The sequence below is a fragment of the Pyrus communis genome, chromosome 5 (assembly GCF_963583255.1).
Source record: "Pyrus communis chromosome 5, drPyrComm1.1, whole genome shotgun sequence".
Lineage (NCBI taxonomy): Eukaryota > Viridiplantae > Streptophyta > Magnoliopsida > Rosales > Rosaceae > Pyrus > Pyrus communis.
In genome coordinates, this window is record NC_084807.1 from 27,760,735 (window position 1) to 27,884,033 (window position 123,299).

A 123,299-nucleotide genomic window follows, 5' to 3' on the forward strand; every position below is an offset into this window, starting at 1 on the left:
AGATCAAGTTCATTCCACATAGATTTCATGCTTCCAAGATGCTGAATGAAAGTTTGATTACCTTGCTTAAGTCCAGCGAGGCTTTTCTTCAGTTCAAACACACGGGCAGCATTGTGTTGACTGCCGTACATTTCTTTGATCGATTCCCATAAGATGTGTGAAGAATCTGAGTAGCTGAAGATCTCGGACAACTTGGGCTCCATCGAGTTAAGTACCCAGGACATAACAAGCTGGTCATTTGAGTGCCATGCATCAAAGTTAGCTGAGGAAGAATCTGGAGGCTTGATGGTTCCATTTACGTACCCTAGTTTCGATCTTCCTCCTAGAGCAAGAGATATAGCTCGTGACCATGGCAAGTAGTTGAACTCATTCAACAACACGGTGCACAGTCGTGGGTTGCTCTCCCCGTGTATCATGTTGGCTGGTGTTAGGGTTGAGGAACTTGTAGCCTCAGAACTAGATGGGATATCTTCTGCCATCACAACAAATGATGAACAGAGGATGAAGAACAGGCTAGAAGAATAAACAACAGAGGCAGGACCCTATGGTTCCTGCTCTGATACCATCTTACGATTTTGGTTTCAACTTGTTGTTCTTTTCTGATTAAACTGCTGCAACGGCAGCAGTGTTTTATACATATTTTACATACACGCATGCACACATACGCATGCAATAAACAAATGCAATGCAGTGTGTTGTGCTTGCTGTCCATGATGCAGCAACTAGAAAAAAATAAGCAGCAAACCATACTGACTAGCTGTCAAGGAATAATACAACATTCCTTTTTCACGTGCCCTTCCATACTGACTGCAATATTCCCTGCCATACTGACAGTATTCCATACTGTCCATTATTCCATATTGTCCATACTGTCGACTGCAATATTCCCTGCCATACTGACAGTATTCCATACTGTCCATTATTCCATATTGTCCATACTGTCAATAGTTGTAACTTGATTTGAGTATTTCATGTATCAGAGAATATGAGGATTGTGAACCCAATAGAGAGGAGATATGTCAGTTGGCCAAGAAAAAGGTGAACTGTATATTTGTCAGGAAGGAAAACGGTTGATGCTTCATGCATGGATATCCACTGCATTTCACACGCATGAATGTGACTGCAAAACCCGAGGGCTGTTTTAATATTATCAAACGTCTATAACAATATTTGAAGTTATATCAAACGTTTTTTCTTAGACGATATTATTGCATCTTTCTTCTTCATGATAATTTTCCATCACTTTCTTTCCACACCATCCTACTTAATCATCTTTCTCTGTATAACGAGTTTTAATGCTGAGAGTAAATTTGAAAAAAAGAAAAGAAAAAACAACCATGTCTTTGCATTTTTAGATTTCTAACGATTCCTTATTTAGTTTTTTTGTGTCATGGTTTTTTGCAGATCAGTACACAACGATTTGACTTTGATAAAACTCTTCATAACATCATTCGTTAGCAGAAAGTTTAGGACTCAAGTATTCTTTGATCTACATTCTGATTTGGATATAATTGCAAACATGAATGTACCACAATACATTGTAATTGTAATGGTGAACAAACACTTTTTTTGGTTCTTCCAATTTCTTTTTTCATTGCTCGACAAAATGTATTTAATTATGTTGTATACATTTTTAAAGTAAAGGAAGAGATAGATACATTGAAGCATGAGTCGCAAATGATAAACTTAAGGTAGTATTACTTTTCTATTTTTTTTGTTTGCTTGGTTGGGTGGTGATTTTGCTGCACTTGAAATGGGACGCGGTTGGCATCACAACCCTCATGTCCCCCTATACATAATAAAACTAAAACACACACAGTTCTCTTATTTCTGATATTTGAAACCTCTCTCTAACCATCAGCCACTTCTCTCTCTATCCTCTGAGTCTGAGCCCAGAGCCAAACGGCTCTCTCTCTCTCTCTGCATTTCCCTCGGCGCTGTCTCTCTCTTAAATATGAGAGATGTCTCTCATTTCTCTAAACTTAGAACCCTAGCTGCTCCTCTCTCACAAACCAAAACCCTAGCTCCCATCTCTCAAAAATATGACAACCCTGGCCGCGTCTCCTCTACCATTTCTACTTCAATGCTTTACCCTCCTCTCTCACATCAACACAACCCTTCACCCTTAGCGGCTCAACAACACTCACTCTTCTCTGCAAAAACCCAAAACCAACGAGTCTCTGCAATGGAAATGTTGTCACATTGATGCTCCAATCTTCCCACAGAGGTAAACATCACCCATGACATTCTTGAATATGTGTCCGTTTGGTGATATTTAGACAGAAAAAGTAGGAAACTAACACATGTTTGTTCTGATATGTGTATGAGGTTCTGGATCCGCTGACGAAATAATGAGGAACTACACTCGAACAGCACAGATCCAAAACAAAAAAAATGTAAAATCACTAGCCTCCATAACTGATCTCTCACTTCATGTCTCGTATAAATTTCACCTTGGAGCTGCTTACTTGTGGTAGCAAACTCTTGATCTCTGTATATTCATGTTGATGGTTTGTGTGCAGGATGCTCGGATCCATGTGAGACAGTTGTAGATCCGGTAGTAATAGCTGTACTCAGTTCTGTGGTGTATGGATCTGTGATTTAACCGTACTCCTCATCCATGCATCGCAAAACTGAGCTGCAGAAAATTAGATCATGTTAATTGCAACAATCACCCCCAAACTTGCATCTTTAAATTAGATCATGTTAATTGCTTTAAATTTCAGCATAGTGTAGGTGTGGTTGATGTGAATATAGACTTGCTGCTGAGTGCATGATCCAGTATAAGATAATCTGTCTTTATTTTCTCTGTTTGCAACCTGCAATTAACCAATTTTTGTGAAAATTAAAAACAGATGTAAAATCAACTAGATAAATAAAGAAAGCATGCAACATATTTTTGGATTTTTCAAAGTTTTTATTTTATTTTTTTTGGAGAAAACATTGCAACATAATCCACCTAAAACCCTAAATTTGCAGGGGTTTGCCGTTGACATTGCAATCCAATCCCACACATGCTCCAAACACCAAATACAGTAGAAACTAAGGTTTGACGTTGACATTGCAATACAATTTGGGATCGGTTTGGGTTGGGGATTGGGATTAACGGGCAAATGATCAACTCAACTCAACTGAATCAATAAACGGATTGAAATTGGGTTGGGGATGGGGATGAATGGGCAAATGATTAACTCAACTCAACCCAATCAAAGAACGGGTTGAAATTGGGTTGGGTTTGGATGAGTTATAACTAAAAAAAACTCGCTATGTTTAAAGTTGGGTTGCACATGGGCGGGTTAGGATTGGCCCAATCCAAAGTGTACCCTAACTAACATATGGCTAAATAGTAAAATTTTCATTGATCTCCTGCTAAATTATCTTTTAAAAATAATCCAAAGTGATGTCATTTATATATGATCTCATTTCACAGAATAGCCTTTGCAAGTCTTGCATGGGCTTACATAAACATCCCATCTACTAACATATGAGGCCTAATATATCACTTGCATGCATTAGGTCAATTCCTATATAACTGCAAAATGATAATTTTTGCTAGACAAATATACAAATATATATATACACACATATACATATCTTGCTAATTAATCCTATTAAATTTAATCATCAGTAAGTTTCATAACAATGAAATATAAGAGAAATGTTACTCGCACTTCAAGAAAATTAGAGTGTTAAATTATTTAATAATAAAACAATATGTAGGGTGCATTTTACAAAATGTGAGGTGCTAATATAAAACTTACCATAATAGTGTTATGGAGTTTTTTTTTTTATGAAGTTTTTCTTTTCAATCATGATTTTTTTCTGTTCTTCTAGTTGTGTCAGTGCCATTCAAAAGAAAATAAACATTAGATGTAAAATTTAAATTTATAATTAACAGATATAATCAATATTTTAAAATCCCTACTAAATTAATATTACCTTTAATTTTTCATTTGAAGCATCTAAGTTGTGTTTCAAGGTGTTCATCTTCAGTTTTTTAAGGATTCTCTCTTGGAAAAACATGCTCACAACAATAAATAAATATATAAGACGTTTTGAAATAGATGCCTTAGTATTGAATATTTTAAATTAAACACATATTGCTTTTAAAGATTTGGTTAAACATTTTTCCTACAAAATTGTAGAAGCTATCATTTACTTTACCTTGAGTTGGTCATTCATGTCAAAAAAATTACACATTTTCATTTGGATTGAAATAAATTTCTTAGAATCTAGCTCTTTTGATTTCCTTTCTAAAAGTAATTATTAAAATAACTTGATTTTGTACAATTTATTAGCAATACACCGTTTAATTTTTATTTTCTTTTGATAAAGAAACAATAATACAAATTAAAAGGTATTCAATATAAATTTACCAATAAAAAAATACATATGAAAACCTACTAACCAACGATATCTATAAAATTAAATGTATCAATTGATAACATACACATAATTTATTGTATCTAATAATAGTGTCTCAAAACAGAACTAGTGACTATACTTGAAATAAGAAAATAGAGAAAAAGAAAAGAAAGATTACTACTTTAAATACAAGAAACACCTATCTTTTCTAATCTCTTAATTAATATGTTTGGATACTTCAATTTAGTATTAATTTGTTAAGTAAAATATGAGTAACTACTAGTAGTGAAATGCTTTTAATCAAAATCTGAAATGCACAAATGTTTAATAAAAAAAATTGTCATGTGGGTGGGGGATTCTAATTTTCTCTAAAATAATAAAAGTGAACAAAAGTAAAACAAATTCAATACCAACTTTAATCGACTTCACCGTTTGGGTTACTAATGTAAAATTTTATGTCAAACGTTCCATCTCCTCAAAGTGTCTAACTCTTTGGTCATGACATCTAGAGTTTACCTCTCGCAATTCTAATCACGTGGCACCGAAGCCAACACGCAAACCATAGACATTATTTAACATATCCATAGCCAATGGAGCTGTTTCATTTCCAAGCACGCAAACAATACCTTGAGCCTCAACACATATGTCTCTTGCTTCAATCTATCAATTTCTAGTTGTTGTGCTGATTCATTTTCCTGAAAAAATATGCACATCATAATATTAATAAAAGTAAAACAAAAAACAATATTGTGGCGCATAATTTTTCAGGAAAAAGAATCAACGCAACAACTAGAAATTGATAGATTGAAGTAGGAGAGAAATGTGATGAGGCTCATGTTTGTGTGCTTGGAAATGAATCAGCTCCATTGGGTTATGGATATATAAAATAACGTCTATGGTTTGTGTGTAGGCTTAAATGCTACATGATGGCAAGATAGAAACTCTAGATGTCATGTACCAAATATTGAGGCACCTTGAGTAGCTCGAACGTGTGACAGAATGTTTTACATTAGGAGCCCAAAGGGTGAAGTCGATTAAGGTTAGTATTGGATTTGTTTTACTATTGTTTCGCTTTTATTATTTTTAGAAAAAATTAGAATCCCTCACTAATCTTACCATTTATATTTATTAAACATTTATGCGCTTTCGGATTTTGATTAAGAAGTATTTCGTTACTAGTAGTTACTCATATATTTTACTTAACAAATTAATACTATTTTGAAGTATCCGCATATATTAGAAAAAATAGGTATTTCTTTTGTTCAAATTAGTAATCTTTGTTTTCTTATTTCGGGTATAGGTATTTCTTATTTCGGTTTTGAGACATTATTATTAGATACAACAAATTATGTGTATGTTATCAATTGGTACGTTTATTATTGTTTCTTCATCAATAAACGGCATATTGCTAATAAATTGTATATAATCAAGTTATTTTTGTAATAATCTTTAGAAGGGAAATTGAAAGAGGTAGATTCTAGGAAATTTGTTTCAATTCAAATGATGTGTAATTTTTTTGACATCAAGAACTAACGTAAATGAAAACTCCAACAATTTTGTATGAATCTTGTTTAACCAATCTTTAAAAGGAATATATGTAGTTTAAAATATTCAATGCTAAGGCATCTATTTCAAAATATCTTTTTTATTTTTTGTTGTGGGTATACATTTTCCACAAGAGAAAATTCCTTAAAAAATTAGATTTAGATGCTTTAAATGAAAATTTGAAGGAAATATTAATTTAAAATATTGATTATACCTGGCAATTCATAAATTTACATCCAAAGGTTACTTTATTTTAGATGGCACTGACACAACTAGAAGAACAGAAAAGACGTGCTTGAAGGAGAAAACTTTAGAAAAAAAAAACTCCATAATATTGTATTATTATGGTAAGTTTATTAGCGTCTCACACTTTGTTAAATGTATCCCACATACTTTTTTATTATTAAATAATTTAACACTCTAATATAAAATAACCGTGGAGCTTGGAAGATATTACTTTTGATCAAACCCACTGTAAGTAATGAAAATCGCAACATTAAGAACTTAACATTCAACATAAGCATGAGTGTTTATTGACCAATAAAGGGTTTATAGATGAGCGTCTCACACTTTGCTGAACTGCCCAGATAGTCAAAATTATGATATTCCCGGTTCTTATGTGGATGGAGTTTGTCTACATGTGATGCAAGTGGAGATCATTATGCTTAGGAAGTCTTTTGGTTGTTGGTTTGCACTAGAAACTGCTTTATTTTGGTTTCCTACTGATGCCAACTTATTTAATGATCTGTGGATTTGTTATTTTTATCAGTGTGCTCTGGATTGTGTTTCTGGAGCTGTTAATCATGAAGAGTTCTAGTAGTGTAGGAGAAAGTTATGATGCTGCTGGTGATGTTGTGGCATCTAGTTGGGCAGCTGAGGTAGGGGTTTTAAGTCTAAGGAAGTGCAGAAGGTTGTAACAAAAGCTAAAGGAAATTGTAAGTATTGTCTTGAGCTGAATTAATGAAGTATTTTACGTGGAATTGTAGGGGCCTGTGTAGGCCAAACTTTAGTGGCAATTTCAGTTTTTTGTGTTCGTTAGTAAGTGGAGATCAAGGTTGTAACTCATAAATTTTTTCTCTTTTAATCCCCTTACTTAGGAATGCAGTGGGAGTAGACTGAGCGGTGGAGAGTGGGGTGTGTATTTAACTATGGTAATGCTAGGAAGACGATTATAAATGTTGATAAATGTGTTTATTTTCAGTTGATGATATACCATATAATTTGCAAATTTAGTATAAAAAACTAATTTTCTTAGGTGATCACGCAAACACGTTTACGTGATCACGCAAACATCATTTCAAAATACAGAGGAAAATTTAGGGTTTGTGTTAAGTCTTGTTGAATGGAACTTGAGAGACTTGAAGGGGTTTTGTCTACAACCACTCAACGAGGAATCTTGATCATATCTAAAGAAAATTATGAGATCGGTGTTGTCAATGTCCCTTCTCTTTCATTTTTCTCTTCTGCGGAAGGCTTCGACTCCTTTGATACACCTGTGTGGTGGCCCCTCCACCTTTGTGCCCGCTGTTTCTGACGGCCACCCAGTGCCTCGTGCTGATGTGACAACACCAGACAGCTTTCCAGCTGTTCCTCTGATACGGGCTCGGTGGTACCTCCACATTTATATGTAAAGATATACACTATACAGATAGTTTTGTTTCTATGAAAATTATGCTTACTTTCAAGATATAAATTTTTGTAATCGAATTTTCAGTAGTTTCAATAATACGAATGACATATCAATTTAATATGCATGTCGAACATACTAAGCGATTAAGCTGTCTAATCCTTAAAGGAGAATTTTAACGAAAGTTCTTAGTATTGTTTATTTTAACGAAAAATTATATTTTTACATTAAAAATTGATCTTGATATTATTTATTTTACTTTTTTTTTCTTTTTTTTTTTAACTCAAAATTTTCAAATTTTTTTTCATTCACACCACAAAAAATATCTGCCATGCTCACAAGGTAGAGATTTAAGTCAAAAAATGGACTTTATTTTTCTTCAACCCAATACAATTTATTTTCTTATCTCCAGACTCCATCTAAACAGAAAGTTTGTCCATACATACAATGGCCGCTGCTCTCTCTCCCTTCATTTCATCCGAAGAAACCCTACCCTCCTTCTTCCCATTTTTCAACCAACCCTAGCGCTCTCTACCTTGTGAGGTAGATTGCTTTTACTTTTGTACAAAGGTACGGTGTGGTAAATGACACTATGTTATTGGAGTAGAATTCTCTACTCTCCTATTACTATCTCATTCCATCTCTTCCTCTCACTCTTTTTTTGTCTTATTCTTTATATAAAAAATACAAAACAAGATGTAGACAAGACGTAATCGCAACCGTTTAAATAGGAGTGGATGGAAGGAGAGAGAGATTAGGAGGAGAAAGAATCTTATTCCCATGTTATTTCCTGCAAAAGCTGGCAAGCCACAAATTCTATCATAGCAATTGGATTGTATCAAGTCACATGATTTTTCGGTCTAAAAATGTAATGTGAAGTGTCCGTTTTTCGTTTTTCATGTGATAATATATTATTAAAGAGAAGTGTTATTGACACTCTAAAAATCTCATTTTACACTCCTAACAAGTGTATTTTTCTTTTCAAATATAGAAAGTTAGGATTATAGAGTGAGAAATTTGGAATGCTAATAACAATTCATGTATTAAATCGTGACACCACTATAACAATTTATCAAGTTCCATATAAGTTGATCAAACTCTTTAGAGCAAATTATATTTGATGCTACCCCGGCAATGATACAAAAGTTGTATAGGCTTATTATAAAAGTCATCCTTAGCAAATAAAAAATGAAGTTGTTATATAGGATGGGTGGATGTTTATTGTCAGCTTATTTTTTCGCACAATTTCATAGCAACATTATAAATATTGAGAAAATGCTTTCTTTTGGCAGGGTCGAGGGGTCTCACAACCCTCGATTAAGGTTTGTATTGGATTCGTTTTCCTATTGTTTCGCTTTTATTATTTTTGTTGTGGGCATACATTTTCCATAAGAGAAAATTCCTTAAAAAGATGGCACAATTTAGGTGTTTCAAATGAAAAATTAAAGGTAATATTAATTTAAAATATTGATTATACCTGGTAATTCATAAATTTACATCTAATGTTTACTTTATTTTAGATGGCACTGACACAACTAGAATAACAAAAAAGACGTGCTTGAAGAAGTTATATGGTATGGGTGAATATATCGTCATCTTATTTTTTTCACACAATTTCATAACAATATTTTAAATTAATATAAAAAATGACAGACTGTTCATGAGAAGTCCCACTTTCAAGAGATTTCCCTTAACATTTCTCTTGCTCTTGCTGCTCAAGAATACAGCTCTCTCTCCTTTCTCCCTCAGACACTCTTCTCAACTCTCTAGCCCTAAATTCCGCCAAAATCCCCATAGGATTTCACCAATCCAAACCCCAGTCTCTGCAAATCCAACGTCACACCCTTGTTGAATATTTCAGGAATATATGTACATATAATATATATATATATATATATATATATATGCGTCTGCTTGCATTGGCAGAGTGGGGAGTTGGGTCATTGCCCTACAATCATCTTTCTTCAAATTAAACACTGCTTCTTTTCATGTTTGGTGAAAAGACATGCATGATTGATGGAAACAAGTGTATTTCTATGACTAACAAATATAACCTTTGGGTAACTGGTGCTCTGCAGCAGGCAATAACCATTCGAATGCCTCTTGGATAATGCATCGTATTTTGTAACTTTGATTAATTTGAACTTGTGCAATTCTCTTTACATATTGATAACATTGGCAAAAAAGAGCATTTATTATCGTATCGATTCCGTTAAATAGAATTGTCACATCTTGGTCCGGGACGGATCACTTCCTGGACCCGTTCCACCATCGTAGTACGATATTGTCCGTTTTGGGCCTTGACCACGGCCTCACGGTTTTGTTTCTGAGAATTCAGACGAGAACTTCCCGATGGATCACCCATCTGGGAATGCTCTCGCGCACTACTCTCTTAACTTCAGAGTTTCCATGGAACCCGAAGCCAATGAGCTCCCAAAAGGCCTCGTGCTAAGTAGGGATGAGAATATACAGATAAGGATCACTCCCCTGTGCGATATGGAATGTTACAATCCACCCCCTTAGGGGCCCGACGTTCTCGTCGGCACACACGCGACCAGGGTTAGGCTCTAATACCAAATTGTCACATCCCGTTCTCGTCGGCACACACGCGACCAGGGTTAGGCTCTAATACCAAATTGTCACATCCCGGCCCGGGACGGATTACTTCCTGGGCCCGCTTCACCACCGTAGCATGATATTGTCCGCTTTGAGCCCCGACCACGCCCTCACGGTTTTGTTTCTGGGAACTCATACGAGAACTTCCCGATGGGTCACCCATCCTGGGAATGCTCTCGCGCACTACTCACTTAACTTCGGAGTTCCTATGGAACCCGAAGCCAATGAGCTCCCAAAAGGTCTCGTGTTAGGTAGGGATGAGAATATACATATAAGCATCACTCCCCTTGACGATGTGGGATGTTACAAGAATTGTGTACAGAAAGGTTTCGAATGATGGATTTTAATTGTGCGTTTTTGTTTTGTGTAGAAAGAGAGGAGTCTTGATCAAGTTCCTCTGGACAAGTGGTGAAGAATCAAAACAAGAAAACCGGAGGTACCGAGTAGCATGGGACGCCAACGACCGCCACTTGCCGTTAAGCAAGATGCAGCAGGTGCCAGAGATATCGGCAGCGTGGAGGGATCAGAGTGTGGCAGTGTTGAGTTGACGAAGGAAGAAGTCAAGGCATTGTTGGTTGAGAAGTTAAAAGTGAAGGTGTATTTCGCACCCAATTGTTTTTATATTTAAGCGTCACTTCCTTGATTCTATTAGCTTTGTATATGTTGAAAAATGTGAAAGTCCGACATTGATCATCTTAATTACAAAATAACAGCAACTCGTATTAAATGGTTCTACTCATTGTATGAGGGCCGCTATGATTGGTAGTGAGCCGCACCCGCATATTTTTGATATCTTCCGTAACATTCTGTTTGGAAGAGAAAATTTAAAATGATTAAGGAATTTTAAAATGTCCAAAAATGAAACAATGAAATTTTATTTTTTTAAATTGGTGAATTTTCTTATCTGATTAATCTAGAAAAAATTTGAATTTGAATACGATCTTTTTTATATTTAATTTCTCATTCATGAAAATTTGAAAATAATATCTATTTACATAGAATTTAAATTTAAGAATTGAAAATCTGAAATTCCAATTAAACAAAAAATACAATAAAAAAGAAAATTAAATTAAAGTCCAACAAAAAACTCACACTCCCACACAAATCTAAATAAAAATTGGTCCGTATGTGACTCCAGTAATTATTAAATGCCTGCCTCAACTAAACCCACATACGAACCAATTAATTAATTATAATCCCATAGTTACCACTACTAATTAAACTGCCTTCAAATTAACCCAAATCCATGCTTAATTAATTAAGCTTATTTAACTAATTTTCTACGACCAGAAAACCCTTGTCCTGCTCCAGCTTCTCCATCGTTGGAGCCTCCAAGCTAATCTCCACATCGATGCTCCTCCCGCCGCTCTTCCCCTGGTACAAATACACCATCCCGTCGAACCGATTGTTCGACCCGCTTCTCACCCCCTCGGGTTTTCCCCACCCGAAATCCACCTCATACACCTGGAACCTTGGCGAGCTCCCCATCGCCACGCAGTTTACTCCCGCATCTTTGAACTCGAAAATCTTCGGCGAGCTCTCCCACTCCGTGTTCCTCTGATCGATCGCTTTCGCGTTGTGCCCCTCGATCGCCTTCTGGATGATCGATGCGCCGAACTCCGGCGGGTTCGCCGACAGCAATCCGGCGGCCGTGACGGTGAACACGGCCTGGATTAGGTTCCCGAAGTAGGCGTCGGGCATGGGCGGGTCGACCCGTTTGCGGCAGTCAGCGAAAACGGTGAACACCGTGTAGTCCTCGGGTTTTAGTTGGCGGGCTTGGGTGACGTGGCGCCAGATGTGGACGGAGAGGGACTGGAATGTGGAGAACGGTTTTGAACCGTCGGATGGACGGTTTGCGTTGACCATTGACTTGATCTTGTCGATTGCTGCTTCAGAGAATTTGAAGACTCTCTCTCTGAGGTTCGGGTCTTTTTTATCGTTGGCCGAAACGTCGCCGTTTGATGGTGGCGGGGAGAGATCGAGCTTCACGCGCGTGTTTCGGGCCTGGGTCCGATCCAGAAATGGTTGGGTCGAGATGGATTTGGATCCCTTGCAGATCTCGGCCCATGAGCCCATGAAGTACCACGTGGAGGTCCCGTCTAGGATTGCATGGTTGAAGGCGCACCCTATCGCCAGTCCATCTTTCAGCTTGGTCAACTGCCAAACCAATGAGAAAAAAGAAAAATTAATCATCGTAAATAGTAATTAAAAATCAGCCAACAAGTGCAATTCTTTTTTGGAGGAAAAAATATATGTAATGTTATGTAAATCGAGCTCAAGTCAAGGTAACGAATAACGAACACATTGTTCTAACTAATGGATTAATTCTAAACAGTTCTAACAATTGGATGCTTATTCATCTACAAGCAAGAGATTATAACTCGAAATTCAAAAAAATGGACGGACACATTGACATAATCAACTGCCTAACCTATTGACAATGGCAACACTTGCTCACATTATGTTTTTGATAAATTATTGGATATAGATAATACTTTTTTTGCCTCAATAATTGCAAGTATGGAATCTAAAGCTAAGTCAATATATTGCCCTTAAAAAAATAAAAGTCATTTCATTCATATGTGGGACTGTCCTTGCTTGGATCCTTTAAGGGGCAATAAAAAGCTTACCAAGACAAAACAATATGATGGGATTGCTACATTATGCTTGGAAAATTTTCTTTTCAAGTTATCTCTAATTATATTATAACATGTAATATTCTGTTACTTATTCGGAACATACTAAAATCCTCTTATAATTTTAGATGAGCGAGCATTTATTTATCTCTCAAAGAAATCACAAATTAAATTGAGACCAACTTTGAAATGAATAAGAGGGAGGTAGTCAATTTGGATTTCAAATGATTTTAATGTATTTTTTTAAGTGGTAGATTTTAAAGAATTTTAATAAACTCTATAATTGTATATGAATTTTGATAGATTTATATGGATTATATTATAGATTTCTATTGATTTGTATGGACTTCTTTCATGGATTTCGTAGTATTTTGAAAAAAAAAAGGGAAATCACACACAGAGTTGTTAGATCATTTTTAATAAAATCTTATGGCTGAGATTAAACTGCCTTCATGACCTACCGCACACCAACGATGCACGCAGCAGAAGTACTCGCCTAGGAGAGCATGAGACCGGTGGGGAGACCTCTATGGAAAGATTAGAACTTGCCAGTATAAGGGATTAGCGTTTAGGGTGCGTCACTTCACCTCGGAAAAAATGGTCATAAAAATGGTGGCTGCTGTTGTAGTGTCCCTAATTCCTTTTTTCCACCAACATGCCAAGATTAGAACTGGCAAAGGGGATTAGAACTTGCCAGAACCCAATAGTTAATTAGGGATTAGAATGGATTTTTTTATTAACTTAGAATTATATTTGTGAGTTCTTGAATCCTGGAGAACAAGATTTTATTTAGAATTAGGGATTAGAACTTGCCAAACCCAATAGTTGTTTACGAGTAGAATTTGAAAAAAAAAAAAAAAAAAAATCCATGATAGATGAGAATGAAGATGATGAAGTCGAAGAGGACGATGGGGTGTCTTCTGAAGAGGAAGGTATAGATGAAGATGAAGGGGTTGGGAGGTTCTTTTCTGTTTGAGGGCGTGAAAAGAAATCAGATAGGGGATGGTAGGATTCTTGATGGCATTTGGTATATATACCATCCACCTTCAAATCCATCAAAATCTCTTTCCCATTCAGATCCTACCAAATCTTTTGCATTCTCACTAACTCTGGACTTAGATGTATTATTTGAAATCTTAATGAACTATCCTTGGATTTGAATGTATTCTTTAAAATCCTCTTAAATCCTACTTTGACTACACCATGATTTCTAAATCTTTTAAAATTGTAATTGACTACACCTTGATTTTAAAATCTATTAAAATTCTATCAAATCCTATTTTGACTACACCCTAAATTTCATGAAGCCACATAAAATGGCATGTAATTTTTATTTTTTTGTCAAATGATAAATTTTATTAGATTAGCAATTTCACATGTAATTTGATTTAAGTATTTTTTCACGCAGCTTCATTAGTATTAGTTAAGTAATTACCTGCACTGCTAGGAGTGGCCTGTGAACGCCCTCCAAGTTCAAGACCCCATTGTAGGGTATGAAGTCCTTCAAAGCACTGGTGCCTTCCTCAACTGCCAGATCAGCTATACTGATCTCCTCCGCCGCCGCCTCGGCCACCTCCACGCCCTCCATCTCATCCCCATACTCAACCCTAAACACTCCCTCCTCGTCCTTCCCAAGCTTCCCCGCCAGCTGGTAAAACTCCCCCAGAACCACCTCCAAACCCTCCTTCAGTTTCTTCACCATTTCCTCGAACTCACCCCCCTTGTAAAAAAGGAGCTTTTGGTTGTAGTAAAAAGCCAGGTAGGGTAGGTCAAATGTGACTAGTTGACATTGTTGGCTGCCTATCTTCTTGTTAGGCTTCACATGGGTTTTTCCGGTGACTTTCACCTTCGATATGTCCGCCATTGTTGGTGGTGATGGGGAGGAGCAGAATCTAACAATGGAGGAGGAGAAGGTGGAGATGGTTTGAAGATAGAAGAGTGTGTGAGTCGATCAATGAGATTTAGGAGATACTTATAATCTAGTTGCTTCGTGTAGTTGGGGTGCAATTATGGGTGTCACCGTTCAATGTTGTGATCCATAAATGTTTCTCTCTTTTAATCCCCCCAGTCGGTGAATTATGCAGTGGGAGTAGACTGAGCAGTCGAGAGTGGGGTGTGTATTTAACTATGGTAATGGTAGGGAGATGAATTATTTAGGTCAAATTGAGTAAATCATATGACGCGGTTATTGACAATTATAAGTATTGATTAACGTATTTAAATCTGTTGATGATACATTACTTGGTTTACAAATTTGGTCTAAAAAATTGATTTTCCTAGCATTACTTTTTAATTGTATATTAATCAATATAATCACACAACACGTAAAACTTGTTTAGAGGAAAACGTTAATATCAAGATGAATTACCTCAAAGTTAATTTTGACAAAATCATACGTGGCACGATAATATTATTCAAAATACACATAGGAAAATTTAGGGTTTGTGTTAAATCTTGTTGGGTGTCTCCAACCGAATGGTCCAGATGGTCAAAAATCATCTCCAACCAAGGACCAAGCCAAAGGGCCAACCGGCTAGCCTAACCCAGCCAGCACCGGGCTGAGCCACATGCTAATGTCATATTCGATTTTTTATTTTTACAAATTTAAAAAAAAAAAAATTTAATTCTATTTTTTTTTCCTATAACTTCCTAAGTTATTAAACAACCTTAAATAACATTAAGTAACATAAAACAACACTAAACAATATTAAACAACATTAAATAACCTTAGTAATTCAATATTAAATAATAGTCATATTTTTTTCCTATAACTTCCTAATTTAATTTAAGTAACCTTAGTAATTCAATTAAAATAATAAAATATGTTTGACCCTATGGCCCTCGGTTGGAGATGGTAAGAAATATTGTCATGCACTGTTCATTAAAATATTAATTTCTTAGATGACCAAAAAGTTAAAACGAGCCCTCTGACCCTTATTCGGTTGAAAATGGCCTCATGTACCCTTTTAGGATCTTTGTTACTACCTTAGACCAACCCATATGCAAAAAAGGTATATGAAACCATTAAGAAGTCTTTCATAAATTTGTTGGGGATTGTTGAGATAGATCTAACACTAAAATATGACTATTAATTTGCAACACCTCTATTAGACCATTTCCAATGGTGACTTGTAACCTAAAATTTCTCCTCCCCCCCCCCCCCCCCCAAAAAAAAATCCACTCCAACATATGACCCAAAATTAACCTAAAACCTAAAACCCATTTGAGGGTTAAATACCGGCCTAGTTTTAGGCCATAAAGCAAAATGGGTCCCACCAACTGAGACTGAAACCAGGGCTGTGAAGCCTAGTTCCCTTTCCCTACTCGCCTATGCGCTGCTCGCGCTAGGCATTTTCAGAAAACCAACAGCCCCAGTGGGGGTGTTCCCCCGCCTGTCAGTGTAATAAGTAGCCTAACGGCTACTTTTTATAATCCAACGGCTACGTTTAAATGGGCCGTTGGTTAATCCAACGGTCCAAGTTCAAATTTTTTTTTTAAGTTTTATATTTATGTATTTATTGAATCCAACGGCTTAGATCGAATATAATTAAATATAATGGTAAAAAAAAAAAGATCTAACGGTCCAAATTTAAATCCAACGGCTAGAATAATTTTAAAAAATTATTTAACTTACAATTCAACCAAAAACTCTATAAATACCTATGTATTTGTTCAAACATCCACACAAAACTCACTTTTCTCCTACAATTCTTCCAATTTTTCTTTATACCATTTCTTCTCATTTCCAGAATTTTCAAGATGGCAAAAGAGCATGTTAGAGGTCGTAATTGGACCTTTGACGAAGATATTGCTTTATGTTTGGCATGGATTTCGGTTAGCGAAGATGGTGCCGTCGGCACCAATCAAAATAGAAAGGTTTTGTGGGGTAAAATCGTTGATAAGTTCCATGAAAATTCCAACGCCGGTCGAAGGGAAGTTGGTGGTGTTTATGATCGGTGGAAGATTATCAACAAAGCGTGCACTTTGTGGAAGAGAAGCTTGGAGAGAGTCATGGTTGACATGCCTAGTGGAAGGGGCGCCTCATAAATTGTGAGTTTTTGTTGATATTTTAGTTGTCATATACATAATAGTATTTTGCAACTAATTGTTTTTATGTATTTGTTGCACAGGGTGACAAAGCAATGACAATTTACAAGACAAGAACTACACCAAAAAATCAAGTTTTTAAGTTGCATCATGCTTGGAACATCCTCAAGGATTGTCCGAGATGGGGAACCGATGCGAATTAACAATGTGGAAGATTATTTCATAATGAAGCCCCACCCCCAAATGATGTCAATGAAGGTGTGAATTTTGCCGACAATGAAGGTGTCAACCAAATGAGCCCAACTTCTTCTTTTCCAAGGCCTCCGGGTAGAGATAAGCAAAAGGAAGCAAAGAGAAAAGGGAATTCCCAAGATCCGATACGTGCATAATTTGCTGGCAAAATGGCAAGAATGAACGAAAACCAGTGCCATCGGCAAGAAGAATCGGCCCAAATATTTTTGGCCATGAAGGAAGAAGGGGATAGGGAGCAAGAGAGGTATGAAACTAATTTGATCATGGAGGACCTCGATAAATACACTCCAGAGAGGAAGAAATACTTACGTGGTAAGCAAAAGGAAATTTTACGAAGGAATGCCACAAGGAGTATATTTCAAGATGATGATTCATCTCAAGACTATCACCCAAGTCCATCACCAAGTTAAGATGCTGGATATCATTATTAAGTTTATGTAAGTTTATGTGGTTTATTAATTGTCTTTTTTTTTTTCTTTTTTTTTTTTTTTTTAAGTTTATGTGGTTTATCATGATTTTCATGTATTGATTTAGTGATTTTTCAAAATTTATCGGAATTTAAATATTTTTAGGTTAAAATGTTCATAAAATTAATTTAGGATAGTCTACATAATTTTTTTAAAGTTAATTTAAAAAAAAAATAGCCTTAATTCATTCTTTGATAATCTGGGGTTAAAATTTTAGGCTAGAAGGGTCGGAGTAGAAAAGTTTTTTTCTGGGCTAAAACCTAAATTTTTTGGGCTAAATAATTTTAGATTTTAGATCACCATTGGAGATGGTCTTAGAGCCGTAACTAGTGCAACGTACTTTTGGGGAGTTTTTTAGTGTGTCGGGACACTCACTTTGTTGGAAACAAAACAAAAAAAATATAATTGATTGTATTATTTTTCAAGAAACGTACGATATTTATTGATTAACGAAAGAAGAACACGTATAAAAAATGACAAGGTATATAAAGTGAGTATCAATAAAAATCTTACCAAAAATTTCTAATTAATCGTATTATTAAACTTAGTGTATCGGGTCAAATTCCCATAGGTTGAAAATTTTCTGCTAGTTATTATAGTTGTGTGACTAATTATTAATGAATTGTGACAAATTAACCAAGTTATTAACTAAGTTGGGTGGATAGTGGATTTTTTTTGCTAGGGTAGGAGGAGAATGTACCTCGCACCGGGTTTTACTTCTTGTATGATTAAAGTGAGGAGTAAGATAGGCACGCTGTAAATATACATCAAGTGATGTAATGACATGTAAGTTTATTAACACATATTAATAAATAACAAAAATCACAAAGAAATCGTACACAAAATGAGTGCAGCGGATTTACACTCAGTGAAATGGAACCAGTAGCTAGGTCAAAGTCTTCATTTACCACACTGTGCATTATAATTAAATCAGAGTCCGAAGCGATCCCAAATCCCAATGAAATTTCAATAAGATGATTAATATTTTTATTTATATTTCTGGAAAATTACTGCATTAAGATCAAGTAGTTCACTTCACACGCAGAAATCACGTTGATGAAGACATGTGCCGGGAATTTATGTTAGGGAGGAGGGTGGTGTTAGTTGGCATTCAATGACCGCCAGCCAGTCCAGCCCACTCTATTTCAAGAGGAACATAAACGTACCATAATGAAAAAAAAGGGGTCATTTTATGTCCACTCGAAATCGGTATATCTCTTTTGTTACATGATTATCAATTATACGACGGAAGCAATCAAGAGAACGAGTTATATTCCCGAATGTGCAACGGAATCTCTCTACTTAACACTGAATGTATTTTGATGCCAACATTTATTGGTTTCTAATGGTCTTCAAACTTGAAAATGACAACACATGACACCGAGTCAAGGACAATAATTTGGCGATGCACTGAGGTTGCGAGCAAATTAAGGTGTCGATATTTCCAACTATATCAAAACCATCATTGTCAATGTAAAATATTTTGACAAATTTTTGTCTTTAAATTACAAGTTTATTTTCCTCATTTTATGTCACATGTATGACAAATTCTTCCACAAAAAACATCATTCATATGATTTACGAACACCGATGTACCCTATAATCCACATTGATGGGGCATTTTAGCCAAAATGGTCTCTGATAACTCTTTACTTTGATTTTTGATATTTGAAATCGATAGAAACGGTCCATGAGTTTGTCTAATGTCAATCATTTTAATTATTCCGTGAAAATCTTTGTTAAATTTAAATAGACCTAAATGACAAAGACCCTCAATTTAATAAACAATTGGGCAAAATAATTTGACAAAAATTAAGGGTATTTTTGTCATTTTGGTCCTTAGTTAACAAATATTTTTCACCGAAGGAACAAAATAATTGACGGTAGCAAATTCAAGGACCACTTCTATTGATTTCAAATCTTAGGGACCAAAATGAAGAGTTATGCCAATCGAAACCATTTTTGATAAAAAACTTAAAACAAAATAGACTAGAGAAACAAAACAATTATTGAGTTTTTATTTTCATAATGTATCATGGGTTAGAGTGATTTGACCGGGATCCAGAATCTCCTTCACCACAAGATTTCTAGCCCTGTTAATGGTCATGAAACACAAATACAAATGCTCCTCTAGCTCATCAAGCTGCTGCCTAAAGCTACAATCATTTTTCTTCAGCTGGCGCGCCAGTTCTCCTCCGGCTTGGCTCCAATCCTCCTCCCCACGCTCCACCCAAAACTTGACCATGCGACGCATGTGCTCAAGCTCATCGTTTAGCCGAGCCACGAGTCGGCTCACAGTCTCCAAATCCCTGTTTAGTATGTAAGTTCCTTTTGTGGCAGCGTCGAGTTGAGATGTCATCTTAATCAACCTCTTCGGCGAAGCCAAGTCAAGTGAAGCCGCTAGAAAAGCCGGCATTGCCACAACTAGCGCAATAGCATGCGTGACAACTATTACGCTCAACGAAGCCGTTAATGCAACTAAGAAAATGGTTGAGCCGGCTCGAAGCTTTTTTACAAGTTGGAGCTTGGCCCGAGCCTTGTCACGAGTTGACTCAAGTCGTTTCAGCAAGTTAGAGCATCCGGCTTGAGTGGCTTGGATGCGAATTAGAGATAAAATCGGGGTGAATTTGGTCAAACGGGTTAGTGTTTTAGGGGTAGAATGGTCATTTAAGGATTGTAAGGTGGATTTGATGGACTGATATTTGACACGTGTACGATTGATGTCATTTAGTAGGAGGCCACATAGGATGGAAGCATCGGCGGTTTGGGTGAAATAGTCAGATAAAAGTACGTGATTGATCGGGTGGTTGCAAATCAACGATAAGATCCGAGTAACCATGGGTTGATCCGGATCCAATAGATGCTCCGCGAAGAGCCGATAGGATGGGAGCCGAGCTGCGGTAGTCGACTCCATCGACTTGCACGTCGGTTTGGTGGATTCACTGTTGGATAATGCAACGACACGTGTCCAAAAGTCGAGGTACGATTCGGTGCGGAAAGCATTAGCATATTCTTCTGTAACATCCACTCCCATTGAAGCAGTTGATGTAGTGGGCCTAGATCCTGCATCAATATAGTGGTTATATCAGAAATTCAGCCCAACCCAATAATCATTGTGACTAGATTACAAATCCAACGTTGTTATAAGAACTTCAAAATGGCAATTGTGTTTAAGGTGCTAATAACAATTCTTAAGATGATTACGGGTAAATGGAATAAATTTTCGGATGCATGTACTCATTCTTTTACCCATTCCGCCTTGTCAGATCGTGAAATTGAATGATGTAAAGTACGTAACGAGCTTGCAACTCAACTGATCAATATAATTTATCTTTGCACTCAAAGTCCTGTCTTCGGACAAAGCTCCCCAGTAATGCTTGTCTGAAAGATTCAAAGGATGAACCTGTGAATGCAGGGATTGTAATTTGTAAGCAGCAGTGGAAAATGATATGAAGGAAAGGGAAGAGAGAAAGGAGGGGGATTTTATATGTGGGGTTTAGTCTTGCTTGTAAGAAACAAAGGGTGATCAGGGCGTGTAGAATTTCAATCCGGGCCTTGCAGTGCACGTGAAGGCTCATAAGAATTGTTTAGAAGCTTAGCAAGGACAACAACGTGTAGAATTTTCTTCCAATCCTTACTTAAAATTATGTTACAACAATCAGCAACGCAACTATAAATTTTCTTTGGTTGGGACGACTTTAACCTTCAATTATACTTGAGAAAACAAAATTCCTAATGGTAGAATTTCTTCTATAATTTCATTACTTTTCTTGTTATTCTCAATTTTTATCAAGCCAAATTGTCGACATTTTTTCACAATGATAGCTTATTATACATATTATTTAAACTTTCAACTAATCACTTAAACTACTTAAATACGATAAATTCAAGTTCTGTAACCATCATGATTTTTTTTCCTATGCACAAAGTTTCAATTGGAGCAGCTGCCCCACTGGACCTTAGCTGCCTTCATCCTTGACTATGTAGAATTTTCTTCCAATCTTTCTTCAAATTATTTGGCATTACGTGAGTTTTTAGTTTTCTATCAACTGGGTAAATACGTACTTGAGATGTATTCCGTCATTGACAATATAACAATAGATTAAGAGCTAAATCTGATACCATGGTGGACCAATCATATTCATAGGTGATGGAGAAGGGAGGCCAAATATTGGTATATTGTTTTTATATATTTTAAAAAGGAATTTCATATTGTATAAAAAATAGAAAAAAGAAAGAAAAATGGAAATTCCACATCCTACATCGACTGCCCTGAATAGATGCCAATCTGATGCCCTAATGTCAGCATGTTGAGTGTACGTCAAACAGAATGGGCTTATAAGACATGCCTAGATAAAACACAAAATCAATTTTATGTTTTCTAATAAAAGTGAACCTTATGCATAATCAGTAAACATCTATTAGAGATTGTATCGGAGCAGTGTGGTTCGCATAAATAGTAACTTCTACACTTTCGCAAAGTAACGTGTCCCGCTATATTAAGAACACAATCAGACTTTACAAACTGACCCCTTACTTATGAGAATAGTCTAATAATCTAAAATAGGTTGACATGTGTAAAATAAATAAATTTAAAAATAAAATATATATGATTGGTTCGGTTTAATTTTGATCAATTTTAAAATTATCAAAAACGAACCAAACCAAATATAAGACAATTCAGTTCAATTTTTAAATTATATGACTTTTTCCTCGATCGAAATCAAACCAAATTGATCAATAGAATTCGAAAAGGTTGGTTGAGTCGGTTTGATGCCCATCCTAGACTTGATACCATTCTTTTTCTTTATGCCGCATGCGCATCGCACCATATTCGCAACTCATCCTATAACACGCTTGAGAAAAAACGGACAATTGTCCTAACGTTTTTGGCTCCAAGAAGATCTTCTCTGGATTCACGAATTTTAAGAATTTCCACATTTTAACCGTTCATTGTACATCGTGAGACCAGTTTTCGTTAGATACTATTTGTATTTAATTTTAAATAAAATCAAATAATTTATGTCCGCATTATGTACGATAAATAAATAAAATGTAAAAATCCTAAAGATTCCATAATTTGGATCCGGATGAGACCCAAATCCCTTTTTGTTGGCTTAACCTGTCGCACGCACTTTGTTAGTAACGTACGCATGTTCGACTTGGACTACCATCATGTCCCATTCGATATCATAAATTTCAATTCAATCGCCGAATAATATGATTCCTTTCATTTTTCTCTCAATGCAAAAACAAAAATAAAAAGCAAAATAAAATACAAATTAATTAAAAAGCATGGCCTGCAAGCCACGCCACGACTAACAACTGGATATCGGAGACTTCACAGTCTCTCGAAACATCGGAAAACAACGGAACAGCCTAGTAGTCATCGTCGTCGTACTGATCATCCTCCACTTTCTCAGCAACGTCATCTGCAATTTTGTCCTCCATGTATTCAAAACCCTCCGCCAATGCCAGCCCACCCAGCACCCCAGCCACCGCTCCCACCGCCACTCCTGTCCCCATCCCCCCAAACTTGCTCTTCTTCTTCTCTTCCTGTCCGTACGATCCCTGCCCATAACTCTGCCCGTAACTGCCCTGTCCGGTCTGACCGTAAGGAGCCGGCTGACCGTACGGCGGCGGAGCAGCATTGTACCCGTTATACGGGTAATCAGACGGCGGAGCAGCTGCGTAGTAAGGATTGTACGGCGCCGGAGGAGCAGGTGCGCCGTATGGTGCCCCGTAAGTCGGAGGAGGAGCCGGCAAATCCCGCGAGCCAGCTGGCGGCGGGACACCGTAAGGCGGCGCGTAGTAGGGATCCGCTACACGAGGGCGTGGCTTCCTAATAGTAACCTTAACGTCAACCTTCCCGTGGGGCCTACCGGATGGTCGCTTGAGATGCAGAGTGCGGCTGGCGCGCTCGTCGAAGCCCACGTCATCGAGGACCTCGCGGAGTTTGAGCCGGGCCGACCCGATCAGGGGCTTGGTGTCCCGGTCGGATCCGGCGTGGACGATGTCGATGTAGAGAGTGGTGTCGCCGTCGACGGGGCCGGGTAAGGGGATGGTGAGGGTCTCGTCCCAGTAGGGTGACGTGTCGCCCTCCTCGTCGACGCGGCTGGAGCATTTTCTGTTGGGGTCCACCCAAACGACGGCGTAGGGCTTGACGCCCCCGTTTCGCCAGTTCACGTTCTTAAGGTCGTGGGCGGAGGTCAGCTTCACTTGAACTTCGTTACCGGACGCCATTGGTCGGTGATGATCGAGTGGTTTTCTGAGTGTTTTGTGGGTTGCGTATGGGGAAATATGGGCGGGTGTTATATATATAGGTAGAAGGGGGGAGAGTATTTGAGAAGCGAGAGTACCGTTCTGCCCTTGATAATGGCAATCAGAGTGTTTGGTGGGAGGGTATTTTAGTAAAAGAAAAAATAAGGATAGATTAAGTAATTATCCGGGGAAGAATATAATTAAGCATAGTAGATCTAGCTTAGGGACTAAGCATGTGTGAGGGAGGAAAATGCCAACTTTTGGCCGGCGTATCTGAGGCAGTGCTGTTTGGATGCTCTAATTAAATGCCTTTGCTTGAAAGGACCGAGGTTGGATACGGGACAAGTGTGAACACCAAATTGCAGGCGGGGGAGTTTTGGCACGGCAGATCTCAACTCCTCGGATAGATTTTTTAATGCGATCGGTACAAGAAGTGGTACATCATGTGTTATTATATAAATAGTGAAATATATGTGTTAAAAAGTTAATAATTTAAAAAATAAAATTTCTTACCACTTACATAAAAACATATGGTGTACCACCTGTATTCCCGTCACTATAAAAAATTTCTCCCTAGATTAGATTGGATGTCTTAAGTTGTCTCCATTTGGAGGGCGGGAAAAAAAAAACTCAAAATTTTTGGGTCCAATCATCATCTCCAAGGAATGTATTTCTTTTAACAAATGATATTATCTATTTTAAGAGGGTGGACGATTGGGCTAAATCTTATAATAGGCCAACAATAATAAGGTTAAAAGAGGGCTCCCAGCAACAGTGCTCCATCCTGTGAAACCAGGCCACGCAGGCCCCACGCAACAGCATCAAGTTGGCAAAGGAATCCTCTACGGGTGAGCACATAGCAAGCACTTTACCTACGACCTAGAAGCGCCCACCGTTCAAATCCAATGGCTCAAATTCAAATTTTCCCACAACTCAAGTTTAAATCCAGCGCCCAGATAAATCCATTTTAAATTCAAAGACTCAAATTTAATTTAATTAATTTTAATGATACAAAAAAAAATCTCATGAATCAAGTTTAAATCTAATGAAAAAAAAATTATTAAACTTCTCCAAAAATCTATAAATACATATCCATTAAAATTTTCAATTTTCTCAACAATTTTTTTTCTTCAGAACATAATTTTTTTTTTACATCAAAATATTTGTAAAAAATAAAACAAGTATTGGCCCAAAAATAAAAATCAACGAAATATAAATGTTTAACAAATTATAAAGTGTGGGACCGGGGTTGGGGGGGGGGGGGGGGGGGTTGGGATGGTTTGGAAATTATAGGTCCTTACCGTTGGATAAAAAAACTACCCAACCTCATATGTGTGTATATATATATATATATATATATATATATATATATATATATAGTTAAAAATACGGCTAAAAATGAAATTATTGTTATAAAAGGGTTAAAGTTTGAGAGAATAACCTTTTTAATGGTAGGTGCAAGGTAGATGTAAAATGCCACACTAAAACTATAGCACAGGCAGATAACAAATAAAAGCAGAGAAAATAGATGATGTTACTGATATTTTTCTCTCGTTCACTTCTTCTTTTCTTTCCTTGTAACTTAAAAACATGCGGAGTGCTCTATTTATAGAGCAACTCCAAACTGATGCAGTTAATGCATCTTGAAATTTATGAAACTTCGTCTGACTATACAATCTCTTTCACTTTGCATGGGCATTGAAAACTTTGCCCATGCAGAAGACTTTCACAAATGAAACTGTGGGCATTCATTGCCCATGAGACTTTTCAACACTCCCCCTTGGATGCCCACATATCAACATGAGTTGCCTCGTTAAAACCTTGCTTGGAAAAACCCAGTGGAAAAAAACCATAGCGAAGGAAAAAGAGTACAACTTTTCCTGGATCGTTGATATAGTGTCAAGTATGCTTATGTTGCCTCGTTAAAACCTTGCTTGGAAAAACCCAGTGGAAAAAATCCTAATCGAAGGAAAAAGAGTACAACAAGCATGCATCAGGGATGCTCCCCCTGATATGTATCTCCCCCTGATTCCGCATTCTCCAAATTTAGCTGTTTGGAAAGTCGACGTAATCCGATGCCTTGCACTAACTTCTGAAATGTGCACTTTGGTAGAGATTTGGTGAACAAGTCTGCCAGATTTTCATTTGAACGGATTTGTCTGACTTCAATGACTTTAGCCTTCTGAAACTCATGAGCACTGAAAAACTTTGGAGATATGTGTTTAGTCTTATCGCCCTTGATGAATCCTTCTTTCATTTGGGCAACACAGGCTGCATTATCTTCATGGATGACAGTTGGATTGTCTGTCTTCGAAGTTAGACCACATGAATTCCGGATATGATGGATCATTGATCTTAACCAAGAACATTCACGACTTGCTTCATGTAAAGCAAGTATTTCTGAATGATTTGAAGATGTAGCAACTAATGCTTGCTTGGTTGAACGCCATGAGATTGTTGTATCTCAATTTTTAAACACATATCCAGTTTGTGAGCGGACTTTATGCGGATCAGAGAGGAAGCCAGCATCTGCATATCCAACAAGGACCTGGTCATCTGTGGAGTTCTTTGAGTAGAAGAGACCCATGTCTGTTGTCCCACGAAGGTATCGCAATACATCTTTGATACCCTTCCAATGACGAATTGTTGGAGCAGAGCTATACCTTGCTAACAAATTAACTGAAAAGGCTATATCTGGTCTAGTACATTGTGCTAAATACAACAAAGCACATACTGCACTCAGATATGGTACTTCTGGACCAAGTACCAGCTCATCATCTTCTTTTGGATGAAATGAATCTTTCTTAATGTCCAAAGAACGAACGACCATTGGTGTACTTAGTGGATAAGCCTTGTCCATACCAAATCGCTTCAAAATTTTTTCAATGTAAGCTGATTGGTGGACCAAAATTCCACTAGCACAATGCTCGATCTGCAGGCCGAGACATTATTTTGTTTTCCCAAGATCTTTCATTTCAAATTCGCTTTTCAGATATTCAGCAGTTTTATTAAGCTCTTCAGGAGTCTCAACTAGATTCATATCATCAACATATACTGCTACTATAGCGAATCCAGAATTGGATTTCTTAATGAACATTGTTGATATACCATTCTTTGATCAAATATTCACTGAGACGATTATACCACATTCGTCCAGATTGCTTCAGACCATACAATGATCGCCTTAATTTGATCGAGAGCATACCTCGTGGTTTATTACTTGTTTCAGGCAACTTAAGTCCTTCTGGGACTTTCATATAGATGTCAGTATCTAATTCTCCATATAGATACGCAGTGATGACATCCATAAGTCGCATGTCAAGTCTTTCTGAAACTACTAAACTTATTAAGTAACGGAACGTGATTGCGTCTATTACAGGAGAGTATGTCTCCTCATGTGAGCTTCAAGATTGTGGTGGTGGCATCGAAAAACTCCACCGGAGGTGGCCGGAATCGGCCTTGGAAAATAGGCACCCGCGGTGGGTGCGGGTGGACGAAAACCCATTTCCTTTTTTTTTTTTCTTTTTTTTTTGTTCTTTTCTCCCTCCATTTCTGATTGGGCTTCCCCCACAAAATTGTGACATCCCACATCGCCTAGGGGAGTGATCCTTAAATGTATATTCACATCCCTACCTAACACGAGGCCTTTTAGGAGTTCACTGGTTTCGAGTTCCATCGGAACTCCGAAGTTAAGCGAGAAGGGGGCTAGAGCAATCCCATGATGAGTGACCCACTGGGAAGTTGCTCGTGAGTTCCCAAAAACAAAACCGTTAGGGAATGGTAAGCCCAAAGCGGACAATATCGTGCTATGGTGGTGGAGCGGGCCCGGGAAGTGATCCGCCCCGGGCCGGGATGTGACAAATTGGCATCAGAGCCTAACCTTGGCCGTGGTGTGCCGACGAGGACGTCGGGCCCCTAAGGGGGGTGGATTGTAACATCCCACATTACCCAGGGGAGTGATCCTTAAATGTATATTCACATCTCTACCTAGCACGAGGCCTTTTGGGAGCTCACTGGCTTCGGGTTTCGTAGGAACTCCGAAGTTAAGCGAGAAGGGGGCTAGAGCAATCCCATGATGGGTGACCCACTGGGAAGTTGCTCGTGAGTTCCCAAAAACAAAACCGTGAGGGAATGGTAAGCTCAAAGCGGATAATATCGTGCTACGGTGGTGGGGCGGGCCCGGGAAGTGATCCGCCCCGGGCCGGGATGTGACAAATTGGCATCAGAGCCTAACCCTGACCGTGGTGTGCCGACGAGGACGTCGGGCCCCTAAGGGGGATGGATTGTAACATCCCACATCGCCCAGGGGAGTGATCCTTAAATGTATATTCACATCTCTACCTAGCACGAGGCCTTTTGGGAGCTCACTGCCTTCGGGTTTCGTAGGAACTCCGAAGTTAAGCGAGAAGGGGGCTAGAGCAATCCTATGATGGGTGACCCACTGGGAAGTTGCTCGTGAGTTCCCAAAAACAAAACCGTGAGGGAATGGTAAGCCCAAAGCAGATAATATCGTGCTACGGTGGTAGAGCGGGCCCGGGAAGTGATCCGTCCCAGGCCAGGATGTGACACCTCATAATCAATTCCAGGTCTTTGAGAAAAACCTTGTGCAACGAGTCGTGCTTTATATCTTGCGATCTCGTTTTTCTCATTACGTTTCCTTGTGAATACCCATTTGTAACCCACGGGGTTTACACTAGGCGGGGTTTGGACTACTGGTCCAAAAACATTCCGCTTTTCCAAGGAATTTAATTATGCCTGGATTGCATCTTTCCACTTAGGCCAATCATGTCTCTGTTTGCATTCATCAACAGAACTGGGCTCAATATCATCACTTAAGATGATTTCAGTGGCTACTGCAAATGCAAACATATCATCGATGATTATTTCATTCCGATCCCACAATTCATTTGTACATGCATAATTTATGAAGATTTCTTTGCTTTCATGTACTTCTGTCTCTTCAGGGACAGATGTCTCATCATGGACATTTTCTTTTTCTGGAAGTCCAGAATTATGAATTGTGGATGTATCATTCATTTTCTCTTCCTGAATGATTTCATTTGGATTCAGTTGTGCCCTCGACTTTCTCTTTTGAAGAGCTGAATCTTTTGAATCTTGGGGTTTACCACGCTTCAGGCGTGCACCAGATGAATCATTTGCTGCCACTTTATTTTGTCCAACAGGGACATCAATTCTTGCAGGTGCATTTGCAGCTGGTATATGTGATTTTGTCACTTTCATAGCATCATTAAATGCATCTGGCATTTGATTGACAATACTTTGAAGATGAACGATCCTTCTCACTTCATTTTCACATTTAATGCTGCGAGGATCAAAATGAGATAAGGTGGGAACAACCCATGTCAGCTCTTTCCGTTCTTCTGGAACGGTCTTTTCTCCCCCTAACGACGGGAAAATTGTCTCATCAAAGTAACAATCAGCAAAACGAGTTGTAAACATATCACCTGTCAAGGGTTCCAAATATCTATTGATAGATGGTGAATCAAAACCCACGTAAATTCCCAGTCTACGCTGAGGTCCCATTTTAGTGCGTTGCGGCGGTGCAATAGGCACATAAACAGCACAACCAAAAACTCGTAAATGGGAAATGTTTGGCTGATGTCCAAACACAAGTTGTACTGAAGAGTATTGATGGTTGGCTATAGGTCTCAATCGAACCAATGATGCAGCCTGTAAGATGGCATGTCCCCATGCAGAGACTGGCAATTTGGTTTTCATAAGCAGAGTGCGAGCTATTAACTGAAGTCGCTTGATCAATACTTCTGCTAAACCATTTTGAGTATGGACATGAGGAACAGGGTGTTCAACATCAATGCCCATTGTCATGCAATAATCATCAAAGGTTTGAGACGTAAATTCACCAGCATTATCAAGTCGGATTGACTTAATGGGATAATTTGGGAACTGTACTCGTAACTTAATTATTTGAGCAAGAAGTCTCGCAAAGGCTACATTCCGAGTAGACAAAGGACAAACATGTGACCATCGGGTAGATGCATCAACCAAAACCATAAAACATCGAAATGGTCCACATGATGGTTGAATAGGCCCACAAATATCCCCTTAAATTCTTTGCAGAAATGATGGGGATTCAGCATCAACCTTTAGTTGTGATAGTCTAATTACCAACTTCCCTTGAGAACAAGCTTTGCAAGGGTTATCATTTGAGGCAGCAATGTGTCTGCTCACTAATGGATGTCCATTAGAGTTGGTAATGATCCTACGCATCATAGTAGATCCTGGATGACCCAGACGGTCATGCCAAAGCATGTAAACTTTTAAATCAATGAACTTCTGGTTCATAACAGTATGTGATTCAATTGTCCTTATGTATGTATAATATAATCCACTCGACATACCACGCAACTTCTCCAATATACGCTTCTGGGTATCATTGGAGGTAATGCATAAATACTCCACATTTTCTGTACTTTTTGTTTCAATGTGGTATCCGTTTAGATGTATGTCTTTGAAACTCAACAAATTTCGAGTAGATCGAGTAGCATACAATGCATTCTGTATGGACAATATTGTTCCATTTGGTAACATAATCTGGGCTTGCCCTGAACCTTGAATTACATCTGAAGGTTCTGATATTGTTGTTACCCCTACTCTTGTAAGTCTTAAGCTTGAGAAATACTTTCGATTACGAAGTATTGTATGTGTGGTTGCACTGTCTGCAAGACAAATATCTCCGCCATTTCTCATGTTCTGAGAATAACCACAATTTTTATCCATGCTCTCTGAGTAAGAGAATCAGAGTTAAAAGCAAGTTATAACAAGAAATTTATATGTCACTTTTATTGAATCTGAAAATACTACAAGTTCAGCATAATAAAAGTACATTAATAATTCAATCGGACCGGTGTACTTCATTTCCCCTTTCCATAATAAAGTCTGGAACATCTAGATGAGTTGTGTTCAACTGCCCTGATAAGTCAAACACTGGATTAGGTATATCCATTGGTCTAGTCTGGTCGAGAAAGTTAGTCTCGACACCCTTCTCCTTGAGGGAGGCTTGATACAGATCCACTAGATGTTTTGGGGTACGACAAGTACGTGCCCAATGCCCATTGCCACCACACCTATGGCAGACTACTTTAGAGTTTCTAGGAGCATTGTTCATATGAGCTTTGCCTTTGTGGCGATTCGCATTTTTGAAGCTCGGGCCTGAATTATGCCTCGGAACCTGGTTGTGAAGCTGAACTCCATGGTTCTTGCCTTTCCTATTCCATCGACCTCGTTTGTGACCACGTCCTCGTTTATGATTATCACCACCAGAGTATGTGGCGTTCACTTCGAGGGAAGCAGCATTCACTTCTGGGAATGGTGCAGATCCAATTGGTCGGGAATGATGGTTTTTCATCAGGAGCTCATCATTCTGTTCAGCTACTAAGAGCACAGATATCAGCTGGTTGTACTCAGTGTAGCTTCGCGCTCTATACTGCTGTTGCAGGAGCACGTTGGAGGCATGAAATGTGTTGAGAGTCTTTTCCAGCATATACTCCTCAGTAATAATATCCCTATAGAGCTTCATCTGAGAGGTAATTCTGAACAATGCAGAATTGTATTCTGCCACTGACTTGAAGTCTTGAATCCTCAGATGAGTCCACTCATATCGGGCCCTTGGAAGAATCACCGTTGTCTCGTGATTGTATCTGTTTCTCAAGGCATTCCAGAGAGCTAACAGATCTTCAACCGTTAAGTACTCGCTTTTTAGCGCCCCATCAAGATAGCGGCGAATGAAAATTATGACCTTTGCTCGATCTTGAGAGGATGAGTTGCTCTCTTCCCTGATGGTATCTCCAAGATTCCCTGCTTCCAGATGGATCTTGGTATCCAGTACCCAGGTCAGGTAATTCTTCCCGGTAATATCCAGGGCAGCAAATTCAAGTTTCGCCAAGTTCGTCATTTTCTTTTCTGAAAGAAAATGAGATGTGTAAGAACTTGCAATAATATGTATTTCTGGAGGAATATGATGTTAGAACTTCTGATTCTTACAAATTTTTCATTTTGATATTCAGGCCAAAATGATAAGCACTCGAAACTTCTGGCTCTAGATTTTCAGGGTGAATGAGAAGGGCGATCGTACCGCACCATTCTCATTGAAATAATGTAATATAGAATGGGCGATTATTCCGCACCACTCAAGTAACAGGAAAATTAAATATGCAGAGCAGCGTGGACGATTATACCGCACCACATAAAATTGCAATGAAATTAAACAACAGGTAAATTCGAATATGCAGGGTAGGGTGTGCGATTATACCGTTCCACCTAAAAATTGCAGTAAAATTAAATCTGCAGTCCAAGATAGGCGATGATACCGCACCGTCTTGGATCGCAGTAAGAATAAATTTGCAGTTTAAGATGGGTGATTGTACCGCACCATCTTGGATTGCAGTAGAATTAACATAAATAAATACTGGGTTAATAATCAATCTCTACACCAAACAAGTAATCAAAGATGTATGTAACCGTTAGTTGGAGAACTAAGAGCAGGCATGGAGCAAACAACTCGTCGTGAGGGTACACGGCGCAGTTGAGGCAGAGGAAGAAGATGAACAGTAAAAACCTTAAAGGAAACATTTTTTTTCTTTCTTTCGTTCGTTCGGCGAAGAGAGATAAGAGAATAATTATATTTAGAGACTCGTGCTGATAACGTGTTATAAAAGGATTAAAGTTTGAGAGAATAACCTTTTTAATGGTAGGTGCAAGGTAGATGTAAAATGCCACATTAAAACTATAGCACAGGCAGATAACAAATAAAAACAGAGAAAATAGATGATGTTACTGATATTTTTCTCTCGTTCACTTCTTCTTTTCTTTCCTTATAACTTAAAAACATGCGGAGTGCTCTATTTATAGAGCAACTCCAAACTGATGCACTTAATGCATCTTGAAATTTATGAAACTTCGTCTGACTATACAATCTCTTTCACTTTGCATGGGCATTGAAAACTTTGCCCATGCAGAAGACTTTCACAAATGAAACTGTGAACATTCATTGCCCATGAGACTTTTCAACAATTTTAGCCTTTTATATTGAATATGGCCTTACCTCGAGAATCTCGAGATGGTTCAAAACTTCACATTAGACTCAGATGGCCTTCCAGATGTTGGGTTTAATTAGGCACCATCTTTGCTCAGTTCAAAGATAGTATTCGGCCCACCCGACGGAGAGAGTTTAAGTCAAATCAAATCTTGGGCCGAATAAAAAAGAATATGGAAAACTTGTTTGGCTCATGTTATAATTACCGCACAGTAATTACCAACATCAAAACCCTAAATCCTAAAACGCAAACATTATAAAGTGCCTGCAGCCTCCCTCGTAAACCCACTTCGGCTCTCTCACTCCCGCAGATAAACCCTAGCAACGCGGGGTACCCCTGAGCTCTCTCTACTCTCGCAGCGATGGCTCCTCCTCGAGGTAATTGAGAAAAATAAGCTTACCCTTATTTGTAATCATCGTCTGTTTCTTTGTAAATTGTATGAAAATATGCATTTTTGTTTTGATTTCTTTTTCTTCTGTTCCTGCTGAATATATTGTCGATTTTTGTTCTTGGGTTAATTTGTTTTCGACAAAATCACATGAAATTTCAGTTTTTTACTATTTCCCTTCGTTTTTATCCGCAGTTTCTGTGTTGGATTTACTTTGTGTTTAAGGTTGTTATTGTTTAGATGTTTTAGCAGAAGTCAATGTAATTTGGTTTGTTTTTTTTCTATGTATGCTGCGAAGTGTGTTGATTTTTGTGTTTGGGTACTTTGGTTTCGACCAAATCGATAAAAATTTCAGCTGTTTACCATTCTGTGTCGATTTTATAGGTACTTTTTGTTGTTTTTACTTTTAGTGTTTAAGATTGTTACAAGATTTGGCAGAAGTCCTTATAAGTTGTTTGGTTTTGTTCAGGCCGTGGTGGTAGTGGTGGATTCAGGGGCGGTAGGGGTGACAGAGGTGGAAGAAGTGGAGGTAGGTCTGGTGGTGGTAGAGGTTTTGACAGAGGTGGTAGTGGCTTTAAATCCCGTGGGCGTAGTGATCGCGGACGTGGTGATCGCGGAAGAGGCCGTGGGAGAGGAGGAATGAAGGGTGGTAACAAAGTGGTGGTTGAGCCTCACAGACATGAAGGTGTTTTCATTGGTAAGGGTAAAGAAGATGCTCTTGTTACCAAGAATCTTGTTCCTGGTGAAGCTGTCTACAATGAGAAGAGGATTTCTGTTCAGGTGGGTTTCAATCATTTGCTAATTTTATTAAAATATCTGCTTTGAATCCGAATAAACCAAGATTTAAGCGTTTTGTTCTTGCAAAATTATCTGTTTAATTGAAGTATCTAGACTAATTGCTTGTTCTTTATTTTTGTGGTATGTGAATGTAATCGATAGTTACCTTAAAAGTGCATGTTCTTTCTTTCAGAATGAGGATGGAACAAAAGTTGAGTATAGGATTTGGAACCCTTTCCGTTCCAAGTTGGCTGCAGCCATTCTTGGTGGTGTTGATAATATATGGATTGTAAGTCTTGATTTCATGTATTCTTGCATTTTGTTTGATGTTCATCGTCAGTCCATAATCGTTTTTAAATATTTTATAACCGTCTGTTTAATGTAGAGACCTGGTGCTAAAGTTCTCTACCTCGGGGCTGCTTCTGGAACTACAGTCTCTCATGTGTCTGACATTGTTGGCCCTGTAAGTGTTCTTTCTGATTCAGTTTCTTCAAGCTCTTTGTATTTCTTCTCCGAGAATAGCTTCTTAGAATTACCTATTGTTTTTTGTAGACTGGAATTGTCTATGCAGTTGAGTTCTCTCATAGAAGTGGCAGAGACTTGGTAAATATGGCTAAGAAGCGCACAAATGTCATACCCATTATTGAAGATGCCAGACATCCAGCTAAATATCGGATGCTTGTTGGCATGGTTGATGTGATATTCTCTGATGTTGCACAACCTGATCAGGTTTGTTTTTAGCAATTCATGTTTTTGCTAGTAAAAGAACCTCATTTTTCGAGTCTTTTTCTTATGGGTTATGAAAGATCTAGGATTTTCAAAGGGATTTGTTTTTACATTTAAAGATTAACTAGTTAACCTGACCTGTTTTGCAATAGAATTTTGCAATTAGCAGAGCTTGAAATTTTGTGTTAATTGAAAATCGCAAACTATTGGTGTTTATTTTTGTTAACTTCTCATTTTTTTTTTCGCATATGATGAGATATACTCGGATTCCCCTTCACGACATCATGGATGATGTGAACTCGAGTTTCTGATGCGTACTTTGTTCTGTATCACACTATGCATTTCTTTTGCTCCATAAATTTTGTTGGTATGTTTATGCTTTGTCATTCTTGCAAGTTCAAACATCTTTTGTTGTACTCGTTATGATTTTTTGTTTTCATAAAACTTACATAATTTGGTTTGTTTCCTTCTTTTGTGTGTTGTGTGTTTTTTCGTAATTGTATTTTTAAAAGTTTTATCCTTTGCAATATATTGAGCATGTGACGAACAACTCGGATTCCCCTTCAAGACAATTATGGGTGATGCAAAGACCGAGTTTCTGATGCTCCTATACTTCAATATTTGATTTTGTAGTTTTAGTATATTTTTTTCCTAATGATTTCACCTCACGTCACCTCGCCAGCCCTTTTCTCCCCTACTTTTTCATTCTCTGGTGTTGCTTGGACCCTTATCACCAATGTTTCTGACGGTGTTGGTGTATTTGGCGGAAGTCCTTGAAGGCATGGCAGTACTTAGCCTTCAAATGTTAGTTGCTTCTGAATTATGTTCACTCGGTCTAAATATATAATGCAGGCTAGGATTGTTGCATTGAATGCATCATATTTTCTGAAAGCAGGAGGCCACTTTGTTATCTCAATCAAGGTTTGTTTCTAGAATTTTGCTGGACCGTATAAAACATGAAACCTTTGGCTGGGGAAATACCTCACTTCGGTTGGAAATTTTCCTTTTGCCCGCATGCTTCTTTGTTTTATAAATAAAATCTTGTCTTCAGGCCAATTGCATTGATTCAACATCACCCGCGGAAGCAGTGTTCCAATCAGAGGTCAAGAAGCTTCAGGAAGAGCAATTCAAGCCTGCAGAACAAGTCACTCTTGAACCTTTTGAGCGCGACCATGCTTGCGTGGTTGGTGGCTATCGTATGCCGAAGAAGTCGAAAGCTGGCAACGCCTAGAAATTGTCCATGATCTGCCTGTATTGGGGAGGAGAAAAAGAACATTTAGTTTACAAAGTTTAAGAATGTAAACGTGGCTCTGTCCTTCCTTCGTATTTTATGTGGTTGCTTGTTAGATTTGTCTTTCGATGTAGTAGTTCTGAACAGTTCAAACGTTGTAGACATATATGTTTTTTTATATAATGGTTTTATTTCGTACCTGCGTAGCTTTGAGTGTATCTCAAAGCAAAGCTTGCAGATTGCAACTGCAACTGCGGGGTTTTGCGCCATCGACCCACTGCGGCTGTTGCTCCGGCTGCATACTTGTAATGATACGGGCTATGCTTTCTCATCCTCGTTCTTGAAGAACAAACTCTTTACAAAAAGATTTTGGATGAAGAACACACTCTTCAAAACCAAATTGATATTAACAGATAAAAGACGAGCCAAGTTATATATTTGGAATTAAACAAACTATCTTCACTTTGTACGAATTCTATCTCATGACTTGGTACTTACTGTTGTTTTACCTTTTTCAGTTACACTAGAGAAAATCAAACCATAAATTATTATAATCATAACTCCTTACTTTAGAATTCACTACATGAGCTTAAGACTGTAACACTGTAATACTCGTAGAAAGTTCAGAAACCTACAATCACAAACCCGGAAAACAAAGTACACTCACAAAGCCGAAAAACAAAAATAATAGAGAAAAAAAATTCACATAAGAGTAAATTGAAACTGAACCTATCTTAATCCTAACTCATTATTCCACTCTCCTGCACACTTTGCTTAAGACGGTTACATTTTGATATTCGTAAGTCGACAGCCCTTTTATTTTTGTTTGATAAAAGTGAAGAGTGGTAGAATTTGAAACCTACACTCACAATCACAAAGGAAAAAAAAAAAAAAAAAAAAGATAAGATAAGGAAATAAAATAACAAGAAAAAGAAATGTCAGAAGTGGGATTTGAACCCACGCCCTCGTTAGAGGACCAGAACTTGAGTCTGGCGCCTTAGACCACTCGGCCATCCTGACTATCCTGCTAATTGGGCTTAACAAAATTTATTTATTTAAGTTCTGTTTTTTCCATTAAATCGAAAGTATTTTTAGACTAGCACAACTAAAATAAACCACGACATAACAAGTAAATAACCGTAGAAAACAAACAACCTCCATATTTTTAAATGAGAGAAGAGTCTCAAAAAAAATAGCGTGATTAAAATCAATGAGAACATAACAAGTGATAATCTGAAGATTATTTTTCTTACAAATCCTTTTGGTCGAATTCGTCCAATTAAGTTTTCGAAGTGCTTTTTATGTAAGTATTTTTTTCTTTCTAATTTACTCATTTTATTTACCATATGTTCATATAAGTCTTTTTCATTTATGGTTTTCATGTAAGTTTTCCATTTATGGTCAGATTGGTTTTTGAAGCTTGGGTTTATAGACTGAGAACCAATAAAACATTTCTCTAATTGTGTTTTGGATTTTTCAGTAGGGTAATGTGTCCGTCGCTTTGTCAAAACCTGCTCTCAATCTCGAAATACTTTCTAGTGACAGTAACTTTTAGACCAACTTTTGTTTACCTCGATTTCGATACATTATTGACAATGGAAAGACAGAAAAACGTAACTTTTAAAATTTTATGGAAATTCAGAGTAACTACTTGAATTTGCAATTGATAGGTTAAAAAAATGAAAAATCTGTACCGCTGACAGGTAATTTCCTGGGTAGATAGTTTGAAAATTCTAACACAAAAAATTACAACTAAGCAAAGCTTAATTAGGAGATTTTTTGCACTCAATAGAAAACATGATTTCATACGCTAACAGCAGCTATCTCCTCGTCGCCGTAGTCTTGCCCGGTCCACTTCTTCATCCGGTCCGTTGTTTGTTCAACCTGCTCCGAAAAGTAACGATTCAGTATAAGCGTTTGTGCAAGAAGTGTTATTAGAAACACGTCAAACTTTTTATTAAGAATTCAGGTGCTTTTCTAAAAAAACACTTCTACAATCGAGAAGTGTTGTTAGAAAGCGCTTTTAAACCCTTCCTAAAGCAGTCTCAAAACAAGCACTTGATATAGATGCCTATAAGAGAATTTAACTTACCTCCTTGTTCCAGTTGGTTCTGTAAAGTACAATCATCAGCAGCAAGGTTTGAAGAGCAGTCCCGCATATCATGCCTCCCCAAATTCCCTACAATGGTGAAGAAATTTTGGGACTATGATTGTCGAAGCCATTCGAGGAAAAAAAAAACCCGAGCTAGCCAGGCATCGAATCATTTAGCAGTGGAACTGAAACCAAAATGTTTTACCTTCACTCCCCATTTTGCTACATAGCCAAGAAGGATACCGAGCGGGAGCCCGATAATGTAGTAACAACCCAAGTTTACATAAGCCACCAGTCCCTGCCATCCGCCTCCGATGGCAACACCTGAAGCATGAACCCAAAACAAAAAGTTACAAGGGGACGGGGTCAGAGATGGAGTAGAACGTACATGGTTATCAAACGGATCCTAAGTAACTCGATTATTACCCGAAATAACTGGTTGGACGCTATTGAGAAGCATAGTCACTCCGAGAAGAATTGCTAGATTGGAAACAGAATGTTGCAATTCCTCATCGTTTGTGTACAGGACAGAAAAGTAGTCTTTGGTTATCAAGATCACAACCATGAAAACGATTCCGATGAGCAGAGACTGACCAACCGTCACGTAGACTGAATATTTAGCTGCTCTTGGACGTGCCAATCCAAGTTCGTTGGAGACCCGAACACTGAAATTGCGCGAGACACAAATTAAAATCAGGTCCAGAACATCTTTAACTAATGCCTCAAATTGTTTCTTGCGTTACAAGATTGCACATATGAATCTTGGGCACTTACCTTATAGCAGCATTGATTCCAATGAACAACATTGCTTCCAAACCGTTGAAATTTAAGCTGAAACATCAATTGGTCGAGTAAAAAAAACTGAGTAAAGTATCAGAATTCAAGTACAGAAATGAACGAAAATCACTGGTAAGAACAATGAGGGGGAGTTATGGCCTTACCAAATAGCGAGCGAGTCAATAGAAAGTACGGCATTACTAAGGTGGCCTGTAGCAAGGATAAGAGTCATCATATACCAAATCTCCAGGCAAAGCATCAAGGCGGACTCAAGTGAAAGCCGGACAAACGCCCATATGTCTTTGAACGCCAACCACGAAAACCCTGTCCACCCTTCCTTGCACCATTTCATTATGTAAATATTTTGAGCAATCACAATTACCCAACCTGTGATGCCAAATGCAATGCCTGCACCATATATACCCCAATCGAACACGTAAATGAAGAGAGAAAGCAATCCAATTTGTACAAGAAGCGAGATAAATCCAATCCACGCAAGCACGAGAACTTTGCTTTGAGCCTGAAGGAACTTCTGGGCAGGGAAGTTGAAGGCAAGGGAGAACAACTGCGGTATGCAATATATAGTGAATGTTCCAGCAAGATTAGCCACGTCATCATCCTGCCCGAGAAGCTTCAAAATCGGGGCGGAGAAGATATAGATTGGCGTGAGGATAACACAGCTGGTGAACAGAATGATCCATGATCTTTGCATGTAAACGCCGAGCATGTTAACATGTCCGGCCCCGAAAGCTTGGCCACAAAGCGTCTCTAACGCACTCCCCATGCCAAGCTACAAATTTTTGTACATAATAGGCATTAGCTCCTTTAGTTGAATTTAATCATGCGGTATCAACATATTTACATTTTGCAATTACGTTTGATGCATAACGAAGCTTTTTATCAGAGTACTGATTTTTACACTCTCGTTTTTTCGTTTTGCATTTCTCTTCTTGTTGATGTCCCTCAAGAAAAAGATAAGTGCAAAAGAGCAGTAACAATAATAGTAAAAAACAAAAGTGGGCTTTTACCATTTTATGCAAATTCATTTTAGGCTAACTACATTTACACCCTTAAAGTTTGAAATGATTTTCAAAATGGACTATGAGGTTTCAATTTTTTGAAATGGTATCCAAAAGTTTTGTAATTGTATTAATTCACATCTTTTGTTTATTTAAATCAAGAAAGGACGTAATTTTGACTTTTTACCTCTTTCTTTTCTTGTTTGAGGGAAATGAACAGATGAACCCTTTAATTAAATTAAAATAGTAAATAATAATTTCATTAGATTTTATAATTATTTAGATATAAACCATTGAATTAGATTTTTTTAAAGAAATTGATTTATCCAGTTCTGTGTCATGTATCTTCCTCTCAATCTCAATATCACGCACACAATTTTCATCTTTTCCTAGATTTTCTCAACTGTGAAACAAAGTATGAAATATCCAAATTTAAACAAGAAACACCGATAAAATATATAGATATTTGGTAAAAAAAAAAAAAATATATATATATATATATATAATAACTTTGAGCAGTGGTACCTAACACTTAAGAAAAGAAGAAAAGCAATGCAGAAGAATGTAAAAGAAAAATACAAAGTAAAATTAAACAGAAAAAAAAACGCAAAGTTAGAAATCTCAACCAGAAACATATATACAAATATAAATGTAAATATATATATATATATTTTTTTTTAAATTTTGAAGATCTGTACTTTAAGCAAGTGTTTAAAATATCCCCGAAATTGTGAAAAATTAAAGATCTAATTTCATCTATATTAGAAGGATATAGGAAAAACAATGAGTATCTACCGATATTTACCGATTCATTACATAAATTTTGCCAACTTTTGAATGTCCCTCCCCGTAAATTAAATCATTTAAAATCGAATAACGCATTTTAAAACTAATGAAATGTAAATGAAAGCTGAAAATTATGAGGAAATTACCATGAAGCCGAATGAGAAGGTGCAGATGACGGAGAGAGAGATGGAAACGGCGGAGAGCTGGAGGTTTCCGAGATGGCCGACAAACATGGTGGTAGCTGTGTTGTTGCCAAAGTTGCAGATGATAGTGAAGGCGATGGGCCCCGCAATCTTCCACAGCTTCTTTGTTTCATTCCACGCCACCGACCGAGCATCCCTGAAGTTCCTCACCGGCTCGTAGTCATGGAACTCGCCGCCGTTCACTGCGGGAAGCAGTGGTGTCTCCATTTGCGTCTGTAGTTGTTGCAGGGACACGTGTACAGACCTGACGAAACTGGAGGTCGCTGCCTACCGGAGAAGATGGTGGTTTTGGGTGTTTGGTTTGGTTTAGGTTTGGTAGTGGAAAATGGAAATGCAAAGTGTTGAGGTTTCTGCGTTACTTATATACTTATTAAAAGCTGCATGCTCTTCATATTGCTTTGCTTTTGACTTTTCAAAACAAACTTCCTTTGTGACAAAGAGTTCAAGGAGACTTGAAGAGTCTCATTCTCAGAGAATCTCGTTGGAATTTCACTTCTTGTTATCGTTACAAAATTACAAGTATGATATTTGGATTATTGTCAACAAATTAATAAAGAACTACCAGATAAGGATACATACAATTATCCAATAACTAAAAAATAAATTTAGAATTGAAGTTATATTAACTAAAAATGATGTGACTTAAATAAATTGAAAAATAACGTGTCAAGTGTGGAGCTAAAAATAATCAAGAAAATTATGGAGGTGACTCATGGACTTTTGGGTGAAAATGAAAAAATTACTCTCGATGCACATCAGGATTTCCACGTGCATGCAACGGACAATAATGACTCAATCAAGGAAGAGTCAAAGGTGATCAAAATGCTATTTATTCAAATCCCTCTCATCATTACTCATCAAATCCTTATTCAAAAGGTAACTCTCAAATTTCCTATTTAAATTATGATTAATTGTCATGTTAATTGCAATATATTATTTCACATAATATCTTGCAATTATTCATCCAATTACACCATATATGGCCGACCACTATTCTCCTGGTCGGCCACTCTTCTATAAATAGCCTTATTATTCCTCTAAAAAGCTAAGTCAATTACTATCCACAAACTCATAAACACATTCTTTTCATAATTCTAAATTTGGGCATCAGAGATTCTTCTGCTAAAGCCTTCTATTTATCGTGGACGCGTGAGACTTTTGGCCTTAATTTTAAGTGTTATTATTTTGCAGGTACATTTTCATCAAAGGAGAAAGACGACGAAAATTTGCATCTACATCAAGCACATCAAAAATTAATAAGAATGTGTGTAAAGTAAAAATGAGTCTTTTTTCGACATAAAATTCAAGTTGAGAAATCCTTTCACGCAACATTTCCTCTTGCGACCCCAATTAGGGCAAGGCTCGAACCTATCCAACTCCTTATTGATACTATTATTATATTGTACACCTTCTCATAAAATAAAAAGGAAATTTAATCAAATTAATTAGCTACCTAATGCTTGGTCAAGTCTCCTTATCATGTCATAAGTCATCGGTGCTTCGTTGTCCACGAATGTCTCCTCTAGAAAAATTATATACATGACACGATCAATGCACGTCCATGACTCCATATATTCATAAAATACTACTCGCCTATAAAGGGGAAAAAAAAATTTTTTTTAGTCAAAATGATTCTTGATTGACATAACCACTCATTTTGATTTTTGAAATTTAAAATTATAGAAATAATGCATGAAATTGTCCATATCAATTATTTTGGTCATTTTATGAAAAATCTCCATTATATTAAAGAAACTACCAGTTTAAGTAGAAAAGTTGATTTAAAAAAAATACTCTTAATTTAACGTAGACTTTTCACGAAAAAATCAAAATGGTTGGCAATGGATATCTCAAGATTACTTCTTCGATTTTAAATCTCAATGAGGAGTTATGTCAATTTCAAAGACCATTTTAACTAAAAAGCCAAAGAAAAAAAAATTGGATATCTGTTGCTAGATACTAGTCTTAATTCTTAATCACTCCTTATTATTAAGAGTGAATCCTACATCACAAAAAAGAATAGACATTGTATGTGCCTATAAGTAATTAGGCTACTCTTCGTATTATCTATTAATTTTATGGTAGAACATCAACTTTCTTCACTTATTAATTAATTTGTATCAATTACACCAACCGATTGTTTAGCAAAGTTTTTTTTTGGGTCGAAATTGTTTAGCGAAGTTGGTGGTGCGATGGTGTGGGATGAAATTCTGCTTGATCTTATCCAGGACGTTATCTTTTATAATTATATTTGTGTTTGAATTTCAGTTTCTAATATGGTCTTTATATCAAAATATAGAATATTTTAACTGATAGATAAGCTTAACCGTTCCTTATGAATTTGAACAGCGGCGGAGCCATATGAAGGCCACAATAGGCCATATGACTCATCTTGGAATTTCACCCGCTTATGTATATTGTGTGCCAGTTTGTACAATAAAGAGTATATAGTCTTGTCGTTGAAATAGTTTACGTATTTTAGCGAGTCACATGTTTGAGACTTGCTTATCCCAGCAATCTTCTGATTTTCTCCTATGGCAGCGACTCATTCTTTCGGAAAAATGAATGAAAATGCCTATGGACAGAAGATATTATTTGTTCTTCCACTTTTTTGTATTTACTTTTATTGCAAACAATATTATGACGTATTTTACTCTATGTTAAGAGAGAAGAGAAATGTTTGAATTTGAAGCACAGTGAATTAAAGAGAAAATTTACATGCACCAAAGCAATCTACAAGTGGCTTACGTCTTTGATCAACAGAAACGTTGTTTTAAAATTTTGAGCTGAACAACTTGAGAATTCTTGTCCGTGAAAACTAATATTAATGGACAATTTTATTCCACAAAACAAATAAATGGATGGTTTTTTTTTAGTAAAAATTAGGAATATTGTTGTTACAACGTCCTACGTGCGAAGAACAAAAAGCATCAGTAGTTTTTGTTGAGGAGGAAATCGAACATCATCACTTCAAATTTATGGGTAGATAAAATGAACTACTAAAACTATAAACTGCTTACTGCTAAGAATAAAATGATAAAATAGAACCCTGAAAATCACCCTACATATGCTATTTTCTCATCCTCGAGTCAGAAACCCTACACAAATTCAATTCAGCATACATGGGTTGTAATATTGTTGTGATTATGGGGCAGCAGGTGTTAAAAGATATAAGGATTAGTTCAACTGCTAATTATATCGAAGCTTTTTGCTTAAGATCTCACACCCATTGTTATGTAGATGCAACTTAGTTATAAATTTGATTGGTAGTGGCTCGTTAAACCGCCTCTAGAATGTTACCAAAAACTCAAAAAGCTTAAAACCACAGTAAAACCTACACAATATCCTTGCTAGAAGAGGCGGAAACATGATGCAACAAGATTTTGTTACTGTGGGAAGGTTGATAGTTCTCGTTGTATTGGTAACCGCATAAGGTCTTCGAGGTAAAGGAGTTGTGGTCAATGTAAGCGGAGAAGTCGGATAAACGATAAACTTGTAACCTAGAGAAAAAGGATTGATTTTGAGAAATGGAGACGAAAATCTCATCAGATCGGAACCTGTTGGTCGTGTCATTGTGACCTTTTCGTTCTTTTTGGTCGGACTAGATGATTGAGTAGTGGAGGCGGAACGCCTCAACTTTGACGACAATAAGAATTCAATGTTGAAGAAGTACATAAAACATTGGCACATAAAGCCTCACATTACCCAAATAGACAGATACAAGTGCATGAGTTTTCTCTACTTTCATGATATATTTATCAGATACATATCTCGTCAGTTATTGTTTCTTGGCTTCTCCACTTCTTTATGCGCTTTGTTGTTTGCTCCACCTGCATTATAAACAAGAATTTCAATCACGAATCCAAATTATTTTAGTTGGTTAGGATAGTGTGTTAGTCTCGTTGCACTCGGGTTTGTATCCGTTGTAGGTAAATTAGAGTAGCGTAGAAGAGAATATCGCTATATACTAATGATTACCTCTCTGTCCCAGTTGGTTCTACAAGTCAGAATCAGCAAGAAGAAGATCTGAAGAGCGTTTCCACTCATCATCCCACCCCAAAGTCCCTATGCATCACATAAAATCTCTATTAACCAAAAACGAAAGATTAAATTAATTAAACTGAAATGAAAATTAATAGATAGGGGTAGGATTGTTTATTACCACAGCTCCCAGATCTACTTTGAAGCCAAGAAAGATTGCTAATGGGAACCCAACCAAATAATAACTACCAAAATTTATATAAGCCACCATCACTTGCCATCCACCTCCAATAGCAACTCCTACAAAAAAATTGATCACCAATTAGGGCTACAAACTAAGTTAATAAGGAGACTAATTAGCTCGTTAGGAATACTAATTGGAAGGTTAAAACTTGTTGAAGCGATTAATACCTGTTAATACTTGTGTAGCACTGGTAAGAAGCATCGTTACACCAAGAAGGTAAGCTAAACGAGAAACGGCGAGTTGCATATCTCCACTGCTGGTGAAAATCATGGCAAAGTAGTCTCTGCTTACGAAGATAGCAACCATGGCTAAAGACCCAATGACGAGAGCTATCAAGACTGCAACGCAGACGGAGTATTTGGTTGCTCTTGGACGCCCGTTCGTTCGAGACTCGTGTGCTATGTGCAGATGGTAGACCATTAACAATGTGATACTAATTAGCAACACCAGAAAAATGGAATAGCATATTACTTGACACATAAAATAACAGCTAGTATTTACCTTACGGCAGCACTTATTCCAAGCAACAACATAATTTCCCAATTCTGAAAATTCATGCTGAAAGAAAAAGAAAAATGAAGCACTAAGCACCACCTCGTTACTTATTTAAGTCGTTTTCAAGGGATTATAATAAAGGGAATTTTAACGAAAAGCTTCCGGTACTGGTCAATCTTGGTACTATTCACTTTACCCTTTATTTTGTCATTATAGTTAAAACTCAAAGTTTTCAAATCATTTTCATTAGTTTTCCTTATAATAAATTGTCTGCAAAGGATTCTATCCGCAGCTTAGTAGAAATTGTAATAATCTTACCATATAGAAAAGGAACCAACAGAAATGACTGCATTTGGAAGCAGACCGGCGAGAATGCTTATACTCATCGGATACCATAAATCTAGGCAAACCATCATACAAGAAGCAAGTGACAGCTTAGCAAAATCCCAAATCTCTCGAAACGCCAACCGCGAAAATCCAGTCCACTCCTCTTTGCAGCAGACCATAACATAACCAACTTGACCAATTGCAACTCCCCAGTTTGTGATGTCATAAGCTACAGCCGCACCAGTTGTTCCCAAGCCAAACACATTAATGAAGAGATGAAGCAACCCGGTTTGTACGATTAAAGCCGCGAATGCAATCAACGTGATCACGAGCACCTTGCTCTGGGCCTGGAGGAACCTCTGAGTGGGCAAATTGATGGCATAGGAGAACATTTGAGGGATTATCTTTAGACTGTATACTCCAGCAGGATCAGCTATGCCATGTTCCTGGCCTAAAAACTTTAGGATCGGAGCGGCGAAATTAAAAACTGGCGAAAGGATGATACATGCGATGAATAACACAATCCATGAGCACTGCATATAGATTCCTAGCTGCCCTACTTGGCCTGCTCCATATGCTTGCCCACAAAGGGTTCCCAATGCAGTTGCCATACCTATGTACAACAGTTATTAGAATGTGGGCTTGCCTTCTGACAATGTAATGCTTCTGATTATATTTGACATAAGTATTTATGAGTCATACAAGCACTATTTGAAGGTGTTTTTATAGGAAGCACTTGAAAATGCTTTTCCAAGAAGCACAGTATGAATTTTTAAAAAACAAAGCACAGTTGAAATTTTTAATAAACATTTCGTGGTGTTACTACTTATAGTACTTACAATAAAATGTTTTATGAGTAGAAGTACTTCTTCTAAAAATATTACACCATTACCAAATTCCAGAGATATAGACTATACAGAAGCAAGGTAAATACGCAGCAATAGAACCGAATACAAACTTTTAATCGAAAACATAACAGACCGACACCAAACTGACAGTAAAGGTTTATATGCGGCTTAATCTGTGTGGTTACCAGGAAACCAAAAGGGATGTTGCAAATGACACTGAGGGAAAGGGAGACGGCAGAGAGATCGACGTCTCCGAGATGACCGACGAAAACGGTGGTTATGGACTGAACCATGTACTGAAACAGAGAAGTGCAGGCCACCAGAGTTGCAACCCTCCACAGCTTCACCGCCTCTTTCCAGAAGACCTTCATGGCCTCCCCAAAGCTCCTCACTGGAGCATAATCAGCAGCTGCTGCCGCCTCTGCTTTGATTGTCAGCAATGGCGTTTCCATTTGAGAGATTCAGTAGGGTTACTGCTACTGACTGATTCTTTGGCTCCAGCAAGTTATAATCGGAGTTGTGGCATTATTCTCTCGCGTGATTTTTGTTTCAATATTTGTGACCACCGGTTTTCTATTTTAAACTAATATAAACTGTTTAACTCGGGTGATACGGCTTTAGCCATGGCCAACGGGACTACGATCACGTCCGCAACAATCACTAAGAAAAACAAGATTGGGAGGAAACAGCCAATCGAGTCCTTCCTCCTCCAGCTATAAGCAGTACAATCCTCACTGCTTAAAGCACTTTTTCTATTTTTTGGGTCCGTGTGTTTAAAGCAAAGTAATCAGTTGGATACCATGGCATTAGCATTGAGCTGCATTAGTACCAAATCTACAGTGTGTGGTCTGAATTTGAAAGAGTACTCAAACTGGTACCTATTTGTCTAGCAGGTCCCACAATCATACGTCTGTTCATTGATTGTCCCTGTCTGCCTTCCGTCTAGATCCTTACAACAACCAAGCATTATACAACTCATTTGGTCGGCTTCATATATGAATCCTAGATCGTAGTGCTTGGTTTTTCTTTAGACCCCGAAATATCTAATTTACTTTTATATAAATAATCCATTTGGGTATCTGTCTTTTATTATTATTATTATAACAACGAAGATACTTTCCCTCTTTTTATTATATTTATTTTATTATTTAGTCTACCTAACATTATTCTCGAAATAATTAGTGTGCACAGTTTACATTTCTATTTTTTATAATTGTTTATCTTGAAACATTTCTAAGTGTTTTTTTTTTTTTTTAATTCAAAGACTTAACTAGCAGAAGGTGATTTTCTTATAAGCACAACTTACCAAACTAAGGCTAAATATGTAATGCAACAATATTTGGCATGCTAATGAACATTGGATTCTTGACATTACCATTTTACAAGTTAAGAGCTTGCATGAAATCTCAAATTAGTAAGGATAATTTGTATTCAAAACATTGAACGGAATTATGGGAATATGTTGGTCTCTTCCCCTTCGGAGTTGAGGCTTATGAGCACTAATTTACCTAATCCTTTAAACTAACACTGATGAACTTATTTACCTAATCCTCTATACTTTCAGTTCCATTCTCAGTTTTGATGCCTTGCCCGCCCCACTTCCGGACGCGCGTTGATGCTTGCTCCACCTGCGATTTGGTTTTGATATGAACAAACAATGAAATGCAAAAACCGAAGTAGAAGTTTTGAAACAAACTATTCATTACCTCTTTGTTCCAGTTGGTTTTGTAAAGTATAATTAGCAGAAGTAGGGTTTGAAGAACAGTTCCACATATCATGCCCACCCAGAATCCCTGCAACATGCGTCGCATAACTCATCACAAACACTTGATATATATAGGCTTGTTGAAAGAAAAAAAACCATTTAATTACCATGACTCCCCAGTTTGCAACATGGCAAAGAAGGTATCCAAAAGGAAGTCCAAAAATGTAGTAACAACTAAAGTTTATGTAGGCACCCATTGTTTGCCATCCACCTCCAATTGCAACACCTTCAAGAACAAGCAAGTCGACATGGGATTAAAATATGCTCGCGTGCGCACGTACAAATACACATCTATTATCGATTTGATGTGCATGTTCGATTTTTGTTATTATGTATATATATATGACATGCATAACGCCATTGACGTAAAATTGATACCTGATATTACTAGTTGGACACTGTTGAGCACCATAGTTATACCGAGAAGGTATGCCAACTTAGAAACCGCTTGTTGCAACTCCTTGTCACTTGTGAAAATCATGGCGATGTCATCTTTAGTTATCAAAATAATAGTCATGAAAAGAATTCCAATTAGGAGAGACTGAAATACTGTCACATAAATAGAGTATTTTGTTGCCCTAGGACGTCCTGACCCAAGCTCATTGGAGACACGAACACTGCATAAAAAAATAAAGATATTATAAACACTACAATAATCAATGAGAAGTGCAAAATAAATATCAGAGAACTACTAGTCTAATGCATTACCTTATTGCAATATAGATTCCAACAAACAACATAGCCTCCCACCCGTTGATGTTCATGCTGTGGAGACACAAAAGAGAAAGAATGCTATTAGACATCAAAATCTATCATGTAACATAAAAAGGATAACTTACCTGCCATATATGAGCATTGCCACGTATATTAACTTTTACACACAACAGTGCATTATTACCAGGTAAGTAACATCTATTTATAAAAGGGATATTACTTACCAAATAGAAAGGGAACCAAGAGCTATAACTGCGTTAGGAAGACGGCCTGTGAGAATGAGTATACTCATCATGTACCAAATCTCAAGGCAGAGCATGGCCGCAGAGGCAAGAGAAAGTCTCACAAACGCCCATATCTCATTCAATGCCATCCATGAAAATCCAGTCCAACCCTCTTTGCACCAACCCATAATATACACAACCTGTGCAATTGCAATCCCCCATCTTGTGATGTTAAATGACACAGCTGCCCCCAATGTGCCCCAATTAAACACATACATGAAGAGCGCTAGCATTCCAATGTGTATGACTAGGGCCAACATTGCAATCCATGCCAGCATCTTCACCTTCCTCTGAGCCTGGAGGAACTTCTGAGCTGGGAAATTTATGGCAAGTGAGAACAATTGGGGGACTATTTGGAGTGTGAATTTTCCTGCTAGATTCGCTATGTCGTCTTCTTGGCCTAGCAACTTTAAAATTGGCTCGGCGAAGATGTAAATCGGCAAAATGAGGAGGGTGGTTACAAATAGGATTATCCAGGATCGTTGCAGATAAATCCCAAGCATATGAACTTGTCCAGCGCCAAATGCCTGTCCACACAAGGTCTCTAGAGCACTCGCCATCCCAAGCTAAAAGTTCATTTCGTACAAAAAAGATTTTGTATTTAACCATTGATAATTTGGCAACATATGACATATACTGTGTAGGGTTATTAGGACAATTTCAATAATATCACATATATACAGTATAGTACTAATTTCGTTGTTAGATTTTCGGCATTGGGACATTTCAATGCGTCAATATTTTCTTGCCAAATATACAGTATAGTACTATCTTGACGTATATAAATTTGTACCATATGTTTCAACATAAATCTACCTAATTATTAGGGCAATAGTTCTACGAAAACTTAACAACATAACATTTGCGTGCATGAGAGAAGAGGAATTACGGGGAACAAGATTAAATACCATCAGTCCATCAGTGAATGTGGAAATCACGGCTAAAGAAATAGAGATAGCGGAGAGCTGGATAGTTCCTAGATGACCGGCAAATAGCAGGATGACTGCGTTAGTCCCGTACATACATATGATGGTGATCACTGCCGAACCGGCTATTTGCCACAACTTCACCGTCTCTATCCAAAACATACTTCGGAGCGCATCAAAGCTCTTCACCGGCGCATAGTCTTCGTTCCCGCCTTCATAAAGAGGAGGTTTATTGCTCAACTCAGCGGCGCCGGCAGCAGCTGTGTGAAGCGGCGGCTCCTGCTCCTCCATTAGGTTAAGTGTAAGATTTAAGTTTGAGAATTTTCGCTTTGTTCAGAAGTCACGCACACATGGTCTTAAATATATAGAGATTTGGAAATTCTGAAATTTACTTCAACTGTATTAATCTGATTGTATTATTAATACAAGAATCTCTATAATATATCTTATTGGTACAAAATAAGCAAGTAATCCGTGATTCTCGCCCTTATTAAGGTTGATTAAAGGCTAACGAGGGAAAGTATCGTAGAACAATCGTTGGTTTTCTCAACGCATGGACCATGGATTCATGAACGAACTATTAATTAACCTAATTTATATATACATATATGTACATATTGTGGAAATTATACAACTTAGATTTCATTGATGGCAAAAGTGAAAATATATACACGTTTGACTTGGTGTACAAGTGTTTTAACGAAACACTTCTGGTACTGTTCACTTTTAACGAAAATGATATTTTTACTCTAAAAAGTCATTCATTGTACTATTCACTCACAACACTTTTTTGTCATTTTGATTAAAACTCAAAGTTTTCAAGTATTTTTCATTAGTTTTTCTATATTTTAAAACACTAAAAAGTCGACCGTGTAGTAACAGAGGTAAGTTAGGAAGGAAAGATCTTGAGGTAACAATACCGTTTTTATGATTTGTGCTTGTTTGTAATTATGGAGAAGTTTGTTGGTGTTGACTGTCACTCCGTATGTGGTATCAGTATTCACTCATCTTACACTTTTTTTTTTTTTTTTTTTGGAAACCGCGGCGGTACAGAAGAGATTTTATTGATAACTCTTCTTACACGTATGATTTGTTAATATGACGTCTTATGTCTATAATATATGGCACTCCAAAATTTCTCGTAATTTTTCTTATGAGTAGGAATAAGAAGCATAAAGACTAGATGCAACACCTAGCCATGATAACCTTTTAACCAATTAAGGGCGTACATAAAACTTAAAGCAGAAAGGATAACATAAACAAAACATATACACACAAAAAAAAAAAAAAAAAAAAAAAAAAAAAAAAAACCCCCTTTGCAAGACGAAGTAATTTTGTCAAGCAAAAGTAGTCACTCAAAGGTTTATTGTTGAAAATTAAAAACCGTCGGACAATGATATTTTGCTCAATAAAATTTTCAATGACCATTTTGTTGTGCAAAATTGCTTTGACCAACTATGCTCGACGAACAACACATGCAACCCCGACAAATACCCACCTCCTTCACCCCACACCCCGTCGCCGGCGGAACCACCTCTAATTCTTGCCGCCGACTAAACCTTCCTCTTTCACATGTTTTCTCCTCATCAAAATAGTTGCATCATTAAATGGAGCAAAGAATTTAATATACCCCATAAAAAGAAAAGGGAATTTCAAGTACTTTCAGCTCCATTCACAGTTCTGATATCTTTCCCTCCCCACTTCCGGACACGATTTGTTGCTTGTTCCACCTGCAATTTGAACAGAGGAAACAAAATTACAAGTAAAACCTGCTTCTTTTTACATGTAATTAAGTTTTTTTCAAATCTCATGTGAACTAGCAATAAAATGAAGTAACCAAAGTTGAAGAGAGTAATTAATTCCACATATCATGCACCCACCCACACCCCCCTCCCCCCACCCCCCCCCCAAAAAAAAAAAACAAAAAAAAAAAAGTCCCTACAATGTTAATCACATAACTCATCAATTAAAATTGGAATTAACTTGGCATCATTCAAAGCAAAGAAATAATATATTTACCATGACTCCCAAATTTGCAACATGGCAAAGAACGCATCCAACCTAAGTTTATATAAGCTACCATTCCCTGCCATCCACCTCCAATTGCAACACCTTGAAGAACAAAAAACATGGCATCATATTATGCTTGCGCAATCACACACAACATAGATTTTGGGCACACAACGTTTGCTCTTTGTTTTATATATATATATATATATATATATATATATATATATATATATATATATATATATATATATATATATTAATTATAGCATGCAAACACATAGTGACTTGTTAAATAGATACCTGATATTATTGGTTGGACACTATTGAGCACCGTAGTTATACCAAGAAGATATGCAAGCTTAGCGACCGCTTCTTGCAGCTCCTTGTCACTTGTGAAAGTAAGGTAATATCATCTTTGGTTATTAAAATAATAATCATGAAAAGAATCTCAATTCAGAGATATTAAAATACTGTCACGTAAACAATGTATTTGGTTGTTCTAGGGTGTCTTGATCCAAACTCATTATAAACACGAACACTACATAAGAAAATAAAGATGTTATAAACAATCCAAAATAGTAGGAGAGAATTGCATACCAGATAACTGCTAATCCAATGTTTCACTTTATTGCAACATTTAATCCAACGAACAACATTCCTTCCCACCTGTTGATGTTCATGCTAAGGAAACCCAAAAGGGGGGAAAATGCTATTAGAAATCAAAAGCTCATGGACCATGAAAAGGGAACTTACTTACATTGGATAAATCATTGTAGCAGTATTAATTCTAAACTAATAACTCATTGTCATATGTTTAAATTTTTCTACACCATATTATATTATTGACTTAGAATACTATCAGAGTAACGTTTCCGGTGTGTCATAGGAAGGGTAATGGGGGCAAAAACTAAATGGTTAATTAAATGCCCAAATCTCATTGAATGCAAGCCATGAAAATCCAGTCCAACCCTCTTTGCACCAACCCATAATATACACAACCTGTGCAATTGCAATCCCCCATCTTGTGATGTTAAAAGGTACGGCTGCCCCTAATGCGCCCCAATCAAACACATACATGAAGAGCGCTAGCATTCCATTGTGCATGGCCAGGGCCAAGACTGCAATCCATGCCAGCACCTTCACCTTCATCTGAGCCTGGAGGAACTTCTGAGCTGGGAAAGTTAAGGAAAGTGAGAATAATTGGGGGATTATTTGGAGGGTATACTTTCCGGCTTCAATCACTATGTCGTCTTCTTGGCCTAGCCACCTCAGAATCGGTGTAGCGAAGATGTAAATCGGCAAGAGTAAGAAGCAGGTTACGAATAAGATTATCCATGAGCGTTGCATGTAGATCCCAAGCATGGGAATTTGTCCAGCACCAAATGCTTGTCCACACAGGGTCTCCAAAGCACTCCCCATCAAGCTAGAAAATCATTACACATTGAACAAAAAAGATTTTGTATTCAGTATATTAACAATATAACAATATAACATATCTATGATATACTATTGAGACTTTAGATTTAGTATTACTTTCATTCTTAGTTATGTCGTATTGGGGACATTTCAAGTACATCAATGTTCTCTTGCCAGATATATGTAGTGCACTACTATTTTGACGTATAACATATGTTTCAATAAAAATGTACCCCAATTACAATAATAGTTATGATGAACGGTCTAATAGCATACTGTGCTTATTTAAGATAAGAAGAATTAAGGGAAAGAAGATTAAGTACCATGAATCCATAAGTGAAGGTGGAAATGACGGCTAGACAAATGGAGATGGCAGAGAGCTCAACAGTTTCGAGATGTCCGGCAAAGAGCAGGATGACTGCGTTAGTCCCATACATACACATGATAGTGATAACTGTCGAACCTCCTATTTACCACATCTTCACCGTCTCTATCCAAAAAATACGCCGGAGCGCATCAAAGCTCCTCACGGGCGCGTAGTCTTCAGTCTCACCTTCGTACATAGGATGCTTACTGCTCAACTCGGCAGCGCTGCCGGCAGCTGTGTCGAGCAGCGACTCCTCCATTTAGTTAGGCGTCAGATCTTAAGTTTGAGAGTTTGGTACCTATTTGTATATGTGGTTTACAGTAGCTTTTCTTTATTGCTCCTCTCCCCAGGGTGTTCACAGTCGCACAAACATGCGTTATCGATCATGATCGAATTGCTGACTTATATAATGTATAAAATACAGTGTTGTAAACTTGGGGCTCACGTGATGACTTTAGATTGCCACATACTATCAGAAGAATTTAAGAAAGACATCACATCATGCGTTGGTAGGTTTTGGCGGACAGGGATCACCCCCGGATCCCAGGTGGAGCAAACTGAGCAAAACATCTCATCCTTTCATTTTTCATCCTGTTGCCAGAAATAAATTTAAATATTGAAAAATTCTCACGCAAAAGGCAGATGAAAAATGGAAGTATGGGATGTTTTGCTCAGTTTGCTCCGCAGGATGATCTCAGTCCGGTTTTGGCCTTCTAACTTCTATATTTTATATTACTGGCAACTAGGAAAGGGGTTGAATGAAGAAATGCTAGTTGGTCATTAGCCTATAAAAACGTGAGCAGCAAGCGTTCCAGTGATAGAGGAAAAATATCAGTGAGCTATGCCAAGATTAAAGAGGCGAGAGAAAAATAATTGAAAGTCATTTTTATACTCCTATTATTTCAAATAATAAAAGAAACTATTGTTGTTGATTCGAGAATGTAAGCACACTTACTAAACTCATAAATATAATGTCTTATTTATTTTATATATCACTACACGTATATTGTATATTTCACAACACGTAGAAGAATTTTAACTAATCTTAAAATTAATTATAATTGAATCTAGCTAGTATTTCAATTTTCCGGTCTCACGTCGAGTGAATTAATGCGATGCCAACTACCTATTTGGTCACTCTATAATTTAACCTCTTGATGTGAATCGTTCATATTATAAAGTCTTCAATCAAATGTCATCCATTCAATATCTTTTGTTAAACTAAGCCATAGCCTACCGTGGCGTACTTTCATGGAATATGATATTAACGGACAGGAAAAATCTGAAGATGGAAAGACATGCTAGCAAATGAAAGCAAAGTCGATAATATCATAGTAGTGCGGAACAAAGAGAGTGAAGTCAAAAGCAAGGATCATGAGGCCGGAGGCAGAAGGAAGAGGAATCCTTCACGCCTGTTTGGTGAGCTGGTTGGTATAAAGTTGTGACCAAGTAAAATATACTTGATTCAAGTTCGTTGTTTGTTATGTTAAAATGTAAGATACACAAAACTAAACATGATGAGTTATGAATCCGTAATAGAGTGAGTCATTTAACCTGTCCATGTACACGGGCTACAAGTCTCAGTCGTATCCAACCCACCAAACAATCCCTCTAGGCCTAAACAAGCGGTCCCAACCCATGCATGAGATCGTCTGCTAGGTTGGAATTTACTGTTTGATTTTAATTATGTTTTATGGATCTCATGATCCATTATCTTATACAAAAATCAAGTTTTATCCTCTTAAGTGAGATCGGTTTGATCCATTATATTATACATGAAATAAATTCTGCTTGAGCCATTTTCATGAAACCATTCATACCCACGTCCATGCAATGTTGCGGGTGAGAGTAATCAAACTCAAAATCTCAGGTGTAGAGGAACATAGTCTTAACCATGTAAGTTTTGAGCTGGAAACTTTGAAACTAATCTTAGTGTATATGCCATGTAATTATGTCAATTACTTATCTCACATTGACACGTATAATGCGAAACGTGTAAGAAGATTAATTGTTTCGTATTAAGTAAAGAAGCAACAAATTACACAATCTCAGCCTAATTACACAATATAGGCCTCGTAACACAACCATCACCCTCTTACTCAATCAAGTCCTGATTACATAGCCTACTCATAATCACATAACCAAAGCTTAATTACAGACTAGAGAACTTGAGTCAGGTCATTGTGGTAACTAATTGGCCCAGACAACTGAAATGATGCTCTTTTTCTTGCCTCATTATACGGCCCATAAAATGTTGGGCCATAACTCGTCCGGCAGAAATACGATGGTTGTTTTCTGGGCTCTTTAAGTCAGCCAGGGTCCATGGACCATAAAATTTGGTGCCCTGACTCATTGGCCCATTTCATATTAGCAGCAGTCGATCTTCACTTTGTTGAACAAGACCTCATCCACAGATTCAGAGACGATATATATTTGTAATGAAATCGAAGCTAAATTGTGGCATATTGTAGTTTTTTTGCGGTATTTTAACGACCCCGTGTAAAAATGGTTTGTTAAATAAAACAATTCCAAATTTAAAAAGAAAATTAGGAAGAAAAAAAAAAAAACTAATGAAAATGATTTAAAAACTTTGAGTTTTAACGATAAAGACAAAATAAAGGGTAAAGTAAATAGTACCATGTTTAACTTTTTAATGTAAAAATATAATTTTTTATTAAAATAAACAGTACCGTTCTTTTTTCGTTAAAACTTCAAAAAAAAAAAAAAAAACACTAAACAGAAATGGCTTGCGAATTACATTTAACAGGGGATCTTTACTAGCGAGTGACCCATCATTTCCAATGAGTGTAGCTGACGTGGTACGTGCACTGACAAGGTAGCTTAAAGTGCAAATAAGTGGAGGACACGTGGTTAGAAGCGAATCTAACCCATGAATCGAACGGTTCTGATTCGTTCTCACCTGGGAAAAGACGAGATCAATTCTAGTTGCCGCAAGCAGATGTGATTGTTGCTGCAGTTTGCGTGTCGTGATCCACTCTTTCTGTTCGCTCTGTTCCTCACCTGCTATAGCCGGAAAGAGATCTTCTCTCTTCTACTAAAATGATCGAATCAAGAAATTCGGATATTTAAAATTTAATTTAACGGTTAAAGTTATTATAACTTTTAAAGAGATTCTTGTTTTTAGCCGTTTAATCAAATTTCAAAGACTAAAATCACTTGATCCGATGATCTTAATAAAAGAGATCTAAAGATGATCTTTTTCTGTCATTGCATGGCCTTGATTAATACAATAATTACCACAACATTAACATAGAATGACATTTTAGATTGTTATAAATTTACGTCCATGAGATTGGAACACGGTGTAAGGGGGGCTAATACATTGCTATGTCTAACATGGCGTACTCTAAATGCAAAATATTGTTATTTTGAAAAGCATCAAAATGTTGATAACCTTCAATTAATAGCTATTTTACAGAACGAAAAAATAAAATTAATACCATACAATTTTGATTAAGTACATGTGTGAGTCATAGGGGGCGAGCCTTGGTGTAACGCACTTGTTGTTCCTTTGTGACCCAAAAGGTTACGAGTTTGAGTCATGAAAATAGTCTATTTGCAAAGCCAATGTATGACTACGTACGAAAGACATACTCCTCCCTCATTCCTCACAAAGCGAAGACCCTTATGAGCTTAGGATCGCCCTTTTTACACTTGAGTTATAGAATTTGTTTATGTAGCAGCTCCTAATTTTGTAAAAAAATTAAAAATTAAAAATTAAAACGTAGCTCTCCATTGCACATGACTCATTTCAAAATAAGAAAAAGATTGCTAGTGATTGAACGGAAATACTTAATTACAATGAACAATGTAATTAATCACAACACATATGTAATGATGCGGTTTATGAGACGCACGGGTTAAGCAAGCTGCTGCAAACAGCTTTGTGTTTCATGAGTTATTTAGGCAAACAAAGTTTAACCCGCTCTTGCACGGTAGACGGCATGCCTTGAAAACTCGATTTTGACGAGAAATTACATGCGTTCAAATGACAATACCTCGAAAACAATATCACGATGTCAATGAGCAAGTTATATGACACGAAGGTGCTTGATAAATGTAGAATATCAACAGCTAGACGTACTGATTGCATTAAAGTTTATTTCCCTCCTATCGTTTTGGTGTCTCCGAGACAGTCACCTCCTATTCGGTCATCGCTTTCCGGCCACCGCAACGCTTTAAAGACGTGCCAATGAAACTCATAACGGCAAAATCTGAAATGGGTGACCTAGCGACAGCTATATATAATACCAAAGAAAATAAATATATTAAAGGAACCAAATAGTTTTCGCATTTGGCCATAATCATCAACTAATTTTATGGAAACTACTATGATGTGACTCAATAATTGGGGATGAATTTCAGGCTCGTATTTCATACGATACGTTTCGGGTCCGATGGTAGATAAGGGGAGACTGAAATGCCTCTATAAGACTTTCTGAACCCCGAAAAGATGGATTGCTTAGCAAAGCCACCAAGTAGTCCCCTTTGAAGTAGTGCATCAACTAATTTTATGGATATTGTCTTTTTTTTTTTTTTAACAAACTATATTAACTACACTAGAGAGAAAGGGGTGGGCTTAGACACACAATGGATTAGCAATGGTATGGTTCAAATTCGTCTTTGGCGATAATCGAACCTATGATCTCTCACTACCATTAGATCATAGTACTATGTAGTAAACGATATTATCCACGCTTTATATAATTGTTTAAGTGCACAATTTATAATTGTTAAGTGCACAATTAAAGCGTTGATCAAATTGATTCAACATAATAAAAATCAAAATTGTAATTTGCAACGACCAAGCATTCACAACCAAAATCCTCGTGAGCACACAATAACGCGTGGTCCGTCGAAATGGACTGACTGGTTCACAGGTTTTGGGGTTTTTTCTTTTTGGTGTTGAAAATGGGATGCGCAATAGCTATTTTATATTTGATGTGGTCCTGAATCTTGATGATATGACATTGGACGAATATATAATATACATTTAATTTCTCTAATTAAATAATAGACCGTTATTTAGTTTTGCGTTATTCCTCTTAGGATGTGCTATTTACATACACCTTTTTACTTTTCACACATCCCTTATTAATTTTTGTTTGTCGATCTTCTTCAATTCATTCGATCTGACAGCCAAAAATCAAAAAAATGTGAGAGAAGTAAAAAAGGGTATGTGGATATCACACACCTTTCTCTTAACTTCTACGTAAGAGGTCTTATGTTTAATTATTGTCAAAGACGAATTTGAATCATATTATTGTAAACTCATTATGAAGTTTAACAGACTATTCTACTCTTTAATATTTATAATATCGTTTGTTAATAAAAATAATGGATCAAATTTAATTCGTTTTTATTACATAATATTTAGTGCGAAAGTTGCCCAAGTGCTTGGGCTCCAAAATCGTCCCTGGTGGAGGGGTTGAAGAAGGAAAGAAATGTTCAACCAACCTAGAAGGCTAGATGCTACGTTAAAATTGAGCATGAGATTTGAACGAGCAACCTACATAGTGCTGATAAATCGTGATCATGAAATCTCATACTAATAATACAAATACATATATAAGTTTCTCTTTGTATATTCTTTTAATATTGGCACTGAACACCACAATAGTGTTATACTCATTATCAACATCCACCGTATTTATAGTGAACTAGTACTTATATTGAAAAGTAACTTATAAGTTATATCTCCTCATTTTTATTATAAAACTCAATCTTAAGCTATCAAAGTTGATGCCGAAACGGAATGATAACACTAGCTAGCAACTAGCAAGAGAATGGAATCCAAACTTTATTGCATAACTGAGAATGATTTAGTCTAGCAAACGCAACAGCAACAAAATTAACTATTCGTTATTAAATGGAACATGGTTAATAATCGTTTCTACCGATACTCCCTTATGTTTTTCTTGTATTAAACAGGTTTTCATTTATTTTTCATCAGGATAATTTGATTATTATTTTTATTATGTTTGAGTGTCGTGGCCTTGAATCGAAATATTTAACGAGGAAAACGAATAAGAGTATCAAACTTGATATTATATAAATTGATTACTTTAACTATATATTAAACGAGGAAAACGAATAATATGAAACCTTTACATTCTGCGTGTGATGTGTACATCAATTTAATCCAAACTCAATGCTTTTAGTAATGTGAACTTAACGAAAAACTTTCGATATTCTTTACTTTAACGAAAAATCACATTTTTACACTAAAAAGTCAATCATGGTACTATTCACTTTATCTTTAATTTTATCATTTTTGTTAAAACTCAAAGTTTTCAAACCATTTTCATTAGTTTTCCTTTTAATATATTATTACTAAAATGGTGTTAACAAAATTTTAGATGGGTTTTGATATTTGAATTTTGTGAAACTAATTAATATTACTTATATGTTTGATAAAATTGTATGCAATATTTGATCTGAAACTAATGTTTTGACGAGTCGCTCATGCATAATACGACGGCTCTTAACCGTTGATGCATATAAAACTTAGGAATGCATTAATGACTTCGACATATCAGATGTATGAAGAATCACAATTAATATAATAAATATGAGTAGTTTTTATTGTTTGTGGGGCATTTTGGGATGAGAAATGTGAATGAGACTTCCTTAAATGTGAGACTTTTTGTTACCTCATATTTTTATCACAGTGTTTCATAATTCGACGTTAAACTTTGAGATGGTAGAGAGTCCATAGAAAGTCACACTTTGAGAGAATTCCCTTAAGAAAATAAATGCTAAGGGGGCTCTCTCAAAGTAAGGCTCTTCATGAACTTTCTGCTACATCACATTTTCACGTTAATTTTCATACTAATATTATAAAATATTATGCAAAAATCTTGAAGTGACATAAAAGTTATAAAGAATTCCACTTTTGAGAGAGTACGTTTACTCTATATATATATATATATATTGTCAATGGGAAGTGAAAAAAGACATGAAATCATCTTATTAAGTAATCAAACAAGACAGGTCATATCACCTCGCGCAAAAAACAGTTTTGATTTAATCACTCACGTGTAAACGACTGTCTCTAAAGAACAATATAGATATAGTTGTGATTTACAATTTGAAGGGGTCAACCGTGGCTGAAATCCTGTAGACATTGACACCGCCGGAGAAATGAATTTGAAGAAACAATCGCCGCACCAAATTGTGGACAGGTAGCTTACTTCTTGCATGAGCCGTGACCTCTTGGACCAATGAAAATCTTACATTCCATTTTTGTGAGAGAGTGTGGCTTCCGTGTGGCGGTGGATGTCGTGTGCGCGTCACTCCTCAAATAGCGCGTAGACCTCATCCTGAAGCAGTCGGCGCTCAAATGGATTCCAACTGGGAACCGGTTTTATTCCCGGTTAAATCTTCCTCTCTAGCCAAACGGGGCCCCACATTTTTAAATGACTAAAATACCTTGTGACATGGATGAGGACTTACAGGAGTGAGGATTCCGGTCGAATTTTTGAGAATTTTGGAAATCATCCAATCATATTTGTTCATTATATTGTGTGATTAATTTTCATCAGGTACCGTTTATATTTAATTTTAAATAAAAAAATGTACAATGATTTCTGATCGCATAACATACGATAAACTAGGATCCTCACTCAACTTATAGGCATCTTGTAATTTTATTCTTTACCAAAAGCGATGGTGATTTCGTTAACAAATAAGAAGAAATACAAGGATTTCCACATGGGTATATTCTTAAGTAACCAATTTAATGTCATAAGATAATTCAAACAAGCATATAGATAAGTTCCTAATTGGCAACAACAAATACTACCGGTACTAGGCTACTAGCACAAGCGCCAAAGGTTTAGATATGCAACAAATACGGCAGAAACAACGAACCTAACTAGGCACACATAATATCACTGCTAACAAATGAGACCACATCAAATTATTTATGATAAGGAGGCCATATCACTCGTAAAGCGAGATATTAGCCGCTAGACGCGGTACAAACAAAACTATACTAATCCAAGAATGGATTCCACCCATCGGCTCATCTCCATTAGCGACTTTGCAGCTTATGTAAGATCTACCGCTACCGCAAGCCAAGCAAGGGTAGAAAAATGCATGTGGCGTCTTGTATCATTGTTACAATGACATGTGTTCGAATTTAAGTAGACGTGGACAAAAACTTACACATTCTTTATTTTATCGATATAGGACGCTACTATGACAGTGTACTTGTGTTATGCAAGTATTTCTCCCTAATTATACAAACTATCATTAACACAAGACGCTCCAATAAGTGTGTAATATGTACTCCTACTGTGTAAATACGTCCTCACATAGAGACTTATTTTGATCGTGTTCCCTACCATTGTGTCATCGTAGGTCACTAACACCAAATATATGTAAAACTCTCTTTACATGATCTCATATTAGTGGCCCAAAAACAAAAACGCTAAGATGGCAGGGAACCCGTTCTCCTTAAAAGTTTAGTACATTGCCACGAATTAAGAGTGATTTATCCATCCACTGTTAGCTCTACCAACTCCTAAACAGACGGCTTTCCGTAAATTAGTTAATTGTTTTAGGTGGAAGCGGTGGGTGCACGGGGAAGAAAAGAAGTTGCAAAGGAATTTGGTAAATTTGGATATTTATAAAGTGCTTTTTTTCTTTAAGTGCTTTTCTGGTCACAAAATTATATTCGATAAATATATGGCACAAGGAGGTTGAGTTAGGCAAGGAACAAGTCGGCAGATATATTATGTGCTTTAGACGTGTCGAGTTCTAGAGGCACTTTGGTTTATGTAACTTGGATTGTTTAGTTGCTAACCAAATTGTCATGCAATTTGCTCCACACGCAACCCTCCTTAGAAACATCAAGTAGTAGTTGGCAGTGCAACTGGTGCAAATTTTCACATTGCAATATTGCACAATGTCCAAATGAATTGAAGGCACAAGGAGGAATTTTCACACTAGTACGGTAAATTTTTCAGAAGTTCGTTCAGCGTTACAGCCATTTTTACATAACCTTGTTAATTTGCTTTTTTATAACATGCGAATATATCATGACATCTCAATTTTTTTTTTCTCATATTATAACATGTGGGTTAGTAAGATTATATGACAATTTGATCGTCGCAATAATAAAAATCTTCCATATTACAAAGCTTTTTGTGAAAATAATTCAGGTAAAGTAGTTTTTGTTTCATGTTTTAATTAATGAGAAGAGAAATTCGAACTTCAAACATCATTATAAATAATAAATAAAAAAATAAAAAACTATACGATAAAAATATGAGCTAGTTGCTAGTTCATGAGTTTGTGTGACATAGCTGAAACTAAAACGACTTAAACGTGGTTAGGTTCTAAAAGTTTTATTTTTTGGTTAATGACGTATCACGTATATTATTATCATCATCATCATCATCATCATCATCATCATCATCATCATCCTATATATAGTATTTGCGAAAATAACAATTAACTTTATTAAAAAAAGTTTCAACATAAATTTAAATGACAATATAAAGAGTAGCCAAATTATTATTGTTTTTTTTTACCAAATGATATTGTCTATATTAAGGGAGAGATGGTAGCTTAGCCTCACAATAAGCTAACAATAATATGATTCAAATTCGCTTTTTGGCGAGAAATCGAACTTAAGACATCTCATGTACAAGTGAAGAGTAATATCACTAAATCGTAGTAATAAGGGCCAATTTGGGATCATCGTACTTTTTAATAAATTGTTTATGCTTTGCTTTAAGAATAATTAACTGCAAAATAAAACAGTTGAGTATGATAAGATGTATTTTTAAAAGTGTGTATAAAAAGCAATGTCTAAGAGGATAAATAATATCATTCTTTAAAATTAATGAGCTTATTACATGAATTAAAAATATTTTAAAGACTCAACTCCGCTTTTTATTAAAGCAGCTTTTGAAAGTAACCTACAAGCTAATTGCTTTTAAAAACTGCTGTCTGGAGGCCATTGATTTTAAAATAAGATGTATGTTTAATTTTTACCTAATACACTTTTACTGCTTAACTTTAAAGTAAAACGATTTTTAGTAAAAATATAATACCAAAATGGGACTAAAGTGGCTGTGTAGCCAAATTACTTATCTGCCCATAAAAATGCAATCCCAGTGGGCCAGTGGCAATTGCAATTTGGCCTCTGAGAAAGCATAGTTGACCTACATCTTGCCTCTTCCAAGAATGAGGGGTCAGTTTTGTAATTTTAATTGACTTTAAAATAGTTGGTGACTGGGATTAGTGGTCAAATACTTTCCGTTCTAATTAAGAAATTAAATTAAACACGAACAACCGAAAACAAGAATCAAACAAAATATTAATTAAATTCGGATCAAATTGTGTGATTATTATTTTTAATGGAAAGATGCTCAAAATTTAAATCTTATTAGCTTCCTATTTAAGCTAAATGAACAAGTTTAGTTAGGGATTATTTTCTGACCAGCATGTTGTTGTGGTTCGTCTTTTTTTATTATTATTTTTAATTCTCCTTTTGGGTGGGAGAATAATTGAAGACTTTGGCATTATTGTCAAACAAATTTAAGAAACGAAAAAAAATGTGGGGCTTATTTATAATCTTTCAGCATCCTATGTGAGGCAATTGGAGAAGTATTTTAAACCATGTTGGTACAAAATTAGGTGGAAATTAAAGATATGTGTCAATTGATTAATCTTTAAAATAAATGAGTTCAGAGAGTATACGCTTAACTAAGTTTGTTGGAGCAAATTTGTTCCTTGATTCTGTATTCAAGTTCGGATTGTCACTCTCAATAATTTAGACATCAGTCAAGAATATATGATCATTTAGAAGTGTTTTTAAAATGACTGAAAATATTTTTGGTGAAAATTTTATTAGAACAATCCTATAAAAGTACTTGAAGTGCTTCATTAAAGAAACACATAAAGTACTTTTAGAATCCAAAAATATTTTATCTAAAAACTTGTTCAATCATTTTAAAATACCTCTAAACGATCCCTAAATATGATTTTTTTTTTCTTTTCATTTATGTAAATAAATAAGTTGGTATAGGCGAAAAGAAGAACGTAAATAGTTATGGGTAGGATTTTACTCTATGTTGTGAGCCCTTGCGTATGTTGCAGCCACTGACACTCTGACGGATGCATCATAAAATTGGGTACCAACAAATTTATGGTGAGCATCTCCGTCCTTTTTTATCCACTAAAATCCACTTTTGTCGGTTTCACTATAAATATTCGGCTGTACGTATTATTTAATAAACTAATAATTATGAAAAATTAATTAATTAAATGATTATTGTGATATACGAGAAATATTTTTTATTCTTTTACTTGGGTTTTGTAAATTTTTTAAATGATATGGCTTTCCACATCAAATGTCACCTAAGGTGGTATGAAAATGTGGTACAAAAACATAATATGAATAACATTACTCAATATATTATGTTAATTTTTTTATTATTGATCCTTTTTAATTTATTTAATCTGATGGCTGAAATTAAAAGGAGTATGTGAAAAATAAAAAGGGATGTGTATATAACATCACTTTAAATATTTGTAGACAATATGATGGACAAAATATTACTATTTTTATTTGTTTTCATTTCTTTATTCATGAATATTTTTGCTCACCACCCTCAAGTAGCAGTAATGCTCAACACCCTATTTATCATTGTTTGATGAGTTTATGTTTTGAGATTTGTGTCTATACACTATATAGATCTCAACATTTAAACCTATGTAATGGTGATAAATAAGGTGGTGAGCATTACCGTTACATGAAAGTGGTGGCTTTGACAATATAACACTTCATTTGTTTTTATTTTTAATGTGTTAGTATATATTTTTGGACAATGAGGTGGGTCTGCAAAGCATGAAGTGAAGGTAGCCATCTTCGTGTTAAAGAAGTTTTTCTTTTCAAAAGTGACTTCATTACTGCTATCTATCCTTTTGGAGGGCATAATTTATGATAAAAAGTTAAATTTGCAGTTTGGTAGCTTATATACTCTCTTCTTAATAAGGTAGATTTCAAGTTAAAGCTCTGCAAACAGGATGTAGGAGAAATGGAAGGGACAACATTTATAGTTACCAATCTACCATGTCTCACTTTATAATTTTCTTCCCACCCAAATTATCCATCTTGGGGTCCCATAAAAATAATTGAACAATGCTTGTGTTACCCAAAACAAAAGGGATTATGCAAGAAAAATTTGGACCATGTAATGATAAAGTATGAGTTAATTCTTATATCAATTAGGTAAAATGATATCTCATTCAACAAGCGACGTATATTACCTCATAAGAAAATGGAAAAAACATCTAAAACGACTCATTACGGAAACGAATAAGAAACTATTTTGACATTAGTTTTTATGTTCTACGTATTCGCTTGCATTTGAGAGTAAAATTAAATACTATGGCTCGTAAAGAAGTGGTTAACGTATATGTTTACATAGAAAATGGTCGATCCTTATGATTCGAGAATGGGCTAGAGAGTTGGAGCATCTCCAATGAAATATGCAAAATGTCTATGAATGTGTATTTTGCATTTTTTGGTCTGAAAATGCACAAAAAAAAAAAAAAAAATTAAATATACATATATATATATTTTTATATCTTTAGGTGGTTAGTCCCGCTACTCAAAAAGAGAAAATAAAATAGGATATCAATTTACGTATATCCCATTCGAGGAAAACTCTCTTCTACATCTCTTGAAAGTGAAAAATGAATGTAAATATGAGTTTTACATCTCAAATTTACATCTCTTAGTTGAACATGCTCTTAAAATAGTTTAACGATAATCCATAAATTTACCGCTTATCAGACAAATGATTTATTTGTCCTTTATTTGTTAGTGAGTCCCAAAAATGTATTAATTACACGTACAACATTACCATGCGCTTAATTTGAACATAATTTGAATAATATCAGTGGCCAACATGCAATGGATATTCATTTACCTAATCTATAAACTACAATATTTTAGGTTCAGTTCAACATCATTAAGTTTTAAATATAAAAACTTGGCCAAACCATCCATGATGGTGGGTTAGGAAACCTCATTTCTTTAACAAACTAGAATGCACCAACCAAATTACTAAACTTTTGATTTTAAAGCGATTTGGAACAAAAAAATTCTTAAAATGTACTATTCTATTTCGTTTAGAAATGTTTTTAAAATGACTGAAAGCGATTTTAGTGAAAGTGTTTTTGGACTCAAAAACATTTTCTCTAAAACACTTTTAATCATTTTAAAAGTACTTCCAAACGAATCCTAAGATGTTAAAATAAATTATGGATATTAATGACGTACCTTAACTGATTATTACTATTTGAAATTATCATTCATCTCATTGTAGTATGTTAGTCGTACAACTAACACATCGAGGCACTTTAATACGAGAGATGAGAGAAGAAAAATGGAACTCAAAACTTCAAATGCTGAGATCATCCCGGCCCTTCGTCAACTAGTTTCGTCAGTTACATAACCTTTTGTGGCTTTATGTTGAAGCTTAAAAGTGAGCTGGAGTAGCTGTAATTGTTTAGCAGTATATCATTCCGTGTTCATTAATTTAAAAGTTTTAATAATGTCGAGCTAAAATATTCCAATGGTTGGGGGTTGGCGACGTAGACAAAACTCAGGTTAAACGCAACCGCAACCGCCTCGTGTCAGTAAACCTAACGAGAGTCAACCGGGAAACCGCCCGTCAGGACAAACCGGCAACTAGAATTTCGAATCCGCGAACTGGCAAAGCGTGAATTCTCCCGTCACGGAGGCGGTCACTTAAGGGAGCCTCACAGCTCAATCGCATTCGCCCCACGTGGTTGGGGGTTCGTTTTCGTGGTGTTCTGGATTGCATTTCCGGGCTCCGGTCGAGGGCCTTTTGGAATATTTCGTAACTGTCATGTCAGACGATCACAGCCGAATAAAGATAACCTCATTCACTGGAACGAAACACACAACCCCCACCTCACCAGGCAGCATGTGAGCGCACGCTAGAACTCCCTTTCATGCTTGAATATTTTGTCTGCTTCTTATTGGTACGTGCATCCACGCTCCCTTCAGTGTCGTGTGGCTCCTATGATTGTAAATTCAAACGGAAAGCATGAGATGTGCGTGAAAGAGTATCCTACGCGTAATAAGCACCGTTCATCGTCACCGATCGAGGCCGAAAAGAAAAAATCCAACGGTCGATGGCGTACATACTCGCGTAGAAGCGTTTCGGAATTTCGGATTTAAAAACGAAAAACAGACACCCAGAAAACCGAAAACCAGAAGGAAAAAGCCACTCTCTCTCTCTCCTCACTTTCTCTCTCTAGAGTTTGGAATCTGGCCGAGTTATCAAATTGATTGCAATTACAAATGAATTCAAGGCGACAATAAGAGAGAGAAACAGAAACAGAAACTGTCTCTTCTTCTCCTTCCATGCGTTTCTTCAGAACCCACCACTTTTAGCCTTTTTCCCTTCCTCGCTCTCAGACACCCAGAGAGGAAAAAATGCAATCGGGAGGCTTCAACGGCGGAGGAGGCGGCGGCGTCCCTGATTTCTACACTAACGGGCGATCCATCTCCATCTCCGCCGCCATGAACGGCCACAACCCGTCTCAGAACAATCCCTACCACCGATCCCAGCTCCCCAGCTTGTTTATGGACCCTACCGCGTCCCAGATCGCTCGCCAAACACAATTTCAACCCCAAACCCAAAACCCAGCAGCCGGTCTCATCGGAAAGCGGACGCTCGCTGAGTTCCAGGCCCATCAGCAGAACCACTACAACCCCCACCAGAACTACCACCAGAATCCTGGCCAAAATCTCTATCTCCGCTCCCTAAAGCCCAGAACTTTCCAGCACTCTTCTCCGATTTCGCCTTTGTCTCCGATAGACTTCTCATCTGGGTCAGCAATTACAGGCTCCGACTCTTCGTCTTCTTCCTCCTCGATTTTATCCCATCAGCGGTTCGGGTTGCCTCTGCTTCAGCAGCTCCGCCATCAGCCCATTAACCAGACAGCACCACCGGCGATGTCGTATGTTAACAATCTGGTGCCTAACAATCCGGTTCAGAACAACCCAGGTCAGACCCGGGGTTTGGATTCCGAGAAGAAGATGATCAGTAACACGCTGCAAGAGCTGGAGAAGCAGCTACTCGACGATAACGACGAGGACGACGAAGGCGACGCCGTTTCTGTCATTACTAAAACCAACAGCGAGTGGTCCGAGACGATACAGAATCTGATGGGTTCGGCAGCTCCGAGTCAGTGCCAAAAGCCCATTTCTCCGTCGCCCACTTCGTCGTCATCTTCGTCGTCATCCGTGGCGTCTCCGGCGTCCTCCACGTGTTCCAAGCAGTCGCTCATGGAGGCCGCGACGGCCATTTCTGAAGGGAAATCCGAGGCCGCGGCGGAGATCCTCGCCCGGATGATGGCGACACAGGTCCCGAATCCGAGACCCAATTCAGAACAAAGGCTTCTGGAGTTCCTGGGTTTAGCTTTGAAGTCCCGGGTCAACCCGATTGATAATTCGCCGCCGGCGAACGAGCTTTTTGGGCAGGAGCATAGCGGGTCGATTCAGTTGCTTTACGAGTTATCTCCGTGTTTCAAACTGGGGTTTATGGCCGCTAACCGCGCAATCCTTGAAGCGACCTTGACGGACCAATCAGCGACCAACAAGGTTCATGTGATTGACTTCGACATCGGGCATGGCGGTCAGTACATGCTCCTTTTCCAAGCGCTCTCAACGCGTCAGAATGTTAGGCCCGCCGTCGTGAAGATCACCACCGTCGCGGATAATGGCGGGGAGGGGAGGCTGAGAATGGTCCGTCAGAAGCTGAGTCAAGCCGCCGAGCGACTCGGGGTCCGTCTGGAATTCAACGTAGTGAGCCAGAAAATCGGCGAGCTGAACCGGGACTCGCTGGGTTGCGAACCGGACGAGCCGATCGCCGTGAATTTCGCCTTCAAACTGTACAGCATGCCGGACGAGAGCGTGTCCACGGACAACCCCCGCGACGAGCTTCTGCGGCGCGTGAAGGGGCTGGCGCCGCGTGTGGTGACGCTGGTGGAGCAGGAGATGAACACCAACACCGCGCCCTTCATGGCGCGCGTAAATGAGTGCTGCGCCTACTACGGGGCGCTGCTGGAGTCGATCGAGGCGACGGTTCTGAGGGAGAACCCGGAGCGAGTCAAGGCGGAGGAGGCTCTGAGTCGGAAGCTTGTGAACTCGGTTGCTTGCGAGGGGAGGGATCGCGTGGAAAGATGTGAAGTGTTTGGGAAGTGGCGGGCCCGCATGGGGATGGCGGGGTTCGAGTTGAGGCCCATGGGCCCAAACATGACCGAGTCGTTGAAAAATCGACTCGAATCGGGAAACCGAGCCAACTCGGGGTTCACGGTTAAGGAAGAGAAGGGAGGGATTTGCTTTGGTTGGATAAGCCGCACTCTCACCGTCGCATCCGCTTGGCGTTAACTTCACTTTTTTTTATATTTGTTTTATTTAATTTTTAATTTTCTGGCTAATTGTTATAAAAAATACTTTCTGATTATTATGTAGGGTTTCCTGAGAAAATGGAAATGGGAGAAATGCTACCAAAAATTTGAGGAGTGTTTGGATTCCATGAAAATTCTTTTGTCCACTGCATTTATGTTTTTTGTTTGGTTTCGGGTTTTTGGTTTTGAACGTGTTTCAAACTAATTATACGATGTTATAAAAAAAAAAACTTTAAACATGGGGGTTGCGTAATTGAGGAATGAGTTTGGCCTTCCTACCAAACCAACCATGGAGGGCTCCACTTATGTATTTCTCCTTTTGGTTTTTATTTTACACTGTTTGTGTATTTTTTTTTTAATTATGGAAAGTTTGTATTGCAAAATGATATTTTTTTTAATACTAATAACAATTTTCTTATTCGATTTTATGTATGTTAGGAAAACCTAGTTTTTCCTATGCAATTGCTTACGATGTAAACAATGTTACGTGTGTTTTCATAGTACAAAAAAAATATCTTGGAACCATTTGGATGGTTATCTACCAAACTTTTCATCCTTAATTTGTTTAAATAATATTGAGCAAAATATATGGCTCGTAAAATTAGTTGGTTGGAGAGGATTTGTGGAGGGCTCCACTTATGTATTTCTCCATTTGGTTTTATTGGGTTTTTCTTTTTCTTTTTTGAGGAGATTTTGGTGGGTGTTTAATATATATGTTCGGAGAGAAAGAGAGATATTTTTTTCCTTTTTTTTTAGTAGAATTTGTAGATTTCTGTATTTTAGGAAAGCTTAGTTTTTGTTATGGACGTGTCGTTTTTCGGTTGGATAGGAGGAGAGGACAAATGTGGTAATGGGAAGAAGTGCTTTACGTGTGTTATTCACCTTGTAACCTAAGATTTTTGCTATGTAATTGCTTACGTTGTAAACAATGTTACGTGTGTTTACGTTCATACTATAAAAATCTCTTGGAACCATATGGATGGTTATTCACCAAACATTTGATCCTTAATGTGGGTGCAAATATGTGGCTCCGTGAATTAGTTGGTTCAGAAGGAATTATTCATGATATTTGGTCCCTTGCCAATTCTATCGATTTTGGTTTTATCTGCAGGATGAACAATCGTGCAGCGCATGAAGTAACAGCTTACGTTTCAAAGGTTGGTGATGACCATATATGGGATTGTATAGGATTTGAATTTCTTTTCAACATTCTTGTGAGGATGTAAACTTATTTAATATAATCTAATCAAATATATCCTTTGGCCAAAAAAAAAAAGGGTTGGTTGGGAAGGATTTGAGGATCTTTTGGCTTTTGAATTAGAGGATGGCATGAAACGGAGATCATGCAAGATTTATGATTATATATAGTTTAATGAGAAATGGTTGATTAATTTTGAACATATTATAATCACATGGTTTCTGCTTTTAATAAAGAAACGGAAAATAGCACTTCGTGATATATTGTTTAATAAATCCGTTCAATAAAGAATGGTTTCTAACGATCGTATCAAATTAAAAATGACCTTTTTTGTCGCAAATGATCATTTAAATTGACCTAATCAATTAATTTGGGCTATGAATTAGTTTCATTATCACACATCAATTTGATTATTCCGTTAGAAATTTTGTTAATAATTATACTATTGAGCTGATGTTGTACACATATAAGACTCACAAGTCCAATAACAAAGAGCCACATATTATAAAAGAATTTAATTATTAAAAATCTCGAAATACTTTCTCAGATGACCAATAGCTTCCAATCTCTTCTCATGCCCGTCTTCACATTTATGAGATGTTGATAATGTTGAGCCATATATTTTCATAGACAAAGTATATTAGCAAGCTTTATAAAAGATGGGGACACTTTATAAAAAAAAATTGTAGTCCAAAACATGGACCAACTAGAAATATGATTCACATTATATATATCTTATATATATATTATATATAAGGAGAGAAAAAAAATCTCAACAGCCCACAAACTAAAAAAATAGAGTTCTTGTCTATCCAGAATTCTCCTAAGCTCCCACGTTTTGAACGCGGTAAAGTGATGGCCTTCCTCAACTTCCCCACACCCTGGAAAAGTAGAACACATTACAGAAAATGGAAGAAGTTAATGAAACTGCTTCTTGCGTCTATAAAAAGGGGAGGGCACAGGGAGAGCGGAGGAGAGGATAGTGACAAGAAAACACTGCAAAAATTGAGAAGCACACGGAGAAGAAATGGACAAAAAAAAAAAAAAAAACAAGCAGCAAAAGAAAGCGAAAAGGAACAGCAACAAGAAGCCAAAGAAAGAGAGAAGAAAGTTTAAAAGGTATTACATTTTCATAATGGATTCTTGATTTTTATTAGGAAGTTCCTGTCGTATTTTCCCCAAAAAAAAAAAAAAAAGGGAGGTTTCCTTTTCTTCTTGTTTGACAGAAGCAAATAAGATAGTGGTGGAAACATGCACCACCAATTCACACCGACCACCAAAACCTGTCATTGGGCTTGCTCCTTCCTCTTCTCCACCAATGGAGACATTTGCTGTCTTCTCCATCCTTGTCGCTGTCAACTCTTCTAGCCACCGAGTGCTCATTCTTCTTCTCCACCATTGGAGAACATTTGCCGTCTTCTTCGCCGATAGCAGCAAGGAAACCGTAGTCTCTGCCACCAACAATGGCCATGATGTGACTTTCATGCCTAGCAAGTTCGAATGTGCCGCTCCCGTCAATCCCATGAATTTCTCCGGGGTGGTTTAAACCACCCTGTGAAGTTCCAATCAAATCTAAGTGCTCCGTGTCGCTGCCGTCAATCCCATGAATTTCTTCGAGGTGGTCTAAACCACCCTGTGAAGTTCCAATCAAATCTAAGTGATGCGTGCCAACTGCCGCCGTAGCATTGATGTTAGAAGGTTCTGTCTGCCGTAACGAGGCCATTGAAGACCTGGTCTCTATAGAAAGGCTATTAGGAAGAAGATCGTCGAGTCGTCGTCCGAGTAGCCTAATAGTGCAGGCCTTGACTCGTAAAAAGCAACCAGGAATAACCTCAAAATTCTGTGCACCAAGTCGTAAAAGATAGTTCTCTACAGGCAACAAGGCAATGGTGCAAAAATGGTGTTTCCATCATTTCGTTACTCCCACAAACATGCACGAACCTGCAGCGGATGAAGACAAAAAAAGAAACTCGTCCCCGCTGTCTGTACTCTCACATGCTACCCATTCAACTGATGCTCTCCAAAGGTCCTATTAGAAATCACACCGATAAATAACTCGGTTCTTCCGGCAATCTCTCGGAGTGGTTCCAAGCATGAAACAACAACTCCCGCCTGACAAGGAAGGAAGCTGCAATGAGCAATGATCCCAAACAAGGTCACAGCGAGCGATGAATTTGCAAAAGAACAATCCCGTCGCAGCCGTCGTCTTGGAGTTAAGAAGAAGAGAAGTTGCTGACGATAAAAGGAAGGGGAAACAAAGTCCTATTTGAACTTGGAAAGCTTAATTCACAAAAAAAAGAGAAAATAAAGTTTGCTGACAAGTTCCCTTGCGAAAGGCACTCACGTGAAAATCGAAAGGGAAAGTCATGGGATCAAAACCCATTTTAAATGAGATCCTAACCCTTCTCAAACTTTATTGGGCAAGGCACGGCGGGCACGGCAAAGATGCAGTTTTAACTAGGCCTCGCAAATTGGAAATTGGGCCAAAATAATAAATGGGCAGGATTCCTTCCAATAGCGTGATGGAGGCATATCATGTGTGAAGAGATGCCGACATCGAATCTATGGAGGAAGTAAATCACTTCTAAAAACTACAGATGTGAACCATCTCAAAGCACAAAACTCAATGGACTTACACTATGTCAAATTTAATAGATCAAATTTCCGAAGTGGCCAATGGCACGAAGCCGTATCAAATATCAAATGACACGAAACCGTATCAAATACCAAATGGTACAAAGTCGTTACAAATAGAACAAAGCCGATACAAATGACAAGAAGCCGCGACAAGACTCAAATGGCACAAAGCCGCTTCAAATGGCACGAAGCCGTATTGAATATCAAATGGCACGAAGCCGCGTTCTACTCCAATGGCTCAAGGTCTTCGCTCGCATGAGCTAAAACTGCACAAGGCATCCAATGGCTCAAAGTCCTCGCCCGCACGAGTTAAAACTGCACAAGGCATCAAATGCTCCAATGGCTAAAAGTCTTCGCCTGCATGAGCTAAAATTGCACAAGGCATCAAATGCTCTAATGGCTCAAAGTCCTCGCCCGCACGAGCTAAAATTGCACAAGGCATCAAACGCTCCAAGTGGCACAAATCCCTTGCCTGCACGAGTTGAAACTGCATGAGGCATCGACTGCTCAGATGGCTCAAAGTCCTCGCCCGCACGAGCTAAAACTGCACAAGGCATCAAATCCAAACAAATACAAAATACCAAGGAACTACGAGTGACCTGATCCCTCAATGAGGGTACGTAGGCAATCTAGGGCTTGACCTAGGTGCAGTCGCAAAATCAAATAAACCCCCAAATCCCCAAGTTACGATTTATTCATATTGGAATCAAAGGGTTTTTCCTTTTAACGAAGAATTTTAATTAATAGACGAATAGTCTAGAATGGGTCGAACTTAAATTAATAAAATCCTCTTCAGAAAAATGAACGAGGATGAAATTATGTCGAGTGAATTATTTGTTTACATATTATATACAATTTTTGCTCAACAGATAATAAATACACATTTATAAATTAGAAAAGGGGACAAGTTGATAAGTTGAGCTTTTTATTTTTTATTTATTTTTTAATGAAAGGACTAGTGAGTTAAATTGTTAAAATGTTAAGAAGAGAGAAAATCGCATTAGGATGCATATACATTATTGTTTTTTCGCCACTATAATAAAACACCATCCGTGAATAAGTTGCGCTATTTTCAGATATGTACTTGGTAAAGGACGGAGAGCGCATGCTTTGCTTGCTACTTTGCTAGATGCTGCTGCTGCCCCACAGCAATCGGAGTGCTTATCATCATGAATGGGGCACAGTTATTGTAGTTGGCTAGGGAGTGAAATTATCATTTTAAATTAAAAGTAATACGAGGGGTGTCAACAATCTTCTTATTTCGAGTTTTCTGTTTTTATTGTCTTGGTTCTTATTTTCATCTTTTAATGTTGTTTGATATTATAATTGTCCAATTTATGGGTCGTCTTTTAAAGCTAACACTATAGAAAATCAATTCAATGAAAAATCGTTTAATCATTTGCCTATGTTATTAAAATGTATCCGTCTAGACTTCAGGTATTGGATAAATGATCTTTGAAAGGTGGAATTGGATCCTCTCCTCCTGAGCTTGGGCTCAGGAGCCTTCTGACCAACACACAAGAACCGTTGAATTTTAATTCAACGTCTATAATTATTATAACTTTTAAAAAATTCCCTGTTTGTAGCTATTAGATCAAAATCTAACGACCTATGTGTGTTGGTCAACAGACTCTTAAGCCCAAGCTCAAGAGAGGATCCAATTCCTTGAAGGGTGACCTTGCAAAACGAGAAAGTAAGCTGCAAAGAAAGAGAGAACGAGAAGGTTGATAATTTTTTTCAAATGATTTTCAATGTAGGGGTAGAAATAAAAAGAAAATAAATAGCATTCGTAGAGGAATAATGACATAGGCATGGGAGGGAAGCATTGAATTATTATGATATTAAATGAGGTAATGAAGAAAATAAAAAGAAGAATTTAAGACATATGCCTGCCCAGAAAAAATGAGTAATAATTATGGAAGGAGTGTTGGATTTGATGGGTTGAATTATCACTTCACTTGTGTCACCCAAAAGTGAGGTTGAATAAAACCGTATCTGCCATCCCACTGCAAAAAGGAACCCAGCACAAAGCTCCCTAAAGTCAAAAACCTTTTGTGTTAGCAAAACAAAATAATTAAAAAAAAATAATTAAAACTTTCAGGCAATTATTGGAGTTCAACTTTGTCAAAAATACAAATTCCAATGTTGTGTTATATAGCATTCCGACATGTAAGTAAGTTTCTCTCGTATATAATGTGTTGAGTATTTAAAGACTAATTAACGGTCCATAAATTGAACAACCATGACAAAAAATGTATTGCCACCAATGGAGTCATGAACGGTAGGCTAGGTATGTAAGATCGGGTTGGCCCGATGTTATAGATGAGCTTAATTCAATTCATTGTTTTTAACATTCGAATAAAGCCTAAAGAAAGTCGGAGGCTTATCTACTGCACAACAAAAGTGCATATTTAAGTTAACCATCTGAATAAGAGTTATTAGATTGTTTAACTCAACAACATCTAACGGTTGTTGGTTAGATGTGTAACTTAGACGTGCACAAAAAAAGCTTCACAGAAGGTCAAGGTATAAATTTCTAAATTCGTGAATAATAAGGGAATGACAAATAACCCATCTCCGTATAAGCTTTTGCGAAATTTCTTAAATTTCCTACATCCCAAGTTGAAGTCCTCTATAAAAACACAATTCCTTTCACTATATAGACATACGAGGAGCCCAAAATGCTCGATTAAAAGTGACCCACCCTTAGGCCCAAGAACACCAGCCCAAAGGCAGGGCCTGGGAACCTATTTGTAATAGGGCTGCCCTGACCGGCCCAGTCCACGTCTACCTATTTTTACTGAGCTCGCTCTTCTCACCCTCCATCTCCCGCCGTTACCAGGTGGTGCACCGCCACCATCTCTGGTTTCCGGAATTCACCACCGGCATATCAGCTCAGAGAACAACGTCGGTTACCGACGAGAAGGACCGAGTCGATGATCAGAAGAGCAACCGAGTCCAGGACCGAGGTGTCACTCCTCGATCACAAGACTTCAATGCTTGGTACCTGGATGTCATTGAACAGGCGGAGCTCGACGATTACGTTCCCGTTCGTGGAACCATGGTCATCCGTCCCTACGGTTACGCCGTTTGGGAAGCCATTCAGGTACTCCAGCTGCCGCTACCTCTATCCATTTGATTGCATTCATTTCACATTCAGTGGTTTGAAATTTTGAATTTATTTAATTTTTGTAGGATTATCTGAATGTGAAATTCAAAGAGACTGATCACAGTAACATGTTCATATGATTTTCGAGCTTTTGATGCGTAATGTAATGCTTAAAATTTGAAATTCTTAGTTTGATAAATTTGGAATGCTGCAGTTTATACCCTACTCTTTTTATAGAGAAAGAAGCCAGCCATGTTGAGGGTTTTAGTTCCGAATTAGCACTTGTGACAATAGGAAGAGGGAAGGAGCTCGAAGAGAAACTTGTCGTATGCATTTCCGTTAGTAAGTTGTGTTGTATTTGATTGTATAAGTTATTGAGTGAATATTACCGAAGGTGTTATCTTTGATTGTTGCACTTCTTGAGGCTCTGGCAGGTTGGAGCCATGAGCGATACCATAGTCAATCACATGTTCACCCAGTGGATTCATAGTTACCGTGATCTTCCCTGTAGGGTTAACCAGGTACCACGTTTGCTTGGTCTCGTAATTGAAGTACTTTAATTTTCAGTGGAGGAGTTTTTCATTTTACGTAAGCCTTGATCTTTATGAATTGATGTCTATTTTACTTCAGTGCGCTAATGTCACAAGATGGGAGATGTGAACGAAACCTTTTGTGAGGACTCTTGAGTTTCTATGGCCGGAGGGACATACTGCTCGTGGCGCTGCAGGCTATACAGATGATTGATGTTTATTTGAAATTTGCTTATGAGCAAGCTAACTGTTATTGCAGGTAGAAAGTCGAAAGTAGAAACATTTGCTGGTGCTGTTAGGACCTATACGATAGAGGGAGAATTTTTCTCGTGCCTTGGAAACACAGGTACTTTGATTATGATACGATAATGTGGTTATTTGTTAGTTATGATATGATAATCAAAGCTTCATTTATAGGCACTAGAATTTGACCAAAATCTATGCATGCAGTTTACTGATGAAAGTGGACAGAGGCAACATGTGTGGCAAACTTCATGGGCTGTCAGTACCCCTTTTGTTGGCGGGATTATAATGACTCATGGAGATGATACAGGTTTAATGCTTCCCCCAAAGATTGCACCGATACAGGTAAAGTTCTAAAGTTGGAGATCTTTATGCATTTTGCAAAAATATGTCGACGTCAGTGTCTTAGTATGTGCTGTATTTAGTTCAAGGTCATCTGGGAACTTGTCTGTTAGTTTAGTTTTTAATATTATTTGTTCTCATGCGAAAGCATTCAGCTTAATATGCTTAGAATTTAGTTTGGTTCTGCTTGTTTAGTATGTTTCCTCTGCCCAGGCATGTATGCATGCATGGCTTATTTCGTTTTTATTTCAACAAAATTTCTCGCTTGTGTATAGGTGGTGGTAATTATACCAATTTGGAAGAAGGATGGTGATAGTAGAGAAGTCCCCAATGCTGCATAACTGGTCAAAGAAGCTCTGCAGGCTGCAGGGAATAAAGTTAAACTTGACGGCTCTGAGCAGAGAACCTCAAGATGGAAATTCAATTTCTGGGAGATGAAGGTTTGTCCTGAATCTTAAAGATAAAGCAATTTGTACCCTTTGGTGTGTTGCTTTTGGCATACTATGACTTGAAAGCAACTTAATTATTTATACGCTCTTGTAATTACAGAAACTGAACAGCCATCACATGTTAACCGTTTCATTGTCTAATTGTTTGACTTGCATCAGATTTGACGGGGATGTTTACCTAATACTTATGTGAGTTCCAAAGATTGAGGAAAGATAAGACCAAAAGTTGACCTTTTCTCATGCTCACAGTGCTTATTGTTTGTTTTGAGTGCTTATACCATATCGTGCACGGCTAACATATTGGTTCTTTTGCGAGAAGCTGTTTATTAAATTAATTCTTTGAAGATTAAAACGGCTGCATGTTATTGTTCTCTTATTGTCAGTCACCTCAATAACAAGCCTTCGTTTTATAGGGAGTCCCTTTAAGGATTGGAATTGGTCCTCATGATGTGTCACGCCAGAGTGTGGTTGTATCTAGAACAGATGTTCCTGGAAAGCAAAGGAAGGTTTTCGGGATATCCATGGAGCCTTTTGAATTTGCTGGCTTATGCGACGGACAAGTTGGGTGAGATACAGTCATCTCTGTTGAGGCAAGCAGAATCTTTTCCGGATAGATGCATTTTCTTGCTCTAGGGAAAATGGGCGAGAGGTCCTTGGTCGGCTAGGTATGTGTACTTTTGAATTATTTTAGTAATGTAGTTGTTAATTCTATAAAACACACTGTTGAGGAAAATTGCATTCTGATTCTAATATAATGACAGCTGCAAATTATTGCACAGTAACGAAGAAGAGTTAAAAGTAAAACAAGAAACCGGCGCTACCATCAGATGCTCTTCTTTTGAGCGGCCGCAAGGGATTAAAAGATGCTTGATGACTCGTAACCCTGCCGAGGAAGTTTCCATTTTTGCAAAGTCATAAGGTTTCAGGTTTCGCTTGGAACACAAGCATGTAAGATGTGAGTGTCAAGAAGAATGAGTTCTTGTTCTCGACAAACTGATAGCTCAGTGTATGAGTTATCATGTTGAGGAAATTCTGATCATACTTGGCTAAGATTAAGAGTCCTAATAACATGCAATTATATTCAAGTAACCTTATCAAGACTTGACAAGAGTTCAATACCTATGAGGACTATACCGAAACCCTAATCAGTTTGGAATATCTAAGGTATCAGTTAATAGGCCTGATATCAAGGGAGTATGGATATATATAGGGAGGTCTCTGCACTCACAGTAATTATCCTTCTTTCATGCTAAAACCCTATTTGATAGCAAGGACTCTCGGCTGCTTGAGTGTAGAAGACTCCTTATGAAACCTTAGCAGTCATGTCTTCTTCTTCTTCCTCCACTTCGGAAGATAAGTTTATTTCCCTTTAATTGTTTGCTTGGTTTATTGTAATTGTTTTGGTTTTATCTGTGATCCTAGTAGCTTGTTGATTTTCGAATTACTTCTTACATGTGGTATCAGAACCTCTCAACTCGCCTAGAATTCAGAATTTCGATCATGGTTGGTTTTGAATATATTGGTAACGTTCCAATATCATGCCATTACTTTTATCCTTACAATATGTAAAGCTTCCGCGAATAACATGACTCATTGATTTATATTGCTGATAATTCAATATGCGGATTGATTATCGTATTGGCTTTGCAAATAATTATTTAGTTATTATTATTATTTTTTAATCTGACCCATCTGCAGAAATACCTTTGCGTGTAGTTGTATTATCCTTGTCTGCAGATACAAATCTGCTAGGGAATTTGCAAAGCTTTGGGGTTCGGATTATTGGTAATCTGTTTGAAAAAATTCTTAACAAATTAAAGGCATAATTATTTGTTGTTTTGGTTAAATGTCTTTTACTTGTGGATCCTGAGGCTTCCGCTTAATCTTAGAAAGGGTGCACGAGAAAACATTGATTAAATGCACGATCCTGACATAAGACTTCCGCGCAATGAAGCTAATCGGTTTATCAACTATTTTATGACAGACATCACATTTAGAATTATATATATATATATATATATATATATATGTACATGTTTTGCAAAATTCTTCTCCAGGAGTACAAGGATGTGTTTCAGTTTTCGGAGAATCAAATTACTGTCACTACATGTTCTGACAGTCGAATTTTGGATCATGATCAATTTCAACTCAAAAGTGTTTGTATCATGGTTCAAATTATCAGTTCAAATTGAACAGAACGATTAAACTGATGATGAATATGTTTTGAGATAATTCTAAAGAATTCTTATATTCAGTCATGTTTAATTGGTGTATAAGTGAGATACAAAATTAGTATAGATGCAATTTTATCTGCTCAAAAGTGTTAAAATTGTATCGCTAATGAGAATTTTGTATGTTGGTTATGTAAAACCTAATATAATCAGTTTTCGATCCAAAGATGTGACTGGTATTATATGATTTGATGCCATTAATTGTTCATATTTATGAACTCTTAATGAAGAACTTCTGAGCACAAATACTAAAACGTATGTTGTTGATACAGCTATGACTTCTCTCAATTTCTCCAATATTGAAACACTAACTGGATCCAACTACAAAAGATGGAAGGATGACATGGAGATAGCTCTTGGCACACATGTTCATTCATAGCTTAGATGAATGTGTGAACTCATTCTGCAGAAATTAGAAAGGTTTGAGATCCCTTTCAATTCTCAAATCTTGTGATCGTAAGGAGCTTGATCTATATACACATATTAATGCCGTGGCCATTTTGGTGTCATTTTTAAATTGTTTTCTTATCTTAAAAGGAGATTTTGATATATCACAATGGACATGCTAAATGTTGTTTTAAAAGAAAATTAAGATTTTAGTAAAGTTATGACAACAAGACTAGCTATGTTCATGCAGTTTAGCGTACCTAGCAATTTGTTCTGTTTTAGTTTCTGATTTTGATAGATTTTTCATAACTGCAAATTTTATGAAATTTGGTCATGTCATAATATCAAATGGATTGTTGACGTTGGTATTTTTTTTTCACGTTTCTAGACAAGAAATGGATTTATGTTAAATATTTAAGTGTGATACCATGTTGCTGGAATAGTCTGTTTGTGATATTATTTTGATATATCTATGTAACTCCTAAATTCATGAAATTTTAGTATGATATACATTGAGATGTTTATTTCAAATCTGGAAATTTTCACGAGCATTGGTTTGCAAATGAATTATTGGTGGGTTTTTAATGTCGGGACTGTTCTGCAGAATTTACGCAGCTCCTGCAGCACATTCCATTTCAATTTTATTTTTTATCCCACTTTTAAGATTTAAAAAATTATGGAACTTTTGGTGACAGTAAATGTATATGTCTACTTTATTTCTGGAAATTCTCATGCATATTGGAGACAAATTGAATTTTTGGTGAATTATTTAGTCTCCGGTATGTACTGCAGCATATTTGCCGTTTCTGCAGCATATCCCATTTCTAATTTTCTTTTAGTACACTTGTAATGTCTGAAAAATTATGAAATTTTGGGAATTAACATCTTTGTATGTTTAATTTATGTTTGAAAATTTTCATGCATATCGGATGAACAGTGAATATTGGTGATTTTGTAATCTCAGGTCTGTACTGAACCTTTTTCTGCAGTTTCTGCAGCACCTCCCTTCTCGAATTCATGTTTGGCTCGCTTAAAAATTTTAAAAATCATGAAATTTTTCGAAATAGTAGCCATATATGTCTAGTGCACACCTAAAAATTTTCATGACAATCTAAAGAGAATTTAGTTTTTAGTGAATTTGCAAACTTAAGTAGTATTGCTGAATTTTGGTACTTCAAAACTAGTTTTGTTATGTGATATTGTTTCACTGATTTGTGCACACCTATTGGTACCGATTATTGTACAAGTTTATGGTTCCAATATGTCCTTATTTTATGCAAATTCTCAATACTAATGACTTTATAGACAACACTGATTAAATTTTGGTTTAAAGATGTATTGGTTTATTTTGCTCAAACCAATATTTTGTTTGGTCATCAATTATGATTATATGATCATTGTCTTTCGAGAAAAAAAAAAAAAAAAAAAAAGAAAAAAAAAGAGGAAAGTGATATCAGTTTACTAATTGATCATTTTGGTCTCTATCGAATAACTAAATAATCATGTTTCCTCTTTCGAGAACTTTATTGTTCAATGTTAATAATGACATACTCTTGTGTCTGATTTAATCTTTTGAGAACCGGTTATTTAATACTGTTCTAAGGGATTATTTTGAAAAATCAGAATTCTAATTTATATGGTGAATACTTTTATCCCAATAGGAATTTCAGGAAATCGCTCACCAATTATAAATTAGTATTACAGCAAATCATAAAGTACTTCTAACATATTTTCATCTGGCCAAAGCTGTTGAAGCTATATGTATTTTGTGTATTTTATGTTTTGGCTAGCTATGCAGGTATTTTCTTTGCATGATTAGTTTCTGCCCAAAGGTGTAACAATCATGCAATTTGGAGTTGGTTCAATCCTCCACAACTCGACTACTTCCATGATGAATCTTGTAGAATCGAGAATGAGTAGGTAAATTTGCCAATCTTTTGCCTTAATTTTCTCTGAGTTCTAAATTGGATTAAAATTATTGTTGGAAAATTGATGTTATTGAGATATCTAAGTGTTTATCGACTTTGTTTTAGAATTAAAACATAAATTTTGAGTTTGGATTCTCTTATTAGGTTTCATTTTAATTTATGAACTAATCTTTAACACATATGTGGGTCATCTCTCATACACTAAAATTAAATTAAATTTGTAGTCATTGCATAAGTTTTTATGGAACTTTTAATTCTAACCTACTTTAACAAAAAAGAAAAAAAAAATTATGTATTTGATCTTTATTGATTCAACTAGCCTATATTTTGTTATATGAAAGCCACTTTCTCTAGTGTTTAAACTTGCAATTTTGAGCATTTGCCCAAGTGGGAGAAATAATGTATTATGGGCTTCACACTCATCAATTCTGCATGCTTTTAATGATCATGGTTTTGGTAGATAAAACGTAAATTATCATACTTGTTTATATTTTATTTGTTATACATGTAACTAATCTTGATGGAAATTCAAGAAGGGTTAATGAGTATATTCTGCTCAAAAGTGTTTTTCTTATTAATTCTTGTTTGTTGTTCAAGAAATTGGACTTGTGATTTATATGTTATTTATGGATAATTAATCTGCTCAAAAGTGTTTTCTTATTCAGTCCAACTATAAATCAATGAACGGTTAAACATGGAATTGACAAGATTGTATATACTTCATCTGCTCAAAAGTGTTGAAACTATATACGTTTGCCCTTGTATTTTATGTTTTAGCTGTGAAAACCTAATATAATCAGATTCTGTCCAAAGATGATTCTAGAATTATATGGTTTTGTTGCAATCAGAAAACATTTCGTTAAAGTTTTCTGTTTCTGTCAAATTTTAGATGAATAAAAATGATCATATGATTTTGTATATCTTTTTAGCCACTCACTTCCTTGCAATATCTGACATAGAGATATAGTCAGAAAAATTAGTAGTTGATGTTGAATTCTCAATACTTTTAAATCCTTGATTAATGCTTGATCAGTGGGAGTTTTTAAGAGGTATGTGCATTTATGAGATTTTTTACTATTTTAATCGGTGGGAGTTTAAAATTGCTTTTGTATTATTGAATTGAAGTGTTAGTGGAAAATGGTTTAATCGTAAAATTTTATTCATAAATCTTGATAAGAGAGTAATTTTGTAACAATATATTGTATTTGCATCTTCTCTTATCAATATGTTTTAATTGACAGAAAATGTGAGCCATGCTTGCATAAGGCTCAGTTCAGGAGTTGAATTTTGTTAATCAACCTGAAACTTTTGAATTCTGTCAAACAACACAGTGCTTATGGTGTAGGTACTTGTAATCATAAAGTGCACATGTAGAAGAGATTACATAATGCATTTATGATTCAATATTCGAAGCTATAAGTGATAGGTTGTTAAAGGTTTAATTGCAGCTTTCGGGGACTTGTGATCACCTTAGTCTTAGCCTAAGTAATATCATTCTTCTTAGACACTCAAGTGGGAGAATGTAAGATGTGAGTGTCAAGAAGAATGAGTTCTTGTTCTCGACAAACTGATAGCTCAGTGTATGAGTTATCATGTTGAGGAAATTCTGATCATACTTGGCTAAGATTAAGAGTCCTAATAACATGCAATTATATTCAAGTAACCTTATCAAGACTTGACAAGAGTTCAATACCTATGAGGACTATACCGAAACCCTAATCAGTTTGGAATATCTAAGGTATCAGTTAATAGGCCTGATATCAAGGGAGTATGGATATATATAGGGAGGTCTCTGCACTCACAGTAATTATCCTTCTTTCGTGCTAAAACCCTATTTGATAGCAAGGACTCTCGGCTGCTTGAGTGTAGAAGACTCCTTATGAAACCTTAGCAGTCATGTCTTCTTCTTCTTCCTCCACTTCGGAAGATAAGTTTATTTCCCTTTAATTGTTTGCTTGGTTTATTGTAATTGTTTTGGTTTTATCTGTGATCCTAGTAGCTTGTTGATTTTCGAATTACTTCTTACAAAGCATCCAACCGATATTGTTCAAGACAGATGTTATCTGTGGTCTGTTTCGTCGTACTTTCTTCTTATACCCTACAGTATATTACACCAGTTGTTGTAGCATACCGTTCTCCGTAAAACGCCTGTTCGGTTTGTTCGCCGAATGTATTGTAGTTTGCACCAAGAAAAGAAAGTATAATACTTGCAGATGTTCCTTTCAAACCTGGTTGACAGAATCCGTTTTATTTTTGGTCACAATGTAGAAGACAAATACAAATATGGTCACGAACTTTAGAAGCCCAAAACTTTAGGGGCTCAGAAGCAAAAGTCAAAACTTTAGGACCAGTTGCGTACGCCGAAAGCGATTCCGAGGATTCACATATGATTGGATTGACCGTGGAGTCCATCTTGGTGGAAGGATTTTTAGCTAGATAGCGACACCGTCATATGCTGTTGCTAATATATTTGTTGTAATATGATTGGACGATACGGTGAATTTGTAATATGATTGGACGACAGAGACCATCTTGCATTCCGACCATACCACCGCCTTTTAGTGCTGCCGGATGAGTCTTGGCCGAGCAACCACGTTGTGAGTGTTCGACCCATAAAACTCTTCGGGACGACAAGGTTGATAGCCTCAAAATTACAATGTGTAATACTATGCGTATTGTAATATCACGTCACGGTGCGATTTAATTTCTCTTGTATAGTGGGGGCCGCAGTTGGAAGATGAGATGGACGACCAAGATGCTGTTTGGCTGTTCCCTTGGACAATAGGGGAAAGAGAATCGTTTGTAGACTTTTAGGGAGAGTGGGGGCCCACTGGGCTTTCGCTTGTTGTGTGTGGGGTTCTTTCCGGGGAATAAAAGTTGAAAACGCGTAGGAAATTTTGGAGGATAGTGGAGATTTCCTTCCTCTTTTTAATTTTTATTTTCTTTTTCTTTTTACAAAAGAGATATTCGCTAAATTCTCACCACATTAGTTGTCAATTACCCAATAAACTTTAATTTTAATTGATTATTCTCTGAATTATTATAATCGGACAATTTCTTTATCAACTTTAACTTTAGGCGATTACTTCTTGAATGCTTAGAATTGACCAGTTTTTAATAATGAATTTGTTGAGATGAGAAATTAATTTTTTTATTTAATTTAGGTCTTGAATTGAAATATGTGAACCCAGATGGTCATGTGAATTAAGTCACAAGAAAGACTAATGAAATGGCATCATAATCGTAACATGATGTTGAAAAAAGTAATACTATGTGGAGAAGATTCATAGTCGAGGAGTTAATTGACTAAAAATAATTGGCCAAATATAAAAGTTCAGAGTAAACTTTGCCGCTCCTTACAAGTTTTGGAGAAAAATATACAAATACCTCTATGAGTAATGTTAGGGAGACTAAATTTATAGACAATTTTTTTGTAAACTAAGTGACATGGAAGTTGATGATTGGATTATTACTCAAGTATTGATAAACATACTCATTTTCTATTAGTAATACATCATTTAGTTTAATTTTGTCTAGCATTACTCCTACCATAATATTTTTATTATTATAAGATTATAAAAAAAAAAAGTTTCAACCCAATTTTTTCTATATATGTAAAGGGAAAAAGTAAAAGGGGTGAAGTTTTCACACTGCCCTTCTCCCACTAGAATCAATATCTTCTACGTATACAAAGGGAGAAGGCAAAGTGTGTGAAGCTTTCATAATATTTAAATTGCCTTTCTTTCATTAAAATTTCAAAAAAATATATTCACAAAAAAAAAAAAAAAAAAAAAAAAAAACCAATGTAGGGTGGATAGTAAGTTCATTATTTTGTAAAATATAATTTAATAAAAAATTATAAAAAGAGAGAACACAGAGATGGTGAAACTTTTTATAATGCCCAAATTGCCTTCTCCCATTAAAACTTAAAAAAAAAATGTAGGAAGTTAGTAAGTTCATTGTTTTTCGAAAATACATATTTTAATAAAAGATAAAAATTAAAAAAATTAAAAAAATTAAATAAAAACATAATCTTATACAATTAAAAAAAGAACAAATCTACGCATGTAGCAAGAGATGGTATACAATTAAGCGCATCTGATTCCTAACCTTTTTTTTTATAAAGGAGATTTCATGATACAAAAACTTAAATGATGTAACAAACTTTTTTTTATTTCTTAAATAATGTAGGGATTCCACATATGGATGGGGGAATCGATGATATTATTAGTTTAATTGTAATTGAAACATCTCAATTAAATTAAATATTTTTTTATACGTGATTTCCTAATTTTTAACAAATATGCTATCAATTAATTCTTAAACACACGAAAGGTTAGGTTTTGTCACAAAAATTGTGGTAAAAAATCCAGACTTTCTTCTCTTCTCGATATTAGGATTCATGACTTATTCGAGTAATCAATAAAAAGTTGAGTATGAAAAAAAATGTCGAAAATGGCACTCTTTGACTAGTTACACAAGAAAATTTGTAAATATATAATAAAAGAATAATAACTCGTTTATACGTACAAAATGCCATTAGGTATAAAGTATTAATAATTTTTCTTTAAAAAAATGACCAGTTGGTGGTTTCGCTATGACAATTCATCTTTTCAAAGGTGAAAGACTTATAATTTTAGCACTAGCATCATGAATTGAACTAAGAACGTGTCATGTAAAATACAGGTTTGCAATTCGTTCTCGACCACTAAACCTCCCATAATGATTAAATTGCATAATATTATGAGGGAAAGAATCTAAACTTGCACCAAATTCATTAACATTATTATTTTTCGCCACTCCGGTACGCCAATCGAGAATCCAATATCCGAAAATTGATAAGGTCCAAAAACAAACATTAATTTTTCCAAGATGGTAAATTAGTATAAATTATGGGCAGTACTCTCCTTCATAAATCAAAATTCACAGATATCCAAAAGTCAAAATTGCCCTTCAATTCCTAAAGAAATTGGCTCACTATTTGACTATTGACTTCGAGATTCGTGTTTAAATTTTTCACTTTTCTTTATTCCTGTTTTCTTTCGGAATTTTCGGGAAATTAAAGGGTATTTTGGGAAAAAAAAAGTAAGACGGAGGGCAGTGTCGGTACAAGAACCACAATAAATACGTGGTCTGAGTGATCTTATCTGTGCTCTCATCCAAACAAGAAAGAAGAAGTAGGGCGAAAGATCGAACAAAAGGGTGGATTTAATCGGCGGCGGCAAGGTGCAGCGATTGTTCTCCAAGGGACCGGTAATCGACGGCCCATATTTAACGATCAAGATCGGGACCGAAACTCATCATCTCTGACTGAAATCTAGAGGAAGAAGAAGAAATCTGATTCGAAAACCGTTTTTTCAATCGCTTTCCTTCGGTGATATTATGAAGGATTTTGATCTTGTGAGGGGCGGGAATCTCTTCGTTGTTGATCGATTCGATTCGTTTTGAGATCACCGCGGCGGAGGCGGCGGCGGATTTGTTGAGAGTTTGGAAGAAACAGGTATTAAAAACCCTAAAAGCTTTTGATAATTTGCGTTTCGCCATTTTTTTGTGGTTAAATTTTATCTTTATCGTCATCAACCATCGTCTTCAAGAAACTTCTGCGAAAGCGAAACGATGAGGAGGCTTCTAATCGGCGCTGGATTTGTGAAAATCGCCGAGTTATTGGGCTCTGTAGTCACTGTCTTTGATAAGGAGCTAGTCCGATTGCAGATCTTGAAGGACTACAGATTTTTCTTCAAGTTGTCCCGCGAGACCGGACTGGATTTCATGGAGCTTAATCCTGATGGGCTCTAGGATTGTATAACCATAGGTAGAGGCATAGGGCCGAGATCTACGAGTCTTTCTGATGTCGATTTCGATCGACTGCTGCTGCCAAATCATGGTATTGAAGGGTTTCGCTGTCGGCGGTTGAGGAATAAACTAGTTGGGTTTTTCCCCAGGAGCCATGCCTTTGCTGTGGTGATAAAATTGATGGTGGGGAATCTGAACAAAAGTAGAATTTTTAGTTTGCTATGGCTGGATCTGTGATGGGTCGTGGGTGATCTGCTTTGCAGCAGAATCTCCATGTCCTTGAACTCCATCATTCCATTACTGATTCATCTTGTATGTGCCCATCGGTATGGATCGAAGAACCTTTCACAAAATATGGAAGAATTTTGAATCTACTAGGCAAAAGTTTTGTGCGTCTGTCCTAAGTCTTAGTTCTTACGAGGCACGGAGACTGCCTGCTCTTGTTGCTGGTGATAATGAGCAAGACAATTAGAATTTCTTGTTGGTAATAAAAACCTTAATGATTAATCTCTTTTTTGGGCACATAAACCCAGTCTACTAGATTGAATGAATTATGTTAGAAGAAGTATATTTGTTGTCCTAATACTATATGGTTGCAAAAAGAAGCCCGATTTCGAGTATTAGGGACTTGCTAATGTTCAATTCGACATTCTGAACCAAGAGATTTTTTGCAGTCCTACCAAACTGGTTAACACGATCTGCCTCAAGGTAATGGCCTGTGGAGGCTGTGCTGGCAGTCTAGTTATCAGCTTTTCGGCTCAATAATAGATTTTGAGTCTTCATTTGTTTATCAGCTTTTGTTTCAATGTTTACTGTTGTTTCTTTTTTATGGTCTAATTTCTGTGCTGATCTTCATCTTTGCTGATTTCAGGTGCGTTGGGTGGAAAACTCCAGAGACATATTTCCTTTGGAGGGTTCTTAGAAAAGTTATCAGAGAGTTCTCATCAGAAACCAAATCACTGTAAGCATCTAGGATTTGTGATGGTTTTTACTTGATAGTTTCTACAGTTTAGTTTGTATTTATATTCTCATAATCTAATTTAATTCTTGATTTTGATTGGCACGGCAATTTATTGACCTGTCTCAATTATTTCATCCTGCAATTTCTTACCATGTATTCTGAAGCTTTTTTGCAATTTTAGACCGAGTAGTTATATTTATTTCTTTCTGGTTTGCAGACTCCTTCGTGTGCTTGCACTGGGGGTGTACCCACCTCTCTGGTGCAAAGTGGAAAGAAAGTAAGGACTGCATCTTGCAGAACTTGTGGTGGCAGACAAACAGTTGATGGGAGTACATCTCTCTGCCAAGGCATGATGAATACAGTACGTGTAGAACTTACAAAATCTATTAGTCCTTACTTGAACTGGAAGGTTTCAAAGGGTTATCGGAGTGCATCAAGGCGGTCAAGGAAACCTGTTGATAAAAGCAAAAAAATGGGTGCAGAGCTAGCAGAAAAAAGTGCTAGAAGTGCATCAGAAACATCAGTTTCTGATTCAGAGAAGGTTAATGCTTCACAAGTTTTCCTTTGTTGTTCTTTTGTACCAAAATTTCTAATGAGAGTGCTTTTCCGATAAGTTTTTTTTCATGTTGCTGATATAATTTTCTGTTTTTCAGCTTGGTGTGGCTGTACTTGGGAGACGATTTGGTGACAAAATTGAGCATGTACCGATTAAGAAAAGGAGACTTATGGTCCGGTCTCCGTCACCCCCTCCACACCTTGAAGGCAACAAACCACTATTGGATGGTCGTCATTCTTCAGGTCACAAGTCTTGTCCAAAATCAGTTGGCAAAAAGCATCCCACAAGGAGTGATACTTCTACCCTGACTAGGGTCTGTCATAGTGCCAGTAGCGGTGCTAATGAGAATTTGAATGATGTGACAAATCAAAAGCATGGTGACGTGGATGACTTTTCTGGTATTGAGATATTGGCAGATGCTGCCTGCAACAACATCATAAATGATGACATCAATCATGTTGTGAAGAATCCACTAGGTGAAGATTCACCTTTGGATGAAAAAGATGCATCAACTTCTGCACGGCCTTCGGAGCAAACAACCATTGTGTCAACTTCTTTAACAGTCATGAGAACTGCTTCAGAATTTTCAGAAGCAAGAGATGTATCAGTCTCTGCAATCTTGGAAGAAAGTATTGCATCATTGGAAACAGTACATTCATCCCCTAAAGATTTACAACGAGAAGATAAAATAGGAAGCGCCTCTTTTGAAGCTGATGGGTTCAAAATTAATACTAACAAAGCACATGACGAAGCAGAAGCAAGATTGAGTTCCTCTAAAGATGTTAGGTTCCACTGGGACCTAAATGTTAGTATGGATGCTTGGGAGGAACCTTGTGATTTGGCGATTGCTGATCCTAAAACAACTGCTGCAGATGATATCTCCATGGATAATAAGCAGGGTGCAAACCTCCAAGTTTCAGAAGCTAATGAGATACCTAAGGAGGAAGATGCAAAGAATGACATTGCAAGCACCGTGAAACCTCTGTCTGACAATGAGGAACAGGGATTGAAAGCGTGCCCTGAAGTTGAGTTGAGTTGTGGTAAATGTGTTTCTCCTGATAACGCTTTGGGATCTTCAAAAGATTCTGGTAGCGGTGCTAAAGCTTCCTCTCAGGATGTGAGTGTAGATGTATGCATTGATGGTTCCCCTTGTGCTGGATTTGATAACATCGCAGTCACAGGCCCTGTGTCTGAGGAGACCGATAAAACCCCAATTTCCAGCTTTTCTGTTGAGCATGTGGCTGGTGAACTACCAAGTGAAACTGTCTGTTCAGGAAGTGTTAAGGTTGAAAACCCTGCTTTAGCTTGTGTGCCAGAAGGGGCATCTTGTGAGATTGAAAGCACTGTTCTAGATGAAGATGGCAAGGGCTCTGGTGCAACATCTAGCGTCCATGATGATCCAGAATCTCTGGAAGAGACGATGGGAGTAGAAAGCTGTCACTCACTCGCACCCGTTCGCCTTGATTCTGATGATAAATCTGCATCAGGTGCATCTGTTGGAGAAGGCCGGTCGCTGGTGACTATAATTGCAAAGGAGCCTGTTGAAGCTGCCTCTGACACTCATACTGTCGATTCTCTGCCAAATGATGGTTCTGAGGAAGTAATGCATAAACCTTCAGGGAATCCCATGACGAATCAAGTAGCTGCTGCTGGGTCCTCCACTCTTGAGCAATGCCACTATGGTGAAGATAGCTCACGTAGCTTGGATAGAGTAACTAAAGATCCTTCCAGTGATGGTTATGACTTGAATACTCGTCAAGATGATAAGGATTACATGGTTGGCAAGGGAAACACTCTGGAACCTGAAGCTGGTTACGACTCCCAGTATGAAGATGGGGAGCTGAGGGAGTCGGATGTACCATATTGGGAGGAGAATGAAATTGATGATGTAGAAGCTGAATGTGTTGACTATGGTTCTGATACATGTGACAGTGAAGCTGCTGATGACTCTATATCAGGGAAAGTTGGAATGGGACCTGAATGCAGAGAAACAGAATTATTTGGGGAGTCAAGGAAAATTGACAGGAACATTAAGCTTGTGAGAGGATTGAGTCCAGGATCAGATAACATGTGTGACAAAAATGAACATGCTTTGAGACAATGTTCCGTTGGTTCGAAGACAAAAACTTCAGGATCTGATCAACTACCTTGTGATTCTGAAGCTTCTTCAAACAGAACTGCGGAAGCAATTGAGGGCTGCACAGCAAGGAGACATGCTGTCAGTGGCTTCGATGGCTATGATGCCAAACATTCTCCTGCCAACGTGGTTGGGTCAATGGCATCTGACTCCTCAAATAAGATGGGTACTGAATGTGCAAGGCGGAGGAGGTAAACTCTATTGGTTCTTGTAATCTTTAATGCAACTTTGGTTTTTCTATCTTGGTTACTAATTATTCGTTTGCTTCAGGTTGGGCAACTTTGATTCTATTCGCTCTGAGGAAGCTGGTTCTGATCAGTCCATGGGAAGGGAAAAGTATGACTCACGTATGCAGGGTAAAAGCTTCAGAGGTGTGGTTTATTCTTCAGGGAGTTATTGGGATTCCAAGCGACGCGAATCACCCACTTATCATGGTTCCTTTGGCTCTGGACGCTGTAGGCCAAAAAGTGTTGTTGAGAACCATGGATATGAGATGGAATCAGACGAAACATTTTCAGAAGCACCAGGAGTTCACAACCGTGTTCGCAGGCAAGCTATAACTTTTTCATCAAATCGTCCGTATCAGGGATCGTTTAGAAGAAGATCGCCATCTGAAAGAAATGATGCACACAACATACATAGGGGAATGATACCTATGAGAGATACAAGTCCTGATAGGCGGAGGTTTAGACGATATCCACAAGGGGTTAACAGAGGCATCAGGGAGGAGTACCACAGGCCCATACCCGATGATCCCAACGAATGCTCTTATAATGTGCCACGACGAACAGCCAGGAGAGAACAAAGCACTTCACCTCCTGGCAGAGGACCCGTATATTATAGTAGACCCTACAAAAAGCCCCAGTCTAGATGCAGAAGTCGCTCTCCTCTTGGATGGAGAGAACTGAATGATATTTCAAGACATCGTGGGAGCAGGTCTCCTGATTATAGGTTTGATTCCAATATCGAGAAGCTGAGGGTGCCTTTCCAGAAGCAAAATTTCGGAGGCAAGTATGAAGTAGGGTTCGTGTCCTCACCAAAGCGTCGTTTTTCCCCACAACAGAATTCCAGATGGTTTGATGAGTCAAGTACAGGTGTAGATCACAATTTCAGGGGCAGTAGATTTGTGGGAAGGCGGTTCCAGCCAGGACAGAGGTTTGACTCAGAGCGTTCTTCTCAGAGATTGAATTCAGATGGTTACTCTGAATCCATGATTCGTCCAGCAAAATTCTCCGAGTTGCCCAGTGGTGGTAGGGAGTATAGATACGAAGGTAGCGACGATGATAGAAGGAGACCTGGTGGAAGATTTGAGATCGTTCGCCGCGTCAGGCGTTTTGATTCAGATGGTGTTGTGCGTCAGTTCCGTTTTGATGAAGACCGTTTTGCATCTCGCAACACACAGAACTACGATGAATCTGACAGCAGGGCAACCGAGAGAAGGCCTCGAGAAGCTTACATAGGAGAGGTAGCGAAGAGGAGAGTAAATTAAGGTTCCAACGCTGACTCGGTATTAAAACTCCAGCTTCTGGTGCAGCTCAACTCATTTAACCTGCAACATACGTAATTCTGGGAGAAATCCTCCATCACCTTTGCCGGCATTTCTTCAAATCGATGCGTTACTCAGGCGGATAGGAGTTCTCCCGAATTTTTTTTTATCTGGTGATGGTTGAGCCGAAATATTCGTGCTCTTCCCGGCGGCAGCCGGCGCTGTGGAAGCTACTCTTACCATTCCAATTGCGCTTAGGCAAATTTTTTTTTAGGTTAGGGCCTGATGTTGCTTTGGTTCATCTTGATTTTGTTTCTTAATTTTATTTTAGGCATTTTTTAACGATTAGTGAAGAATCTCAAGCTTTTTAGTTTGAAGGCTTCCCTCGATGCCGATCCCTTCTCGTTGCTGCTTGCTGTGCACGTTTTCTTCGCACTCTCTTGAGTTATAATTTTCCTTTACCTCCTTGTCACATTTGTAAATGCAAGTTTCTAGTGTGAATAAATTAATAAATAATTAATGGACCGAAATTAAAGGGGTGTGCAGAGCGTGTGAAATTCGTTTCCCTTGACTTTTATCTATTACTATTAGACGATGAAAAAATTAATGAAGCTTCAGTTGTTTACGGCCCTAATTAATGAAGAAATTAATGAAACTTTGATTCTTTTTCTTCGACTATTGCCTGTATAAGTAAAAATAAAAAATAAAGGAAGCTTGAAAAAAGCTTATGCAATTTAATACGCAGTGAGAACTAACTAATTTTTCATATAAATTGAACAATTCTAAACTAGGATGAATTGAATTCGTTCTCTTAATATATGCACAATCGCAATTTCTCCACAATGATGGCTAAACTCTTGTGATAAATCCCGAATCAGTGAATCATATTACTGTGACGGTATCTTAAATCAGCGTTAAGACGCAGTGGCTTGCTTGTTGTAGGTTAAGTCCTCAATCACCTATGACACCATTTTCCTTTTCTTGTAGTTTGAGGTTTACCAACTGAAGCTCAGGGAACGGTAATGAAGGTTGTTGGCCAAGCCAGATGAGCAAATTGCAGCCACTTCTTGCCTTATCTTTCTTGGGCCACTAACAAGAACCCCAATGCTCGAACCTTCACGCTCAGATAGTATCCCTACAAAAATCAAATGTTAAAACCCTAATCTTTCTCCAAACTCCAATCATCATGTGAAATTAAGAAAAAAAATATGTAACTCACTCTTAAGATCTGGTCTTCTATCATAGTGCACCGTTGTTGACTCGACGAAAGACCGGTGGGGAAGGCTTTCGAGTTCTTGCTCAGCAACGGCAAAGCGCCCGCTCGGCGAAGCAGTTGTCGGTGTTGGTGTGTCCAGGACTTGAATCTGCCCCATCTCCTTGAGGGTCTGTTTCTTGTTCCATAAGAAAACTGCTGTTGCAGTTGTGGCTATTGATACGCATAAAAATAACATGTTTAAGGCAGATCTAGCTGAGTCAGAATATATCATGCTGGAGTTGTGGTCAATTGGGTAGATGTAATATCTTGTGAGGATGCCCATCAGCACAAGAAAGATGACGAAAGACGACGATATGATCATTCCAAGCCAGAGCCAGCTATTTTGGCCTAGAATTGCAGAAACCGGCGCGTCTGAAGGGTTCGGCTTGAACCAAATTGTTTGGAGGGGTTTGTAGGATTCTGACATGGGTTCTTTCTCTCTTGTCACATAAGCTTCGATTTGCAATTGCAAGCGAGAAATGTCGAGGTTTGTGCCCGAAACGGGAAGGATTAGGTCCAACATGGTGAGGTCTAGTGTTTTCCTGAAAACAGATACGAGTAGAATTTTTGGAGCCTTGCCGCCTAAGTTATTGGCTTCGAAGAGGAGCTCACGGATGACGGAGATTAACGGAGTAATACCGCTTCCTCCGCTCACCATCACTATCGTGTCGTGCCTGCACCGGCATTTTCACCATGTTAGAGTTAGCACACACATTTGGCATATGAAAATTTGGGAAAAGGGTTTACAATGTGAACACCTTAGCATGTTGCTTGAGGCAGGTCCATACGGTCCTTCCACCGAGACTTGTCGGCGGTCTGCGGGCTGAGAGGATGACAGTTCCTGATACAACTTCTGAGACCAATTTCCTTCGCTTTTGATGACAACACTCAGCTTGTCAAGATCGAATTTGCTGCTAGAAGTAACACTAAAAGGATGCCATTGCAGCTTTGAAATACCAGGCACATTTACAAACACCATGCTTGTTGGAGAATAATTCAGTCCTATGATCAAGTTCAATAAAAACAATTAATGGGAAAGCTCGATGTAGTATTCATTTAGCTCTCGTTTGGTGCCTGGGATTGTATCGTCTTTGTATGCTCACCTGGACTCTTGGAGAAGTTCAACTCAACCACCTCACAGGGAAGAACACGGGCTGAAACCAGGCGAATTCTACGCTGAGATTGCAAGAAACGTAAGAACCTGTCAATCAGGAAGAGGTAAAAGCCCGGGAGCATGATGCACGCATAGGAGAACCCCACGTGAAACACAAAGAAGACAAGGAAGACAATGTAGAGATGGTGAGTGTATAAGAAGAGCTCGAAGGTCTTGCGCCTGATGCGAGGGATGCTCATAGCCCACATGGCTAGTCCTGCAAGCAGAGCAACTTCTCCTGCCACATTCGAAACACCTACCTTGTTCCATTTCAACATCTACACCGGCACGAAAAAATTTGCTTCATTGTGAGAATGGCTCATTTCTAAATTGCGTTTTGAAGTTTCGGAAGTTAAAAATTACCTCTGAAATTTGATTAGTGCTCCCCCAATAGACTACGTAACATAAACCGTGAGCCGTGAAGAGAGTCATGACAAGATGCCCTAGCCAGATATGGTACTTGATGCTTGCCTCTGATGTGAGGCCAATGATCTGCAGAATGGAAGAGCATCTGCTCACAGGGAAGAAAAGAAAGGCTAGGCCAATGTTCCCAACTATCCCTAGTGTTAGTGCTACACTTCCCAACTTATTTTCCCACCTGCCAAAAAATTAGGACTCGAATTTAGATGAAATGTGGATAAACATAATGGTTAGGGGAAAATTGGCTAATTCCGGAGATAAATTGAAAGTGAGGTACAAGTTCAGGGGAATTTCGGCAAAATACTAAAACTATAAATGTAATTTTGAACAAATAGAGATTTCTTACACATGCTCTTTCTTGGCTGCAGCCTCCAGGGTGGCATATGCAAACATGTCATGTAAGTAAGAAGAGATAGACCAGACAAATAAGGCAATGAACATCACCAGGAAAGAAAGCTCTATCCAAGAAACAATTCCTAAAGGACCTTTCACCAGCGCAGGCCGATTCCATGATGCCCGGTATGATTTTTTCGCCCTGCTAATCAAAGTGAAAATATAAGAAAAACGTTACATATAGCTGCGGCATCCCAAGTGTAAGTAAGTTTCGCTCGAGAAAGAGGGTATACCTTTGGTTGTTAATGTCAACATTTTTGTTTCCCATGTGGAGCAATAAGCAGCCCATGGTTGCTGTAAATAGGATGGGGAATGTGTAAATAAGTATGTCTGCACCTGCAAAAACATCAAACAGAAAAATGCAGTAAGACTAAATGTTTTTTTTTTTTTTACCGGACGATATTCTGAACTACTCTAATTTACGAGATTTCGAATTTGAGAAAAGTTGTGGGTTTTTTATGAAACCAAACTAACCTTCTTGACCAAAATACGTGGAATCAGTTTTTTTATGAATATGAGGGAACCATTTCAGATAGTAAGTGTTGGTGGGCATGATGATCCAGATCATCATGTACCCAACAAACACCACCATCAGAAGCAGCCTCATGATTGATCGAACGGTCCTCATTCCTTCACCAGAAGGACTGGTTTCTTGTTCTTTCACCTCTGCTGGACTTGAAGTGGAAACCATCTTTCTACTATAGAAAAGAGGTTTGCTTGATATCTTTATATAGCTTGCAATTTTTTAACACGAACTTTTATCTGATTTTTTAACTTTTTGGGAAATGAAAATATTTACAAATTTTGTCCAATGAAAAACAAACTTAGTCAAATCTTCAGTGAATTCACGTGTAAATTGAATAGAAAAAAAAAACAATATTTTCTATTTATATATAAAGATTCATGGATTTGAGTCTTGGCGTAACGGAATGGTTGCTCTTTTGTGAGGTTTGAGTCATGGAAACAACAATTTTGCAAAGTAAGGGTAAAGCAACGTCACCACCCCGCCCACCCTCCCCCCCCCCCCCCCCCCAAAAAAAAAAACACCTTCCCCCTCCTCCGACTCGCGCAAAGTGGGGAGCCTTGTTGACTTGAGGTTACCCTTTTATATATAAAGATACATTTATCTTAATTTTAATGAAAACACAACGTTGTTTCATTTTACAAATATTATAAATATGAAGCATTTATTCTACAAATCATAAAGATAATGAATAATTTCGATTATAGCATTTGTACAAATTGTGAATGCAAAAGTTGACTGGTAATGTGAAGGCCGGGTGAGCTGGAGTGAAAACCAAATAGAGGTCATTGGAGATGCCGAATACTGATCTCAGTGTTCCTTCCAATGCAGTTGTCAACTTGTCTTTGGCATAAATACATGTCTGCCCATTCCCCAATTCATTTGCATATATATATATGTTTGTCTTTTAGCTTTTGATCCAAGTATTTAATCTCTTCCCTTCTGAATTAGTTGATCCTATTAACATTCTAGATCTTAAATTACTCTTAATCAAGAGAATTCATGAACGGATCATCATGAGGTAGTTACTCGTTATCAGAATTATTGATTTATTCGACACATATGAATGACTAATAGTCTCCAAATCAAATGAATATGCACTTTTAAAAATGATTTTTAGATGATGATAAAAAAAAAATGAACGATTTCTGATTATGGAGTTTATACGGTTAAATAATGTCACATTGTTGTGGAATGAGGACATTCCTCTTTACTGAAAATTAGGGAGGTTGTGAATCCGTAACAAAATGTAAAACTAGGAACTACATTGATTAGGAGGCATAGTTGATTCCACGCCCGTTTCATATCTCACATCCTTGATTTTATTTTATTTTTTAAAATTTATAATACTAAGGGGAGGAGAGGGTTTAAAACTATTAGAATAATTTAAAGGAGAGAGGAGTTTCGAACCAAAAACGGGTGGATAGAAATTCAATACCCTATATTTACTGAGTTATTGGACCACATTCAATATATTATTGAATTCTCCAATGCATAACTTCACTCAGTAAGCAATAGTAAACATTCCAGTTAATTACCATAGCTTTTAATCATTTTCATTTATTTATAATAACTTAACTAAGAGCTCAAGTAATTAACAACCGATCTTCCCGTTCCCATGGAATAACAGGAAATTGACAAAACTTCAAAACCTAAAGACAAATTGATACAATGAAGGCTCGTCCGGCCACTTCGGCCAAAAGATAGTACATAAATAACAATTACAAGGTTTAGAGGGATTATGTGATGCGTGAGTGGAGAAATTTTTTAGTGTGCCAAGAACAGTCCGCTATACAAAGTGTCATAATACAAGGTTGAATTTTTTATTTTTAAAGTATTCAACCACTTGTATTATAACACTATCGGCAGTATTTTTGATAGGTAAAAAGGTGCATGAATATATGAATATTCCATTATTATATACCTCATTGTTTTCTGCAAATGATCAAGTGCCATGGCTGATGATGGCTACATAGTAATTAACATTCATTGTACAATAGATTACAAATTATGATACATCAATTATTTATTTCCACCCAACCAAAAAAAGAAAGAAATTACAAATCTATAAACATTTTACGTTCACACATCTTTAAAGACGACACGAGAGGTGCTGAAAGCAAATCTCATGAATGACAATTACTGAGCGTTATAATAAAGGCAAAATTATATTACACAGCAGTAGTTCAGACTGAAACTAGCATGCATGCATGCATCACCAGTCGAAGCTAATGGACTCGAAGTGCAAATTATCTGCCAAACCAGATGAACAGATTTTGGCAACGTCATGTCTCATCTTCCTTGGCCCACACACCAACACTCCAACATCAGATCCCTCGGCCTCCAACAGAATTTCTGGATTGCAAACAAAAACAATAATTTATCACTTATCCAAAAATGTGTCGTTACAAGAACATAAACAAGAAAATGGTCGTTAAATTAGGGATACAGAATAAGTTGGATAAAAAGCTTATTAGTGGCAAATAACTCATTAGTTACTAATTAAGACTAGAGGCGCAATTAATTAATTAACTTACTCTTGAGATCAGGCCTTGTTCCATACTGCACCTGGGCTTTTTGAGCAATTAAGGTTTCAGGATGGTGTGGAAGGCCTTCAAGTTCTATGTCATGAGTTGGTACTTCCACATTTTGGATTGGCTTCCCTTCCAAGGCATTTTGTTGTCTCTTGCACCAAAGAAGAATTACACTAGATACCAGGAAAATACAAGAACAGACCAGAAACATGTACCAGAGACAGGTAAAAGAGTAGTGGTAAATTTCACCAGTGTTGTGGTCAATCGGGTAAATGTAAAAACGAGTGATAAGTCCCAAAGTAACAAGAAACAAGAAGAATGAGGACGACACTATTGCAGCAAGCCATAGCCAATTGTTTGGACCTAAAACACTAGAAATGGGTGAGGCCAACGAGTCGGTCTTAAACGACACCGTTTGGATGGGCTTCCAAGCCAATGCCGGCAGCTGCTCTGTCTCTCTCGTGACATAGGCTTCAATTTGCAAATCTACGAGGGAAAAATCAAAAGGGGTTGAATAAATAGGAAGCAAGAGTTGTAAAATGGAGAGATCATCTGTGTTCTTGAAGGCACATATAAGCCGCACACGTGGCAAATGGGAATCGGGTTTGGTGGTTTGGAAAATAATTTCACGGATTATGGAAATGAGAGAAGTGATTCCACTCCCTCCACTGAACATCACCAGAGCCTCGTGCCTTAGAAAATGAGATGAAACGGGACCATAAGGTCCTTCGACAGAAGCTTGGATTTGATCCACATTTGAAGAGAGTTGCTTGTAGAGTTTTTGAGACCAACCGCCTTCACTCTTGATGACAACACTGAGATTGTGTGGCTCCATATTAGGGTTTGAAGTCACTGTAAATGGGTGCCATTGCAACTTGGATATGCTTGGCACGTTTATAAACAAGATGCTAGTGGGATTATAATCCAATCCTAAAAGAAAACAAAAAAGTAATGGTATAAATTCACGTGTTATAATATAGGTGAATGACACGGTTCATATTTTTAAAATTTAGGATATAGTATTAATAAACCAATACCTAACACACATGACAATGACACGTAGACTAATGCATTATAATATGAGTGAGCGATAGAATTAATATTTTCCAAACCTAGCTAGGGTATAATAGCTGATATTTTCTAAACCTACCATATAATATGAAATTATGAATAAATAGATGCGCATGAAACACGTAACAAGTATAAATGTGACATATTTAATGATGCCTAAAGCTAAAAACGTTACTAATACACGCGTTATAATATGAATAAGCTACAAAGTTGATATTAAAATATTTAATGACAGATAATTACCTTGGGTCTTGGAGAAGTTGAGCTCAATGGTACCACATGGTAAAACACGAGCTAAGACTAACCTGGCTCGTTGGTACGACTGTAAAAATCTCAAGTATCGATCGACGATGAAGAGGAAGATGCCGGGGAGGAGCATGCAGAAGTAGGAAGCACCAACATGCAGTACGTAGAAGAAGATGTAGAGTGCATAGAGATGGTGAGTGTAGAAAAACAGTTCAAACATTTTACGCCTAACACGGGGAATGCTTGTGATCCACATGACCATTGCCAACACAATTGCAATCTCCCCAGCTACATTTGATACGTAGGTTTTGCTCCACTGAAGCAGCTGCAATTAATTAACGTCCAGCACATGTTAAAGGGTTGACCATAACCTCTTAATTAAGTAAATTTGTAGTAAGTTAGTTGGACAGGGAGTGCTAGTACCGGTAGTTCTTGTACTACACAAACGTATGTGAGTGGCGGCAATGTGTACTTGCCCGTATTTTTTATAGTACTCAAAGCATATTAAGATTAGGGATAATTTAGTTGCGGTCCTTAATCCCTAACTGTTATAAACTCAAACCTTATATATTTTAGTTTTTATTGAAATCCCTCTCTTGCTACATAAATGACATAATAATAAAAGAGATGCAATAATACCAATAAAGACTCAACTGTTTTTTTTTTTTGGCTTTCATTTACACTACCAATTTAATTATTCAAAATTGTTTATGGGTTTTGATAAAATAATAATAATAATAATTGCTTATGGGTGCATTCTAGATTATAGAAAAATGGGATTTTATTTTATTTTTAGAAAATGAGTACATTTATATAATAAAATTTGGCCACATTTTATATATAAAAAATTGGTACACTTACATAAAAACGTGGGTACATTTTATATAGAAAACAATGGGTACATTTTATAGTAAAAAAAACAATGGTACATTTTAGATTAAAAAATAAATAGATTTTACATTAAAAAATGGGTACATTTTACATTAAAAAATGGTACTTATAAAAAAAATAGGGATACATTTACATATAACAAAGTGGTACATTTGTTAAAAAAAAAAAAAAAAAAAAAAAAAAAAAGGGTGCATCATAAATAAATTATGGGTGCAAATAAAAGGTTAAAAAATTTATGAGTACAAATAAAAGTTTAAAAAATAAGGGACAAAAAGAAATTAATATATGGGTGCAAATTAAAATTTAAAAGAAAATTGGTACAATTTAAAAAATGGTTGCAAATTAAAAATGGGTACAAACTAGAAATAGAAATATATGATAAAAAGTTTAGCCATAAATATAATATATCAAGGGTAACGTTTCTAACACTAAATGAATATATTTAAAGAGAATTCTTATTGACACTCCAAAAATCTCATTTTGCACTCCAAACTTTCTATAATTAGAAAGAAAAATACACTTGTGGGAGTGTAGAATCAGATTTTAGGAGTGTTAATAACACTTACCTATTTAAAAATGAAACTTAATTATCTTGACATGTAAATATTTTGTTTTTGAATAATTAATGCGTTTATTAAAACCGAAGGATCTTGATCAAAATTTGAAAAGGAAGACTTTGGATGCGGTCCCTAGCTATGAAGATTCTTTGACTGAAACCTTATTGGTTTTCAATTTTTGATCAAAGTCTGAAATTAATGTGATAATTTATTTTTATCTATGTTACTATATTTTTTAAATTAAAAATAAAAATTTATGGTTGTTTATATTAATGAGATTTTAAATAAAAACCCACAATTTGTGGGATTAAAAAATTTCGAATATAAATTATACTATTGTGTGTGTGTGTGTGTGTGTGTAACATGGGTACATTCATCAAAATTAACCAAAAATTTGTTGTACCCAAACATGGGTACATTCTTCAAAATCACAAAAAAAAAAAAAAAAAAAAAAGAAGATGTTAGGCTTAATAACATCGGTAAATTTCTTCGATTAAACTTGACATGGATACATTCTCAAATCAAAGAAAAAAGAATGTACCCATATAAGTTTAAAAATGGATTAGAAAAAAATTGAATAGATTATATATATACAGGGGTACATTTTACATATAACAAATTGGTATATTTAAGAATGAGTACATTATAAGATTAAAATTTTGAAAAAATTACATGAATGGGTACATATAAGATTAAAAAATTGAAAACATTTCTTAAAAAAGCTAATGGATATATACAAACTTATTTTTATTTATTATTTATTTTTGGAAATGTTTTGAGTTGAAAATTAGTTAGGAGTTTAATAAAGGTGTGAGTATTAAAATTCTAAATCAATTATTAATTTTTATTTTAAAAAATTATATAACTGACATGTAAATTCATTATTACATTAGTGCTTGGGACTTGGATCAAAATCTGAAAACTAATAAGATTTCAATCAATTAACATTACTAACTAGGGACCGGATACTAATTTTTTCATTTGAAAATGAATAAGGTTTTAATCAATAAACCTAATTATTTTCTAATTATTTTGAAACCATGCAGATTGATCAAGCCGCATTTGGTCATAGCTAGACTACCAATGAATTATAATATCAACTAGCTATTAATTTAATGATATTTCTCTTCCACGATAAGATGAGATAAATTTTTTTTCAACTTCAAATCTCATATCATCCAAAGATTAAAGAAACAAAAAGTCAGTATAGTTTATTGTCATGTTTATTGATGATGAAAACTATAATTTGTTAAGTATACCAGCCATTTGTATGTATGGATCGAGTTAATCATGCTGATGAATCAATCTAGTTGAAGCTGTATTTACTTGCCTATCCGATCCACTAGTTGAATATATAGCCGTGATCGTGAAATTCATTGGTAATGGATATACGTTATTCGAAAGAAGTGGAATATGAGCATTTCTCCATGGAAACACAAGTCATGTGCACTACTACTTATAAGAATTTATATACATAACTAAAAAATAATCATCATGCATGAAGTCATTTGGTTAGGATACATATCATCATCATGAACTAAATAAGGGTGTAGAAATCACGTGTGAGAAAATTCCAAAAAGATATCTTCCCTAATTCTTGTCCTTGTTGTCTAGATATGTTTTCATATAATGATTCGCTGCTGCCCTAGCTATTGACATGGTATTGAATTTAAGTTGAACCACACAATTCTTTTAAATTCTTCCCTTTTTAAATTCTAAATGAGGTTAGAGATTCTCTTCTCACAACTAGAAAACAAGACGAATAATTTTCATGAATCGCGTGCACAATACAACCAAATTAAGCTAAGAGCTATTAGCTATATACAAGAGTAATTAAGACTGAACGAATTGATTAAAGATAAAAAAAAATGATTGAATTTAGTTAATTACCAGAACCATCTGATTAGTCATGGCCCAGTAGATGACGAACCCTACGGTATGTGCAGCAAAGAGGATCATCGAGAGATGGCCGAGCCAAATATGATACTTAATACTTGACTCGGATGTGAGCCCGAAGAGAGGTAAAATCGAAGATCCTCGAGTTACAGGGAAGAAGAGAAGTGCCCAGCAAATGTTCCCAATGTAACCTAATCTCAATGACACACTTCGAAACTTCGCTTCCCACCTGTCATATAATCACTCTCAATTAACATGAATTTAATTGACTAAAATCAAAAGAAAAAAATCAAGTGATCATATCATTCATTTAAAAAGCATTTAAGAAAGGATACATACATATATGTATAAGTATATGTATTTGTACATGCTTACACTTTCTCGCCAGGCATATGTATATGGAGGTGGCCGAAGCTGACGTATAAGTAATTGGCAAGAGACCAGACCAAGAGTGAAACAAACATGAGTCCAAAAGCGAGCTCTATTGCAGTGACAATTCCCAGAGGAGCCTTCACAACCACTGGACGTCTCCAAAATGCTAATCGATTTGTCTTGATACCGGTGGTAGTAGTACTGCACCAGTCAACGATGATCATATATATTAACAGAATTATCATGTGTTAATTTGTATAGAAGTTGTATTATAGTGTAAAAACCTTGTGGACGATGGTGACCTAATTGATTTCTTTTGGAGATGGAGATAAACACAGCTTAAAGCTGCTATTAACATCACTGGGAATGAGAAGAGCAGAAGATTAACCCCTGCAATTAATTAGTATGACACAACACAAGGTTATATTTTAAGCATAATATCAACCTTAATTAAATTGATTAAGCAAGCAACTGTAATTAAGGAAGAAACAAAACCTTGCTCTCCAAAATATGTAGAATTGAGCTTGCTTTGTAAGTTGGGCATCCAGCCATTTTTGTAGGTTTTTGTAGGCATCATGATCCAAATCACAAGCCATCCAAGAAACACCACAAGGAAAATCAATCTTAAAATTGACACTGTCTGGTTGCTCATCCTTCTGTTTGAGAGGAGTGTCAATGAGAAGCTAGCTATTCAGAAATATACAGTCTTCTGCTGTGCAAGTGCAACAGTGCCACTATTGGATTTGCAATTTATAGGCGAGGGTTGACCGTACATTAGGGTTGAGGAGAGAGGCATTTGTCAAGCCCATTTACAACTCCTTGATAAACGTGTTACACGACAATATCAGGTGATGTTATTCACACTCCAAAAGCGTCATCATACGCTATTTTTAATTTTGTCAATCCAATTATTGCTAGAGTGGACTTTGAGCTACTAATAAATCAATTCAAGTGAAATGTAAGTATTTTAGGAATGCACATTGGGATTAATATGAGAAGAATTATCAGATAAATTCAAGTGATGAAGAGTGCATAATGATGTAATTAAAATTTTAACACGAGAGTACTTATTAGTTAAATTCGAGTGTATTATGAAGAACTTGTAATAATTTTTTTTAAATGTGAATAACAGTTCTCACTCATAATTCAATAATTTAATAAATTTTCCATATAAAATGCTTTCGGACTCTAATTTCCAACCTTTCCAACCTCGAAAAGGTATGATGTGAACATAATTACTTAATATTTTGTTTGAGAATGAATCATGATGGAAGGACGGACACTGCATAAGTTTATAAATAAATTGAGCTACTCTTTGTATTGTCAATTGGTTTTATAGTCGGATCTCAACTTCTTTCATGGTATAAGAGTACATTATCCCCTGATGAAACCCAACAGCTACACGTGCTCTATATCACCTCATTTGTGTTCCTTTTTACTTATAAGTTAAAAGTTTAGGTTCGAATATCAGGAATGTTGAGTTCGCAACTAATTTATTTATTCACTTCCTTAGTGTATAAATATATTGTAGTACAATAAAAATGTTTGACAAATAAAAACATAATTATTTAAACCAAGGGAGATTCAAAACCTTGATACATATTATTTTGTTTTTCTCTTTTTGGTTTTGGTTTTCATTTAAAAAAAAAATCTGAAATTAGTTATCAAATAAGATTTTAGTTTTCAGTTTTATAAAAAGTGAAACTGAAAAATGAAATATTATCCGACCACCATAAATTAATTTGAATATTAAAATTTCAATTACAACTTGGTTTCTGTATGACCATATGGAATATGCCACATGCAACACTACTAGATTAGAGAGAAGAGTAGACTTTTTTTGTGGGGTAATGAAATTACAGTTGACAATGGCTGAATTCGAGCCGTGTAGTACAGGTCGTACACCATAATAGTTGACATAAACACAAGATCAGTACGTTAATCATGTTTTTTCGATATGATAGACAGACACACGTATTACAACGTTACTAGATTGATAATACCACGTAAAAATGTGATTGTCATATTGAATAATTATTATTTGAATAATGTTAGAAATTAAAATTTTAAATCAAATTTATAAATTAAATGATATGTCATCAATAAAAAAACAAACACGTTAATCGATATTTAATTTATAATTCAATCATCAATTATCACATCATTTAATATTTTGATTTATACGAGTAATTTAAAATTTCAATTTCCATGGCATTATTCAATTCATTTTATTCCATGTTTAATTAATTGTCGGAATGCTTTATCCATATTTTGATGGTCAACATTCATTATTAATTAATTAATTAATTATTCCAAAGCCCAAAGATTTTCCTGTTTGGATGAAAATAAAAGGGAAGTGTTATTAACACTTCAAAAATCTCATTCTACACTCCGCACAAGTGTATTTTCTTTTCAAATATAGAAAGTTTGGAGTGTAGAATGAGATTTTTGGAGTGCCAATAACAATTCCCAAATAAAAAATAAATGACCAAATATATTATGCGATGTCAAATAAGCGATCCCAAACTAACAAGGCTCCCTATTTTGCAAGAGTTCAAAAAAAAAAAAAAAAAAAAACCCTCTATAGTATGCAGTTTTATTTTTTGCTTTGCAAATAGGCTATTTCTAGAATTCAAATCTGTAACCTTTTTATTGCGCCAAGTCTCGTCCTAATACCAAGATGATATGGTAATAATATGTAAACTAAATTTTCTACAAGTGTCTGAGGACTATCATTCCAAAACCAATGCCAAGAAGTGTTGCAATGGCAACTCCAAAACTGCCCGCAAGGATTGCAGGAACAACCAAAGAATCCCATCCTATGGACCTCGCCAATCCGCTGGTGTCGTTGGCCCTCCGACATTGGACGATTATTTGAACTAACCGAAGTAGCCTCCTTCCCAATCCAAGTACCACGGCAAGATGGACAGTTACTTGAACTAGAGCAAGGAAAAAGATACCAGGCGCGGTGTTGATGACATTCCATATGCTCCCGCTACCCCCCAACACTGCGAAGAATACCGGTTGCGAAGAACGCCCCATGTAAAAGCATATCGTTTCAAAACGCATACTAGAAAGGTAGACCAACATAGAAATGATTCAGATAGGTAGTTTGATTGAAATATACCCTGCTGAATCAGAAAAATAACTCCTAAAGCTGGGATAGTTTTGTAAATCCCAAACTGAATCAACTGTACTGTTACTATTATGTTCAACTGGGCCAAGTGTAGGAAGTTTACAACTTGGAATTGAGCAGATTTTAGCGTCCTAGTTTTTTATCTTTTGTCGATGGAAGCAACATTCTTATTGCAAAGACGTGTCGGCTTCTTGCTTCTGCTTCTTGGCGCTGTAGCCCTCCTCCTCCAGAGCCTTCAATTTGTTCTTGATTGCTGTTATTTTGGAGCTCCGGCTCATTTGTCCTGAACTAGTGCCAGAAGCGCTTGTTTTGGTGGCCTCGCCCACTCCTTTGGAAGAATTCTCTGCTGGTTCTACCAAGTACTTGTCACTGGAAACGCGGACAACCAGCGGGCGTCCACATGCTAGTCTCCCATGCATCTTCTCCTTGGCCAATCTTGCTTCCTGCATGCTCACTTTAACTGTGGAAATCAGGAATTGCTTGAAAACACAACTGATAGAAAAACAAGCGACTGAATTACATCTCTGCTGCTATACTGGATGAAAGCAAATCCCCGTGGCTCTCCGCGCTTTCAGCCACGGGTGTGCCACAGAAAGTCTTCGGTTATAATCTTCCCAAACGGAGCAAACATCTTAATTAGAGCAGCCCTGGAAAATGCAAGAGCAGGATCAATATTAAGTATCACGGCCTCGCAGGTACTAGACTAGAGCAACAAAGATTCAAGGTTTACTTACTCCGTTATTCTCAGATCAAGGTTACCAATGTAGATTCTACTTTCACTCTTTTCATCAGAAGAACCATTAGGATCCTGCATCAGTCATCACCACTCAATTCAGTATTCCGTAACGCTGTCTAACATCAAATATGAACTAGGCGACAAATTTACTCCACATGTTGATCAGATTATATAGCATGTTTATACCAATGGTTTTCAATAATGGGACAATAAGTAATCACTTTATTCTCTTTTTACTTCGGAAAGCAATCACTTTCAAGGAGACTCCGTGCAAAAGCTTTGTTCTGGCCATACAAAAGTGCCAGAGCAAAAACCTTGGTTACGCGGATACAGAAATCCTATCACCTTCGAGTGTGACTATCAGGTCTAATGGCCCATAATTCAGGTCTAAAGTTCATACAGAAAACAACAAAATCAAGGGCCATTTTCGGAGTCACCAATCACCATAAGTAGTCCCAAACAGGGGCTTCAAAGATACATATCTCCCCCAACCCACAAAAACATACAGAATCACCAAGACATATCAAATAGCGGGCACCACGAAAAATAAAAAGATGGACAAATCCTTTGCATTTAAGTAGCCTTGCATTTGATCAAGCTTGTAAGAGCTTAAAGAAACAGTATTTTTCAATTCATCAAATTACCCCCGTCTGTTTCCCTCCCTCCATCCCTCTCAAAGGTTCAATTTCCAGCTCTAACAACTCCCGAGACTAAAGAACCCGACAATGCAATAACCAAAAGGCAGAAACAATACATATGGACACGGACACGGACACAGACAGGGATACAACATGACACGACACGGGATGCATCAAATTAACAAGAAGAATCGCTGTACGACCAAAAGGGAATACGACACGACACGGGGATACGAGGGATACCACCGTGTCCATGCATCGTAAATTTACCATATAATCATATGTTACATATCTCAACAGAAAAATGGTTTCTAAACATATGGGCTGAAAGAGTTCAAGAAAAATAAAAGGCTTGGAAAACAATTTTACCATTACAGTGAAAGGGGAATATGATGACAGTTCAACTTCAAGTCCCAGCACACAAGAAGCAGATAAAAATCTTCTGGAATTTACCAGAGTCACTCTTGCACCTGATAGTCAATAAATTTGAGCCCCCTTAGTTGACCTGATACGAAACCCTAATTACAACAATTTGAAATTACCAGGTAAGGAAAGCTAAATCATACATTGATCTGAGACAAAACCCTAAGTACAGCATCGGAAATTTAAAAGATTGATACTTTTTGAGAGAGTTTGGTACCTGCGGGAATTATCAAAAGCAATCCGGCCGGCCGTCGCAGAGAGAGAGAGTCGAAGATTAGCGTTATAGGATGCGGAGCAGGGAAGCTGGGTTGATGCTCCGGCTACGAATGTAGGAGTCTCAAGCGGAAGTAGAAGAGAATAAAGGCAGACTAAGTTAAACGACGTCGTTGTGATTGATAAGCAGTGTCGAAATTTTTTTTGAAAGCCACATGAACTTATACACTTTCTTTTTTTTTTATTTTTATAATTTGTTATATGAACTATAATTTAACCGATTTACCATGTTAATTTTTCTAAATCATTATTTTGTCATCTCATCTTAAATTCATAAAAAAATTCTTCTAAAATTTCGAACATTTCAACTCCGACATGATTGACCACATTGAATTCTTGAGCTTATAGTTAGTTAAACTTCATGTAAATGAGCCTAATGTTGTAAAAAGATTTTGAAACGAATGCAACATATTTTTTCTACTAGCCAAAATCTTTTGGTTCGTACCAAAGTGAAGTAGATAAGTTATAAAAAGGAGGTCAAAAGTCCCCAACCAATCTATTCTCCTACCCTAATGTAAATATATCTTGTATATAAAATAAAATAAAATAAACCTTGTGAAAAGGTGCTCAAAAAGTCTGAAATAGCCCTAAACATAATCACATAACTTATTTTGAATTTAAAACTTAACACAGTTATGATGAGATAATCAATGATGATTTCAAAAGAATTAATATGACAAATCGGTTAAGATTTTGTTTTATATGAAAAATTGAAAATTATGAATAAGTATCCTTTAAAGATATCGGGTGATTTCTCAAAATATGAACAAGTATTTCTAATGTAACAAGAAAAACGAGTTAAATTAAGTAAAACTATATTGGCACAATACAAAATATGGCCAAAACAGTCTCTATTGATGCTTGACATCATCTGAGGAGCAATAATTGTGTTATTGTGATCTTATAAAATTATAATTAATAATATTATGTTGTTGTAAAATTGACGGTGTGTGCAGTGGAATAAATAAACAAGACACAAAATTTACGAGGTTCCTCTACAGTCAGTGTGACTGGAGTACATTCTCGGGGCAGCAGTGGTGCTTTCATTATAATTTAATTTAGAATAATGAGAGTACAAAAATAACCCTTTCTATTATTTCCTCTCCTCTTCCTCTTTTCTATCTCTTCCTCTTCCGTGAACTTATCTTTTTGATGTTGTGTGGAGTTTGTATTTATATAGAAAATAGGAGTCGTATGAGGCAATCTTCGGCAAACAGTGAAAACAACCCTTATTCCCACTTGTAGCTTAGTGGATTAGTGGTCAGCGTGGACATCCACCATATTTACAACACTCCCCCTTGGATGGCCATAAGTTGTGACGCCGCTGCTGGCTACCACTCCAATCATTTTCACTTGCCTTATCTGTCCCCAGGTAGAAGTGGTATGTTCTCTAGTTTTCCCAGGCAGATGTGGCATCTTCTTTTGGAAAACCTTAAAATCTTAATCTGTTTTGGGTGTTCCCCCTGATGAGTTTCTCCCCTTGATTTTGAATTCTTTAGGTTGATGATTCGCCCAAAGATGATATACCTCTTTCACTTGTTTTACTTGTTGTTGACTTTCCATAGCTTTATCTTGAACTGCGTTGGAATGTTTCTTGAAGGGCTGGCAAGGCATGGCTTTTCAATCACTCAGTCAACCACCAATTTATTCCCTTTGGATTCCATAGGCTCATCGTTGATCCTTCTGCTTCAATCTCTTGCATAGTATAAATGGTGCGCAACCTTTGCATTTGGATGGTCCATCACTTCTTGGTGACAAATACTGCAAGAGAAGATGGCTACTTGAGAGCAATGCTAGGTAAGCAATTAGGAAAGGTTCCAGGCAGTCGATTCCTGACTGGAAGTTTGATTTCAGGTTTTGATCGATTGCTTTCTTTCTCCTTGTCTTGCAGGTAAGAGCAAGAGCAAAGGAAATGACATAGAGATTGCATGATATGAGATAGTCTTGTTTTCGTCCCTGATGATATGAGATATTTTTGCTCTTGAAAGAAAGAGTATAAGATTTTGATGTTGGTGTAAACCTTTTTTATCGAAAGGGGTTTCTTGCTGAGGAAATAAGTTTGGCATTTTTAGGGACTTGGTTGAAGAGGTATTCTCGCATAGGAAGAAAATTGAGTATGTTGAGAAGTTTGGTTGCATATGCATTTTCGGCAATGAGATAGAGTTGGGCGTTTTAGATGTGTGCCTTGCCATAGAGGATGAAAGTCGATATATATAGGAATTTTCCAAAGCAGGTAGTGGTGTGGATGTGGTTTTGTCATTTACGCTTGTCGGCAATAGTGTTGTAGTTGGAATAGTGAAATTCACGCATTTTCAACTCTGTCAGAGATCTTTTGACAAAGTTGCACGTGATATCCGAAAAGATGAGATTGCGTCTGAAAAATGTTGACTAACTTTATGTAGGGAAATCCAGCTTTTGAAATTCAAAGAGCAGCGTCTCTTCGATTTTTGAACAGGTCGCCACGTTGCCTATTCTTTTATGGAGGTATCAATTGTATTCAAATTGCACTTTGAAGATTTCCCACCTGTGAAAATTGTCTCTGCTATATTTATGAGATTTTAATTTATCTGACCTTCTTCTTCTTCATCATTTTCTAAAAATGGCTTGCCTATTTAACCTTTGTTTAGATTTGAGTCTTGGGAAGAATACCGACGAGTCACATCAGGATAATATATGGTGCCAGTCATTCTCATTTTCTAATGGTCCTCTTACAGTTGGAGACTCTGTGATGAGGAATAATATAACCGCTACAGTGGTAGCTATGAATCTTCTCACTCTAAAGGATAACAGAATCTTTTCAAAACGATATGATGAGTCGGTCGTTCAAGACTCATTGGCTCTCAATGTTCAGTGTGCTGGCTCTGTTTCCAATATGAGCCAACACTTACTTGCTCAAACTCGCCAAGTTGAATCATTGATAGCTGAGGTGACAAGTCTTAAACAAGAGATCAAAGGGCTCAAGCACAAGAATAGAGTGTTACACATGCTTACAAATAATTACTCAACGAGCATGAAAAAAAAGCTTCACCAGCTGTTGGAATCCGAAAGTCGGACTCAAAGTGACAATCAGAGGCTCGAGTCTTTATTCCAACGACACATATTGCCTTCATCATCCAGAGTTTTACCAAGTATAGAGGCTCCAAGTAATCAACCTTCGGTGCCTTCCCTTTCTGGGGTACTTCTGAGTACTGAGGCGTCACATAAACAACCTTTGTAAAAGCTTCATCCTATTTGTTTTAACTCATGTATATGCTTTATTGTATTTAGCACAATACATTGAATGGAATAAAGCTTATCTATTGATATCTCCGAGAAATTACAGGAACACAACCTTGATAAGTCACACACTGGATCAGGTATATCCATTGGTTTAGCCTGGTCGAGAAAATTGGTCTCAACACCCTTCTCCTTAATGAAGGCTTGATATAGATCAACCAAATGTCTCATACTTTATTGTGGAAAGGGGGAATGAAGTGTACCGGTCCGACTGAATCGTTTGTGTTTGATGTACTAAACTTGTAGTTTAAAACTTGCATTTCAAATTCAATAAAAGTGGCATTTAAATTTCCTGTTATAAATTGCTTTTAATCGTGATCCCCTTACTCAGAAAGCATGGATAAACACTATGGTCATTCTTAAAACAAGAGCAATGGCGGAGATATTTGTCTTGCAGACAGCGCAACCACACGTACAATACTTCGAGATCGAAAGTATTTTTCAAGATTGATGCTTACAAAAGTAAGGGTAACAACAATATCAGGGCAATCAAATGTAATTGAAGGCTCAGGGAAAGCCCAGATTATGTTATCAAATAGAACAATATTGTCCATACAGAATGCATTGTACGCTACTCGATCTACTCGAAATTTGTTAAGTTTCAAAGACATACGTTTAAATGGATCCCACATTGAAACGAAAAGTGCAGAAAATGTGGAGTATCTATACATTACCTCCAATGATACCCAGAAGCGTATATTGGAGAAGTTGCGTGGTTTGACAAGTGGATTATATTATACATACATAAAGACAGTTGAATCACATACTGTCATGAACCAGAAAATTCATTGATTCAAAAGTTTACATGCTTTGGCATGATCGTCTGGGTCACCCAGGATCTACCATGATGCGTAGAATCATTGCCAACTCTAATAGACATCCATTACTGAGCAGACACATTGCTATCTCAAATGATAACCCTTGCAAAGCTTGTTCTCAAGGGAAGTTGGTAATTAGACCATCACAATTAAAGGTTGATGTTGAATCCCAATCACTTCTGTAAAGAATTCAAGGGGATATTTGTGGGCCTATTCAACCATCATGTGGACCATTTTGATATTTTATTGTTTTGGTTGATACATCTACCCGATGGTCACATGTTTGTCTCTTATCTACTTGGAATGTAGCTTTTGCAAGACTTCTTACTCAGATAATTAAGTTGCGAGCATAGTTCCCAGATTACCCATCAAGTCAATCCGACTTGATAACGCTGGTGAATTTATGTCTCAAACGTTTGATGATTACTGCATGACATTGGGCATTGATGTTGAACACCCTATTCCTCATGGTCATACTCAAAATGGTTTAGCAGAGGCATTTATCAAGCGGCTTAAATTAATAGCTCGCACTCTGCTCATGAAAACAAAATTGCCAGTTTCTGCATAGGGACATGCCATCTTACATGCTGCATCATTGGTTCGATTGAGACCTATAGCCAACCACCAACACTCCTCAGTACAACTCGTGTTTGGGTATCAGCCAAACATTTCACATTTACGAGTTTTTGGTCGTGCTGATAACATGTTGTAAAATCGACGGTGTGTGCAGTGGAATAAATAAACAAGACACAAAATTTACGAGGTTCCTCTACAGTCAGTGTGACTGGAGTACATCCTCGGGGCAACAATGGTGTTTTCATTATAATTTAATTTAGAATAATGGGAGTACAAAAATAACTCTCTCTATTATTTCCTCTCATCTTCCTCTATTCTCTCTCTTCCTCTTCTGTGAACTTATCTCTTTAATGTTGTGTGGGGTTTGTATTTATATAGAAAATAGAAGTCATATGAGGCAAGCTTCATCAAACAGTGAAAACAACCTTTATTTCCACTTGTAGCTTAGTGGATTAGTGGTTAGCCCTTATTCCCACTTGTAGCTTAGTGGATTAGTGGTTAGCATCCACCATATTTACAACATAAGCAAGTTTTATTTCTTCATAAATTAATGATAATTTGTAAGGCAAAGCCAAATTTTGATGCGGTGTTTGTGAGAGGTGTCAATTTATGAATTGCAATGTCCTAAAGAAAACGACTTCAACCCACCAACCTCAATCCAAATTTCAACAATTTGGTCCACCACCAATCACTCTGTAATTGAATACTGTTCGAAATTTGGAAACTTTTTTAATTAGCATACTAGCATCTTGCCAAACATTCACGCATGCGGCAATTTACTTTTTCACGTGTTATTTTTTACGGGTTATTATTATTTTATTTTTGTTTTAAATATTTTTTTATATTTTTATTTCAAAAAATAAAATGAAAAACTGCCTATTACATGGGTAGTTTTATTCTGTTAGTTGGGATTTTTTTTTAAATTAAATTGTTTTATTTTAAAATTCTAGTTAGAGAGGGGTATTTTTTTGAAATTATGAATGATCAACCATTTTTTCCTTCTGACTTTATAGATATATATACTAGTTTTTTGTCACACGCGTGTGGTAATTGATTTTTTTTATTATTATTATACCTTTTTTAAAATTTTACTTATTTTAAATATTATTGTTGTTTTTAAAGTATATTTTGAAAAATAATGAGTGTTTTTTTTCCCTGCACGCAGACTATGAAGATTTTGATCTTGTCCATCCAACAAGAACTGACGGCTAAAGGATTGCCACATTTTTAATTTGTCTCAATCTTGTTGGATGGACAAGAACCCTTGCACAATATTGCAGGAGATAAAAATAAAGAGAATTTTAACGAAAAACTATATTTTTACACTAAAAAGTCAATCATGTTACTATTCACTTTATCTTTTATTTTGTTTTTATCGTTAAAACTCAAAATTTTCAAACCATTTTCATTAATTTTCTTTAAAATGAAACATGCAGATGTTCCTAGTCCTATATTAGGACGCGTGAGGTGTATTTTCTTCGCACCTTAATTTCTATGGACCTAAAAGAAATACTTTTAATAAGCATATGAAAGGTAGGGACTTTAGGCAATGGTGAAAAATGACACTAACGTGACACACCATCTCCATTTAGCTGGCATGCATCAATGCTTTTCAATGCCTTGGATTTAAGCTGTTTTTAATTAACCCTCTATTATTTGTTGACTTTGGAGCACATCTTGCTCTCTTATCTCTATCGACAACACTCAAATTTATGCATATCACGTGATAGCAGAAAAAATTGGATATAATTCCGATTACACGGTAGAATCTCGCTAGTTTTCATCAAAGATTTTAAATAGAAAATTTCAAGTACAACATAAAAATTTGTTTTGAAAATCGCAACATTGCACTGTTAAATCATGGAAAAAAGGATATATATTTAAAGTTTCATAGAGACGGATCACCGTCCACTACTAAAGCATCTATATTATCTTCACTTAACCACCCGTGCAATCCATAAGCATAGTTTTTATGCAAAAGACTTCGATAGTACGTGGGGCCTTTTGGCTTTATTCAAAATGCAGCTCATCAGCTTTCCTGCCGGATTCTGGAAGTCCTGTAATTCTTGTACCGACTTTGGCCAAAAATGTCAAAAGAGAAGACAACATGTCCTCCAGTTAGGTCCGAAAAGATCTTGAATATAATATAAACATTTCAAACAGAACGCCTTCATTCGTTTCACACTTCCACTTGAGACAGACTCCACTGTGACTCTGCTCCTCCAACAGTCCAACTCCTCCTCACTGTCTCATGAGCTCCAGCCACCTTCCATGGACGCCATGAACCTCCACTTTCTCTCTCTAACCCTGCTCTTTCTCCTCCACTTCGCAGCCTCCTTCACTCCCTCCGATAACTACCTCATCAACTGCGGCTCACCCTCCAACGCCTCCGTCTTCAACCGGGTCTTCTCGGCGGACCCTTACAAACCCGGAGCGGCGGGATCCATTACGCTTGCCGACCAGAATCCACCTCCCAGTTCGCCTGCCCTCTACCGCACGGCCAGAGTTTTCACCAGGGCTTCGAGCTACACCTTCAGCATCAAGAAATCCGGGACCCACTTGGTACGTTTTCACTTCTCGCCGTTTGTAGCTCAGGGTTTTGACTTGAAAGCTGCAAACTTTGGCGTTTCCGTTGATGGGTTTGTTCTGTTGAGAGAATTACATGTTAGGGACTCTGTGATTAGAGAGTTTGTGATGAGAATTGATGCAAATGTGGTTGAAATTGTGTTTGCGCCTGTGGGCAATTCTGGGTTTTGCTATGTAAATGCAATTGAAGTTTTTACAGCTCCTGAGGATCTTGTTCTTGATTACGGTGCTAAATTGGTGGGTGCGAATGTTGTCGAATACAAGAATCTTTCTTCACAAGTTTTAGAGACCCTTTATAGGATTAATGTTGGAGGTTCGAAATTGACACCTTTTAATGATACTTTGTGGAGGGATTGGGTCCCTGATGTCGATTATCTTGTTCTGAAATCGGCTGCGAAGCGCGCTTCCACCACGCATACTCCGAATTATCAGAGGGGCGGTGCAACTCGAGAGATTGCCCCGGATAATGTATATATGACTGCCCAGGAGATGAATACGGATAAGGCAATTACAGGTGCAAGGTTTAATCTCACATGGAAATTTCCCGTGAATACGAATTCCGGGCATTTGGTTAGGTTGCACTTCTGTGACATTGTTAGTCCTGCACTTAATTTGTTGTACTTTAATGTGTATATCAACGGGTATGCTGCGTATAGAGATGTTGATCTATCGGTGCTGGCAACCAACGTGCTTGCATCTCCTCTCTATATTGATTTTGTTGTGGATTCAGATAGTTCGGGGATGATAGAAATCAGTGTTGGTCCTTCTGATCTGAGTGGTTCCATGAGGATTAATGCTATATTGAATGGGGCAGAGATCATGAGAATGGTGAATGCTTCCAATTTACGGGCTGGAACTGGGCGTAAGAAGAGAAGTATATGGATTTTGGTGGCCACAGTTGTTGGAGGCTTTGTTGTTCTCTGTTTTGCAATTGGTGTATTTCTGCTTGCTTTGAAACGCAGGAAGAAGAAACTGAAACCCCGACCTGCAGAAAGTGCGATTTGGACACCTTTACGCGTATATGGAGGTAGTTCAAACAGTAGAACGTCTGAAAGGACTACACTTGTGTCTCCCGGCACAAATGGATATCATTTCCTGAAAATATCTTTTGCTGAATTACAGTTGGCGACAAACAATTTCGATAAAAGTCTAATTGTAGGCTCTGGTGGTTTTGGCATGGTTTACAAAGGGGTCCTGAAGGACAACACAAAGGTTGCCGTGAAGAGAGGTGTGCCTGGATCTCGGCAGGGCCTTCCAGAATTCCAGACTGAAATAACGGTTTTGTCTCAAATTCGCCACCACCACCTTGTATCACTTGTTGGGTATTGTGAAGAACAGTCTGAAATGATCCTAGTTTATGAATACGTGGAAAAGGGGCCGTTGAAGAAACATTTGTATGGTTCTGGGTTTCCACCTTTATCCTGGAAGCAACGGCTTGAAATATGCATTGGATCAGCGAGAGGTCTTCACTACCTTCATACAGGTTTTGCTCAAGGAATTATCCACCGTGACATTAAATCAACTAACATTTTGCTTGACGAGAATTATGTACCTAAGGTGGCTGATTTTGGTCTTTCAAGATCAGGTCCGTGTCTCAGTGAAACCCATGTAAGTACCGCTGTTAAAGGTAGTTTCGGGTATCTTGATCCTGAGTATTTCCGGAGGCAGCAGCTTACTGATAAGTCAGATGTGTATTCATTTGGGGTTGTGCTCTTTGAGGTTCTTTGCGCTAGACCTGCTGTGGATCCCTCAGTTGATAGGGAGCAAGTGAATCTAGGTGAATGGGCATTGGAATGGCAGAAGAAGGGCATGCTCGAGAAAATTATAGATCGCCATCTTGTTGGGAAGATCAAACCAAGCTCTTTGAAAAAGTTTGGAGAAACGGCAGAGAAATGTTTGGCTGAATATGGTGCGGATAGGCCAACCATGGGTGATGTATTATGGAATTTAGAATACGCGCTTCAGCTTCAGGAATCTGGACCGCGTGGAGGACAGCCTCAAGACTGCGATATCAATGTGCCTCCAACGAATAGCATCGTTCCTGGAGATCCTTCTGCCAATGTAAGAACAGAGGGAAATGATGGTAATGGTAGTTCGGAGATTAACACAAGCCTAGTTTTTTCTCAATTGATGACCAACGATGGCAGATAACTTCCGTGCTTGTGCACCAATATATTGATCATAGTACCATACAAGAATTTTACAAGATCACCTTACAACTACCACTGTGACAAGTCATACAGGTATACGTCTTTCTAAGGTTCTGCCTGCTTCCGCTGTTTATTATTTTCTCATTTCTCTTACCACGATTATTATACGCAACTTTGTAATGAATTTCTGAGCTGTATCTTCCTCGCGTCGAGATGTTGTAGTGTTTATCTTTTTCCATCGTACTGCTGTATAATGTATGCAAGTGAAGGAACTACAGAAGCTGCTGATGTTTGCTGACTGAAATAAACAACAACAAAACCTTATCTCACTAAGTGAGTCGTCGGAGTTTGCTGTCTGAAACGTAAGAAATAATGTATTTGTTTCTAGCTGGCTAGCTAGCTGTTCTGCACTACAATGTCTTCAGTGATGCATTAGGTTTGCTTGAGCAAATACCAAGTACCAATGTATGGTGTGAGAGAGATAGTGGAGGTTGTCTTTCCACTCAAAATTGTGGTACCTTGCTCGTTGTCTTAGTCACCATCATTTCTAATGTAATAAAATTGTCATTTCTCTCTCATGTGAAAAATACTATGCATTCTTATCGCCGGAAAATCATGTCATTCAACTAAGTATCGAATTTAATTATGGTTTCGGCATCATTTATGTTGTGTTTGTAATCTCCTGTGACAAGAAACGTCAAACAAATCACTCAATTAAGTATTGAACTTCATTATTATTTTGCAATATTCACGCCAATTGGACATGATATCTTCCTCAACAAAGCAGATACAAACAAAGCACTCAACTAAGTATCGAAATTAATTATCATTTTGCAACTTTCACGTGAATTAGATATGAATCTCCCTCAACAAAACACAAGGATATGGTCCATAAGAAAATTGATGACCTATCATCATCCAAGTTGAAAACTTTGATAAAACGACATTGGATGCCCAATTTTGCTGCCAAAGGTGAAAATCTGGTTCACAGGAAGGACAAGGGCATAACGGTAATTATAATAAATAGTGGATATCTTTACACATAGGACCACCACGACTCCAACCAATTCACCCAAAAGATTCACAACTCAAAGATTCTTGCCAACTCCGTAATTTTCTCAAACTTCCTGGGTCCGTTTCGTTTCCGAAATACGACCCTCCGTTTAAGTACAAAACCGAATGGAGTAGGACTCCGGCGAGGAAAATTTGTGAATAGTGTCAATTCATCGTACATTGTGCAGTCATAAATCATTTTAAATATTTTTATTTAAAATTAAACACAAACAGTACCTGATAAAAATTAATTACACGATATATGATGAACTATCACGATTCACTGATCCTCATGATCTTCACCATAAGGCTCTGGAGAGGATCCTATTGGTTTGAGTAGTTGCATACATGAACACACAAAAATAAAGAGTCACGAACGCGTTCTTTCTCTTTAAGTTTAGCAAGAAAGAAATGGCACCATCGATTCCTTCGTACTTGAAGAATTCGATTCCTCCGCTTTAAGCACAACGCGGTTCTTAAGACCCAATGGCGGAGCCAAGTCAAGGGCTGCCCTGGGCTGTAGCCCAGGTAGCTTGTGGTGAAAAATAAAATTTTACATGTAATTTTGATTGATTTTTTTAATGTAGTTCATCAAATATTTAGTCGCTAATTCGAATTCTCTAGGTTTAATTATATAAAATTATATAATACAGTTTGCAAATCATCTCTTTTTCTTACATTATTTTTCTCATCGCTTCTTGTACATGTACAAATTTGAATTTGTTTAATTTTAACACGTTTTTGGTCACCTTGTGAATTTTTTTAAACTAGCTGATACTATGAGAAATAGAGTATCAAGTTTCTTTATTTAAAAAGATTTAAAATTTTAAACTAGTCCATCCGGTAAAAAATTCCTAGCTCCGCTATTGTTAAGACCAACAAGATCTTCAAGGATGGGCCTCAACGGTATCTTCCATAACGCCGTACATGTCCCCCTTTCTCTATCAATCTATCGCTTGCGTGCATGTATGCGTTCGTGTAATGCATGCACGCACGAAATGATTATCAAGTGTCCTTAGTTAATTAACTTTGTTATGTATAATCGTACGTGTGATGTTTTTGTAGGGTTGTTGCTTGCGGGTGAAGCAAGCCAAGACAGAAATTGTATCAGCTGGGAAAGGGGCATATCGTTACCTTGTGGGGGCGACATTGCATCATTTTGTGAAAGATTATAACCCAATTCCAAATCCCTTTTCAAAGGTTATATGTCTAATGGCATTGCTCCAATTTCAACCTGCCAAGAAATATTGAATTTCTTCATCTATCAAACATCCGTAATGATAATACATTTAATTATATTTTGAAATTTTACAACATTTTCCACTTTTCTTCCTATTTCTTCGACTTCAATTAGAGCAGGGCTTTGCAGAAAGTCAATTTTATATTCCATCATTCAAATAATTTCTTGAATGCCGAAAGCAACGAATGAACGGGAAACCGAATCTCAATTTTATTTGTAGTTTGTCAAAATAATATTTTTTTTCATCAACGTGTTTGTGGTTTTAGGGTTTTTTCATATTTGAGTTACAAATTATTATTAATTTTTGGTCTATTTTTAACTGCGTCTCCTTGAAATCTTTTT

The 123,299-nt window shown here is 37.0% G+C and overlaps 13 protein-coding genes, 3 non-coding genes and 4 pseudogenes across 16 annotated transcripts; 8 read left to right on the top strand and 12 right to left on the bottom strand.

Annotated features, from left to right (window-relative positions):
- Window positions 1-11,200: 11,200 nt before the first annotated feature.
- Window positions 11,201-14,854, bottom strand: LOC137734016 (BAHD acyltransferase DCR-like). Its single transcript, XM_068473258.1, has 2 exons — window positions 14,225-14,854; window positions 11,201-12,310 (listed from the first exon to the last, which is right to left on the bottom strand). The coding sequence occupies exons 1-2, from the start codon at window positions 14,651-14,653 to the stop codon at window positions 11,426-11,428; spliced, it is 1,314 nt and encodes a 437-aa protein (XP_068329359.1). The 5' UTR covers window positions 14,654-14,854; the 3' UTR covers window positions 11,201-11,425.
- A 4,652-nt stretch (window positions 14,855-19,506) lies between these two features.
- LOC137733359 (UPF0496 protein At3g49070) lies at window positions 19,507-20,946 on the bottom strand. The gene is made up of 2 exons (XM_068472511.1): window positions 20,793-20,946; window positions 19,507-20,618 (listed from the first exon to the last, which is right to left on the bottom strand). Exons 1-2 carry the CDS (start codon window positions 20,806-20,808, stop codon window positions 19,579-19,581), a joined length of 1,056 nt encoding a protein of 351 aa, XP_068328612.1. The 5' UTR covers window positions 20,809-20,946; the 3' UTR covers window positions 19,507-19,578.
- Window positions 20,947-22,758: 1,812 nt separating this feature from the next.
- LOC137735399 (protein SRC2 homolog) lies at window positions 22,759-23,854 on the bottom strand. Its single transcript, XM_068474826.1, has one exon. It carries the CDS (start codon window positions 23,796-23,798, stop codon window positions 22,935-22,937), a length of 864 nt encoding a protein of 287 aa, XP_068330927.1. The 5' UTR covers window positions 23,799-23,854; the 3' UTR covers window positions 22,759-22,934.
- Window positions 23,855-30,690: 6,836 nt separating this feature from the next.
- Window positions 30,691-31,749, bottom strand: LOC137734542 (uncharacterized). Its single transcript, XM_068473787.1, has one exon. It carries the CDS (start codon window positions 31,747-31,749, stop codon window positions 30,691-30,693), a length of 1,059 nt encoding a protein of 352 aa, XP_068329888.1.
- Window positions 31,750-33,140: 1,391 nt separating this feature from the next.
- On the top strand, window positions 33,141-36,212 carry LOC137733986 (rRNA 2'-O-methyltransferase fibrillarin 2-like). The gene is made up of 7 exons (XM_068473212.1): window positions 33,141-33,267; window positions 33,748-34,058; window positions 34,249-34,344; window positions 34,441-34,518; window positions 34,608-34,784; window positions 35,634-35,702; window positions 35,833-36,212. Exons 1-7 carry the CDS (start codon window positions 33,252-33,254, stop codon window positions 36,010-36,012), a joined length of 927 nt encoding a protein of 308 aa, XP_068329313.1. The 5' UTR covers window positions 33,141-33,251; the 3' UTR covers window positions 36,013-36,212.
- On the top strand, window positions 35,024-35,096 carry LOC137735828 (small nucleolar RNA snoR60). Its single transcript, XR_011068730.1, has one exon. It is a non-coding gene; the product is annotated as a small nucleolar RNA snoR60 (small nucleolar RNA).
- On the top strand, window positions 35,315-35,387 carry LOC137735829 (small nucleolar RNA snoR60). Its single transcript, XR_011068731.1, has one exon. It is a non-coding gene; the product is annotated as a small nucleolar RNA snoR60 (small nucleolar RNA).
- A 736-nt stretch (window positions 36,213-36,948) lies between the features above and the next one.
- TRNAL-CAA (transfer RNA leucine (anticodon CAA)) lies at window positions 36,949-37,032 on the bottom strand. The gene has a single exon. It is a non-coding gene; the product is annotated as a tRNA-Leu (tRNA).
- Window positions 37,033-37,815: 783 nt separating this feature from the next.
- Window positions 37,816-41,096, bottom strand: LOC137733259 (protein DETOXIFICATION 35-like). Its single transcript, XM_068472406.1, has 7 exons — window positions 40,833-41,096; window positions 39,046-39,671; window positions 38,879-38,935; window positions 38,531-38,769; window positions 38,310-38,428; window positions 38,105-38,191; window positions 37,816-37,896 (listed from the first exon to the last, which is right to left on the bottom strand). Exons 1-7 carry the CDS (start codon window positions 41,094-41,096, stop codon window positions 37,816-37,818), a joined length of 1,473 nt encoding a protein of 490 aa, XP_068328507.1.
- Window positions 41,097-44,573: 3,477 nt separating this feature from the next.
- Window positions 44,574-46,240, bottom strand: LOC137733269 (protein DETOXIFICATION 35-like; annotated as a pseudogene).
- Window positions 46,241-48,328: 2,088 nt separating this feature from the next.
- LOC137734543 (protein DETOXIFICATION 35-like) lies at window positions 48,329-50,764 on the bottom strand. The gene is made up of 7 exons (XM_068473788.1): window positions 50,456-50,764; window positions 49,488-50,113; window positions 49,258-49,314; window positions 48,928-49,166; window positions 48,657-48,775; window positions 48,491-48,577; window positions 48,329-48,412 (listed from the first exon to the last, which is right to left on the bottom strand). The coding sequence occupies exons 1-7, from the start codon at window positions 50,762-50,764 to the stop codon at window positions 48,329-48,331; spliced, it is 1,521 nt and encodes a 506-aa protein (XP_068329889.1).
- Window positions 50,765-52,135: 1,371 nt separating this feature from the next.
- LOC137734544 (protein DETOXIFICATION 35-like) lies at window positions 52,136-54,525 on the bottom strand (annotated as a pseudogene).
- A 14,008-nt stretch (window positions 54,526-68,533) lies between these two features.
- LOC137733968 (scarecrow-like protein 8) lies at window positions 68,534-70,934 on the top strand. The gene has a single exon (XM_068473195.1). The coding sequence runs from the start codon at window positions 68,776-68,778 to the stop codon at window positions 70,732-70,734; it is 1,959 nt and encodes a 652-aa protein (XP_068329296.1). The 5' UTR covers window positions 68,534-68,775; the 3' UTR covers window positions 70,735-70,934.
- A 5,266-nt stretch (window positions 70,935-76,200) lies between these two features.
- LOC137734545 (proline--tRNA ligase, chloroplastic/mitochondrial-like) lies at window positions 76,201-77,838 on the top strand. Its single transcript, XM_068473789.1, has 3 exons — window positions 76,201-76,282; window positions 77,370-77,695; window positions 77,785-77,838. The coding sequence occupies exons 1-3, from the start codon at window positions 76,201-76,203 to the stop codon at window positions 77,836-77,838; spliced, it is 462 nt and encodes a 153-aa protein (XP_068329890.1).
- On the top strand, window positions 77,345-81,231 carry LOC137735352 (proline--tRNA ligase, chloroplastic/mitochondrial-like; annotated as a pseudogene).
- A 7,742-nt stretch (window positions 81,232-88,973) lies between these two features.
- Window positions 88,974-95,449, top strand: LOC137733527 (uncharacterized). Its single transcript, XM_068472672.1, has 5 exons — window positions 88,974-89,308; window positions 90,473-90,562; window positions 90,780-91,103; window positions 91,216-93,446; window positions 93,526-95,449. The coding sequence occupies exons 3-5, from the start codon at window positions 90,912-90,914 to the stop codon at window positions 94,742-94,744; spliced, it is 3,642 nt and encodes a 1,213-aa protein (XP_068328773.1). The 5' UTR covers window positions 88,974-89,308; window positions 90,473-90,562; window positions 90,780-90,911; the 3' UTR covers window positions 94,745-95,449.
- Window positions 95,450-95,736: 287 nt separating this feature from the next.
- Window positions 95,737-98,653, bottom strand: LOC137735230 (ferric reduction oxidase 2-like). The gene is made up of 8 exons (XM_068474639.1): window positions 98,437-98,653; window positions 98,196-98,298; window positions 97,916-98,104; window positions 97,513-97,747; window positions 97,100-97,427; window positions 96,755-96,998; window positions 95,961-96,670; window positions 95,737-95,876 (listed from the first exon to the last, which is right to left on the bottom strand). The coding sequence occupies exons 1-8, from the start codon at window positions 98,651-98,653 to the stop codon at window positions 95,737-95,739; spliced, it is 2,166 nt and encodes a 721-aa protein (XP_068330740.1).
- A 1,849-nt stretch (window positions 98,654-100,502) lies between these two features.
- Window positions 100,503-106,704, bottom strand: LOC137735231 (ferric reduction oxidase 4-like). The gene is made up of 7 exons (XM_068474640.1): window positions 106,548-106,704; window positions 106,346-106,442; window positions 106,056-106,253; window positions 105,675-105,909; window positions 102,334-102,661; window positions 101,023-101,949; window positions 100,503-100,840 (listed from the first exon to the last, which is right to left on the bottom strand). The coding sequence occupies exons 1-7, from the start codon at window positions 106,702-106,704 to the stop codon at window positions 100,701-100,703; spliced, it is 2,082 nt and encodes a 693-aa protein (XP_068330741.1). The 3' UTR covers window positions 100,503-100,700.
- A 2,531-nt stretch (window positions 106,705-109,235) lies between these two features.
- On the bottom strand, window positions 109,236-111,294 carry LOC137735348 (uncharacterized; annotated as a pseudogene).
- A 6,650-nt stretch (window positions 111,295-117,944) lies between these two features.
- LOC137734049 (probable receptor-like protein kinase At5g24010) lies at window positions 117,945-121,240 on the top strand. Its single transcript, XM_068473306.1, has one exon. It carries the CDS (start codon window positions 118,200-118,202, stop codon window positions 120,663-120,665), a length of 2,466 nt encoding a protein of 821 aa, XP_068329407.1. The 5' UTR covers window positions 117,945-118,199; the 3' UTR covers window positions 120,666-121,240.
- Window positions 121,241-123,299: the final 2,059 nt, after the last annotated feature.

Excerpts from the sequence above, each read along its gene's own strand:
- LOC137734016 (XM_068473258.1), bottom strand. The coding sequence starts at position 14,653 with ATGGCGGACATATCGAAGGTGAAAGTCACCGGAAAAACCCATGTGAAG. Across the intron at positions 12,311-14,224 it reads GGCCACTCCTAGCAGTGCAG|TTGACCAAGCTGAAAGATGG; the intron begins GTAATTACTTAA and ends TTGGTTTGGCAG.
- LOC137735399 (XM_068474826.1), bottom strand. The coding sequence starts at position 23,798 with ATGGCGTCCGGTAACGAAGTTCAAGTGAAGCTGACCTCCGCCCACGAC.
- LOC137734542 (XM_068473787.1), bottom strand. The coding sequence starts at position 31,749 with ATGACGAACTTGGCGAAACTTGAATTTGCTGCCCTGGATATTACCGGG.
- LOC137733986 (XM_068473212.1), top strand. Across the intron at positions 34,059-34,248 it reads AGAAGAGGATTTCTGTTCAG|AATGAGGATGGAACAAAAGT; the intron begins GTGGGTTTCAAT and ends TCTTTCTTTCAG. Across the intron at positions 34,519-34,607 it reads TGTCTGACATTGTTGGCCCT|ACTGGAATTGTCTATGCAGT; the intron begins GTAAGTGTTCTT and ends TGTTTTTTGTAG.
- LOC137733259 (XM_068472406.1), bottom strand. The coding sequence starts at position 41,096 with ATGGAGACACCACTGCTTCCCGCAGTGAACGGCGGCGAGTTCCATGAC. Across the intron at positions 39,672-40,832 it reads CCTTCTCATTCGGCTTCATG|CTTGGCATGGGGAGTGCGTT; the intron begins GTAATTTCCTCA and ends AAAAATTTGTAG. Across the intron at positions 38,429-38,530 it reads CGTCCAACCAGTTATTTCGG|GTGTTGCCATCGGAGGCGGA; the intron begins GTAATAATCGAG and ends TTCATGCTTCAG.
- LOC137734543 (XM_068473788.1), bottom strand. The coding sequence starts at position 50,764 with ATGGAGGAGCAGGAGCCGCCGCTTCACACAGCTGCTGCCGGCGCCGCT. Across the intron at positions 49,315-49,487 it reads CTTGGTTCCCTTTCTATTTG|CATGAACATCAACGGGTGGG; the intron begins GTAAGTAATATC and ends GTGTCTCCACAG. Across the intron at positions 48,578-48,656 it reads TTGCAAACTGGGGAGTCATG|GGATTCTGGGTGGGCATGAT; the intron begins GTAATTAAATGG and ends CGCATGTTGCAG.
- LOC137733968 (XM_068473195.1), top strand. The coding sequence starts at position 68,776 with ATGCAATCGGGAGGCTTCAACGGCGGAGGAGGCGGCGGCGTCCCTGAT.
- LOC137734545 (XM_068473789.1), top strand. The coding sequence starts at position 76,201 with ATGTGTGTTGGTCAACAGACTCTTAAGCCCAAGCTCAAGAGAGGATCC. Across the intron at positions 76,283-77,369 it reads TGACCTTGCAAAACGAGAAA|TCCACGTCTACCTATTTTTA; the intron begins GTAAGCTGCAAA and ends TGACCGGCCCAG. Across the intron at positions 77,696-77,784 it reads CCGTTTGGGAAGCCATTCAG|GATTATCTGAATGTGAAATT; the intron begins GTACTCCAGCTG and ends TAATTTTTGTAG.
- LOC137733527 (XM_068472672.1), top strand. The coding sequence starts at position 90,912 with ATGATGAATACAGTACGTGTAGAACTTACAAAATCTATTAGTCCTTAC. Across the intron at positions 91,104-91,215 it reads CAGTTTCTGATTCAGAGAAG|CTTGGTGTGGCTGTACTTGG; the intron begins GTTAATGCTTCA and ends TCTGTTTTTCAG. Across the intron at positions 93,447-93,525 it reads GAATGTGCAAGGCGGAGGAG|GTTGGGCAACTTTGATTCTA; the intron begins GTAAACTCTATT and ends CGTTTGCTTCAG.
- LOC137735230 (XM_068474639.1), bottom strand. The coding sequence starts at position 98,653 with ATGGTTTCCACTTCAAGTCCAGCAGAGGTGAAAGAACAAGAAACCAGT. Across the intron at positions 98,299-98,436 it reads CACGTATTTTGGTCAAGAAG|GTGCAGACATACTTATTTAC; the intron begins GTTAGTTTGGTT and ends ATGTTTTTGCAG. Across the intron at positions 96,999-97,099 it reads GAACTTCTCCAAGAGTCCAG|GACTGAATTATTCTCCAACA; the intron begins GTGAGCATACAA and ends ACTTGATCATAG.
- LOC137735231 (XM_068474640.1), bottom strand. The coding sequence starts at position 106,704 with ATGAGCAACCAGACAGTGTCAATTTTAAGATTGATTTTCCTTGTGGTG. Across the intron at positions 105,910-106,055 it reads CATATGCCTGGCGAGAAAGT|GTGGGAAGCGAAGTTTCGAA; the intron begins GTAAGCATGTAC and ends ATTATATGACAG. Across the intron at positions 102,662-105,674 it reads TGACTAATCAGATGGTTCTG|CTGCTTCAGTGGAGCAAAAC; the intron begins GTAATTAACTAA and ends AATTAATTGCAG.
- LOC137734049 (XM_068473306.1), top strand. The coding sequence starts at position 118,200 with ATGGACGCCATGAACCTCCACTTTCTCTCTCTAACCCTGCTCTTTCTC.